The 128291-nt window shown below is 42.7% G+C and overlaps 5 protein-coding genes and 1 pseudogene across 8 annotated transcripts; 2 read left to right on the top strand and 4 right to left on the bottom strand.

Moving 5' to 3' along the window:
- Window positions 1-7761: 7761 nt before the first annotated feature.
- On the bottom strand, window positions 7762-11821 carry LOC139465298 (uncharacterized). The gene is made up of 3 exons (XM_071246979.1): window positions 11741-11821; window positions 10686-10817; window positions 7762-8818 (listed from the first exon to the last, which is right to left on the bottom strand). Exons 2-3 carry the CDS (start codon window positions 10795-10797, stop codon window positions 7998-8000), a joined length of 933 nt encoding a protein of 310 aa, XP_071103080.1. The 5' UTR covers window positions 10798-10817; window positions 11741-11821; the 3' UTR covers window positions 7762-7997.
- Window positions 11822-13673: 1852 nt separating this feature from the next.
- On the bottom strand, window positions 13674-30422 carry LOC139465297 (alpha-L-iduronidase-like; annotated as a pseudogene).
- Window positions 30423-35604: 5182 nt separating this feature from the next.
- On the bottom strand, window positions 35605-38683 carry LOC139465443 (uncharacterized). Its single transcript, XM_071247158.1, has 3 exons — window positions 38269-38683; window positions 37843-38016; window positions 35605-35804 (listed from the first exon to the last, which is right to left on the bottom strand). Exons 1-3 carry the CDS (start codon window positions 38681-38683, stop codon window positions 35605-35607), a joined length of 789 nt encoding a protein of 262 aa, XP_071103259.1.
- Window positions 38684-51762: 13079 nt separating this feature from the next.
- Window positions 51763-100490, top strand: LOC139465805 (cytochrome P450 3A6-like). Of its 4 annotated transcripts, none has more exons than XM_071247733.1 (15): window positions 51763-51878; window positions 84412-84485; window positions 87538-87634; window positions 88694-88746; window positions 90389-90485; window positions 91942-92058; window positions 92280-92368; window positions 93180-93331; window positions 93663-93793; window positions 94167-94266; window positions 95589-95746; window positions 96578-96666; window positions 97658-97795; window positions 98002-98164; window positions 99289-100490. In XM_071247733.1, the coding sequence occupies exons 1-15, from the start codon at window positions 51825-51827 to the stop codon at window positions 99373-99375; spliced, it is 1599 nt and encodes a 532-aa protein (XP_071103834.1). In that variant the 5' UTR covers window positions 51763-51824; the 3' UTR covers window positions 99376-100490. The 4 variants fall into 4 exon arrangements, with proteins under 4 accessions (XP_071103834.1, XP_071103833.1, XP_071103836.1 ...); XM_071247732.1 differs by having other exon boundaries at window positions 84409-84485; XM_071247735.1 differs by lacking the exon at window positions 51763-51878 and adding an exon at window positions 81066-81148.
- Window positions 100491-103640: 3150 nt separating this feature from the next.
- On the bottom strand, window positions 103641-127272 carry LOC139466059 (uncharacterized). Its single transcript, XM_071248074.1, has 10 exons — window positions 127219-127272; window positions 114338-114390; window positions 112135-112188; window positions 111198-111306; window positions 110474-110585; window positions 109925-110072; window positions 108845-109001; window positions 106626-106886; window positions 105354-105529; window positions 103641-104165 (listed from the first exon to the last, which is right to left on the bottom strand). The coding sequence occupies exons 2-10, from the start codon at window positions 114356-114358 to the stop codon at window positions 103641-103643; spliced, it is 1563 nt and encodes a 520-aa protein (XP_071104175.1). The 5' UTR covers window positions 114359-114390; window positions 127219-127272.
- On the top strand, window positions 120540-121157 carry LOC139466058 (uncharacterized). The gene has a single exon (XM_071248073.1). It carries the CDS (start codon window positions 120540-120542, stop codon window positions 121155-121157), a length of 618 nt encoding a protein of 205 aa, XP_071104174.1.
- Window positions 127273-128291: the final 1019 nt, after the last annotated feature.

Below are 128291 nucleotides of genomic sequence, written 5' to 3'. Positions count from 1 at the left end.
TTAGTAATTAATGTCTATGAAGTGCGTCAATTGTATAAAGGTATGTTGTAATTATTAAAATACTGCTAAAATCGTGGTTTAACAGTGAGTGAGTTTGGTTTAACGCCTACCAATTTCAGCCAGTTTGTATTTGTCAATCACAGATTCCACTGTCCAAACACCAAGAGTTTGCGTGGTGACGTCATTTGGCGACCTTCTGTGAATGTTCTGCACTGAACTGGCGAAATAGCGTTGTGATACTTCCAGCTCATGTTGCTCATTAGGTTCATGGCATATTGCCCACAATGGGTATAACACGACGCCATATTTGAACGCAGGACACAGTTGGCCTCCCAGCTCGTAGTCCCATGTCCCTTAGAGAGCCAATGGTACGTCTGAAATTGGCACATGCTCTTCTAGTTCTCTCTGTTTCATGTTGTGTAGTCATTACACACACGGCATATATAGTGTTGGTTTTAACTGGAAGGTTTTTGTCGAGTTTGAAAACAATTTCCCTTTCTCCTCTATGGCTGCCAGAGTACACAAGAACTCAACTTCCTCTCCGTGAAGAACAAAGTAGTGTCGTCTGCTAGCAGTACAGTGGGAATATGTTCCCCTCCAACGACAAGTACTGTATTGGCAACGTCTCGGTCAGTAATACGTCCATGAATATAAACTAAAAACAACTATGCTGTTAGAACTCGCCCTTGACCAACACCCTGACGAACCTTTAAGAAGTCACTTGTACATGTGTCATATTTGATACATGCTGTAGCGCCTTTATACGAATGTTGTATCAGGTGCCAGACTCGATCATATATTCCATATTCGAACAATTTCAGGAGTATACCATCGTGCCAGATACGGTCGAAAGCGTTTTCGTTGTCTAAGAAAATTGCATACACGTTTGATTGCCTCTCTAGATAATAGGATATAACGTCCTTCAGTATATGGATAGCTGTTGTGGCAATTCTGCTTGTAACGCGCTGGCCATTTGTGAGAGTCTCTGCGGCGTGTTCTGACGTACGTTGACGTCATGTCGATCGAGTTCATCCCAGAGGTGTTCGATTGGGTTGAGATCTGGAGATCTCGACGGGCAGGGCAAGGCGTTGATGTTGGCATTATGAAGGTAGTCTACCGTGACACGAGCTGTGTGCGGTGGAGCGTTGTCCAATTGAAACAGCTCTCTCTGGTGGTCAATGAATGGAAGAAGGTGAGGTTGAAGAATTTGGTTTATGTAGCGATTTGCTGTCAAATTTCCCTAAACCACAATTAAGTCAGATGTCGTGGTGTTGGACATGGCCCCACACACCATGACACCACCGTCACAGAAATTGTCGAATTCACGTATACAATGTGGGATCAAACGCTCATGTAGTTCGTGATAAACACGGTGTCTTCCATCTGGCCGGTGAAGAAGAAATCGTGATTCATCGCTAAACCACACTCGCCTCCAGTTTCAAGGCTGTAAGGTATAGCACCAACGCAAGAGTCGCTGTCGGTGGAAATGTTGCAAAACAGGGACGATAACTGGTCTTCTGGGTCGGATTCCAGCCTCGCGAAGATGGTTCCTGACAGTCTGGTCCATATCCTCCTCAAACCAGGGATTCGTCCTGCAGTCTCCGTAGCTGTGGCATTGCGATGACGTAGGAGGATCAGTCAAATGTAGCGATCCTGTGCATGGGTGGTAACTTTTGGTCGGCCGGTTCTCGGATGGTCTGCAGCAGAATTGAACTGTGTGTATCGGTCCCAAAGGCGGCAGATGGTGCTGTGGTGGCGTGCAACAGAAGACTGCGATTCCCCTGTTTGGATACGCCATATGGCGATGTTCCGATCGGCAGCGCATTTTCGAACTCGAAAAATGTTGACAATTGAATGACAAACTATTGGCTTATGCTTGCCTTTTTATATGTTTGATTCAATAGTGTCCTTGGCATCCTAGACCAGGCAAAATGGATCCTAGAAGTAAGTCTACTTCTGTTCCGTAAAGATCCAGTTGTGCTGAATCAGCTTTAGACCACTTTAGCTTATCCTCAGTGTTTGTTTGTTTGTTTGTTTGTCTGTTTAACGCCACACTCAGCAATATTCCAGCTATATGACGGCGGTCTGTAAATAATCGAGTCGGGACCAGACAACCAGTGATTGACATCATGAGCACCGATCCACGCAATTGGGATACGATGACATGTCGCATGACATGACATGCATCGTTCCCGTTAGTCGCCTCTTACGACAAGCATAGTCACCTTTTACGGCAAGCATGGGTTGCTGAAGACCTATTCTACCCCGGATCTTCACGGGTATGATCCTCAGTGAGAAATATGTTGCCATGAAATGTTGAGGTCACAGGATAATGATCTGATTCACGAAAAGGAATGGTACTGTCAATTGTAGTCTTAACCACTGCACCCTGGAGCCTGGGTGGTACAAGGTATAATCCAAGACTGATTATTGAGTATGAGTCAAGCTTCAAATAACCCTTCAGCAATACCACAAGAGTTCGAATCCACCATGCCGCGATCCGATAGATACTGTACGAGTAGTTGCTATAGAACAGTAACAAGAGGGGAGTATTTGTCTTTAAATAATATTGTCACACTTAACTTTTACTATTTGTTGGAGGGGCGGTCGGGTAGCCTAGTGGTTAAAGCGTTCGCTCGTCATGCCCGAGGACCCGGGTTCGATTCCCGACATGGGTACACTGTGTGAAGCCCATTTCTGGTGTCCCCCGCCGTGATATTGCTGGAATAATGCTAAAAGCGGCGTAAAATCAAACTCGCTCACTGTTTGTTGGAAACATATGATCTGATCAAATCAGCCCACCATTAGAAAGACGGTAAGCGCTAAAATGGAAAGCTACCCCAAATAGTGAAATTATGGGAACAAAGGGAGGGGTGACTCAAAATATTTTCATGAGTGATACCTATTTATAAACAGAAAACCAACAACAGCTATAAATGTTGGTCTCAAATATAATTTATTATCACTAAATTAACATTCAATTCAAGAGTTCTGCAATACTTTATTTCACGGGGTGAAATTACAAGAAAGATTTTTTCTCTCACAAATTGAAGAGGTTTTAGGGTACTACTTCTAAAATATTTTTTTTAAACACATGGCTGACATACTAGTATTCATGTTGACATTTATAGAACAAAATGTGATTCTATCATAACCAGTTAATCCAAAAATTATTTTTCAAATTTGTTACACGGAAGCACAAATACAACAATAATTCTGACGTTATCTGATATTGACCTATTTTACGAAAAGTTAGTATCATAAATAACTTTGTTTTGTCCGGGGCACGGATGGCCCAGTCCTCCTTATAAGGCGCCGCAATTCGTCGAGGTGTACCAGAAACCCTATTGCAGCAGACCTGTGACCACCATAACCCATCCTTGGGGGCACGGGTGGCCCAGTCGTCTAAGAGTTGCGTCCCTTGGACACGCCAGAAACCTATGATTGTGGGTTCGAATCCCGGATCGCTCCGATTATGTTCCTAGGTTTGTCAGCACCATACCCGTGCTCGTTGGTTTCATCGAAGTGGTATACGTCTAAGACCTGCATCACTTCGGGCTTTCCTCCCACATTAAGCTGACACGCCGTGATACAAGTGGAATACTGTTAAAAGCGGCGTTAAACCCACCTCACTCACTCACTCACTGGACCTGAATCACTTTGCTAAGCTCAAGCTGTTAATCACTTGTTTTGCTGGTCTAAATTCGTTCTTTAAAGGCTGTCGATATATAGGTTGAATTATAGCGGAGTGAAACAATATGCATACATTTACTCTCTCTCACTTACATTCTCTAATTTCTTTCGAAGTAGATCTTGTGTATGATTTAGAAAGTGCAATGAAAAAGGTTCCTATTTTTATATCTAGACCATGCTGTGCCACGTAATCAGACCGAACTGGGTTGAGTTAATGTCAAGTGCAGGCTAACAAGACGTGGGCAATTAGAGCCGGCTTATGCACCTCACTGTAGACCGTGGCTACACAACTATTTACAAGTGGCACGTGGTTCTGTTGGAGGTGGTGAGGTGAAATAGGGTTTAACGTCGCGCCCAAGAGTATTGCACTTACGTATAGCGACGTGCATGTACGTGTGTGTGTGTGGCTGCTTGTACTAGTCCGGACTGAGGCCGATTTATAGTGCTAGCTCACTGAGATACCATGCCGCAGTTTAACATGAATACGTACCCCACTCAGACACAGTATACTGACTCCGAGCCGATCAGTCCTTGTTTTATCCCCTTAATGCCGAGCGCCAGATAGGGTTACAACAAGTACCATCTTTTAACGTCTTTTGGTATGACGCGGCCGGGGATCGAACCCCGGACCTTCCGCTCCCCGGGCGGACGCTCTACCATTAGACCACGGAGGCGGTCCGGTTCTGTTGGAACAGAGCACAGGTCACATTATAGTTGTTGCATGGGTGACAGCGTTCGGCAGCTTGACCCCTGTGCGTTTCTTGGGCTTCGGCTGTTCCACGCTAAAGCACATGTTTGTTTGCTTACTTGTTGTTTAACGCCGCACTCAGAAGTATTCTTGCTATATGACGGAGGTCTGTAAATAACCTATTCTGGACCAGACAATCCAGTGATTGACATCATAAGCATCGATCCAAGCAATTGAGATATGATGACATGCATCGACCAAGTCAGGGAGCCTGACCAACCGATCCCGTTATAGCCTCTTACAACAAGCATAATCGCCTTTTACGGCAAGCATGGGTTGCTGAAGACCTGTTCTACCCCGGATCTTCACTGTTAAAACACGTGTAGCACATGTGGCGTCTCCTGGGGTAAGTGACTTTGTTCGACATTTGCCTCCGTTGACCCTGTAGTGAATGGGTACCCGGTAGGACGAAATGGTAATGTTGACCTTATATTGCCTGACAGGCTGCTTGAGTTGCATACTCCCCAGGGAGCTGAGAATAAAAATCGTATGCACACTAATCCATTCACCTGAGTAATAATGTAGATCTATCATAGGCTAGGCGAATTTGAGAAGTTATACATTGGAAAGTGCATGTACAAATTCATACATTATCATTTAGGTGAGGCACGTATATATACTGAAATGACGGCACCATGTTTTTGAAGGCATGCTTGTCACACAAACGGCGCTCTGTTGGTTATTTAGATTAAAAAGACTCGAAACTGATTCACATTTATTTACAAAATCCATGAAATGTCATTGTTGTCCTCGAATTATTTAACATGGGCGTTGCAATTGTCCTTCATCCGCTCATCTATCGTAATCCTAGACAATTTCGACAGTTCCATTGACACCACTAGACCTATCAAGCTGAACTTTGCAAGGATGGTCAATTTTAGGGTCTCAAAGAGAATTTGGGCCGATTGAAACATCTATTCTTTGGAAATGATTATTTTGACCCTTCTGCAACTATCATTGTACATTTGTTTTACAATAAGGTTATGTAAAGAGGAATAATACAACGTTCTTAAAAATGTTGTTTTCACCATACTATGACTTTTGAACTTAGTGAAGCAGTAATATTTGTATATCATCAAAGCACTTATATAGCGACGTGCATGCATTTGTGTGTGTGTCTGCTTGTACTAGAACGGACTGATGCCAATTTTATAGTGCTAGCCCACTGAGATACCATGCCGCAGTTTAACCTGATTACCCCACTCAGACACAGTATACTGACTCCGAGCCGACCAGTCCTTGCTTTAACCCCTTAATGCCGAGCGCCAGACAGGGTAACAACAAGTACCATCTTTTAACGTCTTTTGGTATGACGCGTCCGGGGATCGAACCCCGGACCTTCCGGCGTTCTCTTGTGTGTGTAGGCAGTTGGCGCAGTATGTGACCTACTGTAATGCATGACAATCCTATTGAACGTGTGTGGTACTTTAGCCAGTCATAAATTACCATGCTATCTAATGTGTTACAGTTAGAATGTGTGAGTGAGTTGGGTTTAACGCCGCTTTTAACAGTATTCCAGTTATGTCACGGCGTGTCAGCTTAATGTGGGAGGAAAGCCCGAAGTGATGCAGGTCTCAGACATTTACCACTTCGGTGAAATCCACGAGCACGGGTATGGTGCTGACAAACCTAGAAATCGGGGCGAACCGGGATTTGAACCCACAATCATAGGTTTCTGGCGTGCCCAAGGGACGCAACTCTTCACAGCGAATCACGGCACCTGAAACGACTGGGCCACCCGTTCCCCCTAGGGGTCCTAAGGTATGATGTAGAGAGGTGAGGTAACAGTAGCGTCGCGTTTAAGATTACTGCACTTACATAGCGACGTGCGTGCATGTGTATTTGTGTGTGTGTGTGTGTGTGTGAGTGAGTGAGTGAGTGAGTGAGTGAGTGAGTGAGTGAGTGAGTGAGTGAGTGAGTGAGTGAGTGAGTGAGTGAGTGAGTGAGTGAGTGAGAGAGAGAGAGAGAGAGAGAGAGAGAGAGAGAGAGAGAGAGAGAGAGAGAGAGAGAGAGAGAGAGAGAGAGAGAGTGTGTGTGTGTGTGTGTGTGTGTGTGTGTGTGTCTGCTTTTTCTAGTCAGGTCTTATGTCGGTTTTATAGTACAAGCATACTAGCACCATGCCGCAGTTTAACATGAAGAACCAGTCCTTACTGCCAAGCAGCAGGCGGGGTAACAACATCATTTAACGTTTTTTGGTATGGCGTAGCTATGGGATAAAACCACCGACCTTCCGCTCCCTTGCACTATCGAATACACTAGACCACCAAGGCGGTCATTGATGCAGGGAAGCAGATGCTACTTGAAAGAATAGACAAATAACTATTGCCATTGAAAAATGTCAAGAAATATGAATATTTGTCTCTGTAACACAATATACATTTTGTGTGACTGCATCTCACAGTCACATACTCATCCTGACAATGTACGTGACCACAAATATGCCTTAATATATGGACATATAACATCCTTCTGAAATGAATAAAAACATAAAAAACGTGCTAACAAAATATAAAAAAAACGTTTTTCTTCAGTTCATCGAACAGCTGGTTTGGGTTTCTGCATTACAAAACGTGGACATGTATGCTTCTTTCTTACACAACAAATACAATCAATAGAGTTAACTCGAGTTAAAAAATGTTCTTTTGTATGAGCACATAGTAAATAGTGGTTAACCCTAGCCTATTATATACTTTGTGCTACCCGAATTTACGTGGAACCAGGCAATACATCGTTACAGCAGTACTATTTATACAAGTCAACGAGGCTTTCAGTGAGCGAGTGTGTTTGGTTTTACACCGCTGTTAGCAACATTCTAGCAATGTCACGGCGGGGAACACCAGAAATGGGCTTCACACATTGTACCCATGTCGGGAATCGAGCCGGGATCTTCGGCATGACGAGCGAACGTGTTAACCACTAGGCTACCCGAGCGCCCCAACGAGTGAGTGAGTGAGTATGGTTTTACGCCGCTTTTAGCAATATTCTAGCAATGTCAGGGCGGGGAACACCAGACATGGGCTTCACATATTGTACCCATGTCGAGAATCGATCCGGGGTCTTCGGCGGACGAGCGAACGCTTAAACCACTAGGCTACCCGACCGCCACAATGAAGATTTGAACATATTTCAGTTACATAACGGAATGTCAGTCTTTATATGGTGGAAGATCTAACAGCTCCGTGGGCCGTAGATGTTTATCCCTCTGTCGGTGTGGTGCTGATAGATAAAGGATAAAAACTGGAACCGACTAGAAGCGGATCCTGGCATGATCAAGGGAGGTGATAGTAAAAATGCTTTAATCATGTATCAAAATCAATAACATCACATAGAAAAAAAAACATACTGTCTATATATACAGTATAAAAGTAGAGAGACAAAATAAAGTACATCTGTATTGAGACTATAATATACATGTCTAAACTCCACCAATGAAGAGGTATTGTGAACTATGGGTATGTCAATCCCTTAACAGAAACATAACATTATTTCAAACTTCAGCTGTGATATCTATGCACGTTTTTTTGTGCATAATGTTAAGAAAACGGAGTCGCCTGATTCATCCAAGGATCGGTGTTCTCTCGGTGAGTGTGGGTTGTATGGACTGCCGGTTTTGCGGTGTGCGACCCAGCAAAGTTGCAAATTTCAGACAGAGGCACACTGCGGCCACCCCCAGCAAAACCGCGGAGAAGATAGAGCTTGACTTCAGAGGGTCCCAGTTCTTTGCAATGATGCCGACAAGAGCGACGACAACGACGAGGTAGGGCGTAAAGATGTAGCGAGAATATTGGTACAGGACTGAAAGGTCCAGGGCGACGAAGACAACGACTTCCACGGACAGGAGGCTGAGAACTATGAGGGCCGTGGTGGAGGAGTCAAGGGGGTTCTCCAGCTTGTACTCTAGCACTGCCCCCAGGTTGAGAAGCGTTGCTATGGTAACCCACGCCGCATATATTCCAAGGCCATTCTGAACCACGTATCTCACCAGATAGACGTCGTAGGTTCTTCCATGATCACTCAGATACCAAATATTGCTTTGCAGGAACCTGTACGAGATTCCAATGCAAACGTACAGAGTGACCGATGTTGCCAGAAGGACGAATACCGATGCGATGACATATTCCCTATCCCACAAGAACAGCCAGACGCCATTTGTGATCATGTTGAGGATGTAGGTGATAAAGAAACCGACCGGAAGTAGCATTGGGGTCGTGTATACTGGTCCATCCGGGGTACTGCGACATATGGCAACGAGGCTGTAGATGATCCACAAAAGCTGCCAGAGATAGATGACTCCCCATATTGCAAACGTGGCACCAGCCGGAGTAACCTCCAGGTTGTAGATGGCGGAGACGTTGCCGATGCCATGGATGAACAAACCTGCAAACAAAAATTTCACTTGATGACATATTGTAAATTTACTGTCCATTCAGCAGTGTTATCTTTAATGGAGACTGACATTCATTTCGTAAAACAATCATTCAGTGAATCATGGTCTCCCAAAAGGGGATTCATTCGTGACCAACTCGTGTTATTCCGGGACAAGCCGAATAGCGAATCGTGCCCCTCTCGCGGTCATTTTTGCGACCGGGTTCCGTCTTAGCGCAAACGGGCATACCTAAAACAATTGTCAACTCGTTGCGTAATGGTTCACATATATTTCCCCATATATCATATATATTTCAGATGCAATTTAAAGCACATCGGGACATGTGGAATTATACAGTATGATTGCACACATTTAACTGTGTCATGGGTATAGTTTTATATGCAAGACATATGTAAAATCAAAAATTATTTCTGAGGGATTCTTTGACGAATATCTTGAACTCATACGCGCATTCTGATTGGTTTGTCGTATTTTCGAACAAAACATTCATCGATAAGGGGACGAGTCTTCTTGCAGGTTACGGAAAGGGGCGACTGGTGACGAATGAAGGGGATTCAGGATTAGAATTGGTTCCCTAGAAACTGTTCGTAATAGGCAACCAAATGGATCGGGTGGTCAGACTTGGTGACTTGAATGATTGTGTGTCATCGTATCGCGACGGCGTGGATCGTTGATCACAACATCAATCACGGCGAGGATTGTCTGGTCCAGATACCATAACCTCAACTGATGCAGATTCTTGTATTTATCCTATTATCTAATATTTTGTCATACCTCGGCAAGGTGAAAATCGCGAAGGTTTCCTTTCCGTGTGTGTGTGTGTGTGTGTGTGTGTGTGTGTGTGAAGATTTGGGTTCGAATTGGTCTTCAGCAACGTCGTAAGAGGCGACTAACGGGATTGGGTGCTCAGGCTCGCTGACTTGGTTGATGTATATCATCGTGTCCAAATTGATCGATGATCATGATGTCAACCATTGGATTGCCCGGCCCAGACTCGATTATTCATAGACCGCCGTCATATAGCTGGAATATTGCTTAGGACAGCGTTCAAACAACAAACATCAGACTTCTCATATTTGATGTGGACCTTATATGGAATGCTTCACAACAGATAAGAGTGGGTGAGTGAGTGAGTGAGTGAGTGGGATTAGAGGCCAAAATTGATGCAGGAAGGGACGTTGACAATTGCAGGTTAGGTCATAACTATGGCCAGAGTATCCGGGCATCCAAGGGACATAACTCTTCACAACAAACGAGGATCAGCAGGTCATGGACCAGTATACTTCCCGAGGCTAGAAAGTGAACTGACTGTAAATGTCCAGTTTGCACCCTTGTCGAGCTAGGCTGGAATTATGGAGTTTTGGCTTGACCAACGAGACTATGCATGCATAGTCCAATCAAAATCGCGTAACGATCTAGACATCCTGCTTGTAAACAACATAGATTTCAAGGTGCAGATTTCCTGCAGGATTTGCAACGCATGGGTACTGTCAACTCGGTGTCAGATATTTTCAAAATCATTTCATGTTTTTAATCAAGGCGATCACGTGATTTGATGCACTTCGCGAGGTAAGGCCCGTTTTACTACAATATAGATCTTGATCATCGGTCAGATCGTCTTGACTCGCCGCCGCCATTTGTTTTGAGCAAATACAAGTGATATGAGAGGTGGAATCTGATTGGTCAATAGGAGGGGCATAGAAGGGACATAACTTGTAGTAACCACTGGTGGCGCACTGATCGAGCCCAGATATTCCAGCCTTCAATTCGGCAAGGGTGGAAACTGGACTTTTACAGTCAGCTACCTCCCTTGCCTCGGGAAGATGAGACCAGTACTGCATGTGTTGGTGTGTTTACCTCCACTGTTGCTGGGGTCGCCGGCGAGGTAGTTGAGAACGAGGAGTCCGACGAAGACGACGGCATTGATGAGGATGAGGAGCAAAAGGCAAGCATTCCCTTGACCTTTCATGATGACTGCTGACTTGAATACTGCAACGTCAATACTCTTTACTAGAATGCCAATACTTGTAATTATAATGTGAACACTTCAACTACAGTGTAAAGACTTGCAACTCTCGCGTGAATACTGGACCCTTGAAGATCCGGGGTAGAATAGGTCTTCAGCAACCCATGCTTGCCGTAAAAGGCGACTGGCTATATATATATATATGCTTGTCGTAAGAGGCGACTATCGGGATCGGGTGGTTAGCCTCGCTGACTTGGTTGATGCATGTCATCGTATCCCAATTGCGTGGATCGATGCATGCTCATAATGTCAATCACTGGATTGTCTGGTCCAGACTCGATTATTTACAGACCGCCGTCATATAGCTGGAATATTGCTGGGTGCGGCGTTAAACAACAAACAAACACTTGATTACCTGCTCAATACAATCAATCCAGTTGAAAGGCATATATACATTTTATTGTACCTTTTACACTTTGTTGTGTACCAAAGCAGAAAATTCATTTGATTAACCCAAATATAAAATATGCATGTCGTGACAAATGGTTGCAGGCCCCATAGATGGATTAATTATCTCGACACGGGGATCAAACTGTAGGTACACCGGTCATTATATAATATGCGTTAGTGACTGCGCAAAACCTAAATCTTGATTCTCATTAAAACAGAATAGAGTTTCGAGAAATATTAGCCCCGTCACTTTCTTTCTTAAAGGATAAGGTATCTCCTATCGTGATTCTGGCGTCGAAATCCGAAACTGCGCAATCAAAACAATAACACCAATATATACTACCGGTGTTGGGTCCCGTCTCGCGATCATATTGACACTGATTCCTACATTTCTAGCTGTCGTTCATTTGAACGATGTGTAGCATTTGTGTTTAATACCCACATGGGTACTACCATCAACAATAACAAGTATATGAGGTTTTGCTATGCTACCTACCTTGTATCTGCTCACCTGTCGACTGACAAACTGCGCGAGCGGATGCCCGCGCTGTGAACGAGTCACGTGACCTGTAGAGCCGAGCTCGTTTCACAACCGGCCTATATTTTCAACTTTCTTATATAACAGCCGCGCTTGAAAGTCTGTACAATAACCCGCACAGGTGTTTACTGTATAAACTGTCTCGTATATATTTATTGTATTTATAATATGTCATGTGCATTTGAGTTTCAAGTGAACAGCCAATATGCATGTACCGTATTCGACGTAATAAGCGCCCAAGGCGATAATTGCTAACATATTAGCTAGTGAACAATCCCAATTAGCACCCCTTCCGATTGATCAATGTACACAAGACTTTTATATTTGCGTATAATACGCAAAATATATCTGTCGTACATAAACATTTCAGGCTGTCAGCATAAACCACGAAATTTATCTTTCAACTCTGTTTTTTCCTCCAAAATAATATTCTAATAAGAGCCCACTATTTGTAATTTTGAGAGCGCCCTTGGCGCTTATTACGTCGAATACGGTATATATACCTACCGTGAATATCCCGATAGAGAGAAATAATGGGAACATCCGTGAGGTATAGCGGATTATATACGGTGAAGCAAGGTGAGGTGAAAGTGTCTTTAACGTTGCGTCCAAGATTATTGTGTGTGTGTGTGGCTGCATGAACTAGTCCGGACTGATGCCGATTTATAGAGCTGACACTGGATTGTCTGGTCCAGGCTCGATTATTCACAGGCCGCCGTCATATAGCTGGAATATTTCTGAATGCGGTTTAAAACTACAAACTAACAAAAAAAAAACTCTGCCAAGGAACCCCAACTGTGTCATAATGGATGTAAGATTGTATCACTCATACGCTAAACGTTATGGTGGTTAAAGCGTTGGCTCGTCACGCTGAAGACCCGAGTTCGAGTCCTGACATGGGTAGAATGTGTGAAGCCCGTTTCTGGTGTCCCCCGCAGTGATATTGCTGGAATATTGCTAAAAACGGCGTAAAACCAAACTCACTCACATTATCACGAAGGGACCATGTGGTTTTATGCGTTCTGCGTTATGTTTTATACCACGAAACCGGAGGCAAGTTGTATAAAACCCAACGGGGGATGCATAGAACCCTATGTACCCCGAGTGATACTGCTTCAACGAATATATCCCACTAACAAATTGTAATCTGCCATTGTAAAAGAATTAATTCAAACTCAAAATTGATAGAAAACAGCTGTTCGATTTTGCTGATGTTGACGGGTGTTATGTGCATCCTTTGCTTCGAAGCTGGGTACAAGGGATTTATTCCCCCGCTCAGAAATGTATTTCCTCCCAGTTGGGATACAAAGATCACGTGGACCAGTCAGATCTCATCATTCTGTCATGGGACCCGTGAAGATCCGGGGTGGAATAGGTCTTCAACAACCCATGCTTGCCGTATATGGCGACTATGCTTGTCGTAAGAGGCGACTAGCCGGATTGGGTGGTCAGCCTCTCTGATTTGGTTGATGCATGTCATCGTATCCCAATTGCGTGGATCGATGCCCATGATGTCAATCACTGGATTGTCTGGTCCAGGTTCGTTTCTTTACAGACCGCCGGCATATGACTGGAATATTGCTGAGTGCGGCGTTAATGTCTGTGTCATAGGATTTTTTTGTTTCAAACGAAATTTCTAGAAAGTGATAAAAAAGCATTCATTCCCTCACATGATTGGCTTGTATCGAACCTAGATAATCAAGCCAACACCCTGTATAACGTATACAATATACAGACCCGTTCTTGTGTCCCGCCGTGATATTCCTCTAATATTGCTAAAGGCGGCATAAATTCATATTTACTCTCTCATTCTTTAAGTTTAAGGAATATTGTTAATTATTGTAAGCAAATTAAACACACAGTTCGTTTTCAAACGCACATATACAATAACTCATTTATTTCAATATTTAACAATATCCGAATATGGTCCTTGACGTTTAAAATAGTCGAGGGCTCTGACTCTGTAGTAGCCGCGAACAACGTCATCCGGGTCATCGCCTGCAATGCAATTTTGTTATTAAATTGTTACACGTTTGACTAAATTCTATCAACCCATGATGCTTGTGAATGCGACATTACATAACAGTGAACGATAAAATATCTTATATACGTAAAATGTCAGTACTGATATACAAATAGTACATGTACAAAAAACAGCAACATATATTCAGGTTCTAGACATCATTGAGGTGACGGGGTAGTCTGGTAGTTGAAGCGTTCGCTCGTCACATCAAAGACCCGGGTTCGATTTCCGACATGGGTACAATGTGTGAAGCGCATTTCTGGTGTCGGATATTGCTTGAATATTGCTAAAAGCTGCGTTATACTCCTTACATAATAACGTGTTTCCGCTTACTGATATTGGTGTTTCCAGTTAAATATCATTTCATTGTCGTAATTACTGACACCTGTTTCAGATTATTAAAAAAAATACGTGTTCGATAAAAATATTGCAGACATAATGCCTACCTGGTTTGGGATCAGGGGAGACAACCAGTGTCGTCACAATGGTTGCATCGTGATTGACAAGCTGAAATGGACCTGCTTCCTGTTGGGAGTACTCCACTTCATATGTACTGATACACCTGTATGTGGGACAATGTGAAAATACACGATGTAAGTCAAATATTAATATCAACAATGGAGTTTCTACACACATTTCACACTTAGCAGGTGCTGTTTATCATATTAATGATAAATTATTTTCAGAATAATTTTAAAAAAATCAATACATGACCGCTGTCAGTTGCTTCCCGGGTTTGAATAAACACTAATTTAAATGCCACTCGTATGTATATAATGTTGACTTGTCACAATCAACACATGGATATGAGTTGCGTCAAGTTGTAATGATAGGAAACTTTCCCAAGTAAACTCCGCTTACCGAGTCTTATTGCTATAAGGCACAACTCGCATCCCTCAAACCTTAGAAAATTCTAACAAATTCAACATTTAAAATAGTGGCTACCTCCGTGACAGATTCGAGGTTGTTATTGTTTTTTGACAGGATACATTTATTATAATAAACAGAATATATATATATAAGGCGAATATCTCGCGTGAGTGAACAGGAGATATCAGCATAATGCGTCCCAAGCGCTGTAGGTAACACCTGTCGCAGGTGACATCTGCCGGCTTTGTCAGTGACAACGTGGACCTGCTACAAACACGGGTTGCACGTGGCAGTGTATCTCGGTGTGAACTTAAATTTAAGCAAGTTGGTTTTAGGACGACAAATACATGTCAGCTTGATTTGTGGAACCACAAAATGACTCAGATCTTAGACGTTTACCACTTTTGTGAAACGAGGTATTGTGCTGACAGACCAGGGGCGATAATCAGGTCTAATGTGGGATTCGAATCTACGCCCTGTGGATTGAGGAAAGCTTAAGACTAAGGTTAAATCCTGCCGTATCACTGCACTCCCCAGCTCTCTACCCCCACCCCCACCCCCACCCCCAGCACACACACAAATTCACCCCATCCCCTCTAATCGACAGCCCCTCTCCCCCTCCACCACCCCAACCGCCCCACCCCCGACTCACTTTGTCTTTATGGCTTCATCTGACCACACCACCTGCACTTGTCCAGCCGTGACCTCAATAAAGCGGACACCAGTCACCTGACACAGCAAGTGGACGTTATGGTTTTAAGGGACCGACTATTTCATATTCTGCCGCATTAGAATTTTCGGGGCCAATTTTTTTTAAAAAAATTTAATTTTTTTTTATTCAATTATTTATTTATTTATTATTATTTTTTATTTTTTTTTGGGGGGGGGGGGGGGGGGGGGATTACACAGTTATAACGACAGTGTTCACAGAATTGTAAAGACAGAGTTCACACAGAGTTATAAAGACAGTGTTATAAAGACTAACGGGGTCGGGTGGTCAAGCTCGCTGACTTGGTTAACGCATGTCATCGTATCCCAGTCTCGGGATTGTCTGGTCCAGATAGATTATTTACAATCCACCGTCATATAGCTGGAATACTGCTGAGTGTGGCGTTCAACAACAAACAAACATACATGTATACATATAATAATTGTCAACAGATTACAAATTCAACACTGTTTAAAAAAGGATACCATACAAAATAAAACGTTGGGTAAAGAATGTTTTAAAACTGAGACTGCATCCAGTGTATACATTCACCCTTCCCTTAAAGCAACCTTGTACTGTGTTTTTATCAGTATTCTAATCTATTGTAATCATCTGATTATCATGCTATCAAGGTTCTGTCATTGCATAGCGATTCTATCCGTTACGATCTGGGGTAGAATAGGTCTTCAGCAACCATGCTTGTCGTAAGAGGCGACTAACAGGATCGGGTGGTCAGGCTCGCTGACTTGCTTGATGCATTTCATCGATGTCAATTGCGTGGATCGATGCTCATGATAATAATCACTGGACTTTCTGGTCCAAACTCGATTATTTACAAAACGCCGTCATATAGCGGGAATATTGCTGAGTGTGGCGTTAAACAACAAACAAACAAACACTTGAATACTGCAACTGCATATCAATAGTCGGAACTGTAACATGAATGGATAGGAAAAAAAAACAGTGCGGCTTTAAACAACAAACCCAACCAAACCAAAATCTACCCTTTACCAAGGCGAGCGATCTATAGCTACCACAGTCTGCGACTAAGCAGACAATTGCTGATAGCGCGTGATTCCAGACCTGTTCAGGGGGGTGCCTCGACTTGCCACACAGGTGCAGCACAACGACTGTGTCGGTGAGGATCTGGAATCCCGGGGGTAGCAGCACGGTGGTGGCATTGTGGGGGACATACGCACTCGTCGGTATCACGTTCTGCAATGGAAGACCCCTGCTCAGTCACCATGTACCGACACTATATGACAAGTCGTTCTGTAACACACCTTTAGAATGTTAAACAGGCCAGACGTTATTAATCTAGGTTTACAAATCCACCGACTCCAAAACACTGAAATGTGAAAAAAAGGTATACAAAATCAAAAGCAATTGTATTTTTATTTCGCCGACCGGGGACCGTATTCATAAGAAAGATTCCGAGTGCTTAAGAAGTCTAAGAGTCTGAGAAAATTCTAAGAAAAAGTAACAGTTAATCATAAAAAAACTAGTACTAAGTGTACACGGCAAAAGCTAAGAGTACTCGAGAGAAATTTTAGTTGTTTATGAATTTCCTTAACAATTCAAAATGGCCGCCATTCACAAAATACGCCAGCTGGGAACTACCAGGGGGTATATGGTGGTATTTGAAGTGAATAAGGTGACTGCAGGATAATTATTCATTTCAACTCAATCTGTGACCACCATTTCATAGCCAGCCATGGACTCAAAGACCTGGAATATCATCACTGATGCTTATTAAATGGAAATAACAAGACTATTGTTTTACTAGATTCTGGATGCCCCTCAAAACACTCACATTACGCATGAAACAATTTAAGGCGTGGCTTCATCGAAGCAGGACACATAAAGGAATGCTGCTTCTCAAGGCAAGATGCCACACTGGACCCTGTTATATCATGCTTTAATGAAACATTCATGTCCAAATTCATTGATTTTGATTCTAAAATGAATATTTTATTACTGGCTATAAGTAAGTATAGGTAGGTATTACTTGTGTTGGTGACTCGTCGCTCCGAGTTTAAAATTCAGATTCAACGAAATAGTAGCCATTGCTTTGTTGATTTCATTTTGAACTAACAAAGATAAATCATATTATAATAAACACATGCAGCCAGATTCATAATGAACACAATTATAAACTGCATATATGATTGATCGGTAAAGGTTTTCCCGTGAGGTTTCATGTGAAAAAGGGAAGCAACTCTTGCTATCTTCGAAGTCAAGTCATCCCACGATCGTGGGTCGAAGCGTGTCAGACACACGCTCTATCGTTGTATAGTGATTTTTTACGAGATAGCGACACCGGCTGGTTGAGTCTGAGGCCCTTCGTTCAAGTACCCACTATCAATACCAGATTACAGTGTTCTGGCACGACATTATTATTATCCCCCCCCCCCCCCCTCACACACACACACACACACACACACACACACACACACACACACACACACACACTCCCCATCCCCAAAAGAATAAAATTAAAAACAAGAAAGAAGTGAGCAAATGAGCAAAGCTCACATACCCCCGTTATCCCCGCTGGTCAACAACAAATAGTAAATAGTTTGTTAATTAATGGAATATTATATATTTCTAACTGATTTAACTTCAATGTTTTAAAAACTAAGATTGAGTTCCAGTGACAATTGACCCTCCCCCCCCTCCCCTCCCCCCCCCCCCCCCCCCCCACACACACACACACACTCACACACACACACAAATCTCCCCCGTGTTCACTACGAGGAAGTAGATCACCATGAACACCTTTGAATAAAAAAATTATTGAGGAGTTGCATAAGAAGTATTATTAAAAGGACCAAAATTGTTTGATATAAAACACATAAAAAATGGAACAATATCATATAAGAAAATCAATAAATTAATAATTTCCATCTAGCCTTAACAGATGTGGTAAAGAATTCATAAATTCAAACTAACACAAAGCACAGATAATTATGATGATCTACATGTATGGAAACAATTTTGGAAAACAAATTAGCTTACAAAACCAGTCATCAAAATTTCTAAATTCCATAATGTTTCCATGAAAACAGCAAAAGAGAAAACTCTCAGAATCTTATAAAAGATAAAAAAAAACAATCATAGTGGGTAATATGATACATGATATTGTAAACATGGATCGTACAAAAACTCTACCCAAAATTTGTGTTTCACCATGATTCCATGGAAACGGCAAAAATAAAAAAACATCAGAATCTTCAAACTAGCAAAAGGCACAAGTACTCATTGTGGTAAATGTGTGTAGCAAGCTTGATGAAGCTAGGATGCATAGTTAAAAAGATATGGGCCGGTATAAACGGGGGTATAATAACATACTAAAAATACTACAAGATCGGCCCCTTATTAATCTGTCATACAAACCTGGTACAAATTTATCCAATACAGGCCATGCAAGTCTATAATGTTTTGCAAGTCTAGATTACTGCAGTATCAGGAAAATCTGAAAATGAAGAGTCTCTGGGCTCCTTTTTATTACATTTTTATAAAGGTAATTTAACAACTGATTTTTCTGTAAGATATGTTCATTTCAGAGACAAGATGTTAATAAGTCCCTCTTGGACTGCGTGACTGTCAATACGTCATGGCGCCCTGGCGCGGAGCGTTGACCATACTATCAACCACTGATTTGCCTTTCTGACTACTGGTTATAGCGACGTTAATCGACATTCCGACTATATGATCAAGCGATAGTTAGGTGTGGTGTGTTCTTATCCCCTATGGCCCGTGAAGATCCGGGATAAGATTCGTGTATCAGATCATTATCCTTTGACCTCAACATTTCATGGCGATATATTTCTCACTGAGGATAAGACCCGTGAATATCCGGGGTAGCACAGGTCTTCAGCAACCCATGCTTGCCTTAAAAGGCGACTATGCTTGCCGTAAGATAAGAGGCGACAAACGGGACGGGTGGTCAGGCTTGCTGACTTGGTTGATGCCTGTCATCGTATCCAAATTGCGTGGATCGATGCTAATGATGTCAATCACTGGATTTTCTGGTCCAGACTCAATTATTTACAGACCGCCGTCATATAGCTGGAATATTGCTGAGTGCTAAATTAAACAACAACAAACAAAACAAATCTTACCCCCTCTTGGCGAAGCCTCCGGAACTGGTCGAGGGTGGGGAAATCCGTTGAGTTGAACAGCCCTGTCCAGACGCCGTAGGGTCTCCCCCTAGGGGACTCACCGAGTACATCATCAGCCGCAGGTCTCCATGGGAACAGAACAACAATGTCATATATATACAGATCGGCTGGTCGTTTACCAAGGGTCGAGGTCACGACGGGGCTCGTAGGGCCCACTAATCTAAGGCGCCACAATTCTCTGCGCAGAGTTGCGTCCCTTTGGCGTGCCAGTAACCTAAGATCGTGGGTCAGACTCTCGGTTCGCCCCGATTATGTTTATAGATTTGTCAACACCATATCCGTCGTTGTAGGTTTCACCATGTGGTAAACCTGGATCACTTCGGGCTTTCCAGGTCATTAAGCTGACACGCCTTGCTATAACTGGAATATTGTTTAAAGTACCTTACTGACTCTTGATGATGTCCCGCTAAATATTATTCATTACATTGTCTCATTTTCGTTATTTTAAGACAAATTAATCAAGCAATTGCTCTCTAGCCAAACTAAACATGGAGCCAATGTTAAGGAATCATTGATTTACAGATTGGTCGATATTCTAACGCATAAAAAATCCGTTTGTCGAAACAGATTACAAGGGAGCTTAATGCCGCTTCGATGAGTATTGTGGTAGCAAGGAGAGTCACACATTAAAGGTTTTCTCCCCTCTTGTACAATTCTAATGGGTGAGGAAATGTAAACAATAATTACCAGGTAGATATTAAAAATGTGAATTTAAAAATAAATCATTTTCTATTTATAGAAAGTGATGGGTCTCATGCATGGTCTTTCTAAGCATCAATCCATTTGATATCTTTAAAGAAAGACATCACCTTTTTAGTGATTAGCCTTCAAACTACAATGTGATGAATAAGAAGATGATCAAAGGTACTGATGCCTTTGGGTATATGTATCAACTTATCAGAGAGAATATAGGGTAATTATTATGCCATCGTCAAAAACGACAAGTTCCGAATGTAGATAAATAGGAACGCACCATGATATTGTTGTGTATATTTTCACACTCTGTCGTTTCTGAGCGCCATTACATCAACACCCTCTAAAGAATATTTGTGTTCTGTGTGGATATTCAACTGAACAAATCTGTAAATAGTAATGACATAAAGCCGTATCGTTTAATAAAGCTGCCATCTGTTTGGCTCAAGAAACACGGTCGTCCATTCTATTTAGAGAGGTATCGTATCGGAGTAAAATATACGATTTGAATGAAATTGGTTTGTATGTATAGTATGCGCTAGCATCGATTAACTGACAGCCTACAGGTCTCATACATGCTCTGCGCATGTCACTGGTACCTTCATTGTCAGAGGGTGGTCGAATGTTCCAGGTGAGGTCGAGGAGGCCCCAGTTTTTGCCATGTCCGATATCACAGCTGTTGTAGACGAAGAACGCCGACTGCCAGCTAAAACATCACGTCGAAAACAAAGACGCCAGCTAACGTCACGCAATAAAACAATAGTGCATCATGTCAAACAATAAAACAATAGTGCATCATGTCAAACAATAACACAATGGTGCATCAAGTCACACAATACTACATTAGTGCATCACGTCACACAAACTAAGCGTGCTTAAGTTTTAACCTGATGACACTCACACAAAAAATAATCAAGTTTCTATTATTCTCGACATTAATTGATTAATTTGTATAATGGACGTTGTGGACAACGACGAGAACTTTGCGGATTGTGTAGGAGTCATATAGAAAACTACAGCAGAGTACAACAGTTTCATTAAGTAAATGGACTGAGGTGGTTTATCAAGGCGGCCACAGATAATGAGGGTATTGTGAAGGATTGCACTGGTAAGTCCGAGTGACATATCTACAGAACGGGAGCTGCCGATGTCTGGAGACTCACCAATCAGAGGACGCATCATCCTCTGGCTCGTGCAGCGTGGCCACGCCGCCATAGTGAGACAAGTTGGAGACGGGGCTGCCGGCCATTGCTGGGGTGGAATAATATGGTTATACATGTACAGGGTTAATTAAAGAGTATCGCAGTCGTTATGCCACCTATATTCAAGCGTCCAAGCAACATTTTGCTATATCCGTACCTTTTCGTTCATAGGGGACCCACCATTTAATAGCATGGGAAGGGAAGGATGTGTGTGGGATTTTTGCAGAGACAGGATAATATTTTGGTCTTTGTTTCAAAACACGCAATGTACTTTAGTGAAGAGAGCCGAACATTTTAATTTTATTTCACCAACCATTTTTTAGGACATCCATCATATCCGAAAACAAATAACACAGTAAAATACTGTAAAAAAAATAAAGTACAAATGATGTTTTTTTCTTCTGATTTTTAACTCGACCAGATTATTTTGTTTTTAAATCCTAAGCACCCAGGCACGCAGACAAGTCTGGTCTAATAATCCCGTCTGAAGTAACACAACAAAGGGACACAACGAACATTAAAAAATGATATAAAATAATGATACAGAAACAAAATAGCATTTAACAAGAAGTTTGGTTATCGAATGTCCGTATTGACAGATCCTTCCCAAATGGAAATTCTCTGTTCTGTTATAGTCAGCGGTAGACCCAGCGGTGGGACCGCAATGCTTGCACAACTTTAACTTTTTAGAACTTATTTAAAAAATCGGCATCCAAAGTGTGAATATAATATAAACAATGATAGCGTTAGCCTAGTGCTGAGATTACTTACTCCTTGCTTCAAGATGAACCTGCTTGTCTCCCAGGAAGGACAAGGCTACCATTGTCGCATAAATGGGTTTAGGTATAAACGTCACGTATGGTGGTTTTGTGTTGTTCATTTGAAATCTCGCCAACAGGGTGCGCTGCGTGAACTGGTGTGGATAGTAACTAAGGAAGCCGTTGTCGTTGCTAAGGAGTGAAAACTTCAATCCAGCGCTGGCATTTGCCCTGAAGATATTCTGGTGCTGCCCAATTATCTGTAAGACGGACGACGGACATGGTAGCACAGTATGAAGCACCTTCATTGCTGCCAATGGACGGGGGTAGCATAGTGGTTGAAGCATTTGATCGTCACGCCAAAGGCCCTGGTTCGATTCCAGATTATTGCTTACAGTGGCATAAAATCATTACTTATTCCCTCATTTACTGAGTGGGTGAGTGAGTGAGTGAGTGAGTATTGTATTACGCGGCTTTTAGCAATGTTCCAGCAGTATCACGGCGGGGGACACCAGCAATGGGCTTCACACATTGTACCCATGTCGGGAATAGAACCCGGGTCTTTGAGGTGGCGGGATAGCCTGTTAGCGTTCGCTCGCTGATGTCTAGAACCTGACTATATGTTGTAGTTATCGTTCATCTCGGAATCGAACCCGGGTCTTCGCTCGGCGTGACGAGCAAACACTTTAACCACTAGGCTATTCCATCCCCCTCCAACAGCACCCCCACCCCACCCCTACCACCCCCAACCCTACACCAAATGCAATGGTCTCAGTGTAATCTCTAATTGCAGAACGGCATTTCGCCCATATCCAACATTGAACAGATATATTTGGCACTAAACATAAGTACCTGACCCACGTAGCTGCGAGTGATGGATACAAATAGGCCAACGTTTGCAAAGGGTAGCGTGTCTTTGACATAATGTCTCGCATATACCAGTACATGTTCAGATTATTCCGATATATACTGGACACACGATCGAATACCATTTGACGCCATATCTAAATGTGCTTTGGCTATGCATTCCCTTCCATTTTTTCTTAAGTATTTTATGCGAGTTTTTCAACATTTGAAATTTCAGATTCTAAAAGAACCCTGGTCTACCTTTGCAGCAATGGCGGCATACCCCGCAGTCGCCCTCCACGTTTCATCCTTGTTCCAGCCCCCGAGTGGGTCGGCCTCACTGGAAACAGAAACGTCATCACCAGATAGCCTCACTGTTCGTTTGGGGCTTTTAAAGACGCATTCAAGTGGTGCGTGTCACCTTTAACGAGCTTCGACAGATATTAAATGTTTAAACACCGACATCGATGTTGTCCTGTTTAAGAGAATCAGTGGTAACATGTCCTATCGCAGGAGACCTTCAACTGATAAATTATGGAACAATTTCTTTAATTATAAAATGTTAGTCTTCTTAATTATTTTCATGCATTTCTTTGTATCCATTATTATTATTATTATTATTATTATTATTGTTGTTGTTTGAATGTCCACTGTATAGGCTTATGACCATGCATGGCAACTTTATAAATAATCATTCTTAGGTGAAATTGGCATTTGTACATGAATGACATCTGCATATATTAGTTCTCGTGTTAAATTGGCATATGTCCATGCATGACAGCTGCGTCTTGGTGTAGAGGCGTATTTACTCGTTATAGAAGGGCTTGTTCACCAGACTCGGATACTTCTGGCGAAGGTGGGAATATATGTCCAGCTCACCATCCACGATGTTCTTCGCCATTTCGAGACCCTGTAGGGAAAGACGATACCATGAGTGAGTGAGTGAGTGAGGTTTTACGCCGCTTTTAGCCATATTCAAGCAATAACACGGCGGGGGATACCAGAAATGGGCTTCACACATTGTACCCATATCGGGAATCGAACCTGGGTCTTCAGCGTGACGAGCGAACGCTTTAACCACGAAGCTACCCGACCGCCCGTGACAGGAGGAAAATAACAAACAAGACAAGCTCGTGTAGGGGAAGACGGAAATACAGATTATTTGGATCTAGTTGACATGACGAGATGTTCTCACTATTTCCAAGTTTCTCCAGAGGTGAGGTGAGGTGAAATGGGGTTTAACGTCGCGTCCAAGATTATTGCACTTATATAGCGACGTGCATGTACGTGTGTGTGTTTGTGTGGCTGCTTGTACTAGTCCGGACTGAGGCCGATTTATAGTGCTAGCTCACTGAGATACCATGCCGCAGTTTAACATGAATACCCCTCTCAGACACAGTATACTGACTCCCGAGCCGACCAGTCCTTGTTTTAGCCCCTTAATGCCGAGCGCCAAACAGGGTAACAACAAGTACCATCTTATAACGTCTTTTGGAATGACGCGGCCGGGGATCGACACCCGGACCTTCCGCTCCCCGGGCGGACGCTCTACCACTTGACCACGGAGGCGGTCCCAAGTTTCACCAGAATCAGGGTCGTTTGCTCTGAAGCTGTTCGTCCCTTCCTAACTTTGCCACCGTTTGTCTTTTCACATTCGTGAAGGTATTGGTTGGCGGATCCGTAAACCAAGTAATAATAATAATAATAATAATAATGATGATGATGATGATGATGATGATAATAATAATGAAGCAGCGATCCAACACTTTCATATCATATAGAAATATCAGCATAAGGCAGAGTCGATTGTACAATTCTGACTTTGTCATGAGCATGTGTTTATGAATCACTGTCAAATAGCAAGGATACCAGGTGTATCCTGCCCCACCAGTGGCACCCATGAGAAACACATGCAAAGGCAAATGAAACGCTCATCGCTGACAACGTACCTTTCTGTGCATCGAGATGAAGTCAAGTCTTATACCCGTCTCTCCAGTGAAGTAGTTAGTACCTGAGGTGACGTGTTCGAACAATGCGTCTCTATAAGTGTCGGTCTTGTTGGTGTCACATAAGTCTCCAGGCCCGCCGAAGATCAACGATTGGCTGGCAGCTTTCAATCCTTCTGAGCATGCGTCATAGTAGTTCAAGTAACCTTTTCAGAAAATCAGAGCATATCAAAGACATCCCATAATTTCACCTCAAAGACAATTATAGTGCAATTATTAACACACGAATACCGTTATGACCGCCAGAAACTAGCTAGCTTGAATAGGTCTTCAGCAACCCATGCTTACCGTAAAAGGCGACTATGGTTATCGTATGAGGCGACTAACGGGATCGGGTGGTTCGGCTAGCTGACTTGGTTGATACCTGCATCGTATCCCAATTGGGTGGATCGATGCTCATGATATCAATCACTGGATTGTCTGGTCCAGGCTCGATTACTTACAGACCGCCGTCTTATAGCTGGATTATTGCTGAGTGCGGCGTTAAACAAAAACAAACAAACAAACAAACAACAAAACAGTATATGTCCACATTGTCTTGTCACGCACCTTGTTTCGTCATCACCTCATTGAAGTGTCCACAGTCTGGTTCGTTCCATGACTCAAAGTTCCACGTCTTCACATATTCCAGACCATATATACCTGCAAAAATATTGGCACCACAAGAAGGAATTTATCAGTATCCTATGTACTAAAGTACTCACGGAAATGAAAAAAACCTGTTTTTTCGATCTCAGATTTTAAATAAATGCTGTTAATATACAAAATATATAAATATTCAAACAACTCAATTAGTACTAATTCGGCCTTGGCACAAATACAGCGTATCAAAGGTTTTTATGTATTTTTACACGTAAAAGTGTGTAAAAATATGAAATAACAGACTATTGTGAAACTGAGCATAACCAGGTGTTAGTAGATCAAGGTGAATGTCCATGACCTATGACGCCTTGACGACAGGTGAAAACAGGTGCTTGAAACCCACGTGCATGTGATTTGTGAGTGGTTAGTGATTTGTGAGTGGCATTGTGGGATAGTGAATCATCGTCAAAATATCAGAACGTAAAAGTAACATATTCCCTTCTTAAACAACTTACATGTCATTATTATTATGTACATAAACATAGCTGTTATTTTTATTGTTGTTTTGATAACTTTATTCCAGGCTAATTTGCATAATGCCTATAGCCTGTTTCTGCCATGTCAATTTGGACTTAGTTTTATTTTTGAATGTTGAAAGTGCCTACAAATTACCTCCTGTAAAGTACATTATGTATTGAACACTGAGATAAAACTAGCAAATCCAGACTAGTACTTTTCCAGTTGTTTTGATATTTCGTATTTACATCTACGTAACGCTTTGTGTCGATTATTAAATCCAGCAAAACATTTTTTTTTCATTTCCATGAGTACTTTAGAGATGACAGCACGAGTGTCTGTCAGATACCATTTATCTTCCAACGAGTTGTGTTAAAAAGCATCGCGAAAGCGAGTCAGGTTTGAGTTGTACGATAAAACTTTCTGGAAAGGAAAAATTACAATTATTAAAACATATCACTTTCTCGTTTTGTGGTTTCGCAATCTCATTAAAATCAGACCTATGTCCTCCTGCCGTTAAACAAAGATCTTAGGACATCCCATTACGGGTCACGTCAGGACGACCTTTGACCGACGACTGAAATGACACCAGCCAATTAGAAAGCAGCTTTCTCAAGCTTTACGGCACTCGTTTTAACCTCATTTCAGCGAATTCCATTTCTGTCTACGCTTGACAAAAATATTGACACAGTTCTCGATTAATATTTGGAAAACTGAACAAACGAACATTCCGGAGTGTCCAATATATGGTTGAGAGTGTATGGCAGTGCTTCCTATGTTCTGTACAACGCGTCCTCCGTTCAAATGTTCATCCCACGGAACCGAGAGATAGACGATACTTTTGACGGAATCAGTCGTACGGGTCGTAACTGTCGATCGGAATACCCCGTGTTAACGTTTTCGAGGTTGCATGATTAGGAAATACATTCAGACTGTCACTTTCATGATCTGGTAAGCGACGGTTTGATTGGTCGGATGAAAGGTCGTTCTTACTTGACCCGTAATGGGACGTCCTCAGATCTTTGGTAAGCGATAGCGAGAACTAAAATCTGATTTTAATGAGATTGGTGGTTTCGCTTTATCGCTTTCTCGCGGCCGTAATTGAAGATGAGAAAGCGATGTCCCCTCTCGGCCACCCGACAAACCAGATAGAATTCCAGAACCTTTATCAACACTTCAAACGTTTCGACTTAAACGGAGGAGAATTCGACTGAAGCATGATTAACCCATCAATGAATCACAATCAGAAAGGTCACCATCTGACCTCACGTCATCACCGTGGAGGACCCAATCACAGGAATCAGATCTCACACACATTTGATACCAATTATCTCAAATGGGTTTTCCGCCCGAAGATGTGTAAGAATATGTATTCGTTGTATTGGACTGCCTGCATTTCCAACTAAAGCATAAAATGCTATACCAAGCATCAACTGATAGCTTCATCGCCAGACTTGAGACCGAAACAGCTACTATAACAATGTGATTTACTGAACTGAAAACTGTTATCTGACTTGTTTTGTTGTGTCGTTACAACTAGTTATATTCTTCTTTTACGACATTGTAGCATATTAAAATATGGACACCAAATGCCATTTAGAAAGTGGTCAAATGTACAGATTCTCGTACTTTTTGGGGTTGATACCCATCCCGGATTCGAACCCTCACTGCCAGAGTGAGGCATCTTATCTGCAGCGATCTAACCCACTCAGCCACCGAGGCTTCCACAACTGGTAGTCTAGAACACGTACTTTGTGGTGTACTGAATCTTGTACTTTACTGAGAAAGTGTTATCCCAAATGTAACATCTGTTAAATATTAAAATACACAGTAACGTTTTTATTGATATTTTTTTTTTCAAAATTATGTGATATTTTCCCGTTTACGATAGTTTTTTTAAAGTATTTTCACGCTAAATAAATTACTCGTCAAACCACACAGACCTACTTATCGGGTTGCTATCTGCCGGACGAGGTCTCGCCACTGGTACACCTGCGTCTTGTTCTCCATGTCGGAGAAGAAGGCGGAGGGGTTGCCCATGATCTCAAACCCAGGCCTCAGACCGTTCACGTGGAGCAGCTCCATCATGGCGTCCAATTGGCTGAAGTTGTAGGCCGGGCTCCCAGCTGAAACACTGTATGTATAGGAGGAAGTAAGATTTCAACGCACGGCGATACGTCAACCATTTAGTCTCGAAACACTGAGAGTGAAGCCTGTGTCCTAAGGTTCACACACAGTTCTACCAAAATCAGTGTTTCACAATCTGAAATAGCGATAACATTGGCAACATGTGTCCATATTAAAACTCTATCATACGCCTACTAATGTCAGTGTCTTCATGGGCTGTGTCATGGGAAACAGACGAGGGAGACTGAAGAGTCGCGTCCTTTTGGAGAGGTGGAAACTATGTCTGTACTATACAGTATATATTCGCCCTGTTTCTAGGTTTGTCAGAACAAAATGTTGGTCATGCGTTTTACCAGCGTGGATTGTTTGTTGTTTGTCTGTTGTTTAACGCCGTACTCAGCAATATTCCAGCTATATGACGGCGGTCTGTAAATAATCGAGTCTGGACCAGACAATCCAGTGATTGACATCATGAGTATCGATCCACACATTTGGACACGATGACATGCATCAACAAGTCAGCGAGCCTGACCACTCGATCCCGTTAGTCGCCTTTTACGACAAGCATGGGTTGCTGAAGAGCTATTCAAACGTGGATCTTCAAGGGTCGGTAACGACTGGTACCGCTTCGTTGGTCAGATTTGCGTCTCCAGTGTGTGCCAGATCGTGAGTTAGAATCTCGCAATGATTGTGTTTCTAGGTTTGTCAGCATTTATACCCCATATCCGTCTTCGTTCGCTATGGGTGGGGGTTCCAATCCCGGTTTTCCCCGATCGTGTTTCTAGGTTTGTCAGCATTTATACCCCACATCCGTCTTCGTTCGCTATGGGCGGGGGTTCCAATCCCGGTTTTCCCCGATTGTGTTTCTAGGTTTGTCAGCATTTATACCCCATATCCGTCTTCGTTCGCTATGGGTGGGGGTTCCAATCCCGGTTTTCCCCGATTGTGTTTCTAGGTTTGTCAGCATTTATACCCCATATCCGTCTTCGTTCGCTATGGGTGGGGGTTCCAATCCCGGTTTTCCCCGATTGTGTTTCTAGGTTTGTCAGCATTTATACCCCATATCCGTCTTCGTTCGCTATGGGGGGGGGGGGGGGGGTGTTCCAATCCCGGTTTTCCCCGATTGTGTTACTAGGTTTGTCAGCACCATACTCGTGGGTTTCATCAAAGTGGTAAACGTGTGAGACCTGCGTCACTTCGGGCTTTCCTCCCAGATCAAGCTCACACGCCGTGACACTGGAATACTGGAATACTGTTCACAGCGGCGTGTAATCAGGTTTTTTAAAGGGGTGGGGGTGCAATGCGAACTTACATACAGAGTGTCTGGAAAATGGGGTTGCGCACCCTCTTCTACGAAACTGGGATAAAATCGTTTGTGCAAGTGTATTAATGTAGAAGGGGAGTATGCAGAAAAATGAATATTGTTAATGTCTTAAGACCAAGTTTGGTATGTAAGACTCATATCGATCACAATAAGGTTGTCCCACCCACCTCTGTACCGTGATAAGCTCCAGAAGCCAGTGTATCCTGACCTGCTCTATGGCCCTGTGGGGCAGCGCTCCGATGAAGGCCAGATTCTGCCGCATGTCTGAGCTCAGCATGTAGTCAGCTGCCTTCTCGTGTGGATCTGGGGGACTGATTTCAGTATACATGCTACATGTAGTTGAATGGGAGCGGGGCGGTAGGGTAGTCTAGTGGTTAAAGCGTTCGCTCGTCACGCCGAAGACCCGGGTTCGATTCTCAAAATGGGTACAATGTACGAAGCCGGAAGTAACCTTTAGTAACCACAAACCAGAGGTCGATGGGATGAGCACCGACGACACATTGACACACGGTCACCGACGTCACTGTTGTCCCCTCCCAATCGGTTCTTTCATCATTCACACAAAAGAAAATATTTGCGTTACTGTTGACATAAGTACAATATGACAAATTATTGAATATTACATTGACAGGTGAGTGTCTCACCAGAAGCCAGTGCTTCTCCAGAAATGGTCCAGAGTTCCGACAGCATCCCAGGAGTTGAAGCTGAAGTTAAAATCCCCCGCCTCCTCCACACAGTCGGGTTGAGTCGCCTTCAGCAGAGACAGCAACACCAGAAAAAAGACAGCCGCCATGTTGAAATTGACGGACCAGTCTGTAAACTGTGTCAAATGTCTTATCTTACAGGCAAGTAAGTGGATGTGTTGGGTGTTCGCTGAGTGATTACACAGTCCACATACTAAATAACACCAGTTGGATATAATGTATGCTGTTTAGATATGTTGCACGTGAGAGAAAGGTGTAGCGTGCACGGGCATTGTGGAGGGTTATTTGATCAGGTATAGTAATTTGCGGTATACAGCTTCATGTTTGTTTGTTGTTAAACGACTCCCTAGCAACAACATCCCTGCTACATGACGACGGTGTCATATGTGAAAATGCGTAACGGGATATAGACCAGTGTATGAGTTGAATTACAGTTTAGTGATCAGATTCATTGAAGGAAAGCTTAAGCATTGTCTGACATTTAATCCCGGAAATAGAGTTATCATATTTTAAAATATTTATCTACTACGAAATAAAAATATAAAATCCAAATGGATCCAAGGACAATACCTAATGTCCTCGAAATCTAGACTTGCCAAATCATTCTAGACTTGAGTTGGACTCCTTTCATAATACATTCTCTTGGGTCTGGGAGACAGAAGGTACACAGTTCATAACTGGGTCGGCCGTGTAGAGAAAACAACTTAGGCAACACTGGCTACCAGGGGACTCAGAAACGCCGACACTTATCTATCATAATTATGTTCAAGGAATCTAAAAGAACGCTGATATAACAGCCGATAAACGCCGGAGGCTTCGATGTAAAACTGGCGCATAGCACGGTTATCTGTGTTTGTTTGTTTGTTGTTTAATGCCACACACGGCAATATTCCAGCTATATGACGGCAGTATGTAAATAATCGAGTCTGGACCAGACAATCCAGTGTTTGACATCATGAGCATCGATCCACGCAAATGAGATACGATGACATGCATCAACCATGTCAGCGAGCCTGACCACCCGATCCCGTTAGTCGCCTTTTACGACAAGCATAGTCGCGTTTTACGGCAAGCATAGTCGCCTTTTACGGCAAGCATAGTCGCCTTTTACGGCAAGCATAGTCGCGTTTTACGGCAAGCATAGTCGCCTTTTACGGCAAGCATAGTCGCCTTTAACGGCAAGCATTTTCGCCTTTTTACGGCAAGCACGGGTTGCTGAAGCCCTAAGCACGGTTATCTGCGCAGGTCCGTTGTCTGTGAATATCTTGCGAAAATTGCGACAAATATTTCGTCTTGTATAATTAGTATTCCAATGCTGTTTCAAATGTTTGTTCCGCTACACTATAAGTCTATGATCCATCTAATTTTAACAAGATACTTCTCTTCAGTGCATATCATACTACTCAAAAGAAGTTAAAGAAAACCCTATTCTTTCATATTACTGTTGTTAATATGTCATGAAAGAATCGGAAGTTCTTTTTATTCTTTGAGTTGTATATTAACGATCACCCTTTGTAGTGATAGTTCCGGCTTGTCTCAGTATTTCGCGATTTTCTGTCTCCGGTGTTTCCACGTTCAGAAACAAACACACCTTCAAAGTTTTCGAGGAGGTGGCCGCCATTTTGGATCGCCATTTTGGATCGCCATTTTGTATGTTCCTGTACCTTAGTACATTTACATAAACAGTCCAAGCTTTTATTTAACTATTTTTTTTAGTTTGCTTTTTGTGCATTTATATTTGTTTGGCGTTGAAAAGGAAACAGCCCGGTGGGCCTAAATGAAGACACAACTATTTTTGGAGATTCAGTTGTACTCTTAGAAAGCCGTTTTAATAGTTCAAATCGATTTTGTTCTTTCTTTTACACGTTGAAGTCGATAATGTACAATGACAAACACCATGCTGCTGTGCAGTGCAGTCAGTGCTTATTGACATATCTCAACATAACATTTCAACAGAGAGACAATATTTCGAGTCATTGTGGTATTCACCTTCAGTAAGACAGAACAACAGCGTGATAGGCTATGTATACTGACTGATTTACACAATGGAATACAAAGCAACATTTAGGCAGAACACTACTAGATATTGATAACACCACGACTTCAATAACAATAATAAATAAAAAAATAATAATGGATATATAAAGCGCTTCACTTCCAACCTGGAGAGCAAGTCAGCGGCCATACACAATACACATTAGCCCGCGCAAAGGCTCAGTGCACACCCCAATCTCATTATCAGCTCCCTGGGGAGAATACAGAGTGGGGCACGATCAAAGCCATGGAAACTCACAGGAGTCAATCTTTCCTATCACAGTCCCCCATTCAGCTATTGCTCCCAACCCCGCGGAACTTCGCCTGATTTATGATCTGTGTGCTGTACACAGGACCATTAGGTATCAATATATACACCCATAAGAGTACCACGTCGGACTTCAAAACACTGAAAATTAAAAATAAAAACATTCTGAATATGCCATATGTTCTAAAAAATGTGTCAGGCAGGATCAAAATGGCAGGATCAAGTTTCCCGAAGTATTGCCAGAAAATAGATGTAAAATTAAATATAGCGTCTTCGGCCTTATTTAGTGGCGGTGGGGTAGCCTAGTGGTTAAAGTGTTGGCTCGACACGCCAACGACCTGGCTTCGAATCCTCACATGGGTACAATGTGTGAAGCAATTTCTGGTGTCCCTTGCTGTGACATTGCTGGAATATTTCTAAAAGCGGCGTAAAACCATACTCACTCACACTCCTTAACGAGCGACCGAGAAAGTGTCGTTGATAGGCATTACACGTTTATTCATGTTTCACGTGGCTGCTGTGTCGATGACGAACATAACTGAGCTACTTAATTGTTCCCGCGTGATGTCATAGCAGACACGACCGCCTCCGTGGTCTAGTGGTAGAGCGTCCGCCCGCCCGGAGAGCAGAAGGTCCGGGGTTCGATCCCCGGCCGCGTCATACCAAAAGACGTTAAAAGATGGTACTTGTTGTTACCCTACCTGGCGCTCGGCTTTAAGGGGTTAAAGCAAGGACTAAATCGGCATTAGTCCGGACTAGTACAAGCAGCCACACACACACACACGTGAATGCACGTCGCTATATAAATGCAATAATCTTCGACGCGACGTTAAACCCAATTTCACCTCACCTCACCTCATCGCAGACACATACCACGGATATATTATTTAGGTGTTTTGAACAGTTTCAACCAGGGAACAATGGGACTTATGTTATAAACAGATAACTAACTATTGACTCAAGACAGAATCGTTCATACAAATATTAGGACATTCGGTTACGAGTTCTGTGGAGGAGAACTACACATAATTTACTGTTGGCTTGAAGTCAAGGTCCATCACTCAATGGTATACATGTTTCAGATGGGGCGGTGACGGTGTAAATATACAGATCCAGACATTGTAATGTGTGTATTGTGTAACTAAGGTCGGGTTTATTAAGGAAGTCATCGACCGATACCTAAAGGCTGGAAGGTCTAAAGAACACGTGACATAAATACTTGACATTATTCCTTTATGCGCACATCGTCATCGTTAGAACTACCCATAAGAACTTATGGGTAGACACAAAACCGTAACGTTAAAAATTGCACGATAACGTAAATAAAAGCAAGAAAAAACACACTTTCTATAGCCACACCGCTAAAAGCAGAGACGATTGTACGATTCCTTGTGTATCGTGAACATGTGTTTATGCATGACTATCAAATAGCGATGATAGGTGTTCGCGTAATGGCGAGCGTAACGGTGGCACCTGTCACAAACACATGCAAAGGTAAGTCAACTGACAACCTGAAAACAACACGGGAACACAAAATAGGGTATTGCCTCGAAAATATTTTTGTCACTGATGCGTCAAATTTGGAAACGTACTCCACATGTCTACCATTAAACCTTTTGAAGGCTTTACTGTGAGGCCTTGAAATGTTGTAACCTTGATCAGATTCGTATGACGCTCTTTGAAATCTTCGTTAAAAGAGCATGCTCGATTGTACCTGATGTTGTGAAATGTAGACATCAAAGTCAGGAGCCTCGTTTTGTGCCTAAGCAGCGCCTGGAGTGAGCGTTGATTACCATTTACTACCAAGTCTTACCGAGACTGTCAATTTCCCCGAGCCTAGCCGACCTTCTGTTAAGTCATTGTCATGAGTAAGCATATTAATATCTTTTAATGGTCGCCTGATTCAGTAATGATAATCAACAACCTATAAACCCATTGCATTTGTACCTCTTCTGTTACTTTGACGGGGCGGTCGGGTGGTTGAAGCGTTCGCTCGTCACGCTGAAGGCCCGGTTTCGATTCCCGACATTGGTACACTCGTGTCCCCCGCCGTGATATTGCTGGAATATTGCTAAAAGCGGCGTAAAACCATACTCACTCACTCACTCACTCACTCACTCATTACATCGCAACCATTTTGATGTTTTGTACTTGTGCTGATGTATTACTACGCCCACGTGAGGTGAGGTGAGGTGATCATACTAACCTAGCTGTCACTTAAACATATTAGTTGTACCCTAACTATTTCAAACCATTGTACTTTGTACATGCATTGTATCTCTCGTTGCTGTGGCCTATTTCTTTTCGCGGAGGTTTAATATCCGACTAAACGGATGTTCGGGTTATTAAGCAGGACCTGATTGTCATCATATGCAGACGGCTTGCTTGTAGATTAAATTGCCAAGTCTGCATTATTTAAAGGTCGACCTGCAGCTTAAAACAACATTGACACACGTATGCACTATGGGGGCATAATCATAACGTAATGCAAACAAGCGTCACTTCACTGGTGCACATATTAAGTCACATGATACACAGGTAGCAAGTAACATTGTATTCCTGTTTATTCCATTGTATTCCTGTTTATTCCATTGTGTTCCTGTTTATACCATTGTATGCCTGTGTATTCCATTGTTTGCCTGTGTATTCCATTGTATGCCTGTTTATTCCATTGTATTCCTGTTTATTCCATTGTATTCCAACTTATGCCACTGCATTCCGACGTACTATATTGTATTCCTGTTGATTCCATTGTATTCCCGTGCATTCCATTGTATTCCCGTTGATTCCATTGTATTCCTGTTTATTCCATTCATTGTATTCCCGTATATTCCATTGTATTCCTGTTTATTCCATTGTATTCCTATTTATTTCATTGTATTCCCGTGTATTCCACTGTATTCACGTGTATTCCATTGTATTCACGTGTATTCCATTGTATTCCTGTTTATTCCAATTCACATGGAACCAAGACTATTATATTTCGCAGATGTAATGCATGATTTGAGTGCAGGCAACATCCCTCCATTCACCGGACGGGATGATCATGGAGATACACTTGGCGTCTTGGTGAGGTTCCGACGGCGCCCAGGGTGGGTTCACGACCGCAGTTCCGTCAAACCACGTCGCTGTTAAGGCATTCATCATGTAGGCACCGATGTAGAACTCAGATATACCTGCAGGTAGAATTTGACAGAACTTTTATTCTTATGATATGAACGCCAATGGAGAGCACTGAGAATAGTAATCACATATTATACCCATGGGGGAATTGAAGCTAATGTTTAATCACTTTGCCTAATAGTCCAGTGTAATAAAGAACAATTTAAAACATCCTTATGTTATAGTTACAAGAACATACAAACATAAACACATCTAAATTGAAAGTGAATATCATAAAATAATCAGTATATTATTAATTTTATAACTAATTAGAAGTGTGTTATTTGTACAAAGGCCACTGGCCCATATACAATACATATATTTGAGGTGAGGTGAGGTGAAATGGGGTTTAACGTCGCGTCCAAGATTATTGCACTTATATAGCGACGTGCATGCACGTGTATGTGTGTATGGCTGCTTGTACTAGTCCGGACTCATGCCGATTTATAGTGCTAGCACACTGAGATACCATGCCGCAGTTTAACATGAATACCCCACTCTCACAGTATACTGACTCCGAGCCGACCAGTCCCTGTTTTATCCCCTTAATGCCGAGCGCCAGATAGGGTAACAACAAGTACCATCTTTTAACGTCTTTTGGTATGACGCGGCCGGGGATCGATCCCAGGACCTTCTGCTCTCCGGGCGGACGCTCTACTCTGTAGACAGGATACACCTAGAACTAGCCAGGATTGTGCTATCCCGTGTTTGAAAGAACATAATTTACCAAAACATTTCATGACTTCAAGACAAATAAGACACACATTACTGGTCTAATGACTTCAAGACAAAAAGACACATATGATTAGTCTAATGACTCCAAGACAAACAGGACACATATGACAAGTCTAATGACTTCAAGACAAACAAGACACACATTACTGGTCTAATGACTTCAAGACAAACAAGGCACACATTACCGGTCTAATGACTTCAAGACAAACAAGACACATATGACAAGTCTAATGACTTCAAGACAAACAAGGCACATATTACTGGTCTAATGACTTCAAGACAAACAAGACACATATGACAAGTCTAATGACTTCAAGACAAACAAGACACATATGACAAGTCTAATGACTTCAAGACAAACAAGACACATGTTACTGGTCTAATGACTTCAAGACAAACAGGACACACATTACCGGTCTAATGACTTCAAGACAAACAAGACACATATGACAAGTCTAATGACTTCAAGACAAACAAGGCACATATTACTGGTCTAATGACTTCAAGACAAACAAGACACACATTACCGGTCTAATGACTTCAAGACAAACAAGACACATATGACAAGTCTAATGACTTCAAGACAAACAAGACACATATGACAAGTCTAATGACTTCAAGACAAACAAGACACATATGACAAGTCTAATGACTTCAAGACAAACAAGACACATATGACAAGTCTAATGACTTCAAGACAAACAAGACACATGTTACTGGTCTAATGACTTCAAGACAAACAAGGCACACATTACTGGTCTAATGACTTCAAGACAAACAAGGCACACATTACCGGTCTAATGACTTCAAGACAAACAAGGCACACATTACTTGTCTATTGACTTCAAGACAAACAAGGCACATATTACTGGTCTAATGACTTCAAGACAAACAAGGCACACATTACTGGTCTAATGACTTCAAGACAAACAAGGCACACATTACCGGTCTAATGACTTCAAGACAAACAAGACACATATGACTAGTCTAATGACTTCAAGACAAACAAAACACATATGACTAGTCTAATGACTTCAAGACAAACAAAACACATATGACTAGTCTAATGACTTCAAGACAAACAAGACACATGTTACTTGTCTATTGACTTCAAGACAAACAAGACACATTATTGGCGTACTGGCTTCAAGACAAACAAGACACATTATTGGCGTACTGGCTTCACGACAAACAAGACACATTATTGGCGTACTGGCTTCAAGACAAACAAGACACATTATCGGCGTACTGGCTTCACGACAAACAAGACACATTATTGGCGTACTGGCTTCAAGGCAGGTCTGTAAGTGTGTTTACCCGTATTACTCAGGTACTCCGTGATGAAGGTCCGCCTGGCCGCAGTTTTCAGGTAAATCAGATGACCATTATGGCCCGCACACAACTGTTGAGCTTCCCTCCCACTTGTCACCGGGCTGCTAGCTTTGAAAGTCAAATGGAGACTTGGGACGTAGGTAAACCCGGTAGATAACACTGCAACGCACAGAGGTATTTGTAGTCATACTGAAACTGTACTCAATAGGCCACGAAACATATAGACAAACACATGTCGCTTTATGTTTTTAGCAAGCAGTCATGGCATCAAAATCAATCGAGCTTAAAATAGTTTCTGCTTGGGAACTCATATGCATATTTATTTTGATATTGACATCAAGTTTATCAGATTGGTTTATTGTATCGATACCACTATCCACTATAAGAAAAAAAACATATCTAACGTCTTACCAACGGCCGTAGCCTCGGCTGTAGTAGTAGATGCAGTTGTCGCAGACATTGTCGTTGTTTCCGTTGTAATAGTAGTCGTAGGAGTGGATGTTGTTGCTGTAGTTTCCGTTGTGACCACCTCCTGTGTGGAGATCTCTTCTTCTGTAGTAGTAGTAATAGTTGTTTCCGCTGCAGTTTCTGTTGTAATTTCAGATGCTGCTGTCGCAGATGACATCATGGTCTTCTTCATGGCTACCCACGCAGACACGTAATGCACGTGCCCGGGTGCGGCTTGGGAGTCGGACGACGTGTACACCCGCATCTTGTTCAGACAGCAGACCATGCTGGGCTTATACACGAACACGCTGTTACACAGCTTCTCGCTGGAGCATTCCTTTAGACACTCCGTCAGGGTAGTGACGTCATGGCATGACATCATATGTGACGTCACAGTGCGGTCATCTAATTCGTAATCGCGTTTCCATTCAAATTCTTCTATGCAAACAACGGTGATCCTGCAAGATATTGGTTGAATCAGTGAGAAAGAAAATTCTACCATGAATTTGGAATTTACTCGATTCTGATTGGTCGATCAGAGGCTTTTAAATCACAATAAACCCCCTCTGATTGAAACGGCTGGTTTGACGGCCGCATCACCGCGCAAGCTAATATTCATAGAATAGTACTATTTTCAGTCATTGACGGTGGGCATATCTAAATAATTATACCTACAATTACAGGTTACAAAATGCACAGATGCGGTTACTACAATATTCAAAGGATGTGTGCCATTACATTTCGTGCAGAAAAACACGACAGAAATCAACAAAGGGAATGTATTTACGTTTTGGAGACAACAGAGAGCTTGGAATTTCGGCGCTTTTCTATATACGACTGTGACGTCATATTTTGTGTGTCACAATGGGAGACATGACGTCATAATGGTGACGCGCGATGTAGAGCGAAAACCTTGCAAAGCTTGCTTTGTTTTCTTTAGGGATTCCCACCTCATGTTAGCTTACCAAGTTGTCTTGCTTAAATGCTTTTAATGCCTGTCATACGTTCGAGTGAAGTATTACGGTGTAAACAAACTGCTTGAGTATATACAGCACCATATTTTGTTCGGTGATTCCGTAATTCAGATCGATAACCCACTCAAAACACTGAACACAACCCATGCCGCTTCACTCATTATATTTGCTAACACCAAAGAGTTCGCGTTGTATTTAGTCATGGTAGAAGGGAGATAAAACATACTGTGTTTTCAATGTAGAGCTAGGTTACCTGTAGATTTAACCGCGCTGAATTTAACATTTGAAACCCCACGCTGCGCGTTCGGTTCCAAATTCAATTTAGCGGGGTTAAATCTACAGGTAACCTAGCTCTACATTGAAAACACAGTATGTTTATCTCCTAATTAAATGATGAATCAGCAGCTTGTCTAAATAAGGTACAGCTCTCTTCCGCTCCATGACAATTTGAAGGAATATATGAATTATGTGTGGTCTCTTTGTTTCCAAAAAGGACAACGTTAGACATATTTTGACCAACAGGATCTGCATAATTCTACCTCGAATTTCCAAAATACTCGATTTTGATTGATCAATCTGAGGTATCAAATTACAATAAACCCCCTCTGGCTGAAACAGCCAATGTGACGGCCGCATCTCCGTGGAAGCTAATACTTTCAGAATAGTATTTTTTTACAGTCTTTGTCTATCGGCATTGTTAAATAATAATGTACAAGTATAGGCTACAAAATGCAAAGTTGCAGTTACTAAAATACTCAAAGGAAAATTCGACATTAGGACTGTATTTACACCATGGTACAGACATGTCCATGTATAGAGGTAAATACGCGAGTGTGTTTGGGGATGATAAATATCCTGTATTAGGAGTAAACATTGTATTTAGCGAGCCTCTTCCCATCTCTCACAAACATCACCTAAACATTGCAAGTTTTCCTGGAATATGTTTGCATTAATATAAATTACGTCAGAAGGTAATTAATATAAGTGATGTGTCAGTCGGACACTGGCAACAGTCATTATATTCCAAACTAAACCTGTTTCGTAGACAGGGTGTAACTTCATATAGGCAAAACAACAATTGCCTACATAAATTGTTTCTACTTGCACCCCATCGGTCGGCCCGCTAGAGTTACTGCCCTTTATCAAAGGGAAGCTACTCTAACTCTAGTCTGTGGGACGTTACGTTTGTTTAGAGTCTGCCCAGGCTGTGCTGGCACATCATTACTAAGTGCAATCAGATGTACACACAGCGACAAAAGGGAACAAGGTAAAAAATTAGGACATATTTCGCCCAAATCCAACTGTTTTCATTTCAGAAAAGGTTCCATGCCACAGGGGTCTACAAGCACAGATATGGCAACTGATCCTGCTAGGCTAATGTCCTCGCTAGACTAAATTGTTTCGCAATTTATATATCAAAACTTGCCAAAACTTATTTTATAAAATTCTCCTGGACTATTCTTTTGATAATGATAGCAATTATCCAAGTACAGTTTCTCCAGAAACGATAGTTTACTTCATGTAAAGTTTCCCAAGTGAGTGAGTTAAAGTGAGTTTTACATTTTACGCCGCGCTTAGCAATATTCCAGCAATGTCACGGCGGTGAACACCAGAAATGGGCTTCACACATTGTACCCATGTAAGGAATCGAACCCGGGTCTTCGGTGTGACAAGCGAACGCTTTAATCGCTAGGCTACCCCATTGCCCTCTTAAAAAAGGAACAGTTGAAATAGATAATGATCGTAGATTAATGAAACTACTGGAATTATTTGTTATGAAAGGAAAAGCAGAATATGTAATAGGTTTTTAGTATTGAACTACGGAATTAAAACGAACGAAATCGTTAATGTGAATGTTTTCAGTAATTATGTATATCCTGGTTTTCTTATAGCCCAGTTATGCTACTACAATTAAGGAGTGGATATATATATACATATATAATTTAAGATTGTGAAAAAAAACCCACCGTGAATGCATTCATCATGCTCTCAGTCTCATCAGTCAATTTTTTAATAGATAAATTCTATTTTTCATTAAGGATACAAATAAATAAAATATTACTAAAATACGTATGAACATCACATGCTAGTGATCGCAGTATTTGATATTTTAGATAATGCAGGGTAAAAAAATATAATGAAAACTATTTAAAACTTCAAAACGAAATCCCATTTACAATGAAAACATTTTGCCATTCAGAAATCTATTATCTATATATTGTGTGTAACTGCCATTCCTCTTGAAGTGAATAAAATTCGACATTCTAATGTGTGGCCTTGGCAGCTTCCTCACGTTAAACCATTCCATTCCCTTACTCAGCTTTATGTACATTTTATTCTTGTTTTGGAGTATCACGCATATCTGTACTGAATCGCACATTTCAACATACCCAAACTAGGGAGATGTGTCAAATTCTAACGGGCCTCTAATAGATACGGGTCTCAAATGTGGTGAAGTCATTGCTGTCATCATGGTAAAGTAAACTTAGCTGTATTATGTTGGTATCGCGTGTATCATCGGCAGAAACTAGGACAGAGATACCACCTGTGAAACCGACCGTGACACAGTTTGTTTATATAGCTCCGACTAACGTTTAGATGTCGCGGCCTCACTTTTGAAATCTTTTGCGACAAAATGTGAAACGGTAGGCGTAATTAATTCACATGGTCAGGTAGTGTGATCATGAACTTTCTGCTTTGAAATGTTTCCGACAATCAGCGTCATAAAGAGAACGACAATCTGTCGTTTCGTCTCTCGCGCCATGCTAAACCGCCATGACACACAGTCGATAAAATATGCAATACTTGAACAAAACAACTTCTGTTGCGGACTAAACGTCAATAGTCTTACGCCAATAACTGTGAGAAAATCTGACTCTCGAGTCTCATCAAATATCTTTTTTTAAACTGGCTGACTGATACTTTAGAAGTTACGTGTATGTGACAGGGGTGCATAATCAAAATTCGTTGCGGACTAAACGTCAATAGTCTTCCGCCAATAACTGTGCGAAAATCTGATTCTCAAGTCTCATCAAATATCTATTTTAAACTGGCTGACTGATACTTTAAAAGTTACGTGTATGTGACAGGGGTGCATAATCAAAATTCGCTTGAAGTTCAAACATGGCAGAAAAAGGTCGAGAAGCGCGTTGACTACATTACCAACCTCACAATATTTCACAATCAATAACACTTTATAAAACAAGAGATACACGGTGTTAAAGTTGAGACTATTGGGGTGATGATGGTTGTAATTTTGATTTTGCGCACTCAGTGCTTGACATTTTAATTAACAGTTGAAAAGGGACATTTTCACCGGACCTTATGTGGTCCCACGGCATTAATTAAGGAGATGTTGGCTAGTTGGTTTGTTGCTCAACGCCTCTCTCAGCAATATTCCAGCTATATGACGGCGGTATGTAAATAATCGAGTCTGGACCAGACAATCCAGTGATTGATATCATGAGCATCGATGACATCGATGAACTGGGATCGATGACATGCATCAACCAAGTCAGAGAGCCTGACAACCCGATCCCGAAAGTCACCTTTTACGACAAGCATAGTCGCCTTTTACGGCAAGCATGGGTTGCTGAAGACCTATTCTACCCCAGATCTTCGAAGTTCTTAAGGAGATGTAAAAAGTGAGGGACTATATATGAGGGCTTAAACATGAGCAAACATTGCCCCAAGACATTATATAAATCCTCTTGAGTCACGGACTTGGTGAAAGTTAGCAAGAGTTTCAAAACATCCAAAAATCCATAACCTGTAAATATATAACGTCAACGCCAGATATAACCAGTCTCGATTAACCACCGAAACAGATTCCATTTTGCGTAAATGGCAATATAGCTGCGAGGATTTTATGAGTAGATAACTGGATATCAGTGATGGCACAGACCGTTCACGGAAACCATATCCTGCAACACCAATAGCACCCGACACTCACAATTTGCAAAAAAACGTCAATGCATGTTAAAGAAAAAAGGCTTGTTTTCAACCATTTGAACATGTCTCATATTCCCATATCAAATATTTAAAAGTTCAATTTCAACATTTCAACCAAAATACTTAGTTTTATTCTGCGTCGTCCTATCAGTAGTATATAACGGGCACATGGGTGGCCCAGTCGTCTAAGGCGCCGCAATTCGTTGTGCGAAAGTGCGCCTCTGAGGTGTGCCAAACACATTCCATCGTGGGTTCGAATCCCGGTTCAGCAGATTATGTTTCTAGGTTTGTCAGCGCCATACCCGTGCTCGTGGGTTTCACCAAAGTAGTAAAACTCTAAGACTCACACCAAATCCGGGTTTCGCCCCACATCCATCTGACACGCCGTGATTTAACTAAAATACTGTTCAAAGCGACGTCAACCAACTCACCCACTCATGGCAAAACTTAAAACGATATTTCAAATTTCTTGCAAAATTATCATCGAATTCGATTATTTTTTTTCATAGGTTACATACATAATAGCTGTTTGTCGGTGGGAAATTTTAAACGTTCTACCAACAGTGAATTAAATTACGTACTTACCATAGAAAAACCGTTAAAGGAAAATAACTGCAAAGTACAAGGAGACAGTAGGCCATTCTCAGTGTTTTGCCTTCAGCAGCTCACATACGCTCTAGGTGATAGGACGACATGAGACACTGAACATCTGACGACAAGAGTTCGCCTTTGCACAACAGCAGTGTTTGACAGACAATGGATTCACACATCAATAGCTTTCACCCACCCGTGCTTGCATGACAGGTCCTGCCTACACTACACCAAGAGCGCTGATCGGGGAGTAATGGAAATCACATAAATGGATTGGATTTTGTAAACGTTAGCAACCTGCTTCCGAGACCAAGGAACAAACAACATTCTCTGAGACATTTATTAAGGATCGCACAACAACATGCATGTTCCAATTTCAATACTAATTTCTTCCATGATTACTTGTTGGCGTTGAGTATTGATTGACTGTTGTGTTCCTGATCGTTACAAAAACATTTAAGTTGAGAAAAGGTTTATTTAGTGTATTGAAGGCTTCACACAAATAGAACACCGTTATATTGTCGTCCGTAAAAGTAACGGGATCGTGAAACACAAAGGTTCTATTTGGGATAACACTTTCTAAGAAAAGTACAGATTCTCGAACTTTTGGAGGTTGAGTCCCATCTGGGATTCGAACCCTCACAGTCACCCAATCGACAGCACACAGAGACAGCGATATAACCCACTCAGCCACCGAGGCTTCCACAAAATGAAGGTTCGACAAGTGGTAGTCTAGATCACGTACTTTGTGTACCCCTCTGACAAGTGTAAATTGGCACATCTCCCATGGCCGAAAGCTATGAATATACAATGCCATTTAGAAAGTGGTCAGATGTAACAAATGTTATATTTGGGATAACACTTTCTCAGGAAAGTACGAGATTCTGTACTTTACAAAGAAAGTGTTATCCCAAATATGGCATTTGTTACATTTGAACACACAATGCCATTTAGAATGTGGTCAAATGTAACAAATGTTATATTTGGGATAACATTTCTCAGTAAAGTACGAATATCTGTACTTTACAAAGAAAGTGTTATCCCAAATATAACATTTGTTACATAAGACCACTTTCTAAATGGCATTGTGTGTTCATAAATGTTATCATTGGTCGTCAGAAGAAAGATGGCCTTTAAAATATGACTGCAGCGATAGAACGCAGGGCTGGGGCAGTCCAAATTTACTACCCGGGTATCCGACCCCCTATTACCCGACCCTACCGGGGTACTCACTGCAAGTTTCAAGAGTAGGGAACAAAATGTCTGATTGGTAATTGTTTTACCGCTGCCCTGGCTAAAACTATTTAGATACATGTATCAAACAATCAGATCATGCGTTCACTGAAGTTGTCTGAAACTTTATGTTTACTCAAACATTTACAAGTTAAAAGGAATGTGTGCATCGTCAAAAGAAACGCGAACATCAGCAACACTAAGCTATAGTAAGCTTTTGTCATTAAACAATATATCACGTGACTTACCACGGGTCAGGGTAGTCCTGTGGGTACCCGGGTCTAACTCAGGACCCACCAGACCCGAGTACCCGAGTTATCCGTCCCAGCTCTAATAGAACGGTTTCGAAACCATACCCTAACCCATCCCACTAGTAATTTGAAGCACAGATCTAAACTAAGCGGCAAAAGAAAGTATAGGTTACCAATTTGAAATTTTCCTAAAAACAGCGATAACTAGTGGAAAGTGGGTATTGGGAATATGACTGCCCAGGAACAGGTACCAAAAAACACCTCACCCGAACGCGCCACCTTTGACGGCGCTCGTGCGGTGACAAAAAATGGTGACACAGGTTTCCCGCGTATGGCATAAACTGCACGTGCATGTTAGCTGTACAAATACGTTCGTCTGCAGGGTATAACCCCAGGTGATGAAAGCACGCAAAAGAAATGCCACGACTGTCACAGGAGCAGAGAGAGAGTGCCATCGGTATGGCCGAAATGGGGGCAACACAGGTCCAAATTGCAAGAATTTTTGGTTGTACACCATTGACAGTAGCCAGGCTGATTCAACGATACAGGCAGACAGGGAGAACACAGGACAGGCCTAGAACCGGACGACCCCGAGTGACACCACCACGGTCAGATACGGCTCATTCACCTGCGAAACAGATCCGTAACGGCGACGGCGACGGCGACGGCAGCAACAGCGTTTGGACATCCCATTAGCCAACGTACAGTACTACGACGACTTCGTGCTGCTGGAATCCGAGCGTATCGTCCTTTCCGAGGAATGGTACTGACTGCTCAACATCAACGCCTGAGACTGCGATGGGCGAGGCAGGTTCGACGCTGGCAAGTGAGAAATTGGCGTCGAGTGCTGTTTACTGATGAAAGTCGGTTTAACTTGTTTCGAAAAGACGGCAGATAACGTTTATCGACGCAGAGGGGAACGTTTGGCTCCGGCGTGTATTCGAGAGGTCCATCCATTCGGCGGGGGAGGTGTCATGTTGTGGGGCGGTATTTGTGGAGATCAGAAGACTGATTAGGTGATTATACAGGGAAACCTGAACGCTGTGCAGTACAGAGACCAAGTGTTGCAGCCAGTTGTGCTTCCGTTCTTACAAAACCAGTGACAGTCGTCAAAAGTTTCAAACAAATGCATTTTTGGACATTTTCACTTCGTCGATATAAGCGCAAGTCTTTTAATTTTTTTCGTCAACGAGGTGGGTTGTTTTTGTTAATTTTAAATTTATTACAAAAATTGGAATGAACCGAATCGAAATCTAGACATTGTAGATCGAAGATCGAATCGAGACAAGTACCGGTTCTCGGTGCACCGAACCGAACCGTTGCAGCCTTACTCTCTACACAGAACCCTGGATCCATAGTTCCAAGTTGAGTCCGTTTCGAATGACACATCGCTCATAGTTGCAGTTCGATCACATTAAAACTCATGTGCGAGAAACATTCTGTGGGAAGCTTCTGGTAGTCTAGGAGAGAGGGGAATTGAGCTGTAAATGGTGACGTCACTTCCTCTCCGGATTCTCATTATGGCAAGGATTTGCCAAATCGTCATATTAAATAGGAGGCATATTATTGGGATCTTAATACCTGCTGCGAAAAAGTCTATAACAGTATTTCTGAGTGAGTATTATGTACGCCACTTTTGGCAATATTCCGGCGGGGAACACCAGAAATGGGCTTCACACATTGTTCCCATGTGGGGATAAGAACCCGGGTTTTCTGGTCACACACACACACACACACACACACACACACACACACACACACACACACACACACACACACACACACACACACACACACACACACACACACCCCACCTGAGTCAACGGTGTCAAAAATATCTTAGTTCCGTGAACGTGAACTTCAAAACATTTTCGGTCGTGTTTAACAAGTGATCAAGCAATCCCTTGAAACGTCTTCTCCTCTGTGCGTCACTCATCTGTTATGCAAAAGTTTGGTGGTCAAGTTTGGTGTACTCTGGTTATAGTTTTTTGTTCGTTTTTAACGCCGCACTCAGCAATATCACAGCAGTCTGCTTATAATCGAGTCTGAGCGAGACAATCCAGTGATTGACATTATGAGCATCCACCTATACAATTGGGACACAGTGATTTCCATGAACCAAGTCTGCGAGCCTGGCCCCTCGATTTTGTCTTGATAATAGTTTGGTGGGGGGTATTATTTATTATGTCTTGGTGAACTGAGTCAGGTGATTTCTTAATGTCCTGATTTAAAAAAAAAGTGTTTAAAGTCTATTATAGCAGTACGTTTTAAATTTACCCGTGAACATCATGACATTTCCAATGCATGTCGAAATCGTGATATACGGGTGGGTGGGGGGTGGGTGGGTTTGGGGTTGGTGGGTGTGTGTGTGTTTATATATAGAGTATCTATAAAGTCACGCCTCGTTAATCAGGACGCCATAGCCCCAATGAAATCCATCTACGTCCTACGCCGGTTATAGCTGCAGTATAACAGTAACGTTCAACACCAAAATAGCTTTTGAAACATTATAACCACTTTCAAAGATGGGACGAAAGTTGACTCTCTATGCAATGAAACCTCATTAATCAGGACGCAATAGCCCCAATGAAATCCATCTACGTCCTACGACGGTTATAACTGCAGTATAACAGTAACTTTCAAAACCAGAATAGCTTTTGAAACATTATAACCACTTTCAAAGATGGGACGAAAGTTGACTCTCTATACATTGAAACCTCGTTAATCAGGACGCCATAGCCCCAATGAAATCCATCTACGTCCTACGACGGTTATAACTGCAGTATAACAGTAACTTTCAACACCAGAATAGCTCTTGAAACATTATAACCACTTTCAAAGATGGGACGAAAGTTGACTCTCTATACAATGAAACCTCGTTAATCAGGACGCCATAGCCCCAATGAAATCCATCTACGTCCTACGACGGTTATAACTGCAGTATAACAGTAACTTTCAACACCAGAATAGCTCTTGAAACATTATAACCACTTTCAAAGATGGGACGAAAGTTGACTCTCTATACATTGAAACCTCGTTAATCAGGACGATATAGCCCCAATGAAATCCATCTACGTCCTACGCCGGTTATAACTGCAGTATAACAGTAACTTTCAACACCAGAATAGCTCTTGAAACATTATAACCACTTTCAAAGATGGGACGAAAGTTGACTGTCTATACATTGGAACCTCGTTAATCAGGACGCAATAGCCCCAATGAAATCCATCTACGTCCTACGCCGGTTATAACTGCAGTATAACAGTAACTTTCAACACCAGAATAGCTCTTGAAACATTATAACCACTTTCAAAGATGGGACGAAAGTTGACTCTCTACACAATGAAACCTCGTTAATCAGGACGCCATAGCCCCAATGAAATCCATCTACGTCCTACGCCGGTTATAATTGCAGTATAACAGTAACTTTCAACACCAGAATAGCTTTTGAAACATTATAACCACTTTCAAAGATGGGACGAAAGTTGACTCTCTATGCAATGAAACCTCATTAATCAGGACGCAATAGCCCCAATGAAATCCATCTACGTCCTACGACGGTTATAACTGCAGTATAACAGTAACTTTCAAAACCAGAATAGCTTTTGAAACATTATAACCACTTTCAAAGATGGGACGAAAGTTGACTCTCTATACATTGAAACCTCGTTAATCAGGACGCCATAGCCCCAATGAAATCCATCTACGTCCTACGACGGTTATAACTGCAGTATAACAGTAACTTTCAACACCAGAATAGCTCTTGAAACATTATAACCACTTTCAAAGATGGGACGAAAGTTGACTCTCTATACAATGAAACCTCGTTAATCAGGACGCCATAGCCCCAATGAAATCCATCTACGTCCTACGACGGTTATAACTGCAGTATAACAGTAACTTTCAACACCAGAATAGCTCTTGAAACATTATAACCACTTTCAAAGATGGGACGAAAGTTGACTCTCTATACATTGAAACCTCGTTAATCAGGACGATATAGCCCCAATGAAATCCATCTACGTCCTACGCCGGTTATAACTGCAGTATAACAGTAACTTTCAACACCAGAATAGCTCTTGAAACATTATAACCACTTTCAAAGATGGGACGAAAGTTGACTGTCTATACATTGGAACCTCGTTAATCAGGACGCAATAGCCCCAATGAAATCCATCTACGTCCTACGCCGGTTATAACTGCAGTATAACAGTAACTTTCAAAACCAGAATAGCTCTTGAAATATTATAACCACTTTCAAAGATGGGACGAAAGTTGACTCTCTACACAATGAAACCTCGTTAATCAGGACGCCATAGCCCCAATGAAATCCATCTACGTCCTACGCCGGTTATAACTGCAGTATAACAGTAACTTTCAACACCAGAATAGCTCTTGAAACATTATAACCACTTTCAAAGATGGGACGAAAGTTGACTCTCTATACATTGAAACCTCGTTAATCAGGACGCCATAGCCCCAATGAAATCCATCTACGTCCTACGCCGGTTATAACTGCAGTATAACAGTAACTTTCAACACCAGAATAGCTCTTGAAACATTATAACCACTTTCAAAGATGGGACGAAAGTTGACTGTCTATACATTGAAACCTCGTTAATCAGGACGCAATAGCCCCAATGAAATCCATCTACGTCCTACGCCGGTTATAACTGCAGTTTAACAGTAACTTTCAAAACCAGAATAGCTCTTGAAACATTATAACCACTTTCAAAGATGGGACGAAAGTTGACTCTCTATACAATGAAACCTCGTTAATCAGGACGCAATAGCCCCAATGAAATCCATCTACGTCCTACGCCGGTTATAACTGCAGTATAACAGTAACTTTCAAAACCAGAATAGCTCTTGAAACATTATAACCACTTTCAAAGATGGGACGAAAGTTGACTCTCTATACATTGAAACCTCGTTAATCAGGACGCAATAGCCCCAATGAAATCCATCTACGTCCTACGCCGGTTATAGCTGCAGTTTAACAGTAACTTTCAACACCAGAATAGCTCTTGAAACATTATAACCACTTTCAAAGATGGGACGAAAGTTGACTCTCTATACAATGAAACCTCGTTAATCAGGACGCCATAGCCCCAATGAAATCCATCTACGTCCTACGCCGGTTATAACTGCAGTATAACAGTAACTTTCAACACCAAAATAGCTTTTGAAACATTATAACCACTTTCAAAGATGGGACGAAAGTTGACTCTCTATACAATGAAACCTCGTTAATCAGGACGCCATAGCCCCAATGAAATCCATCTACGTCCTACGCCGGTTATAACTGCAGTATAACAGTAACTTTCAACACCAGAATAGCTCTTGAAACATTATAACCACTTTCAAAGATGGGACGAAAGTTGACTCTCTATACATTGAAACCTCGTTAACCAGGACGCCATAGCCCCAATGAAATCCATCTACGTCCTACGCCGGTTATAACTGCAGTTTAACAGTAACTTTCAAAACCAGAATAGCTCTTGAAACATTATAACCACTTTCAAAGATGGGCCGAAAGTAGACTCTCTATACAGTAAAACCTCGTTAACCAGGACGCCATAGCCCAAATGAAATCCATCTACGTCCTACGCCGGTTATAACTGCAGTATAACAGTAACTTTCAACACCAAAATAGCTCTTGAAACATTATAACCACTTTCAAAGATGGGACGAAAGCTGACTCTCTATACAGTGAAACCTCGTTAATCAGGACGCCATAGCCCCATTGCATGTGAAATTAGTTTATAACAGTAAAACAATACAGTGTAACAGTAAAACGGAAACACATAGTTTTTTAAACAAAGATGAATGTAGATTGTTTATACACCACCCAGTGAATTCGTCCGGATTAACCAACTCCCGAGTCGTGTATATGAAGTAATGTCCCTAAATGTGTCCCTATATTTGTCCCTAACTCAATAATCGAGCGGAAGGCGTATTGCCGGCAACCCGGTTCAGGCCCAACGAGCTCCCATATATCATCGAGGATTGGCTTCATTCAATACAACACCGTGCACCTATTAGAAAATGTCGAGCTTATACGTGATAAAATATTTTATGGGCTAGCTCATACGTGATTAAAGCCACCCATTTTCTTCAAACAATTCACGCACTCCTATTAAGTGCACGCACACGTCACCACACAATTATGCATTGCGACACCTGTTTCCTTACGTCACTTACATCGCCATGGCAACGCGTCACCACCCGCGTCATGACTAAGGCCCATACTACCTGGGTTCATACTTCAGACAAGGAAGTGTTAGGAGTGGGAATTATTCAACGATAAACCGTAACGGGTGTAACGTGAAAGTGAATACCTGATATTCAATATCCTTAAAGGTGTTAAAGCAAATCCATATATGGAAAACGTGGCCACCCAGTGAAGTCATCCCTAAATTGGTTAAACACACCTTTTATAAGTTGGAGCTTTTAATTCGTTGCATATATAGAGCACTTGCCATGCCGATATATATGTAGGGGTGATACGCTTTGAAGAATGGAATACACAGGACAATACTTGGTTTTTCCAGAAACATCAAACAGCTACCTGGTAGGTACAGACGTATAATTTACTTTTTATTGACGAAAGTACTTTGCGAAAATATTGTTTTTGAAAGCACCTTTTTTTAAAACAATTAAGCACATTTTCTGTGGAATTGAGAGAGCGAGTGAGTATTGCATTTAAGTCGTGTTTGGAATTATGCTAGCAGGTTGGGTTTGGTACATTGTACCAGTGGTGGGAATGGAACCCTGGTTTTCGGCTTGACGAGCGAACGCTTTAACCACAGGGCTAACCCCAGCCCCATTCCTCTCTGTAACTGACTTTACAATAACTAAGAATCCCACCGCGCTTTGTGACTGTTTCGAATTTTAAAAAAAGGTTCATTGTAGTGAAAAATATAATGAGAAAACATATCGTGTGTGAAATAATTCAACTTTCTGTTGACATTTCTTATTGAATGTATTTGGCCTCGGAGTTATCGTCCAACTCAGGGAATGCTATAAGGTTATATTTACATTCATTGTAATTTTATGAAAAGAAAATGTACAATCTGTATATGTAAATTTTCGAAAGAAAATCCGATAAGCAAGTTTGCTTGTAGGATGTAAGCAGATATAAACTCTTTGCTGTACTTGACTGAACTGTAACATGGTTCAGACATGCCAGAGATGTGGTTGCCATGCCAGCTGTTTAGAGCCAGAACTTTCAATTAGTGTTGTTAGAGCTACAGGTGGCATCTCATCACTTGGTACGCCTGTCTCATTTTTTGTTCTACCTCGGGGATATCCTTTGTGATTAACACCTCCTTCGTGGCCTAGTGGGTGCCCGGATAACGAACTGTCCGGGGTTCGATCCCGACCGCGCCATATGAAAATACATTGACAGATGGTACTTGTTGCTTACTTGCCTGGACCACGGCGTTAAGGGGGTTAAACCAGGACTGGTTGGCTCGGAGTATGCTGTGTCTGAGTAGGGTGTCCTTGTTAAACGGCATCATGGTGTCTCAGTGGGATAGCACTTGTCCGTAGTACAAGCAGCCCATCTCCCACCTCACTCCCACACCCACACCCACACCCACACCCTCACCCACACCCACACCCACACCCTCACCCACACCCTCACCCACTCCCGCATGTACGTCGCTATACAAGTGCAATAATCTTGAACTGGACGTCAAACACCAGTTCAACTCAGTATAAAAAAGATAGGCGTGTAGATCCTGCCTCACGTTTAGATTTAAGCCGTCGTGATGATATTTGAGTCATTGGCCAAATAGCAAATAAGAAAATGAAACTGTACCTAACCATGTTGCGGACATTGATCGCAGTGAACCAGTTCTCCGAGAAGGACAAATGAGCGTGACCACTTCCCATGCATACAATATTAGCATGTGCATTTTTAATGCCTTCACATTTCCATATAGTGCTAATGTACACCCACCTCCTGTTGACAAGTTGTAAATATTATGCAACATATATATTTAAGTACAACTACCCCAACACACACAGATACACACACACTCTCTCTCTCTCTCTCTCTCACACACACACACACAGACACGACACACACAACAAACACGACACACACAGACAGACACACACGCACTCTCTCTCTCTCACACACACACATACAGACACGACACACACAACACACACATACACACACAACACACACACTCCCTCTCTCACACACACACATACAGATACACACACACTCTCTCTCTCACACACACATACAGACACGACACACACAACACACACAGACAGATACACACACACTCTCTCTCTCTCACACACACACATACAGACACGACACACACAACACACACAGACTCACACATACACACACAGACAGACACACACACACACATACACACACACACTCTCTCTCACACACACATACAGACACGACACACATACAGATACACACTCTCACACACATACACACACGACAGACACAGATTCACACACACTCTCTCTCTCTCTTTCACACACACACACACATACACACACACTTACATAGACAGACATAAAGAGAGACAGACACACACACTCTCTCTCACATACACACTCACACACACATCACACACACACACACCTTTGTTATACAGAGAGGTGGATAATTAAGATGGTTTGGACTAATCAAATGGCTAAGTATGCGGTATTCAACATTGAGGATGAAGTAATTACGTACACAATTTTCATTTTTCAATTTCATTATTTATCAACCGCTAAACTTCATAGATTGACCATAATGCATAAGGTCGTAGACCTACTTTTCTCCCGGAAACTCTAAATAGTATCAATTGATTTTGTCTTTCACACACAAGAAATGAAATACTTTTCCAAACCCACATCTCCACTGACAACGGGAAGGAGCAAGCATCCAACCTGGACTCGCGGAGATCGCTTTGGGCTCAGTCACACATTCAGGATTTTCACTGCCGTCCTTGATGGGATCATTCCCGATTAAAATTTGTCAAAAGTCTGATCAAGATCCTGTGATTGCGGGAAAATCACAAACAATCAGACATTGTTCAGGAAGCGTCCCGATTCAGCCGTCTCCAGACAAATTCGTCCCGATTCTCCCATTGTCAATCCGAATCTGATACGATTTGAAAAAAACCGACCGAATGTGTCCCAACAGCGTCCCCATTCTCCCGAATACGATCCGACAGAGATCAGACAGTGACCGGACAGTGAACCGACAAAGATGGTTCACATTCGGCAAGATCTGGACGCCATCTGGACTCAATCGACAAGAAACGCAATGAACAATTCATGCCCGTTCATCACGACAGCGTCCCGATCCACAGGACACCGTCCAGACAACACAGGACATTGCTTTGATTTTGATCCGATACAGCAGAATCTTTTACGACATAGTCACAATTGCAATCCGACTAGACAAAATCGGCTGAGTTTCTCGAATGTTGCGGGACGCACCTTACTGTCGGGAGTGCATGACCGACCTCTCTGGACCTTTCCCGATCCGTAGGATTCTGTTACGAACGTATACGACTGAGTTAAGACAATGACAGGACATTCCAGATCATTGAGGATATTAGTAATCCGTCTGTTTCACTTTTCGTGTCGTAGCGCTGTCTGATCTCAAACGGTAGCCACCATCGGCACTGTGTGAATCTGGCCTTAGATCAGCTTTTAAAGTTTACTATGATTTGTTGAATTCTGCTTTCTATACACGCATATTAGTTTAAGTGCACATTATAAAAACCGGTGCATCGAGGCCATGGGACTCAATTAACTAAAACTATACTGAACATACAAATTGTACTAAATTGGAGTCCATATCCCATTCCGGTGAAGGATGTTACTTATGTTTAATTTGCCTTTTTCATACACTTCGACAGCCCTGAATTCATTCGTGACCAACTCGTGTTATTCCGGGACAAGCCGAATAGAGACTCGTGCCCCTCTCGTGGCCATTTTTACTACCGGGTTCCGTCTTAGCGCAAACGGGCATACCTAAAACAATGGTCAACTCGTTGCGCAATGATTCACATATAGTTCCCCATATATTATTTATATTTCAGGTGCAATTTAAAGCACATCAGGACATGCGAAATTATACAGTATGATTGAACACATTTAACTGCGTCTTCGGTATATTTTTAGATGCAAGACATATGTAAAAACAGGAATTATTTCTGAGGGATTATTTGACGAAGAACTTGAAATCATACGCGCATTCTGATTGGTTTGTCGGATTTTCGCACATAACATTCATTGATAGGGGGACGAGTCTTCTTGCAGGTTACGGAAAGGGGCCCCAGAATTTTATTTGTGTGTTGTTTAACGCCGCACCCAGCAATAAGCAAGCTATATAGCGGCGGCCTGTACATAATCGAGTATGGGGTGAGTGAGGGGGGGGGGGGGGGGGGGGGGGGGGGGAGAACGGTTGTTTGATTGTAAAGATGTGATAAGTTTCCCTAAGACCGAAAACGGGTGTTGGATCGTAAAGATGTGTAAGTTTGCCTAAGACCGAGAACGGTTGTTTGATTGCAAAGATGTGATAAGTTTCCCTAAGACCGAAAACGGGTGTTGGATCGTGAAGCGAGAGTCACCAGAGCGTGAGGCGCGGTAACGGTATAACGAGACAGCGGTGGCACTATAGCACGGTAATTGAGCGGATGGTAGAGCTCGGGCTGCGCCCGGTAAACTGCATTGTTGCCATTAAACCTAATATTCATATTTGAGTGTAGGCTTTATAGTGTTTATTCCAGTGTTTCCTCGACTTTATAACCAGCATACGCTGCTACAAATGCCGGTTAAGGCATCGAGAGCTGGTAGCTTAGCATCGTGAAAGTCGACTGGGCTGAGTGAGTGCGTTTAGGGGTTATAGCTAAAACGGCAACTCAGCAAAACCTGGCGAAAACGGCACCGATTGGCGAAAACTTCACCTCGCCTCAAGCGAAAACGGCTACTATTGCCTGGCGAAAACGGAACCCTATTTATTTTTACCTTGGTAAAATAAATGAAATTAAACTTATATGGTCGCTTGCAAACACCAATAATTGTGAAATGTTAAAACAAGTTTACATTAGAAATTAGCCTCTACTCCAACTATATTCCTACTTAGCCTATACGCAACTCAACTTATTGTGAAAACATAACATGCCTTGAAGTAAAATAATTAAATGAAATTAAACTCACATCGTCTTTTACAAACACCAATTTTAGAGAATTGTTAAAACAAAACTTACATAAGAAATTAGGCCCCTACTCCAATTTACTGGCCGTCTCCCTGGTGACTTTGGCAACATAAACCGTTCTTATCGTTATTAAAAACAGAGGTGCCGTTTTCGCCCGTCACATAGTAGCAGTTTTCTTTCGCCAGAGAAATCGGTGACGTTCAGATTAACACTTCTGATAACGGTACTTCAATAGTATCAGAATGCAGATCCAAGAAGTTTACCGTTATATAAATTTCTGGCCAACCTAAGGGACGCAACTCTTCATAGCGAATTGCGAATCGCCTTTGATATTTGGACCACTCAAAGCACCTGGCAATAGCACGAGACACAGTCGTAAGTACCGTTTTTTTTCTACAAGTTCGCAGACAGTCTTCATTTAACGGTCGTTATCAGTGGGTAGGATTTCGCCATCAACGCTATATATTTATACACCACATCCTTCTCCGTTCGCTATGGGGGGGGGTGGGGGGGGGGGGGGGGGGGGGGTGGGGGGAGGTCCCGGGTCGCCGCGATTTCTAGGTTTGTCAGCACCATACCCGTGCTTGTGGGTTTCACCGAAGAGGTAAACGTCTAAGACCTGCATCAATTCGGGCTCTCCTCCCACATTAAGCTGACACGCCGCGATATAACTGGAAAACTGTTACACCCAACTCACTCATTCTCTAAATAGACTCGGGTCAATAACCTCTGCGTGAAGTGTCTACCTGCGCAATCGGAACAACGTTGATGCTGCCGAGGAAGTAGTTCCAACGGGAGTGCTGGGGGAAGATGGAGCGTCTCCGGATGTAAATGCTCTGCACTCTTATAACAATACGGTTTAATGCGACTATGTACTGTTAATTCGGGCTGTAGACGTTCGCTCGTCACGCCTTAAGCCGGGTTCAATTCCCCAAATAGATAAAAAGCGTGAAACCCATTTCTGGCTTCCCTCGTCATTATATTGTTTGAATATTGCTAAAGCGGCATGAAACTTCACTGACTGTTAATTCATCTATGGTTAATGCTTTTTACTGTAGGAGAAATGATAACGCTATTGGTGTATTGATACTTGATAGTAAGATATTTTCAGTAACGAGGGAATAACAATATTGTGGTAAGCATCGTTTGTATCATTCATCAAAAGGTTAAACTTCAGTCTAGGTGAACTCTTTATTAGAAAGAAAGATACATGCTGAATCATCTTCAAATAAGCTGGACCGCGTCCGTGGTCTAGTGGTAGAGAGTCAACCCGGAGAGAGGAAGGTATGGGGTTCGATCCCTGGCCGCGTCATAACAAAATACGTTGAAAGATGGAACTTGTTGTTACCCTGTCTGGCGCTCGGCATTAAGGGGCTAAAACAAGGACTGGTCAATATACTGTGTCTGAGTGGGGCATTCATGTGAAACTGCGGCATGGTATCTCAGTGGACAACCAGTACAAGCAGTCACACACACACACACGTGCATGTACGTCGCTATATGTGCAATAATCTTGGACGCGACGTTAAACCCAATTTCACCTCATCTCAAATAAACTGTATCTAAGACCCGGGTTCGATTCCCGACATGGGTGCGATGTGTGAAACCCATTTCTGGTGTTCTCTGCTGTGATATTGCTGGAATATTGCTAAAAGCGACTCAGTCATGTCGACATAAATAATAAAAATTAAAAACAATGTCAAGATCATGATACACTTTCCCGCACTGCGAACTAAATGCGGAAGCAGTCGGAAACAATTCATGTTCAGGAAGTGTTTTTTGTGAGAATATGAATATGTATGAATTTTTCCAAAATAGTTTTTTAACACAGACATATTTAAAACAACATGAACTATATCGGTCTCTATCATTTTACTGTTTTATATCTTAAACCATGATTTTGACTGATTGGACCTGTGTAGAATATAACAAACAAATACTGTTCGATTACCTCCCTTAGCTATTGAATTTGATAGACAATGAAACTAGGTCAAGCCAAATTCGCTTGCACTTGTGATGAACTGGCGCATGGGCATTGTCACCTCTTATCCTTACGGTAATCGTTCTAACAAATGTCATTGCAATGTTTAAATAAACTAAAGCACTAAAATATCGAGAATTTTATTAACAAGGCCAAATGTGATAAGTTATAAATAATTGTTTCACAAAATTGTTTGCACTTTCCCATTTTCAGAAAACTATAACAAATACCTAAAAATATTATTCAGAATGTTATAAAAAAATTGAGACTCATTGAGAAGACACAATGCATTATTCGTGCACTAGTTCCATTTGTGTATGTTTCGCTATCCGTTTGCCTTATATGCGGTTACCTCCCTTACTTATCGATTTCATAAACACATTTGGGACCCGGTGGAATAACCGCGGTAGGCTATTCAGGTCACGGGTCTCCCAAGACATGCTTGCCCTTTTCGCTGAACACCTGGTGTCATCACTGATTTTAGGTGGTCCATTCATAGGCATGTAGTTTACACAGCTGTGTGCGCTTTGCGCCCAGGGGAATCTGTTTCAGCGGAGGATATAGGCCTGTTGTTCTCTTGCTTTGACAATTTCATCTTTCATAATTGCAACACGTTTTCTGGCACATTTTTTTTTGAATTTAGGGGTTTCGTTACAAATAAGCTAACAGCTAACAACATAACGGAAATGTGTAAAACACATGATCCAAAATTGAATTGTCACTGTAATTGAAGAAACAATTCATGAATTTACTATAACACAATTACTCATAAACTCCCACGTCCACTGAAACGGATCCACGATCTCCCTGGAATACCTGAGCTGTATGCGTAGTACCTATACACATCTCTTTGGGGCGGTGGGGTAGCCTAGTGCTTAAAGCGTTTGCAATAGGCCAGGGTTTGATTCCCCCACATGGGTACAATGTATGAAGCCCATTTCTACTGTCCTCGGTCGTGATATTGCTGGAAAAGTGCTTACAGCGCCGTAAAACCATATTCACTCACTCACTCACGCACTCTATGAATCTCTGGTGTTTTGTATAGGGAGTAGATTAATTATCCACGAAGGAGTGGAGTAGACGTTACAGAGGACGTTGTGCACAGTGCTGCCGACGCCCCCCTTTCGAATGATACGAAAGATAGGTTCAACCACACCTGATGTTTTTAAACACTGTTTAATAAAAGGCATATTGTTATTAAACGGGTGATATCTTTATGAGTGAGTAATAAAATATTTTTGGGATCATTGGATGTTTGTATTATGTATCTGTAAACTTCTTGTCATGGGTTCGAATCCCGGTTCGCCCTGATAATGTATCTACGTTCGTGGTCGTGGGTTTCACCAAAGTGGTAAAAATCTAAGACCTGCATCACTTCGGTCTTTCCTCCCATTTCAAGCAGACACACCCTGATTAAACTGAAATACTGTTCGAAGCCGACTTAAACCCAGCTCACTCACCATTTTCGAAATACACACAGCACGTATACATACATCATACAAACTCATTGGCACTGAAGACCCACTTTCCAGCCATCGCTACTCTTGGTGGACTCTAATCTTATCTCGGGGCACGGGTGGCCCAGCCGTCTAAGGCGCCGCTATTCGCTGTGCAGAGTTGCGTCCCTTGGGCACACAAGAAACCTATGATTGTGGGATCGAATCCCGGTTCGGCCCGATTTTTTTCTGGTGAGAAATCAATCGGAACTCTTCGCATAAGTAATTGAAATGAACCGATGTTAATCCGAATGCACTAGGTAAAGGTAAGTAACTCGGTTCGTTTGCGTCGTCTGCTACGACGTTTGCGAACTCGATGACATATATTCCGGACGAGCATAATTTCGTTATCAAACGATCAGTTGACTACCTATAATAAAATAATTATTTACTGAAGCGTATTTATAGCTTATTGATATGCAATCGTGATTGTTTGTTTGTTGAACGCCGCACTCAACAGTTTTTCCAGCTATGTGACGGCGGTTTGCAAATAATCGAGTCTGGACCACACAATCCAGTGAGTGAAATCATGAGCATCGATTCACGCAATTGGGATACGAGTACATGCATTAACTAAGTCAGAGAGCCTGACCACCCGTTCCCGTTAGTCGCCTCTTACGACAAGCATAGTCGCCTTTAACGGCAAGCATCGGTTGCTGAAGACCTATTCTACCCCGGAATCTTCTCGGGGCTTGAACAGATGAAATAGATAATGATCGCAAAACTGTGTAACTACTGGAGTTATTGGTCATAAAAGGAAAAGCAAAATATTATAGGTTTTTAGTATTAAACTACGAAATTAAAATCGGATCTTCACGAGTCAATAAGTAATCGCGAGTAACTCATTGCTATTGCTTGTATTAGTCTGTAACGTCTTGTTTATTTGTTTCAAAATGTTGTACCATATCAAAAGTATATTTACGAAATGAATACAAGAAATAGAAAGGTACTTGACATACTCAACAGGACACACACATGATGTGTTTCCGACATGTTTCCTTGTGTTGTGACAAGCAGCATAGGAATATAACTAACGATTTGCATTGTCATGTATCTCTGCTTTATCCTGTTTATGCACATTATATTCATACTGAGAACCATTTAGTTAAATTATATACCCGGTACTCAACAGCGGACGCGGTAAAGGACTGTCACGTAGAGCACCACGTTTGAATCAATGCTCACTTATTTTGTTATTATTATCATACTCGTGTTGCAGCCGGGGGCGGTGCGGTAGCCCAGTGGTTAAAGCGTCCGCTCGTCACGCCGAAGACCCGGGTTCGATTCCCCACATGGGTACAATGTGTGAAGCCCATTTCTGTTGGAATATTGCTAAAAGCGGCGTTAAACCATAGTCACTCACTCACCTATGTAATCGGGGGCACGGGGGCACGGGTGGCCCAGTCGTCTAAGGCGCCGCGATTCTCTGTGCAGAGTTGCGTCCCTTTGGGCACGGCAGAAACGTATGATTGAGGGATTCGAATCCCGGTTCGCCCCAATTATGTTTCTAGGTTTGTCAGCACCATACCCGTGCTCGTGGGTTTCACCGAAGTGGTAAACGTCTAAAAACCTGCATCACTTCAGGCTTTCCTCCCACATTAAGCTGACACGCCGCGATATGACTGGAATACTGTTAAAAGCGGCGTTAAGCCAAACTCACTCATTCACTCACTAGAGTCGGAATCGTACAGTTGACTCTGCTTTTAACAGAGATCTCTTATGGCTATGGAAAGGGGTTTGTCTCTTTTATTATCTCTGCCCTGGACGACGCTCGCCACATTATTTAATCTTAGATTAAATAATTATCCCAGACTCGAGAAATGCGAACCGTTGATTGCTCTATATCCTTCACATCCTCAGAAGTAGGGCAGAACGTTCTCGAGTTATTTGGCATTGTCTTTCTCAGGTAAACTGCGTGGTTATACTACTAATTATACCTGTAAAAAGTCATTCATTGGTTGTTTAGTAAATGACAACAAATACACAGGTGTAGGGTTATACCTTGAGACATGGATGACAAGAAGGGAGAAGTAAGTGTTATAGTGTATGCAATTTGCCTGAGAAATAAGGACCGTTGCTTTTTTGAGTATATGAACTAAATTTTATTAAGGAAGAGAATTTATGGATGTCAACTTCTTTATTATGAGGGACACAACGTTTCGGAGTATATACAAAAAAATACATCATAGATACAAATATGAAATTTTGGAGCTCGATAGTCATATGTTGTCGTTGTACAAAGGAATTGAAAACTCTTGTGTCCGTCCCAGGCATCAATCACCGCTCTGCATCTCCTCGACACTGACTGGATAAGTGTACGAATTCTGCTTGTAACGCGTTGGCCAGTTGTGGGAATCTGACGTTGACGTACACGTCGATGTTGTGTAGGAAATAGCCTAGACTAACATTTAGTCCCTGAAATCTTATGTTACACAATATCCTTCTTGACACTAAAAATATAAAAAAATTCCCTATGCTGATTTCAGAATAGAGCTAGCTTGAGCTGGCTAGACTTGCTTTTGTATTCATTTCTAGATTATTATTTTTTCATAAAATAAATATATTCCACGGTCATGGTGCAAGACTAGAAATAGCCCCCACACCATGACACTACCGCCACCGAAATTGTCTAATTCACAATGTGGGGCAAACGGCTAAATTCGACGACAATAAACACGTTGTCTCCCATCTCGCCGGTGAAGAAGAAATCGGAAACCATACTCGTCTCCAGTTTCTCAAATTCCAAGGCTGTAAGGTATGGCACCAACGCAAGCGTTGCTGTCGATGGATCTGTTGCAAAACAGGGGAGATAACTGGTCTTCTGGGTCGGATTCCAGCCTCGCGAAGATGGTTCCTGACAGTCTGGTCCGATATCCTCCTCAAACCAGGGGACGTAGGTGGAACAGTTGACTGTAGCGATTCTGTGCAGGGGTGGTAACTCTTGGACGGCCTGTTCGCGAACGGTCTGCAGTGGAATTGAATTGTGTGTATCGATCCCAAAGGAGGCAAATGGTGCTGTGGTGAACGTTGAAGTGGCATGCAACAGAAAACTTGTAATATGTTGACAATTGAACGACAAAATAATGGCTTATGATAGCTCTTTTATAGCACTACCATGAGTTACAAATGCCATAACTTGCGAATTGCAAGTTGATGGGTTATAAATTGAACGTTTACAAGGTGAAGGGTTTTATAGTATCATGCAATCAAATGCGAGGTTTAAAGGGGTCTCCACTCAACGAGACCCTCCAATTGCCCCCACGCTGGTCCGAAGCCCTGTTTTGTGTCGTGGACGCTAATTGGCACATGGTGTTTACGCGGGCTATTTAACGGCGCCGGCTAGACGACTTACAGTTGGAGTGTTGTTTTCTCTTAAAAGTCCTGTTTCCACCCTTGCCGAACTTGGATGGAATTTCTGGGCTCGATCGTAGCACCACCAGTGGCTATTACGAGTAATGTCCCTTCTATGGCGCTCCTTCACCTGACCAATCAAATTCCACCTCTCATATCACTTGCATCTGCTTCAAATAAAATGGCAGCGCCCAGTCATGACCAGTCATGACCAAACAACCTAGTGTCGTTGTTATACATTCACATGTGGCATACCGCTTCCTGTCTATGTCCCAATTCCCAATTTTGACTTATACAATATGTTTCAGTGTTCAGATGAACAATTGACTTGCCATTGCGTGTGTTTGTGATGGGTTCCACACGTGGGGCAGGATTCGAACACCTGGTATCATTACCAAATCTTATTTCATTTATGGTACACGCCTGGGTACATTTGTAAATTTAAATCGTCAGTGACAAAAATTATGTCCGATGCATTTCCCTTTTTTGACTTGTACCATACGTTCCCGTGTTTTTTTCAAGTGAACACTTGACTTGCCTTTGCATGTGTTTGTGACGAGTGCCACCGATGGGGCAGGATGCGCTCATCTTTTCGCGAACACATAGTATCATAACTATTTGATAGTGATACATAAACACATGCTCATGATATAGTCGGAAAAGTACAACTGACTTTCCTTTTGGAGAGATTTCTTATGCATACGGAAACGTATGTCGCTCTTATCTATATCACGGCGTGTCAGCTTGATGTAGGAGAAAAGCCCGAAGTGATACAAATCTTAAACATTTACCCCTTTTTCAATATCCACGAGCATGGTACTGACAAACCTAGAAACATAATCAGGGCAAATCTGAGCGTATCACTAACAATCACAGGTTTCTGACACGCCTAAGGGAAACAACTCTGCACAGCGCCTTGCGGCACCTCAGAGTCGCCAGTACGCCCACACACGTCTGATGATGTGTCATGTAGGATTTACATTTAATATACTCTGATCTCGGGTGAAAACAATGTAATATGTGTAGATTTGTAATTTAACTATGATCTTATATGAATATAACGTACGGTAACAATTGGAGTGCTGTTTAAAAGTATATGTTTTTGTGTTTTAATTTTTTTTGCTTGAACGATCAAATAAGAACTCTCGCTTGTGGGTGTCTACATGCTAAGGTGTTTGCCAACGTCTGATGATAGAGATATTAAAAGTAAAACCATCCAGAAATAAACGGGTCTGCATTGCAGATGCAGAGATTTACACTACAGCCGCAGAGTCAGTTGGTAAATTCAGAAACACTGTTAACATTAAGGATAGATAACGGAATGATGGATTGAACAAATGGGCTAGGAGCAAGCCAGTGTGCCTCATGAAAGGTTGGTTGGTTTGTTGTTTAACGCCGCACTCAGCAATATTCCATCTATATTCCCACGAGCACGGGTATGGTGCTGACAAACCTAGAAACATAATCGGGGCGAACCGGAATTCGAACCCACATTCATAGGTTTCTGGCGTGCCCAAGGTACACAACTCTGCACAGCGAATCGCGGCGCCTTGGAAATTGGGCTACCCCCTATTCCTTGAAGAGGCCAATATTGCCGTATGACATCACCAGTATGCAAAGCTCTGATAATTATTTCTAGAACTACCATACTAGCTTACCTGAACAAACCTGATCAAGGGGAAAAACTTCGTGCTCGATTGCCTCGGTTCCGTTGAGGGACTTTTTGCAGAAGTTCATGTGAAAATATACTGTTCCCCAGTTTATACATATAACGCATCAGCTCTCCCTCTTTGTAGTGCACTGTATTTGAGAAGAATTTTATATGTATAGGTGATTGCGTTTTGGATGGTGTCTTCAGGTGGTGGCGTATCATAGAATCTAGCATTCGTTATCACAATGACCTATTGTCCGTGTGTGTGTGTGTGTGTGTGTGTGATTACAGGGTGTATAATTGTGTTTATTTTTTATGGTGTATTTTTGTTTGTAGGGTGTCTATTTGTTTATATGGCGTGTGTGTTTGTATGGTGTGTATGTGAGATTGAATGGCGTGTGTCTGCGTGTGTCTGTATGGTGTGTGTGTGTCTGGTGTGTACGTGATATTGAATGGCGTCTGTTTGTATGGTGTCTATGAGGTTGAATGGCGTGTGTCTGTATGGTGTGTGTGTGTGTGTGTTTTTGTGTGTATGTGATATTGAATGGCTTGTGTCTGCGTGTGTGTGTCTGTATGGTGTGTATGTGAGATTGAATGGCGTGTGTCCCAATCCCGTATCCACGATCTCAATGAGCTACAATATATTGTTTTATTTGTGTACCGTTTGGTAATTATATTATTTTAAGGTTGTTACAAAGTAAACACATCCCTTGACACATAAACACGCAGACGGGAACTGTATTGTCTGACGTTAGGGGAGAATTCGTACGTGATAATAACAACGATGACATTACAATTACCGCGTCAGCGTTGAAATGCAAGTCATATATTTGTAAAACCAGTGATGCGGATAGTTGGACTATTCCTGTCCCTACAACCCGACATTGCAGGAGGATCCGCATAAATTTATTCATCAGAAGACAATGTATATCCTTCTGCTTCCGGACCAAGCTCCGGTGACAACTTTCGTGACGTATTTTCGGAAAGGACCAATGGCAACACCTGACTAATACATGAATTTATATATCGTACACTTCACGATTGCTTTAACACACCTTGTTATTACGATGATAACGTGTCTGTGAATGGGCACTTAAATTCAGGTAGGGACGGACATCCTTTTCACACCTTTGCCTCTAAGCGGTTGACTAATGTACAAAATATGCGGAATATATCTTATATGCGAGACAAACGAAACAAGATGTCACGAGACACATTGATTATGCTATTTTTATATACTTTTTGTGTAGCTGTCTACTGCAAAATTGAATTATTTCCTTGCAAATGTAAAACTTTGAAAATTCTCCCTACCTAACACGCAGGAACGTTTCACCAACTCCTGTAAGTGCGTCGTAAAAAGTAGTTCCGTGTTTTCAAAATCTCAAAAAATATAAACAAAAGCAACAAAACATATTTGATGTCGGTTACGTTCTTTATCTTATATTTGGATATGATTATGCACAAAATCAACTTCAACAAGAGGTATTCTTGAAATCTACGAGACCGGCGTTGGAAGCGAAAGAATACACGCTGGTCAAATGAAAAAATGGCGCTTTGCGGAACGAACAGTCTTGATTGATGAATTTAATGAAAAATATAAAGTTGATAACGAAACATTTTCAAGAGAATAACACACGACAGGAAGAGATATTAACTCCATTATTTTGTCATGTCAGTGTGGAACTAAGTCAACATTTTGTGTACGGACTAGAGACTTACGATAAAGGGAGATACTTGGTGGGGAGATAACTCTTGTAAGACAAGTGTTATGTTCACTGCAATGGAAATATCCCTTTGGTCAACTTCAGAATAGTTCGTTATAAGTACATATACAGCATGACTACAGCAAGTAGTCGGGACCAAAAAGTAAGTTTCATTGTTATATCCGTCAGTTCGTTTTAAGCGTGTTCGTTATAACCGTAGTTTACTGTAGTTCTAAACATTCAGTTCTCATCTAATGATGATACTATTTGAATACATGTGTTGTGTCAGATGTATCCGAAGACCAAGTTGTGCATGCATACTCTAATGCCACCTTTCTTTTTGAGGAACTATTTTATTCCGCGATATAGCTGGTTGTTGTATGGCTGTCAGTGTAAACATGAAGTCACACGTACTTACTAAAATTGTGTATAGATTTAGGCCTACATTCTTTGAAGTAAAAAAGATTGTGATAAAAAATATAAACTAACTTCTAATAGTTCACATATACTCGAAATGTTTTGTTTGATTTCTACAAAAGTGTAAACAGAGCACCAATTGTTTGTTGACATTCATTGTCCCGGGGGAGGTGTCAGCCAATGAATATTTGTTATCAATGATTGGGTTGGTCCCTGGATCGTATTCACACCACGCCCCGTTAGCGATAACCGTGGCATCTCGCGCACATTACAGATTGGCCAGGGCGTGTGGCATGTTATGAATCACGACAAGTGTGTTTGCCCAGACTCCGTGTTGGTGGTTACTTCATATTTGTTTGTCTGGTGAATACATTGCAGGTTTGGGTGAATACATTAAGGGGGCTGGTGACTACATGAAGGGGGCTGGTGAATACATTAAAGGGGCTGGTGAATACATTGTAGATTTGGGTGACTACATTAAGGGGGGCTGGTGAATACATTGTAGGTTTATATTAAGGGGACTGGTAAATACATTGTAGGTTTATATTAAGGGGGCTGGTGAATATATTGTAGGTTTGTGTGAATACATTAAGGGGGCTGGTGACTACATGAAGGGGACTGGTGAATATATTGTAGGTTTGGGTGACTACTTTAGGGGGCTGGTGAATACATTAAGTCAGATTCTTGACTATTTCCGTATGCAATAAATAGGCTGTACCTTGTAATCCCTATATACATAGGGGGTAACTGTGCTACACAGACTGTGGGTGAGGCATATGCCCTTTAAAGTGGGTATAATTATATGCCTCTTGAAAACGGTCCAGCGGATGGTGTATTTTGGGTTCTGATCAAGGTTTTAAATATAATTCTTCTCAAATACAGTGCACTACAAAGAGGGAGAGGTGATCCGTTATATGTATGTATGTTATAACAGGGGAACAGTATATTTTCACATGAACTTCTGCAAAAAGTTTTCTGTTGCATGCCACATTTTATTCTCTTCTATAGTGTTGTATGCAGATATATAATGAATTTGATTTTTGTTTTAAATACCAGGGAGAGGGCAATCAAAGTTGGAAGAACTTGTCCCCCAATCCCGTTCACTCCAAGTGAATACTAGTAAATATGTTTAAATCAAAACTTACTTACTTGTATTTCGCATTGTCTATATCTTTGAAATATTTTTCAAAACACAAATTGCTTTTGATATGCAAGTACAACCTTGTGTCACGTAACGAGTTCAAGTTACGCCTGGCAATCTGTTGTTCACAGCCATTAACCTCAACTGAAGTTTGGTATCCCCGATGTACTCGTGACCATGTGTCTCCAAAATGTCTCTGAGCCAGGTCATCCAGTTTTGTTCTACCTGGGTGTAAGATCGACCATTCCAGTAGAGCATCATAAACGACTTAAGTATAACCCTCCTCATTGGTAATCAATATCCTGGGGCCGGTCAGGTAGCCTAGTGGTTAAAGCGTTCGCTCGTCACGCCGAAGACTCGGGTTCGATTTCCTAGATGGGTACAATGTGTGAAGCCCATTCCACAAATATTTAAGCCGGACAAAAGGTCGGCGCTCGAGATAAGTCTGTTGTTACATTTGATCACTTTCCAAAAGGCATTCTGTATTTAAGTCATACTGTGCGTCAAAAGAAATATCAAGAATGAAAATGAGTTGAATAATGTGTCATGATACTTAGTAGAAACACCTTTATGTATTTGCAAAACAAAAACATGAGTTTTGAGCAAAGGAAAACCTTTTTATCTCGTCCCTGTGCCTGCCCATTGGCGACACAAGTTTTGAGTTTTCGAAAGAAATTGTTTTCATTTTTTTGTCCTTAGTATACACCCACAACAACAGCAAGCTAAATCTTGTAAATACCGTTGTCTGAGGCTCAGCCAGGAGAGTTTCTTGACAAATGGGTTTCCAGAATTAAAATGGGAGGTGATTATTAATAATGCGATAAAGAGTGAGAAGGATGTCTTTACACCCGGGGCGGTCGGGTAGCCTAGTGGTTAAAGCGTTCGCTCGTCACGCCGAAGACCCGGGTTCTATTCCCGACATGGGTACAATGTGTAAAGCCCATTTCTGGTGATATTGCTGGAATATTGCTAAAAGCGGCGTAAAACCTCATTCACTCACTCACTCTTCATACCCACTTCAGGCAATGCTTCCTGTGCTGAGAAAACCACACCCAAATATATGAATCTATAAGTAACCATTTAGTATTTACCGTCTTAGAACCACTTTTCCTTCCGTCTGCCTCCCATCGCATCTCAAAATAACCACCTCAGTTTTTACTACCATTCCGAAATAGGAATGACGTAAGTCTAAACCGTTCTGTTTCCTTTGCAAGTTACTGAGTAATCAGTAAATTAACACAAACGTACATGAAAATGTAATATCAGCTTCCCAAACACTTGTTATAAAAAATAGAAAATGGCAAAACGTATTGGCGACAGATTTCGCCCTGTCGGACTCCTAGTGATGAAGGAATGAGTGAGTGTGGTTTTACGCCGCCTTTAGTACTATTCCAGCAACATCAGGCCGGGCACACCACACATTGTACCCATGTCGGGAATCGAACCCGGGGCTTCGGCGTGACAAGCGAACGCTTTAACATCCGTGATGAAGAAAAGAAATCTATGAAATCGTATCACAAGTCTAACACTAGCTTTTACACCAGCATGCATATCAAGGAGTCGTCTTAAAATAAGCTTTCACCAAGACTCCACAATTGAAACTAAAGTACTTGTCCCACGCACTCACTCACTCACTCACTCTGAGCAAAATACAACTGGGTCAAGGCTGCACCAATACTGATCGTGATGGTTTCAGCGCTGTGAAAGTTATGTAAGCACATCCAAGGACACTAAAAGCAAAAACTACGGAACCCTCCCACTACATCTACAGCGACATTTCATGCGTTATATTATCTCTGAACTCGATTATGGCAGTCGTGATTTGTTGGACTACGCCTCGCTTCCCCCGCCATTGTGCTGTTAGTCAGAAAAATAAATCACAATATAATTGCATTTTCACTCATGCGCTGAACCCCAGTTCAACTCTAAGAGATAAGCTTCTAGATCCTGTGCACACCCACACCCACACCCTCACCCACACCCACACCCACACCCACACCCACACCCTCACCCACACCCACACCCTCACCCACACCCACACCCTCACCCACTCCCGCATGTACGTCGCTATACAAGTGCAATAATCTTGAACTGGACGTCAAACACCAGTTCAACACAGTATAAAAAAGATAGGCGTGTAGATCCTGCCTCACGTTTAGATTTAAGCCGTCGTGATGATATTTGAGTCATTGGTCAAATAACAAATAAGAAAATGAAACTGTACTTAACCATGTTGCGGACATTGATCGCAGTGAACCAGTTCTCCGAGAAGGACAAATGAGCGTGACCACTTCCCATGCATACAATATAAGCACGTGCATTGTTAATACCTTCACATTTCCTTATGACGCTAATGTACACCCACCTCCTGTTGACAAGTTGTAAATATTATGCAACATATATATTTCAAGTACAACTACCTAAACACAGACACACACACAGATACACACACACTGTTTCTCACACACACACACACACACACACACACACACACACACACACACACACACACACACACACACACACACACACACACACACACACACACACACACACACACACACACACACACACACACAAACACACACACGACACAAACACACACACGACACACACGACACACACACACAGACAAACACACACACACACACACAGTCATGTAGACAGACATACAGACACACGCACATGGAAAGACAGACACACACATACACTCACATAGACAGACATACAGACACACACACACACTCTCTCTCTCTCTCACACACACACACACACTGCCTACACACCCCTACCCCTATCACCTTCCCCTACCGCCTTCCCCTACTCTCTACCACCTTCCCCTACCACCTACCCCTACTCTCTACCACCTTCCCCTACCACCTTCCCCTACCACCTACCACTACACACACACATACACTCCCGACTTCCCCTATCCCCTACCACCTTCCCCTACTCTTTACCACCTTCCCCTACTCTCTACCACCTTCCCCTACCCCTACCACCTTCCCCTACCACCTTCCCCTACTCTCTACAACCTTCCCCTAATCTCTACCACCTTCCCCTACTCTCTACCACCTTCCCCTACAACCTTCCCCTACTCTCTACCACCTTCCCCTACCCCTACCACCTTCCCCTACCACCTTCCCCTACTCTCTACCACCTTCCCCTACTCTCTACCACCTTCCCCTACCCCTACCACCTTCCCCTACCACCTTCCCCTACCACCTTCCCCTACCCCTACCACCTTCCCCTACTCTCTACAACCTTCCCCTACCACCTTCCCCTACCACCTTCCCCTACTCTCTACCACCTTCCCCTACTCTCTACAACCTTCCCCTACTCTCTACCACCTTCCCCTACTCTCTACCACCTTCCCCTACCACCTTCCCCTACCCCTACCACCTTCCCCTACCACCTTCCCCTACTCTCTACCACCTTCCCCTACAACCTTCCCCTACTCTCTACCACCTTCCCCTACTCTCTACCACCTTCCCCTACCACCTTCCCCTACTCTCTACAACCTTCCCCTACTCTCTACCACCTTCCCCTACCCTTACCACCTTCCCCTACAATCTACCACCTTCCCCTACAATCTACCACCTTCCCCTACTCTCTACCACCTTCCCCTACCACCTTCCCCTACCACCTTCCCCTACTCTCTACCACCTTCCCCTACTCTCTACCACCTTCCCCTACAATCTACCACCTTCCCCTACAATCTACCACCTTCCCCTACTCTCTACCACCTTCCCCTACAATCTACCACCTTCCCCTACCACCTTCCCCTACTCTCTACCACCTTCCCCTACTCTCTACCACCTTCCCCTACTCTCTACCACCTTCCCCTACAATCTACCACCTTCCCCTACCACCTTCCCCTACCCCTACCACCTTCCCCTACCCCTACCACCTTCCCCTACTCTCTACCACCTTCCCCTACCACCTTCCCCTACCACCTTCCCCTACTCTCTACCACCTTCCCCTACCACCTTCCCCTACTCTCTACAACCTTCCCCTACTCTCTACCACCTTCCCCTACCCCTACCACCTTCCCCTACCACCTTCCCCTACTCTCTACCACCTTCCCCTACCACCTTCCCCTACTCTCTACAACCTTCCCCTACTCTCTACCACCTTCCCCTACCCTTACCACCTTCCCCTACCACCTTCCCCTACAATCTACCACCTTCCCCTACAATCTACCACCTTCCCCTACTCTCTACCACCTTCCCCTACAATCTACCACCTTCCCCTACCACCTTCCCCTACCCCTACCACCTTCCCCTACTCTCTACCACCTTCCCCTACCACCTTCCCCTACCACCTTCCCCTACTCTCTACCACCTTCCCCTACTCTCTACCACCTTCCCCTACCCCTACCACCTTCCCCTACCACCTTCCCCTACTCTCTACCACCTTCCCCTACTCTCTACCACCTTCCCCTACTCTCTACCACCTTCCCCTACTCTCTACCACCTTCCCCTACCCCTACCACCTTCCCCTACCACCTTCCCCTACTCTCTACAACCTTCCCCTACTCTCTACCACCTTCCCCTACCCCTACCACCTTCCCCTACCACCTTCCCCTACTCTCTACCACCTTCCCCTACCACCTTCCCCTACTCTCTACCACCTACCCCTACTCTCTACCACCTACCCCTACTCTCTACCACCTTCCCCTACAATCTACCACCTTCCCCTACTCTCTACCACCTTCCCCTACTCTCTACCACCTTCCCCTACCACCTTTCCCTACCACCTTCCCCTACTCTCTACCACCTTCCCCTACAATCTACCACCTTCCCCTACTCTCTACCACCTTCCCCTACCACCTTCCCCTACCACCTTCCCCTACTCTCTACCACCTACCCCTACTCTCTACCACCTTCCCCTACAATCTACCACCTTCCCCTACAATCTACCACCTTCCCCTACTCTCTACCACCTTCCCCTACAATCTACCACCTTCCCCTACCACCTTCCCCTACTCTCTACCACCTACCCCTACTCTCTACCACCTACCCCTACTCTCTACCACCTTCCCCTACTCTCTACCACCTTCCCCTACCCCTACCACCTTCCCCTACTCTCTACCACCTTCCCCTACCCCTACCACCTTCCCCTACTCTCTACCACCTTCCCCTACCACCTTCCCCTACTCTCTACCACCTACCCCTACTCTCTACCACCTTCCCCTACTCTCTACAACCTTCCCCTACCACCTTCCCCTAATAACTACCCCTACTCTTTACCACCTACCCCTACCACCTTCCCCTACCCCCACCACCTTCCCCTACCACCTTCCCCTACAATCTTCCCCTACTCTCTACCACCTTCCCCTACAACCGACCACCTTCCCCTACCCCTACCCCTTTCCCCTACCACTTTCCCCTACCACCTTCCCCTACTCTCTACCACCTTCCCCTACAACTGACCACCTTCCCCTACCCCTACCACCTTCCCCTACCACCTTCCCCTACTCTCTACCACCTTCCCCTACCACCTTCCCCTACTCTCTGCCACCTTCCCCATACTCCCTACAACCCCGACCACCTTCCCCTACCCCCTTTTCCTACTCCCATCAACCTTCCCCTACCCCTACCACCTCCCCCGACCCCAACCACCTACACAATACCCCTTTTCCCTACTCTCTACAATCTTCCCCTACCCTGACCACCTTCCCCTACCCCCTACCCCTACCCCCTCCCTCCCGCTAACATTGACCTAAGGTAGCCACGGTACAGAGATCGCCATTGTTGAAGGAAGCACGGGGTCACTAAGTTCACTGTCGTATGTGGGAAATCATTGTCACAACAGGATGGGGATATGACATCGAGGGAGATACTCTGGATTACGTGATGAAATACAAATATATTGATTTTGAAAGATAAGATGTCTGATATTCTCATCTTGCTTTTAGCAATATTCCATCAATATCACCAGAAATGGGCTTTACACATTGTACCCATGTCGGGAATAGAACCCGGGTCTTCGGCGTGACGAGCGAACGCTTTAACCACTAGGCTACCCGACCGCCCGTTATAGGTTCGAGCACACAGCCATGAACGCTGATATGTACTTGCCCGGTATAATCCTAAATAACAACAAGCAATACATACAGTAGACTCTGAGTAATCTGACATTCTGTCTAATCCGACCAAAGGTTTTGGTCCCGGCACAACATACTAATATCAGCTCTGTGTAATGCGACACCTGTCTATTCCAAATTCCGGCACTGTTAAGTGTTCCTCGGTGCCGGATTAACCAGGGTCCGTTGTAGCGTATTGTTAGTCTCAGTACAAGTAAGGATCATATATACACCCAGTTATTCCACCCGACGCACAGTACCCAGAAAATTCGTATCGGTTGAATTATATTTAAATCAAATAGAACATTATTACAAATCTAGTATCATTATGCTCGTATCATGGTAGGGTGTCAGTGAGTTAGAGAGCAAGCGAGCGAGTTTAGGTAAAATATGAACAGAATTTCAGTTATGATATAATCGGGGCGAATCTGAGCTTTGAGCCTCAAAACAAAGGGACGCTACTCGCTACAGCGGCTAGGACTACTTGCCTACCCGTATCCCCCGTTATTCAGGGCAAATCACCTATCAGTGCCAATCATCTGTTGGCTTCCCTTGTTAGTTTCCACTCTCGTTTGTTTCTACCTTTTGTTATCTTATTAATTTTGTTGTCCTTACATGTACATATATAGGCTCTCTGCCTCATGGCATTCATTCACCTGATGAAGGAGTAAGCATATACTCTGAAACGTTGTGTTCCTCATGATAAAGAAGTTGACATCCATAAATTATCTTCCTTATGCGTATCGCTTCTAAATGCCTTTCAAAGACCCAAATCTTTATGTGTCATGTATTAAGCCCAATCTTACTTATTCATACACTGCTACGCCCCGTGAAGATCCGGGGTAGAATAGTGTGTCATGGTGTCAATCACAGGATTGTCTGGTCCAGACTTGATTATTGACAAACCGCCGTCATATAGCTGGAATATTGCTGAGTGCGGCGTTAAACAACATACAAACAAACATGAACGGTTCCTACACCTGCTAAAGAATTATGTTTTTTCTTCCCTCAATCCACGGCATACGGAAAACGTATAAACGTCTGTCATTGGGGTTTCAACGCTTGGCTACCTAATACTCAACTATTACATTATACTACTCAAAAGAAGTTGAGGAACACCCGATTCTATCAAATTAACCATAGTAAAAATGAAAGAATCGGATGTTTTTAACTTCTTTGGAGCAGTATATTATTGTGGGTATACAGAAATGTAATTTATGTCCAACGAATATGTTTCAATTTGAACCTAATGGAAAACTTAATCACAGGCAATTATAGCATGAAAGTTGGTATGTTCTCAAATCTGATTATCAAATGTTGTCGAATGAGTACATCAGTTTCGGGGTTTTTTCACGGTGTATGTAAAGAATAATTAATAAAACTTTTAAAAAAAATAATCATGAACGTCGATGATAAGATAGATGTTTCCAGACTTCCAAACCGGAGATTAAAATATTTGGCGAATTAGATGATATTTTTTACTGAATGTAATTCAAATTTACTTTTCAGCATTAATAACTACAACCATAAAGATGAACGAGTAGTAATTTGGTTGGGCTTCAGCAAAGGACAAAATCAGTTTCTTAAAGGAAACAAACATGTATTGTCTACAATAGTTAAGCCTTTCATACATCCACCTACTTTTCTTAGAAAAATATAGAAAATGTTATCATGGGGTTTCAATATTTGTTTAACAAGTTTACAGCAATGGCAATGTACTTTCTGCTACGTAACACGCCCACTCTCGCTTCAAGGACAGTATGAACTTTGTCATCATCTAAATGTAGGAATGTGCACGCCCACACACAACATCAGTTTCCACTGGGTGAGTCAGGTGTCCGTTGGTGCTCAGTGTATAGTTGCAGCAGTTTCAGTTGATACTGCGAACATTGACCCCACCACATACACACCGCAGACACACCCCAACCCCACCCCGAACTCCACAACTACACACACACACACACACATAAAACACACCCACACATACGCACACACACACGCACGCACACACACACACACACACACACACACACACACACACACACACACACACACACACACACACACACACACACACACACACACACACACACACCTCTCACACACACACACACACACACACACACACACACACACACAGAAGCACTAAACATAATGCATGTATTTATTCACAAGCTTATTTAATCCATTTCAATCTGTTTATATCATGTTTAAGTGTACCTAAGTATGTGGCATTTTGATACGGGGGTACACAAATTATTTTCAGGGAATTATTCCGTAACTGAATGTATTTCATTGCTTTATGTTAAAATAGAAACGCATTGATGGCGCCCAATATACTTTTAGTGTTTATATAAATCTTTGTGAAAACATTAAGCACGTACTTTGAGAGAATAATATTACCGTCTTCACCATGGTTGTGGTTTTGACACAGAGGTCCATCCATGGTACGACCCGGAATATGTAGAGGGCGCCATGGAAAGTGATAAATTCAAAATTCTTTGGAATAGCCCGTATACAGCCTCAGACCTATCCAGGCCAACAAACCCGATCTTGTCCTTTTTTATACATCCAATGAAATCATTTGTATTATTGAATTTTCTGTCCCTTATGACACGAATGTTACTGACAAGATTCAAGAAAACATGGCAAATATGCAGACCTCGCTTTCGAAATGTCACGCATGCATCCCAAGTACCAAGTTGTCCGACTCCCCATTGTTCTCGGTGCCTTAGGTTTGGTACCGCCTAATCTGTTGATTGTCATTGGGAGAGTACCCGGGTTTGCTAACAGGAATACAGCCCTTCTGACAATCTGGATAATGCTTCCTGGGAGAAGTCCCATTCGCTGTCTGGGCTACGTGTAGAGGGGGCAAGGGCCCTGAGCTGATGATGAGCCTAACCAGCCTGACTCTGCCAGGATCACCCAAACCCTCTTTCCTGTATTTTTTTATTTTAATCAGTACATAATAATGATGATGATGATAATGTTGATGATGAAAGCGACCAGACCCTTCCCATTGCCCAATTCCGACCATCACATGTGTTTCCGAATCTCTATGAAATAGTGATAAAACAAAATAGTGATGAATCACCATCAAATAGTGATGATATATTTATAATATCATGCCAGATGAAAACTTTTACCATTAAGGATCGTTGATTCAAGTGATAGCCTTACCAAAAAAAAGTTTACACATCTTCTATAAAGAAACACAACTGTTTACGACAATTGATGCCAACAATATGATGATTCACGAACACATGCAGCCAGAATAATGCACGTACGGGGGACGCTTTAAGTAGTCAGACGTGCAACAGCTCATGGTCACACTCGACCTTTCAAACAAACCAGTGCTGGAAACGGGACAGAGAACGCTCCCTCCACATACAGCTAGTAGTAAGATATAGGTACTCCTTCTCTTCTTTCACTCTTCCCAAAGACTCCAGGATCCAGGGCTAAGAGTGGAATAAATCATAGCAAACTTCAAGTAATCCCTCAAATATTTAAAAAGATGTTTTATTGCAATTACACAATTAAATGAAAGGTATGTGACATGATGACCAGCACATTCAAAATGTATCCATCAATAGTAATGGTTACAGCAGCTGCACCTTTAGTCACATTATTGTAGTCAAATAGTTTACTTTGACTATTTTGGAATTTTGGAATTTCAGGAATTTTGTTTGTAATTGAAACTTATGTCTTAAGGAGTATGATAACTTTATTCAGGGATCATTATTTCTTTCGGTCAAATTTAATAGTATATTTTCTTTATTGAGAATTTTATATTCGTCAGTGGACCTATTCCTCTACGTTTCCAAAAAACACATGTGTCGTTGTTTCAAATTTGGTTTTACAAACAACTCCTTCACATTATTGACATAGTCCGCTCTCTTTAACGGTGGGTATTTTACACTTGTAAACAACATATGTTCAAACATAGAACCGTGTGTCACCAAGGGAAAACTATCAAATCCTGTTCCAGGTTATGCTGGTGTCCGAGAAGGGGAACATTTAGCCTAATTACTAGTCTCCAAATATGTACATGATCTTGAGACATTCCTAAATGAACAGCAATGTAATGGCTGCTTTTTCACAAGTTGACCATGATAATACTTTCTATATGTTGAATTGTTATTATTCTCTTTATATCGATGATACTGTTCGCCGTGGTCTTGTGGGTAGAGCTCTGCCCGGAGAGCGGAAGGTCCGGGGTTCGAGTATAAATGATGTATTCTAATTTGGGGATTCTAAAGGTGAAAGATTAACTTTATATGCGTACTGTATGAAATAACAAAAAGTGGTTAGAATGTATAACTAATATATTAAATTAGTGTGTTTTATGTAACATGTTTGACACCCTTTATTCAGTTACGACTAAATGGCTAACTTACAATGCAGAAAACGTCAGCGCTAAACACGTGAAAAACTAACCAAATTTACGGGATTGACCATTTGCTGTTCTTGGTAGTGGGTGGGAGGGTGTTCGGATTTATCGAAAAAAATGACATCTTCCCCAAACAGGCTTGAAATAAATAATAATAAATGCTATAAATATATTTAGTTTCTTATTTTTCATTCAAAATATATATATCTGGTTTTGAAGTTGTGGCTGAAAAAAATATTTAGTCTCCATGCAAAATCCCACCCCCTCCCCTATTAAAATGGTCGGTTCTAAAGTCCTTCATCCTGATGTGTTAGAGTGAGTGAGTATGGTTTTACGCCGCTTTTAGCAATATTCCAGCAATATCAAGACGGGGGACACCACAAATGGGCTTCACACATTGTACCCATGTCGGGAATCGAACCCGGGTCTTCGGCGTGACGAGTGATCGCTTTAACCACTAGGCTACCCGACCGCCCCTGATGTGAGAGAAAACATGCGATATGTATATAATGTCAGATGGTAATTATATAATAACTCTTGTACAGATTGTGTGGTTGTGAGCAAATATAAATAAATCTGAATTCTTAGTAGATTATTTTAGGATATTTTGCAGATATTTACACTCAAACCATTGCACTGAAACCGGAGTAGCAATAAAAAATACAACATTAGGTGATAGGTTTTAGTTTTGAATGAAGTCTAAACGGATACAAATTCCTATATAGATCGTAACATACATTTACAATGTATAGACATTAGAGCGACATATGAAAAGCGAATGGAGAATATGTAATGTAATTGTGTATCGGATGTCCCGCTACATGTTCCGTCGCACGTGGGAGTGAGGATTATACACACTATTATGTTTCACGGAAACAGAACAAGAGAAACCAGAGCTATTATTGTTGTGACAATCAACTTTGTTTACTCAGAATTAGACATTCATCATGTGACGTTGAGGTAGGGTGAGTCATGGTGGGACAGGGTGAGACATGGTAAGTCACGTGAGGCTGGGTAAGTCATGGTGAGACAGAACGAAGCAGGGTAAGTCTTGGTGAGACATGGTGAAGCAGCGTAAGTAATGTGAGACATGGTGAAGCAGCGTAAGTCTTGGTGAGACAGGTTGAAGCAGGGTCAGTAATGTGAGACATGGCGAGGCAGCGTAAGTCATGTGAGACAGGGTGAAGCAGGGTAAGTCATGTGAGACATGGTGAGTCAAGGTAAGTTTAGACATGGTGAGGCAGGGTAGGTCAGAGTGAGGCAGGGTAAGTAATGTGAGACAGGACGAGACAGAGTAGGTCAGGGTGAAACAGGGTAGGTCAGGGTGAGACAGGGTGAAGCAGGGTAAGTCAGGGTGAAGCGAGGTAAGTCAGGGTGAAGCAGGAGGGTATGTACATTCGCCACGTACATACGCTCGTTTATCAGTCGATGCTATGTCCATATGCACCAGATAATGGCTCATGTGAAGAAATCATCTACTTTTAACACTTTAATTTCCACAACAAAACTTGATAAGCAGATTACAACTGTACATGTGTACAATGAACAAAATTGATCTATAAATCAACGATTTAACACAATGTAACTATGTATCGAATATATCTGAAGCTCATGGCACTTACTGCTATGATGGGAATTATTAAAAAACTAACCAAACAAGCAAATTGAAATGCTTTCTTGTTAACAGCATACAATAATAGAAACATAGGGTCATACATACATGTATATGTGTTCGTCTTTTAGGTGTAGGACAGTGTTGATATGTTGACAGTGTTGCAGCCACGAGGAAAGATATCCTTGTTTCAGGTCAAAATATGAAACAAAGATTTGACCATAAAAGACAAAACATTTTTTTATAATTTTTATATATTTGTTTACTTATACTTCAAGACAATATGAATGTAGCAGCGACTGAGAGTGTTATTTCACTCAAATGAGATGTAGTTACGTATTGATTTAGGGCGGTGGTAGCCTAGTGGTTAAAGTGTTCGCTTGTTACACCGAAGCCGATGGGTACGATTTCCTACATGGTTTCAATGTGTGAAGCGATTTCTGGTCTCCCACGCGTCAAATTGTTGGAATATTGCGAAACGCGGCGTAAAAGTGCACTCATTCACTAATATTGATTTAGTATCAGATTTACACGATTACCACTATTCCATCACGGAAGTGACAACACGTAGTTCCTGAGGAATTTATTAACAATGTCAATATCCTCTGATGAGCATCATAGGTCGAAAATCAAAACTGTTGGAGGCGTCAATAGAGGCCCTTGACAGTGTTTCCGGTTAAATGCGTGTATATATATATAAGCTGCCTGCTAGAGTTTTAATCGAACTGTGCCACCGACCGCCTCGGCGCAACACTTGCAAGCTTTACTCAAGCCGTTGTCTTACAGCAGTGGGAGCACCGTCTTTCAGCACTCGCTGTAAGTAAAATGTAGATATAAATGGATAACTTTGTACATGATTCTGCTTTGAAGCACTGGGTCTTGCGTACTCCTAGTATTGCATTTACTAGTCCGAGTGGGTTGACACGCATGCCATCTTTGACTTAGATATGATACAGAGAATCTCTTATTCAAACTGCAGCTGAACCAAATTATTAAAAATAGTATTAAGCATGCTCGCCTAATGTTATCGTACCAAATATTTAATGATATTTAATGGATTTTATCAAGAAATGACGTTTAAAAATTGTTTTCCTTGTTAGACGTGAAAGTTGGCAATGTTCTTGCAATATGGTTGCTAAGTGGGGTGGGGGTAGGGGGTGCTTCACACTTTGTACCCTTGTGGAGAATCGAGCCTGGGTCTTCAGCGTGACGCTTTGTCCACTAGGCTACCCCACCACACCTTGAAAAATGATAGGTACGAGATCAATTCCCATGAAGGGGAATAGTGGGTTGCCGGGTGACATTGTTTGTCTTATTCGTTGATGTGGCACCGAACTCAACACACTTACTCACTTGCTATCACAATGGTATGGCATATGCGTCAACTATCTTCACGTTTCGTATATGTTATTAATAGTTTGCAATCGTCAGTTTAACGCATTACCGGCTTTACACGTAGTAAATTTAAGATGTTTATTTAATATGTTGAAACTCCATTTATACAAACCATAGCCTTCTTGCAAACATTCAATCGGGGCGGTCGGATAGCCTAGTGGTTAGAGCGTTCGCTCGTCACGCCGAAGACCCAGGTTCGATTCCCGACATGGGTACAATGTGTGAAGCCCATTTCTGGTGTCCCCCGCCGTGATATTGCTGGAATATTGCTAAAAGCGGCGTAAAACCAAACTCACTCACTCACTCACTCTTGCAAACATACGACATACTCTCCAGTTAGATAGCGTCTGTAAAATTCAAAATATGTTTTCGCTTTCACTCTTTTTATTGTTTTGCTGTTTTCAATTTTCGAAACAATAATTTGTCAGAACACTTACCTAAAAGTGTGAGAGGGCTTGACGGATTACTGAAGCGAGCTACCCGCTTAACACTTAAATATTCAATAAAAGCGTGCAGGGCGCCTAGGGCCCTGGTTAAAGACTATTGTACACTTCTCGTAACAGCTCAAAATAAATGAACTTCATGACTGTTGTGTAGTTCAGCGTACACGCTGTTGTTATAGGAACAGGCCTGACAGGGACAATTCATTAAAGCAATAACACGTTATATTTCTGGAATTGAATCAAGCTAGATATAGACTTGTTAGAATAGATCCCCTGCAACCTATACCGGACGTAAGATGCGCTAAATTTGATTAGGAAGTCAGAAATGGTTGAATAACAATCACTGGATCGTCTGGTTACGACATGATCTTTTAAAGGCCGGTGTCATCCAGAAAAAAAGCTGAGCGCGTCGTTAAACCACACAGAGCAATGTTCACTCGAGTAGACACAAACGCTATGTATAACGGTAGCGATCTCAAGCGTATCGAGGTCTACATGACTGAAGTATATGGTCATGTAGTCTATCATGAAGGGATATATGATGCATTGTTTACTGACTTACCATAAAAGGTGACTATGCTTGTCGTAAAAGGCGACTATGCTTGTCGTAAAAGGCGACTATGCTTGTCGTAAAAGGCGACTATGCTTGTCGTAAAAGGCGACTATGCTTGTCGTAAAAGGTGACTATGCTTGTCGTAAAAGGCGACTATGCTTGTCGTAAAAGGCGACTATGCTTGTCGTAAAAGGCGACTATGCTTGTCGTAAGACCCGACTAACGGGATCGGGTGGTCAGGCTCGCTGACTTGGTTGATGCATGTCATCCTATTCCAATTGTGTGGATCGATGCTCATGATGTCAATCACTGGATTGTTTGGTACAGACTCGATTATTTTGCGGACCGCCGTCATATAGCTGGAATATTGCTGAGTGCGGAGTTAAACAACAAACAAAAACACAAATAAACAACTTGTGATGACCATCGTTATCTATTATCAGTTAAAAGTGATTTTGAATCTACTGTGAATGTATGTAACAATGCTTTCAAGGCTGATCATCGTGTAATATATCTATATTTAAGGTAAATATGCAGTATCCTCAGCCGTGCCGAGATACTCTGATCGCGGGTTCGAATCCCAGGTTCACCCTGATTATGAACCTAGGTTTACCAGCGCCAGCCATATCGTTGTCGTGGGTTTGACCAAAGCGATAACGGGTGTTAACCTGTCGTGTTCGAATCATTATATATTGTCATAAAACAGGAATCGTAACAAGGAAAGACATGCCACTTTAGACATGGACATGTATACACACTTCCTGGTTGAAATGCCTCGTACCATACATCCAATACAACCTTCACCCGATACATCCTTATTATGATGCAAGATGAATGAGGATGGTCGAGTATGTGTGTGTGTCTTTATAAGGTGAGTGAGTGAGTATGGTTTTACGCCGCTTTTAGCAATAATCCAGCAATATCACCGCGGGGGGCACCAGAAATGGGCTTCACACATTGTACCCATGTCGGGAATTGAACCCGGGTCTTCGGCGTGACGAGCGAACGCTTTAACCACTAGGCTACCCGACCGCCCCGTGTTTTTAAGGGATACCAAGTGCCAATATGTTTTGATTTCGAAGCGGTGTATCTTTCCATGGACAAATTAAAACTTTTCTGGGTTTTTGAAAAGATATGAAACCTCTTGTTTTTGAAACGAGAAAGCATTTCCGTTAGCTGCTACACAACCTTGAATCATGCACCCCCAGTTTGGCTCATGTTCACACAAACCGCTGTAAAAACATCAATCAAATGATGCATCAGTTTAATTTCAATACGCGAGCTATTGGCGTCAGACAGCATGTCAGCTACGGATGTAAATATTTACAGAAACATGACATATCTATTACTGATCACCATAGGTCTCTGTGATCATCTTCTTCATGTGACTGGTCTCGTTTTCTAATCAGCGCATGCTCTATCAAAAAGCACACACAACGAACTCAGCCTTTTCACAATGGGCATTTACGCAAAAGTGCATTATCTGATACGTCGAGATACATGGAGGGTTATATTTCACACCAACTGCGACGTCAACAACTGTATTTGAATGATCTCTTTGATTGAAGGATCTTTAATACATACGAGATTATCTGCAGAGATCCACTGTTGAACGCGCGGAGCAGTGAGCAGTTGAATCTAGTTTTGTATCAATGACGGCCATTTTAACAGACATGTATTTGCAGCAGATGACCATGTTGGAGCTAATGAGTATCCTGCCGTCTGTGGCGTTGGTGGTGGTGACGGTGTCGTTGCTGTTCATGTAAGTATTACCGTGGACGCGAATTAATGCGTGTGTCGATATCAGGATTGAATGTGCTGTCTGTGACATTTAACCATCTGACATTCTCATGTCTAACCTTCTGATACAATGAATAGAAGATGTTTGGCAGAGTGGATGAGTGTCAATTGAAGGTAGAATTTGTATGTGTGTAAGACTGCGTGAATGAAGCAGTTATGAACAAAGCAGTGTTAATGGACTCCCAATCCCTCAAAGTCATCCCTGCCACAAATCGGGCGAAGCTACCGTAGCGTGATCTCAATTCAGGCTATGCTCCCTTAACGTAATCTCAATACAGGCTATGCTCCCTTAACGTAATCTCAATACAGGCGATGCTCCCGTGGCGTAATCTCAATACAGTCTATGCTCCCTTAACGTAATCTCAATACAGGCGATGCTCCTGTAGCGTAATCTCAATACAGGCTATGCTCCCTTAACGTAATCTCAATACATACGATGCTCCCGTAGCGTAATCTCAATACAGGCTATGCTCCCTTAACGTAATCTCAATACAGGCGATGCTCCTGTAGCGTAATCTCAATACAGGCTATGCTCCCTTAACGTAATCTCAATACATACGATGCTCCCGTAGCGTAATCTCAATACAGGCTATGCTCCCGTAACGTAATCTCAATACAGGCGATGCTCCCTTAACGTAATCTCAATACAGGCTATGCTCCCTTAACGTAATCTCAATACAGGCGATGCTCCTGTAGCGTAATCTCAATACAGGCTATGCTCCCTTAACGTAATCTCAATACATACGATGCTCCCGTAGCGTAATCTCAATACAGGCTATGCTCCCTTAACGTAATCTCAATACAGGCGATGCTCCTGTAGCGTAATCTCAATACAGGCTATGCTCCCTTAACGTAATCTCAATACATACGATGCTCCCGTAGCGTAATCTCAATACAGGCGATGCTCCCGTAACGTAATCTCAATACAGGCGATGCTCCCTTAACGTAATCTCAATACAGGCTATGCTCCCGTAACGTAATCTCAATACAGGCGATGCTCCCTTAACGTAATCTCAATACAGGCGATGCTCCCTTAACGTAATCTCAATACAGGCGATGCTCCCGTAACGTAATCTCAATACAGGCGATGCTCCCTTAACGTAATCTCAATACAGGCGATGCTCCCTTAACGTAATCTCAATACATACGATGCTCCCTTAACGTAATCTCAATACATACGATGCTCTGTACCGCAATTCCAATTCAAGCGAGACTCCATAACAGTCTCAATTCAGGCGATGCTCCGTAACAGCAGTTTAATGTTAATCTTGTTGCTCGAGCTGTGTGGACAATTGCAAGGGATCGCGATCGCGCAATCTCCATCTCTTCACTGTGACGTTTTTATGCGAAGAGGTACCAAAATTCTACATTAATATTTCCGTCAAAGTTCATTCGACAATTTTAAATGAATATATTTTAGTAATATTTCTATGTTTTTCGAACCATCAATCAACTTTGTAACGTTTAATTATGACGTTTATCATATTTTGAAACACGCAGAATAATAGCATAAAAGCTTTCACCGGCGGACGTCAGTCTCATCATCAATGGGGAAATAACGCCGTCAGTCAATTGTCCGCCGAGGTGAGGATGCTCGTGACAGATGTGTCCGGGGACCAGTGTCGTTTGTGATTGTGAATGAAAGTTACCCCCAACCACCAACTCGTTTGGTCCAGTTTGACGTGGGTGGTGTAATCACTGTACTTTAAGTCGCCGTACTAGAGGTTACCTCAGAGTTCATGAAGTGCTTCAGTAAAACAGTATGTTAGTTCATTAGCATATCAGTGCGTTAGTTCTTTCATTCATCATATGACTAAGTTAGTTAAATAGTTCATCAGCATAAAACTGTGTTAGTTCATAAGTTATTAAGAGATCGGTTACCTTGCCGTGGAACTGGTTTGGATTCACAAGTTTGTTACGGAGTATTGTAGTCCCATTTACAACTGACTCAATTTCTAACATCAACGCCATGTGGGACTACAATCGAGTGCCCAAATGCTGTTCATCTTTGGTCCTCAAACAATGTAGCGCCAAAGATCTATCAAGCTGTTCACGTCATATGGGGGTTAAAACCACAGCCAAATGTAGGGCTTAAAACCACAACCAAATTTACAGATCATATATATATATATAAAATATTTATAATAAATAACAAAAATGTCATAGCAATGACATGACATGAAATACATGGCAAAACCTGTTATTATCCTTGGAGCATCAGTACTGTCCCCGGAGTCGGGGTCTTGACCCTCATGGCTAACATCCACCACGTCCTCTCACGGCAAGCTGACACGCCCACTTTCTATTGTGTCGCCGACTTCAAACTTGACATATAAGTAACAGCCCTTTTTTATATAACTTGTGAAACATTATACATAATGAATCACCCTTCCCGTCGCGACACAGGAAGGTAAGTCTTAAAAGTATTTTCTAAAAATATATTACAAGCTTTTACGTAGGCAGACGCTGTCGATTGACCGAATTTAATAACATTCTTGTGAAATTTCTCGTTTTTTTCTCCCAGAATAGGCGTCACTTAAACAAACATGGCGAACCAAGTATCTTGGAAATGCTTCCCAAGTGGCCACTGCTCAGTCTGAAAAGTGTCTGTAACGCGGATGCTGTTTAAGCATCTCCAACTAAACTGTTTTAAATGTAAACCAGATTTCTCGTGGCTCTTAAATCTGAAAGTAAAAAGTGCTCTTTCGATAGTTACACAATGAATTTGTCTCTGTTGATACAATCTGGAGGTGTCATTTCGATAGTAACATGGCACCGTTTTATCTGTTAATACAATCCGATTCCTCATTTGTGAGGTGTTATGGTGAACAGTGTGGCACAGGAACAGCCTGGAAGTAAGATTGCAGAGTATACTGAACCGTATTGAAAGCATGATATTGCGGGGGAGTCACATTAAGGGGGGATGCTTGGAGTGGTGTAAGAGTGAGCTTTGCTTATCCGTAAAACATGTACTCTCGCCCTTCTCCATGGCAACATATAATCTTTGTTTTCAGATACGGCATGTCTGGTTACACTGTGTTCAAGAAAAGGCAGATTCCTGGTCCCACACCGATACCATTTTTTGGTAACCTTCTGCCCATGGCTAAAAGGGTGAGAAGACGTAGTGGAAGACTGACATCTAGTCTCTGAAATGAGCATATCGCACAGAAAAAAATAGTTGTAAAATTATCTTAATAACAAAATAATAAAAAGGAGCCAAGAGACTCTTCATTTTCATACTGCAGAAATCTAGACTTGCCAAACATTATAGACTTGCATGGGCTGTATTTGATATATTTGTATCAGGGTCTGTAAGACAGACTAACGTAGTGGGATAAGAGAACCGCAACGTCCATAGTTTAACATAAGCCTAAGCTAGTCGTATCAATTGCTTTGTGGGTTGGTGAGTGAGTTGTGTTAAACGCCGCTTTAACAATATTCCAGTTATATCACCGCGTGATGTGGTAGGAAAGTGATGCAGGTGTTAGACGTTTATAACTTCGATGAAACCCACGAGCACTGGTATGGTTAGAGACATAATCGGGGCGAACCGGATTCGAACCCACACTCATAGGTTTATGGTGTGCCCAAGGGACGCAACTCTTCACAGTGATAACTATTATAACCAATACATAGCTAGACAAACGACATAACTATTACAAACAAGAACGCACGATGGGGCACGGGTGCAGAGTTGCGTCCCCTGGGTACGCCTGGATCCCATGATCGTGTTTCGAATCCAGATTCACCCCGATTATGTTTCTAGGTCTACAAGCACCATACCCGTGCTCTCGGGCTTCGCCAAAGTTGTAAACGTCTGAGACCTGAATAACTTCTGACTTTCCTTCCACATTCACCTGACACGCCGTGATATAACTGGAATACTGTTCACAGCGACGTTAAAAGCAACTCACTCGCCCAAAAACTAACGAAAGACGTTCCTTATAATAATCGTAAAACATTATCCATCACATTTTACGCTCGTGGCTCCATTCCAAAGCAAGATAAACTATTTCAACACTGCCTACTCTAATAATTAAGCCAACAAATTTTTTATCCAGCTTGGCAGCTCACATGTCTTTTAATGAACAATTACAAGATGTTCACCGTCAAGAAATCTGATCTGTTTTCGGTGCAGATGTACTAAGAGTAATTTTGTTCTTTTTGCAGGGGTTTGTTTATCCTTTGTTGGAGTGGAAAAAAAAGTTCGGACCTGTCTACGGGTAGGTTCTCTTTGCATACAAAACACATACCACGACGAAAACAAATGGGTTACTATATACAAACGGAAAGTTGAATACACTGTAACGTATACTCTATTTCAATAATAATCAAATGGGCTACGTCTACGCACATTGACAACCCGAGCCCCTTGAGGTGAGTGTGGGGAGGGGGTGGGGAGCGACCACCATCGGTTATCTAGCTTCCTCCGACTTCCTCCTCTCGTACACGCATCTGGTCAACTGGACAGGTCAGAGTTTCACAATCCATGCTGCGGGTCATGTGATGGAAATGCGCACTGAATACTCATCCACAGGACGTGCGCGTGCCAATTTGATTGTGGTTGTCCAGGGCACTAACGCTAACAACGCAGGACAGTACCGTGAACAGTGCCGTATCCAGCTGGGGGGGGGGGGGGGGGGGGGGGGGTTACAGAAAACATTTTTCCTTGTGAAGGTTAACTTGAATAAGAGATGAATAATCTTATTTGCCCCCCCCCTGTCAAAAAAAACTACGGCCTTGGTGAAGAAGGAAGAGACAATGTTATTGTAGGATGTAAACAATAGAAAAACAAAGTATTACCAAAATAACACATGTATTAATAACAATTGGACAGAACCTAGACTAACATATAGTCTCTGAAATGAACATATCATACGGAAAATAAAAATCTAATAAAAAGGGAGCCCAGTGATTCTCTTCATTTCAGCCTGATACTGCAGTAATCTAGACTTGCCAAACATTATAGACTTGCATGGGCTGTAGTTGATATAAATGTATCAGGGTCTGTAAGACAGACTAGACAGAACCAAGAATATATTTAGATAAAGTTTGTCGTATATCTTGTACCACAACATACATATGGTATATCAAGTCACCGATTTTCAGATTTTCAGTTGTTATTAGAAAGTGGGATGCAAGCGTTTAATATGAAACACCTTTAATTTATTTATAATTTTAGGTTTCAAATGTAAAATCTAATTACAAATTATATTCAATATAAATTCATTTTCGTATGAGTATAAATAACAGAAGCGATTGTACCCCAGCTGAAAGACAAATCATATCTCTGAAAAACAGCATCCTCTCAATAGATAGGCTGACGGATGTCTTCCTTTATGGTGTTTCAAAAATAGCCTCGATTCCTCTTTAGAATTCACGATGTGTGGGCGTCAAGGGCATGGCGACTTACCTGATCTGAACGTTAACCCTTACCAGACGCCATGCACTTGCTCCGTATATATATTGTCTATGTTTTATTTATTTGTCAATTTGCATTTTGTTAACATGGTATTTGAGAAAGAGGTATGTTGGTAAGGAAAAGTCTCGCTTGGGTGTGTTTTGTTACTGTTTTGTTATTGTGGTTCTTTTTGACTGGGGGCGGTCGGGTAGCCTAGTGGTTAAAGTGTTCGCTCGGCACGCCGAAGACCTGGGTTCGATCTCCGAAATGGATACAATGTGTGAAGCCAATTTCTGGCGTTCCCCGCCGTAATATTGCTAAAAGCGGCGTAAAACCATACTCAGTCACTCACTCTACATGACACACCCTGTGGAGAAATAACACTTTGCGGATTAAACAACTCCATGTTTTGATTGTTCTGTCGGCACCGTCAGTTTCTGATGTTTTCTATGTCTTCCTTCCAGTGTCTATTTCGGCCACAAGCCCGTACTAGTCGTGACGGACCTGGAAATGCTGAAACAGATTGAAGTAAAAGAGTTCAACAAGTTCCAGAATCGATGGGTAAACGCTTCTTTCTTCTTGTTTCTTATTACTGAGTGTTTTCGAGAAGAACACATTTATCACCTAATTCCTAGACATCTCTTTTTCTAAAATGCGTGGATCAACAAAAGAAATAAATACACTTATCTTATAATAACGGAAGGCCCATTTACAAACAATCAAAACTCTTTTTATTCCAGAAAATATTGCGTCATTCGAGAGTGGCGTTTGTTTGTTAACGCCATGATATACTTTTTCCTGGGAACATTAACACGCCAAGGAATTAAGAATATAAATACTAATATAAATACACTTCAATGACCTTCATTACAACATCCACTACAAAAGGAGACAATTGTTGCGTCTTCCGTTCGACCTTTGCACTGTCATGAGGTTTGACGCGAGTTGCTGCGACTGATTCGAAACTGCGGACGTGTCCAACAATGTTTACAAGACGGACACTTACACATAGTTACGAAGACCGCAGAGAATGTCGTAAAGGAAAGTGCAACCCACTTAGCATGTATGACGGAAAGTCTGATGGTTGACGCACTGCATTATGTTCGAGTTGAAACACCAGCGTTCATCCATGTGGGTGGGGTTATACGACAATCCAGGCTTACATGTTTACGCATAGACAAGTTATTACAACTTCAGCGATCTCAATCGTGTTTTGGTGCTGAACTAAATTCCTCTGTATATTACATTCCTGTCTAAACTTATCAGCAGCAGAAAGTGTTGCTGCAACTACCTATTCTACTGCTACAACTGTACAACTACGGCTACTATTAAGGGCGCATAAACGCAGACATTGCTTGGTTAGGCAGTTAAGTGACATAAGGTCACTTGCAACGTGTTTGTATCATTATAGCTACTACAACCACGTCTGTATCAACGCATCACCCAGAGCAGCTTCTACTTGTGTACCTGAATTACACGACAAAACCAAAACATACATGCTTTCCCTGATCAATGAGATTGATATGGATTGATATAAACATATCCCAGAGCGTTATAAACATGCTTTCCCTGATCAATGAGATTGATATGGATTGATATAAACATATCCCAGAGCGTTATAAACATGCTTTCCCTGATCAAATGAGATTGATATGGATTGATATAAACATATGATTGACAGTTATAAGCATATGATTGACAGCTATAAACATATGATTGAGAGCTATAAACATGCTTTCCCCGATCAGTGAGATTGATATGGATTGATATAATGATATGCTTTAGAGCTATAAACATATGATTGACAGCTGTAAACATATGATTGACAGCTATAAACATGCCTTCCCCGATCAGTGAGATTGATATGGATTGATATAATATGCTTTAGAGCTATAAACATATCATTGAGAGATGTTAACATGCTTTCCCTGATCACTGGGATAGATGAAGTATGATATTAACTTTGAGAACTATACCTCACAACACAATGTTCAACCATAGTTTTCTGCCCCGTCAGGACATCGACTTGTACCCTAGCCCCATAAACAAGGGCATCTTCTTTGAGAAGGGGGCCAACTGGAAAAGGATCCGGAGCATCATCAGTCCAACGTTCAGCGCCGGCAAACTGAAACAGGTAAGAAAAATGGCAAAACATGAAAACAAATATACAACTCCTACACCGTAGCTCACTGTAAGGATTGTTGTTCTTGACAGTAAGAGCACTGTTACGAGAGCTCCATCATGATCGCTGGGGTGTCAGCACCATGCTGTCCTTGTGGGTTTCCCCGAAGTGGTAACCGTCTTAAACCTTTGTCATTTGGCAGTCATACTTAAATTGTACTTGTCTCTCTCCAGATGTGCCAGCAAATTAATGTATGCGCAGAGAAGCTGTCTCAGAGATTGAAAGGACTCTCCGTTGGCGGACAGCAAGTTGAGATCAAAGGGTAAGTTTTCGGAGTGGATTCTAAACTCGAAATATTCGGAATACGAATTCTTCTTCTTATTATTATTCTTTTAATTATCATCATCATCATCATTATTATTATTACATCATCATCATCATCATCATCATTATTATTATTATTACCTAACACAGGATGGTGAGTGTGGACGACATATGCACTTCCTTTAAACGGGGGATCACGGACCTTATGATGTCTGACTAGTATCCTACTGAATCTACGAAACTATTTAAAGATAGGATCCTGCATACTGTGAAACGTTACAGTCGAATTTACACCACGCAGTCAACATCCTATTAGTGTTGTATACTTATTTATACCTATAATTTATCATCCAAACCCGCCTCCTTACGAGAGATATCGCTTGGGTAAGATCACGCTAAGCAGATGTCGCTGCACTGCGTGAAGTTGCAGGCATTGAGACGTCGTCGGTTACATGGCGTCGCCACCACTAATCTCTCTGCCACTGATGCTGTCTAACTGTACTTTTTACACTGGTTATTCTATTAAAAAAACCTGAAAAAGTTGAAAGATGACCCGCGGAATTTCACCTTCGTGTCTTTTGTTATCAAATATATCTGCAAGCTTTGGAGTTTTAAACTTTTATCGACTCGTTGATATATTTGATATCACTAAACACTTAGGTGACATTCACTCAATATGCGCTTTGATGTAGTTTAGAGACAGCCATTCAACCGTTCCAGAAACTAGCATTGCCTGTAAAGTGACATATCCGCATAGAATGTCGTTCATGACGACTCGTAGCTCATCGTCTCCTGATATTGTTTTGCAGCTACCTATCTGCTTTTACGATGGATGTTATTCTGATGACAGCCTTCGGGAAGAATGTAGATTCTCAGCGGAATCCAAACGAGCCCTTCGTCAAAAACGCCTGCAACATATTCAAGGATAGCGTATATACCATGCCATTCGTTTTCCTTGCCAGTGAGTAATGTCAGAGTAGTCTCCCCTTAACGCCGTAAATGAAACATAATATTCTCCTGATGACATGTATCAGCTGTAAACAGCCGTACTGTAAATTAACTACTCAATCTTGTATACATATAAAGATATCTTAATTTCTTTATATTTTCGCATATATACAGTAAACTACGGTTAAAACGAACACGCTTATAACGAATGTACGGATATAACGAATTATTAAACCGTCACCTTTGAGTTCGTATTAAACGTAGTTTACTTTATGATGTTTTACGTATTTTATTAATATTGCCCGGCGTCCGGCTTAACTCTTCTCACTCTGAATCTGTTGCAGCTCTGTTTCCTAGCATGGAGAAGCTAGGCAAGAAGCTTGAGATGTGTGCATGGCCCAAGGATGCCGTCAACTTCATCATCACAGCCGTCAGGGAGATAGTGGAGGAGCGACGTCATGAACAGGAAGCAAAGGTAACCATTCTCACATCAGGAGTGAGTGAGTTAGTGAGTGAATGTGTTTTTACTCCGCTTTCAACAGTATTCCTGCTCTATCACGACTGTAACCAAACGTGGAATCGAACCCAAGCTGCCAGCGTGACGAGCGAACGCTTTTACCACTCCCGGGGGCGTTATCCTATGTTTTCACGTTTGATACCATTTTGTTTTCATAAAGACAGTTAGCGTGGTGTGATTTTACGGAAGTATAGACGATATAGAAACATCAAAACTTCCAGAGCAAATATCAGTTAACACTTAATGAAATCGTCTTCTTAGTTTGCTTCAGTTTGAGCCCAGTGAGCGCCATTGACGACGTTTGAGGGTATCTCCTTCCTCCGTGTTTCAGAACCACGACTTTCTGCAGCTGATGCTGGACGCTGAGATGCCTGACGACGTGGACGGTGACCACTTTGACGCCAACGCCAACGTCGACAAAAACAAGAAACGTCAGTAGTCTTCTCTTCGTTTATGACATCAAGCATGTACACGTCATTGTTGCAAATGAGGAATTTTGTGATATAACTGCATATGTCATTCACCAGGAGCCAGAGCCCTGCATTGAAGATGCCTTTTGTTTGAAGTGTTGTGTTCCTTTCATAACAAAGTAAACTAAACCACTTGACTAATTTACAAAGAAACATTATCGTATTCCATTAACATCGCAAGTGAGTGAAAAGAATTTACTGCAGTCAGTAATATTCAAACTGTATCCCAGGTAATGAATGTCCAAGAACAAGATTGGTCACCTACAAGTGAGTGAATATGGTTTTACGCCGCTTTTAGCAATATTCCAGCAATATCACGGCGGGGGACACCAGAAATGGGCTTCACACATTGTACCCATGTCGGGAATCGAACCTGGGTCTTCGGCGTGACGAGCGAATGGTCACCTACAAAATTAAAAAACTATTGTGCACCAAAATTTGCGATTAACAGTAACAGTTACAGTACACTACGGTTATAACGAACTCAAAGGGACTACTATTTTTAGTTCGTTATAACCGTAGTTCGTTATAAGCATATATACAGCATATATAACTACAGCAAATAGTCGGGACTAAAAAGTTAGTTCGTTATATCCGTCAGTTCGTTATAAGCGTGTTCGTTATAACCGTAGTTTACTGTACCATATTTCTCGCCACTTGAAATAGAATCGCGAAATATCGCGATGATTAATTTAGTAAGATAGCTGTGTGGCGATACACAAAAAAGTGAAAACAAGCCATTCCGTCATTAAGAACTATTACTTACAGTACTGAAAAAAATTGCAAAGGGCACTTATGATCATAACTCAATGATGATGTTTATCTCTAGGAAACGGATATTTCTGGAAAAGCGTTCTTTGCAATTGTTTGTCATTATTGTCATATTCCTTATAGACGGAATGGCTTGTTTTCACTTTTAAAGTATTAGCACCTTTTCAGCTGTCTTCGTTGATCGGGGCGGTCGGGTAGCCTTGTGGTTAAAGCTTTCGCTCGTCACGCCGAAGACCCGGGGTCGATTCCCGACATGGGTAAAATGAGTAAAGCCCATTTCTGGTGTCCCCCGCCGTGATATTGCTTGAATATTGCTAGAAGTGGCTTAAAATCAAACTCACTCACTCACTCTTCGTTGATCAATCAATCAATCAATGATTCTATTTCAAGTGGCGAGGACTGTACCATGATGATGACTACGGACTGAGGATTGGTGCCGTGTTGTCTGTGCGATTGTCATCGTAATATGACATCCAAACACCGCATTACTGACTGTATTATGTTGTCTGCAGGTCTAACAGAGGATGAGATTATCGGACAAGCGTTCCTGTTCCTCATAGCGGGGTACGAGACGACGGCGTCGGCATTACAGTACATGTCGTACGCCCTGGCTACGAACCCAACCGTGCAGGACAGGGTCTACGAGGAGATTGACAGAGTTCTAGGAGACGTATGTATATTAATTTTGTTGTTGTAGTAGTAGTAGTAGTAGTAGAAGTAGTAGTAGTAGTCGTAGTAGCAGCAGTAGTAGTAGCAGTAGCAGTAGTAGTAGCAGTAGTAGTAGTAGCAGCAGTAGTAGTAGCAGTAGCAGCAGCAGTAGTAGTGGTAGAAGTAGTAGTAGCAGTAGCAGCAGTAGTAGTAGTAGCAGTAGCAGTTGTAGTGGTACGCAATATTATTATTATTATTATTATAGTAGATTTACGTCATTTTCTCTGACACTTTAATTACAGTGTTTGTAAGATATTTGTTGGCACTGGCATAAACGGGAGCGGCATAAAACAACATGGCTCTATATACGTGAACAAACTCGTTGAAAATAAACCGGAAACGTCAATTTTTTTTTGTCCCACTGAATTTCTGAACGCAGTAATCCCGGCATGACACCGGAATGTTATACATGGCCACATATACGTGAAGTGGCGTGTTTAGATCTGTCTCCATGTTTACAAGTTACGCCCACTGTCGAGTGCACGACGAGTACGACCCCACACAGTCTGATGACCCAGTTATGCAACTATGCATGACTATACAACACATTGTCGATATATGAGGGATAGCAGATATGTCATAAATACTTTTTGGTTTATCAATAATTCCATGTATTTACATGTGCAGGTCTCACGGCGCACTTTCATCTTAGTGAAGCTATGTGTGTCCGTATGTTTAGCGATACCGAGTACAGTTGGATTTTGAATGAAAATAACCGACTCAGTCAACTTAGAGGAGTTCTCACATGTTTCTACTCAGCTCTGTTTACCCATTGGTTTTATATTTTGTCCAGGAGGAGCCCAACTATGAGAACATCATTAATATGCGCTACATGGAACAGGTGTTCAACGAGTCCCTGAGGATGTTCCCAATCGTCCCCATGTGAGTTGAAGTCCTACCGAGATGGAATTATTTGAGTGCTGCTTGTATTAGTCTGAATGAGTGCTGCTTGCATTAGTCTGAATGAGTGCTGCTTGCATTAGTCTGAATGAGTGCTGCTTGCATTAGTCTGAATGACTGCTGCTTGTATTAGTCTGAATGACTGCTGCTTGCATTAGTCTGAATGAGTGCTGCTTGTATTAGTCTGAATGACTGCTGCTTGCATTAGTCTGAATGAGTGCTGCTTGCATTAGTCTGAATGAGTGCTGCTTGCATTAGTCTGAATGACTGCTGCTTGCATTAGTCTGAATGACTGCTGCTTGCATTAGTCTGAATGACTGCTGCTTGTATTAGTCTGAATGACTGCTGCTTGCATTAGTCTGAATGACTGCTGCTTGCATTAGTCTGAATGACTGCTGCTTGCATTAGTCTGAATGAGTGCTGCTTGTATTAGTCTGAATGAGTGCTGCTTGCATTAGTCTGAATGAGTGCTGCTTGCATTAGTCTGAATGAGTGCTGCTTGTATTAGTCTGAATGAGTGCTGCTTGCATTAGCCTGAATCAGTGTTGCTTGCATTAGCCTGAATCAGTGTTGCTTGCATTAGCCGGAATCAGTGTTGCTTGTATTAGCCGGAATCAGTATTGCTTGCATTAGCTTGAATCAGTGTTGCTTGTATTAATCAGAGCAGCCTGACAAAGTCATTAAGGGATTGGCACTTACCCAGTGCTATGTAGACTATGTAGCTGTACAGTTGCCAGCATGAAAATAGTCTGAAGTACAGGAGTATTAAAATTCCATTAAGTACATAGAGTGTTAGCAGTTCGGATATTCAATTTGGAAAGGGAAAACACAAACACAAGTACGTAAATACAAACGCTGGAATTGGTTGCTGTCGTGGCCTCTTACCGTTTATCATATAATGTAATACCACCACATCGTATTGGTGTAATGTAACACCAGGTTTAATACCGTTTTTCTCATTTTCTCATTTTAGAATGACCCGTGAAGCGATGGAGACAGTGACTATAAAGGGGTATCAGATAGACAAAGGAACAGCCGTGGCTGTTTCAGTCTACGCCCTGCATCACGACCCCGCGAACTTTCCCAACCCGGAAGTATTCGACCCTGAAAGGTACAAATATAATTGGCATAGTCTCGTCTAGTATGTAATATCAGTATAAACGTTTGACATACCGTTAACATACATACACATACTGATGAATTGATCTTTTAGAACCATTTCCATTGCTACGAAATAGACTTAAGTCGATTCCGTTTTGAAAGTAGTTTAAACACGTAATAATTATTCAATTATCGTAAACTTTAAACTATTTTCAGGTTTTCGCCTGAAAACAAGAGGAAAATAAACCCTATCGCCTTCCATCCGTTTGGCTACGGACCACGGATATGTATCGGCATGAGATTAGCGCTGATGGAGGCCAAGTGTGCCATGGTCCATATGCTGAGGAGGGTGAAACTTGTTCGGTCCGAGGACACAGAGGTGAGACATTGCCATCCAACATTACGTTTTTGTCTTGTTTTTAACGCCGTACTCAGCAATGTTCCAGCTTTATAACGGCGGTCTGTAAGTAATGGAGACCGAACCAGACAGTCAAGTGATAGAAATCATGAGCATCGATCTACCTAATTGGGATACCTTGATATGCATTAACCATGTCAGCAAGTCTGATCAACCGAACCCGTTAGTCGCCTCTTACAAGAAGCATGGGTAGCTAAACACCAGTTCTTACCCTGATAACGGTTTCCTATCATTAACATTGCACATACAGGGACCCGTTCCACAAAGCGATCTTAGCGCTACGACTGTCGTAAGTCAGTGTTAAAGAATGGGAGTTACGACCGACTTAACGCTAAGATCGCTTTGTGGCACGGGGCCCTGGAACGTACAGGTTCGTTAGTTTGGGTTTAACACCGCAGTATTTCAGTTTTATCAGCTTGATGTGAGTGGAAATTCCCAAGTGATGCAGGCCTCAGACATTTACTGCTTGGGTGAAACCAACGGACATGCTGCTAAATCAGGGCTGTGAATCCCCAGAATCTGGATTCGAACCCACGATAAGAGGATTTCTAAGCATGTCTAAAGGACGTAATTCTGTGCCACCATGTGAATAGGATACAGACAAATGAGGAATTAATTATTTCAAAGATTAGTACATGCATCGGTGTACTTTTCACACAAAAGAATCATTCGCTCCTCAATTTAGAATAAGCTTGAGATTATCGATGGATCATCATCACGGCGTATTTTCTGAGGAAATTATGTAGAGGGGGATGTCCGAGTAACTCTCCATTCCTTAAAAATAATGGAGCAGAGTCCCCTCAGGGGACGAGGCCCATTATTTTTAAGGAATGGAGAGTTGCGAGGATATTCCCCTACTTAAAACTCATCCCTACTTTGACCCTTTGACAAAATATTCTGTAGTTGAAAATATTTGACAAATTCAAATTCTGCTTCAAGATAATGTACAGTTGACAAGCAACTCTCCATTCCTGAAAAATAATGGGGAGTTTGAACAAAAGAATGTCGTCACAGATGTGTTTTAATACACAATTCACTTTTGTGTTCAATGTACATGAGTTTATTAAGGTGGATGTTATTTCCAGGTTCCGCTCACTTTCGACAACAACAGGATTATGCAGCCTTTAAACCCAATCCGTCTGAGAATCGAGCCCAGGAACAAAACATGGTGATTTTCAACGATTCCGCTGTTGACGCCCGCTTATGTGTAATTCAGCTCTATGTTGTCATATGACAACCAAATGAACAATATGCATATCACTGTCTCAAGACAACCCATATGAAGATTATGTTTAAAGGTAGACCTATTTGATATCACGGCGTGTGGAGGAAAGCCCGACGTGATGAAGATCGCAGAGGCTTACCACTATGTGAAACCCAGTATGGTGCTGATACATGTAGAAAGATGACCAGGGCGACCCGAGATTTGAACCCTTGTTATATCAGGCTAGGGAGACTATACAAAGAGTGAGTGAGTGAGTGAGTTGGGTTTAACGCCACTTTTAACAGTATTCCAGTTATATCACGGCGTGTCAGCTTGATGTGGGAGGAAAGCCCGAAGTGATGCAGGTCTCAGACATTTACCACTTCGGTGAAACCCACGAGCACGGGTATGGTGCTGACAAACCTAGAAACATAATTGGGGCGAACCGGGATTCGAACCCACAATCATAGGTTTCTGGCGTGACCAAGGGACGCAACTCTGCACATCGAATCGCGGCGCCTTAGATGACTGGGCCACCGGTGCCCCCACTATGCAAAGAAAATGTGCTTATGACCCAGCGGAAAATACAATAAAACTACGTTAAATCGAAGTCCTGGGACAATCGAGTAGCCCGTAGTTCTCGTGATCATGCAAAGACAAGGACCATCAAGTTGAATTTTTTAAACGAAAAATCGAAATACTGGATTTCGTGAGGTGAAATAGGGTTTAACGTGGCGTCCAAGATTATTGTACTTATAAAGCAAAGTTCGTCTTTAGAGTTCGACTTGGCTTCATTCATTCACCCATCCATCCATCCATACATACATACATACATCCATACATACATACATACATACATACCCTCTTATATACATAGGGATGTAAAACTCCCTGTAAATGAATTCATTTACTCTTCTGTGATGATATTTAATATTCAATATGTCTTGTATATGTATATTTGTGTATAGTGACCATATACCGCAGGTTGGCATAGAAGCATTGTGTCTACCCTATGGCTAACGTACGGTTCATATCATGTATCGATCTTTATTGTTTTACAATATATGTAGTGTTAAGAATAAATGGGAGAAATAATAATCGTTTATTATTTATTTTTATTAATAAAAGCCATGTTGAAACAAAGAAAATTAATAAAGCACTGCACTGTGTTAAGAACGCCTTGCAGGGGGGAGTGAGTGAGTGAGTGAGTGAGTGAACAGGATTTTTGACACTGCTTGGTGCAATATTCCACAGTATCATTGTGGTGAAATCAGGAATGGTCTTTCCTCGAATTACCAATGGTGGAATCGAAACCAGCTCGTCAGCGTCACGTGTGGACGCTTTAACCATACGAGATGAATTGTTTTGATTCCCCCGAACAAAAAATATGTATCAGACTTTTAAAAACCGAAATAAATTGCTCTAACATTTTGTTTAAAAAAATTATTAGGCACATGGTTTTAATTTTAACATGAGCTGGTTTTGCATCTGTGGCTGAAATATCTAGTTTTCTAAACAACATCTCAGGTCCCTCCATACCCTACCCCCCAAAGAAAGAAAGACAGACAGACACACACACACACACACACACACACACACACACACGGTCAATCTCAAAGCACTTTTCATTATACAGTTGTTTTTTTTGTCTTGTTCCTTTTCGTTGTTTGTTTTTTTTTAAATTGTTTTGATCTTTTTGGGTTTTTTGTTTGTTTTGAAGGGAATGTTTTGTTGTTTTTTTCTTTGGCGGGGGTGTGAAGTATGCGCGCGCTTCCGATTGGTCTGATATTTTTAAGCAAAATCATTTGATTTACAAAGGCAAAATAAGCAGTGTAAAAAAACAACGGGAGTGATTGTGTATAGTATTTTATCGCCTGCTCCAAATACGGAAACATAACATAATAAACCAGATGACATACAATCAGATTTTTATTGACAAAATCAGTTTCGCAGTTAAAATCATGCTATTTTTGTAAAAATGCCATTGTTGTCTAAAACCCAACCAATGTCAGAGTGAACTGGGGGATTATTTCGATAGCGCGTGAAGTGCGCATGAAATGATATTTGCACCAGTGCACATACGCGATTATGAACACGGTTATATCTAAATGGATTATCATCCGAGCATGTGTGTCATACTGATTTTACGAAACGAGTGTTAGAATTCGTGTATTTCCCGAGCGAGAGCGAGGGTAATACAGCAATTCTTACACGGATTTCGTAGAATTAGTATGACACACACGTGAGTGTTATAATTTCTTTAATATCCGTTCCGACATTACGTCACAATAAGATTCGAATGACGTCAACATTTCCGTCTGGATGACGTACGCAATATACACAGGTGCGAATGAAGATATATTTGCACTGGTATAAACTCGGTTATTTCTTACCTATGGGAAAAAATAGGTAAAATGTATATCGACTTGTTTGAGACAATATATAATTCCCCATTATACAGATTTGCTTTGATACCATGCTGTAATAAGTCTTGTCAAGCATGTGGTTATTATTGGTTACCCAAAATTACATTTCAAACTGACGGCGTTCATGGGTAGACTAATATGATTAGAACAAAATACATGGTTGTAGAATTGAAGAAATACATTCAGATCCTTGTGGTCCTAGATATCATTCAGACATACATCAAATATTAAAGTTTGATAATGATACTGCTGACACGATAAAAGCTGTTTTACGGATTCAATTTTGAATGGGTATAGGGTGATATTTCACTTCATTATCATTACAGTAAACTACGTTTATAACGAACGGGCTAATAGCGAATTGATGGATATAACGAATTGTTTTATTGTCCTGGGCCCACTTGCACAAAGCGATCTTAGCGCTAAGATGATCAGAACTCCCATACTTTAACATTGGCTTACAATAGTCTTAGCGCTAAGATCGCTTTGTGCAAGTGGACCCAGGCCATTTGCTGTGTATATGCGGTATATGTGCTTATAACGAACAACGGTTATAACAACAAAATAAGTTGTCCCTTTGAGTTCGTTATAACGTTCATGTAGTTTACTGTATTTTGAAATTAATTATTGTATCATTGATAAAAGAAATATTTTCACAAATGTCGCGTGGTTTAAAAAGAACAAAGCACGATTCAGTCCCGCTGCATTTGAAAACAAAACAAATCAAAGATCACGTTTGATCATTATTCTCGGAGAAGCACTTGAGTAGCCTTTAAAAGGGAGGTAACTCACGATGCCAGGACGCACGATCACAGGTAACAAAATGGATAGAGTACAAATATCAGTATTATTTGATCATCACATTTCCCATTGTAAACATCATCGGCATATACTTACATACCACATACAACGTACAAAAACATGTTTATTACAGCCGGTGTGTAACGTTGTTAGCATACAATAACACGTTTATTACAGCCGGTGTGTAACATTGTTATCATACAATAACACGTTTATTACAGCCGATGTGTAACGTTGTTAGCATACAATGACACGTTTATTACAGCCGGTGTGTAACATTGTTAACATACAATAACACGTTTATTACAGCCGGTATGTAATGTTGTTAGCATACAATAACACGTTTATTACAGCCGATGTGTAACGTTGTTAACATACAATAACACGCTTATTACAGCCGATGTGTAACGTTGTTAGCATACACTAACACGTTTATTACAGCCGGTGTGTAACATTGTTAGCATACAATAACACGTTTATTACAGCCGGTGTGTAATGTTGTTAGCATACAATAACACGTTTATTACAGCCGGTGTGTAACGTTGTTAGCATACAATAATACGTTTATTACAGCCGGTGTGTAACATTGTTAGCATACAATAACACGTTTATTACAGCCGGTGTGTAACATTGTTAACATACAATAACACGTTTATTACAGCCGGTGTGTAATGTTGTTAGCATACAATAACATCTTTATCAGAGCCGGAATGTAACGTTGTTAACATACAATAACACGTTTATTACAGCCGGTGTGTAACGTTGTTAGCATACAATAACACGTTTATTACAACCGGTGTGTAACATTGTTAGCATACAATAACACGTTTATTACAGCCGGTGTGTAACGTTGTTAACATACAATAACACGTTTATTACAGCCGGTGTGTAACGTTGTTAGCATACAATAACACGTTTATTACAGCCGGTGTTGACATTGTTAGCATACAATAACACGTTTATTACAGCCGGTGTGTAACATTGTTAGCATACAATAACACGTTTATTACAGCCGGCATGTAACATTGTTAGCAACACCATTGTGGTCACCGCCTGGCGTCCTGTTACTCTCGTTCTTGTCTCGCGTCACTTGAACGCTGGGCAGTGTCTGGTTGATGCTCACACACACCAAGCACACGCCGGTGACGAACACAAACACTAGCATAATCATCATAATAATCAGCCCCTGCTGGACGTCATACATCTGAATACTGACACTTATCCCAACGAAGATGACAAACATGGCGAAAGAGAACACAAGACCGACGGCCTTCTTCAAGGTCGACGGGTTCTTCTTCACGTCTCTCAGTTTCGTCTCCAACTTATAAAGCCCAAAAAACAGCAGCCATGCGTATATGAAACCTAGATAATACACGGCGGGGATGCGGACAACCTCCTGGAGTCTGACGAACGTGCGACCTTGAGCGTCCGGGATCCAGCTGTACATGTACAGGATAACGCCGATGTAGATGGCAAGGGGGATAACTCGAAATGCAGCATGGATCTTCCGCCAGAACGGCAACGAAAATATCTTAAATAGAGAGGGTAAATGAAGACCATTATTTATTAGTACAGTCCAGTTCAAATTAAACTTCCCTTCGAACACGATTTGGTCAGGCTAGGAGCTTGTGACCCCGTCGGGATTCAGTCCTGTCGGGTATATGGCCCAGACGCACAAATAAAATTAGTGGCTAAGATTGACATTACATAAAGCAGTCCTGGGCCCACTTGCAAAAAACGATCTTAGATGATCGTAACTCCCATACCTTAACATAGGCTTACGATAGTCGTAGCGCCGAGATCGCTTTGTGCAAGCGAATGGCCCCAAAGCGAATGGACAACCCTTTCATAGTATCCCGACCGATCCAGATAGGATTGCGGTCGAGGAGATATTAGTTGTAAAGTGTAGTGCAAAACTGTTTTCAATTACAGGGCTTTGATACGACGTACACATTTCTGTTTGAGATGAACCCTTACTTGACCGTTAGGCCCCCCAAAAGGGTACATGATTAAGACATGTGTTTGCTGCAAACTTCGTGAATATAACAGTTCGCAATGTATTATTTCAGATCAACGAATCGTAAGTTCGGAGTAATGTCCCTCAGTAAATACACACATGTTGTTTTTTTCAACAAGCAGTGCCCCCAACGCGGGCTTTCCACAATAAGTGTTTTATACATATTCTCAGTGCTGCCTTGACTAAGTAAACCTACAACATTATGGATAACAACTTCCGGTTTATTGCATTCAAGCTGGAGTGAGCTGGAGTGAGTATGGTTTTACGCCGCTTTAAGCAATATCCAGCTATATCGCGGCGGGGGACACCAGAAATGGGCTTCACACATTGTACCCATGTCGGGAATCGAACCCGGTTCTTCGGCGTGACGAGCCAACGCTTTAACCACTAGGCTACCCGATCGCCCCTCAAGCCTGAGTGACAACAGCCAAGCGAGGTACATATGTATGACATGTTGCAACAGATTAACATTAACCGTTGTTGTCAATGTTAATCGGCTGCTTATCACAACATATCATGCACATACTTGTATACATCTAATCACTTGGTTGTTGTCACTCCACAACGGTGAGAGAGTCTACATAGAAACGTCGCTTTTTGCAAGAAACATAAAGTTGTACCTTTTCTAACTTACTCACAACTTCTAGAATGCCAATCAATCAATAATATGAAACGGACGCTTGTTACGCTATTCACACGCACCTGTGACACGACAATGAGAAAGGAAAATCCAAAACAGAACATCGGCCAAAGCTTGGTGCCAAGGAGATCCGGCCCTCCAGTCTGCAGGGCGACCACGGTGCCGTGGAGTGTGACCCAGGTCTCCAAAAGCAGCCGCCAGTATTTGTTAAGATGGAAGTTGGTATAAATCAAACTGCCTAGAAGAAAAAACACGGGGATATGTGATCAAAAACATGTTTCCAGTGCATACCGACACAGGGGCGGTCGGGTAGCCGGGTGGTTTAAGCGTTCGCTAGTCACGCCGAAGACCCGGGTTCCATTCCTGACATGGGTACAATGTGTGAAGCCCATATCTGGTGATTCCCTACATGTGTAAAATGTGTGAATCCTTTTTTCTGTCCCCGACGTGATATTGCTGGAATATTCCTAAAAGCGGCGTAAAACCATACTCACTCACTCGCATACCCACACATGAAAACATAAAACATATCCTCTGAAACTACCGGATAGACATACGCATGAGTGAGGAGGGTTTTACGCCGCTTTTACAATATTCCAGCAACATCACGACGGGAACAGAAAAAAATGGATTCACACATTCTACCCATGGAGGGAATCGAACCCTGCATTCGTCGCGACATGAGAACGCGTTATCCACTAGGCTTCCCCTTCGCCTCACATAAGTATGATATTCTGTGGCACCCCGTTAATGTACGTGTGGACGGTATAATTTGCTGTCAAATACGTGGCCGCATCCGTGGTCTAGTGGATAGAGCGTCTGCCCGGAGAGCGGAAAGTCGGGGGTTCGATCCCTGACCGCGTCATACTAAAAGACCTTAAAAGATGGTATTTGTTGTAGCCCTGAATGGCGCTCTGCATGAAGGGGGTAAACCAAGGACTGGTTGGCTCGGAGTCAGTATACTGTGTCTGGGCTTACTATAAAATGGGCTTTAGTCCAGACTAGCACAAGCATCCACACGCGCGCACAACCCCATACGCACGCACGCACACACACACAGACACACGCACACACACACACACACACACAGAAACCTGCATGCACGTCGCTATATAAGTGCCATAATCTTGGACGCGACGTTAAATCCAATTTCACCTCACCTCACCAATATATACTTTCGAAACAGCAATCGTCTAGAAAGCCGTTTTCTGGACCAAAACGGTTTCCGTACTAAAAGAGAGCTCAAATGTGTCCATGACGACGGATACACAATAACATGTATGGCTAACTGTTGCCGACATCGATGACCAGCACATGGACACATAGATATCTACCTTGCAGCATTATTATCCAAGTGTGGAAGAACCCTAAGGCATGACCCCATGTGTTTTCCATCGGGTGGTACCAAAACGTATAGATGGCGCCCCAAGCAAAGGCGTAACCATGGTAACGTCTTATGAAGGTGAAGGCCGCCTGATCCAGTCTGAGTTTCTTGCTGAACTTGTCCTGCTGAAGGTCAGTGGGCCACAGGAAGACGATGCCCCGGTCTCGATACTCGATCAACATGATGAACACCAGAATCATGACGACGGAGCCTGGAGTGAACAACTAGAATCAGTCATGGTCGTATTGGTGAGCAATGTACATCAGTCATGGTCGTATTGGTGAGCAATGTACATCAGTCATGGTCGTATTGGTGACCATGTACATCAGTCATGGTCGTATTGGTGAGCAATGTACATCAGTCATGGTCGTGTCGATGGGCAATGTACATCAGTCATGGTCGTATTGGTGAGCAATGTACATCAGTCATGGTCGTATTGGTGACCATGTACATCAGTCATGGTCGTATTGGTGAGCAATGTACATCAGTCATGGTCGTATTGGTGACCATGTACATCAGTCATGGTCGTGTCGATGGGCAATGTACATCAGTCATGGTCGTATTGGTGAGCAATGTACATCAGTCATGGTCGTATTGGTGAGCAATGTACATCAGTCATGGTCGTATTGGTGACCATGTACATCAGTCATGGTCGTATTGGTGACCATGTACATCAGTCATGGTCGTATTGGTGACCATGTACATCAGTCATGGTCGTATTGGTGACCATGTACATCAGTCATGGTCGTGTCGATGGGCAATGTACATCAGTCATGGTCGTATTGGTGACCATGTACATCAGTCATGGTCGTATTGGTGACCATGTACATCAGTCATGGTCGTGTCGATGGGCAATGTACATCAGTCATGGTCGTATTGGTGACCATGTACATCAGTCATGGTCGTGTCGATGGGCAATGTACATCAGTCATGGTCGTATTGGTGAGCAATGTTCATCAGTCATGGTCGTATTGGTGGGCAATGTACATCAGTCATGGTCGTATTGGTGAGCAATGTTCATCAGTCATGGTCGTATTGGTGAGCAATGTACATCAGTCATGGTCGTGTCGATGGGCAATGTACATCAGTCATGGTCGTATTGGTGGGCAATGTACATCATTCATGGTCGTATTGGTGAGCAATGTACATCAGTCATGGTCGTATTGGTGGGCAATGTACATCAATCATGGTCGTATTGGTGAGCAATGTACATCAATCATGGTCGTATTGGTGGTTAATGTACATCAGTCATGGTCGTATTGGTGGGCAATGTACATCAGTCATGGTCGTATTGGTGACCATGTACATCAGTCATGGTCGTGTCGGTGGGCAATGTACATCAGTCATGGTCGTATTGGTGGGCAATGGACAACAGTCATGGTCGCATTGATGGGCAATGTATCAGTCATAAAAGTTGATAAGTATGGTCCATTGTTTTACATTAGTCAGTGAGTTTATATGCCACGTTAAGCAATATTGCAGCAATATTGCAGCAGTATCACAGCAGGGGACACTAAGCTTTTACACGTTATAGCCATGGTGGATCTTCGTTTTCACAATCGAACGACCCTTCATCACAAGAATATTGTGAAGACAACCCCTATCAATAAATTAGTTAACTTTGCAAAATGAGTGAGTTGTGTTTAACGCTTCATAAAATAGTTTTTTTTAAATTCAAACGGCGTATCAGCTTAATGTGAACAGGTATGCTGAAAAACCAAGGATCATAGTTATGGCGAATCTTGGATTCGAACCCATGCTCTAGGAATCGAGACAGCTTCGGGACATATCCCTGCACAGTAAATTGCACGGCCTCTGACCGCAACGGCCATGAGTTGCGTCCCTTGGACACGCCAGGAACCTACGATTGTGGGTTCGAATCCCAGTTCGCCCCGATTATGTTTCTAGGTTTGTCAGCACCACACCCGTGTTTGAGGGTTTGATAAAAGTGATAAACGTCTGAGACCTGCATCACTTCCGGCTTTCCCCCCACATTAAGTTGGCACGCCGGGATATCACTGGAATCCTTTTCACAGCGACGTTAAACGCAACTCACTCAAGTTTCTACTGTAAAGGAATAATCATTGAGGGGAAATCCTTCAATATCCAATACACGCATAAAACGTTCGATCATGCCGGGGATCGAGCTACATTGACAAGATGGCTTACTTTGAGAGCTGGCAATAGACACATCGGACGCAAGAGCGTCATACGTCGTGTGCGTCTGCGCAAGATGGAGAAGGTGGAAGAATACATGGAGACCGAAGGAAATATAGTTCCACTTGGTGAGTCGGGTGCTGTAACGTTGGGACTTCGTCACCTGGGCCTAGAAAAGGAGATTCATTTGACTATGGTAGAAGTACAACATATCTGATACAGCAGAACAATCGAGTTTTGTACCAGGAATCTGATAATGGCTAAAAGTAGAATGCGATGTGATCAGGCAATTTTGCAAACTTGAGGTGTTTTTACATGATAGAATACCCAAAAACTACATAGTTATGGAGAACTCGTGCCTAATGCGTGTGTAACTCCATATCAACTTCATCGAGACGTTTTCAACGGCTTCCGCCGTTTCGTTGCAATTAAAGATTGGGAACGTGATTCGATATAAACATTGTTAAGATTACCCCTTGAGGACGTTTGCTATGCCACCAGTGAACTCCTGTTTAGTGAGGTGGGGTGGGGTATACGTCGCGTTCTGGACTATCGCATTTATATAGCTACGTGTATGCACAGGAGTATGTACGTGGCTGCTTGTACTTGCCCGGGCTAACGTCAGTTTTATAGTGCACCCCACTCAGACACAATACACTGTCTCCGAGGCGAACAGTCCTTGTTTTAACCCCTTATGTCGTGCTCAAGGCAGGGTAACAACAAGTACCATCTTTTAACGTCTTTTTGTATGACGCGGCCAGATATCGACCAACCTATCTTCCGTTCTCTAGGCAGACACTCTATAAACTAGACCACGGAGGCGGTATTGATGACGTGAAGACGGGGTATGTAGGAGATCAACTACAAAGTGTGTTTGGAAATCTGATGTCGTCCCACTGTAGAGTAGATACCTCCTATTTTAATTTGCAACCGAGCGCTTTCGCGATCGGTAGGCATTTTTAATGATACGATATGTAGGCTATCGATGTATTCATACGCACGTTGTTTGTATGAAAAGCTTAGTATATTTAAAAGGGGAAACCTCTTTTAACCAATCAGAATCAAGCTTTCTCCAGTGTCAAGGTAGAATACCTTGTGGTGTTGGGCGATGTACAGGACCGTCCAAGTCAAAACCTGGTGTCCGATGTAGCAGAGCCAGGCAAACAGTTGTGTGTAGGGGGTCACTCTGTCCGGGGGGAGCTTCCAGTAGTACCACCGGGAGTCGGGCTCAACGCCGTACCTGGGGGAGGGGTCAGACAGCTTATTTAAAACATAGAAGTAGTAGGGATCACCCTCTCTCTCAAGGTCGTACCTTATGCATTTGTTGACAAATGGACTGGGTGGTCAGACCCGATGCTCATGATATCAATCACTGGATTGTATGGTCCAGATTCGATTATACACAGACCGCCGTCAAATAGCTGGAATAGTGCTGAGTGCGTCGTTAGACAAAAAACAACAAACAAATAGAATTTAAGGGCGAGGAATGAACAGCCATAGATAATTTATACTAAAGGTGTTAGGCAATGCATGACAACTGCTGAAAGATTAAGAGTGACGTGTAGTGGTGGCGGTATGGCTTACATAACTTGAGCCACAGGTAGGCCTATGTGCTTACACGAACTTGTCATTTGTACTTACCTCCCTTTTACGCCCGGTTCCGGTACAAATGGTTCTGGGAGGAACCTCTCCCGTGAGGTGGCGCTGGTGTTGTGCGTGTGCCCTGACTGCGCATCCCAGTGTCTAGCGTGGCCTGAGTGAAAGATGAAAAATCAATGTGTATTCCTCGTGAGTATCAAATAGTGAGTGAGTGAGTGAGTATGGTTTTACGCCGCTTTTAGCAATATTTCAGCAATATCACGGCGGGGGACACCAGAAATGGGCCTCACACATTGTACCCATGTCGGAAATCGAACCCGGGTCTTCGGCCTGATGAGCGAACGCTTTAACCACTAGGCTACCCGACCGCCCCGAGTATCAATGAACTTCACGCAGCTTATATGTATGCATCGTAATCCGAAAAAAGATGTTTACCAGTTTCTGGAGAGGCTTTTTTTTACATTTGGGGTCTTTGGTTGGTTGGTTGGTTGATTGGTTGGTTGGTTGTTTTTTTAACGCCACACTCAGCAATATTCCAGCTATATGACGGCGGTCTGGAAATAATCGAGTCTGGCCCAGACAAACCAGTGATTGACATCATGAGCATCGATCCACGCAAATGGGATCGATGCATGGGGGTCTTTGGTAGGGCAGCTGTAATTTACGTCGAAGTGACTTATTTTCATCTGAGTCTCATCATAAACTCACACAGAACAAACTGAAAAAAAGATGGTGGTTCCGAAGAATCAGTTAGCTGTGCTGTTACCTATGCCGAAGATGATGCCGATGAGGATGACAATGAAGGCGATGCCGCCGGACCACAGAAAGATGTCTTCCCGTTCCCGCAACGCTTTACTCCTTGTCTTCACATCACTCTGGAAGAGTGACACACTTTACTCAACAGTAAAATACATTGCCATTGTTTCAAAATGGCGTTACACCCCAATCTTCCAATCTTCCTAAAAACTAAACGGTACCAGAGTGTCTGGTATGAGTGAGTGAGTTCATTTGGTTTAACAGTATTTTAGTCATGTCAAGCATGTCAGGCTGATGATAGGGGATGTCTGAAGAGATGCGGCTCTATGAACTAGTGAGTGAGTGAGTATTGTTTTACGCCAATTTTAGCAATATTCCAGCAATATCACGACGGGGGACACCAGAAATGGGCTTCACACATTGTACCCATGTCGGGAATCGAACCCGGGTCTTCGGCCTGACGAGCGAACGCTTTAACCACTCGGCTACCCGACCTCCCCTCGATGAACTAACAAAATACTATTTAATAGTGTTTCCCTTCGTGACAGGTAGCAGATTATCGTAACAAATTATTTTAAAATTATAAAAAATGTTGACGTGCATATTTCACAAGATATTTCACATATTCTACAGATATTGCATTCTGTTGTAAACTATTCAGGTGAATCACGATGTCTGTTTGCTGGGCCAGAGAAGCTCCAAAATGAGGCAAGCCGTTGACACCCATCGCCTCGTTAAAACCAACTATTACTGGTAAAATGCTCATCATAAACAGGCAGAATCTTGGATTCAAACCCATGAACACATGATCCTGGTGTGGGTAAGGGACACAACTCCGCGCAAGGAATCGCTGGAACCTTAGCCCACTAGACCACCCGTGCACCTTTAATGCATATGGCAAACAGGATGCCAATGATAACCAAGATAAAGAATCAATGCATCCTTACCTCATCTTGTGTTTCATTAGGCTCCGCCTCCTTCCCGTTGAAGGTTTGGTACGTCTAAAAAAAAAATTAAAGCATATTCCATTATTATTAACTCCATTTTTTACTAAAACAGGTTTCGTTTGTTTCAATTTGTTTTCGATTTTGAAGATCTGCGGAAAGGGTGGCTGCAGAAAGGGTGCACCATTCATCTAAGGCTCCACAAATTACTGTGAAGAATTGTCTCCCTTGGTTGTGCCAGGATCCGCTGCATAACCTGAGGCACATAGAGCTGGCACGCCGTGATGTGACCGATACGTTGTAGAATCCCCCCCCCCCCTCCCAAAACCCCCAATCCCAACCCCGCCAGATAGTTGAAACATAGGTACTTTTTACTCGTGAGCTAAAATGCTATTTCTTACAATCCTTGCTGACTAATTGTGCACTGTTACATTATGAGAAAATTCATTTCGGTAATACGAAACGATTTCGCTCGAAAAAAGATCGAGTACAAGCGTACTCTGGGTTTGACGTATATTATCTGTCCTTCAGCATTGTTCAATGCTGACGGGTGAAGTGTCCACATAATATTGGTTTGTCATGCGTCTCCCCGCCGCTCTGTAAACTCACTAACGGTACACTCAAAGCAGATTGAAAAGGAATGAAGGCTCAAGTAACAACGCCTGCGGAACTCTCTGTGGTTAAATGGACGTTATCGACAATATATACATATATAATGACGACATCAATTTTCTACCATATATGGACCATCATGGTAGGCTGAACGCGTAGTAGGTTATTCTGTTTACGTCGTCCCGGCCTAGAATATAATCTGTGTGATTTGACAAATGAAGGTGATTGTGCATCTCTTTGGAAAGGGGGAATGCACAAATTTCTGGAAAAGGGGAATGCACAAATTTCTGGAAAAGGGGAATGTACAGATTTCTGGAAAAGGGGAATGCACAAATTTCTGGAAAAGGGGAATGCACAAACTTCTGGAAAAGGGGAATGCACAGATTTCTGGAAAAGGGGAATGCACAGATTTCTGGAAAAGGGGAATGCACAAATTTCTGGAAAAGGGGAATGCACAAATTTCTGGAAAAGGGGAATGCACAGACTTCTGGAAAAGGGGAATGCACAGCTTTCTGGAAAAGGGGAATGCACAGCTTTCTGGAAAAGGGGAATGCACCCTCTGTACGGTCATAGTGATCCTTTTGCTGCATGGTTATAGTTACAATTCAACCTGTTAGGCCAAATATAGGCTGGGCGCCAATGTTCGTGGACAAATAATACCCACTGAGATGCTAGTGTGTGGACACTCACGTGTGTTTCCCACGCCATCGTGATCATTCTCTAGGTATATTGAGTGAACAGTATATTTCAGTTATATCACAGTCTGTCCAGATTAGTATGGTATGAACGTCACGAAGGTCGTTGACCCCTGGCTGAAACCAAAAACCGTTATGACCAGGGATCACAGTTGGGGAAAGTATCATGGGATTTGACCACGACCTTCATACACACTGACCACTAAGCTGCATCACTTCATACCACTATGTCTTCACAGGACATCGTAGCCGTAAGCAAACATAAATATATTTGCAAAGACCCATGTATCATACGATATTTTTAGTTATAAAATTATGCACACCTTTGAATATTACACCTTGAAGTCGACATAGATCTCTCTGGCTCACATCCATCACAGGACATCGTAGCCGTAAGCAAACATAAATATATTTGCAAAGGCCCATGTATCATACGATATTTTTAGTTATAAAATTATGCACACCTTTGAATGTTACACCTTGAAGTTGACATAGATCTCTCTGGCTCACATCCATCACAGGACATCGTAGCGGTAAGCAAACATAAATATATTTGCAAAGACCCATGTATCATACGATATTTTTTTGTTTTCATTGTGTACAGCTTCTTATTCACGTGTATTACGACTTCCTTGACCATAATTCGTCCAAAAGTAAAAACGGATTTCACTGTGGAGTAGGATCCAGTACAGTTCTAACGGTTTATCACAATATCGCAGCATATAGCAATGGCTGGTTGTACGACATCGTGATGTTCAGTTTCGATACAGAGGATTAATGTAGTCACATGTAGTGTGATGGTGAAAACATCATCAGATTCAGGAAGTAACCGCAAACAAGACCCGAGGCTATCGATTGAAACTATCGACCCTCCCCATCAACAACAGTCTGTCACTTACCTTCGTGACTGCCGATGTCATGACGTTGTTTCTCCGTCTGACGTCTCTACGATCTGTAATTAGATGTTATCGTGAGGCCAGGTGTTGGCGGAGCAACAGTCTGTTGGCCGTGAGAGGCACCTTGTCAGCACAGCCAACAGGTTTGCTGTGTCAGATGCTAAAGGCTCGTACACATTAGATTTGTATTATTTAAAAATGGCAAATGTCAAGAGGCTATTAACACGACTGGTGAGACTGCACGAATTATGGTTATAATAGATATATAAAGATATTACATACACGTAGAATTGACAAAAAAGGTTATGGATGAAAGGCTATGGATATAGAAAGCAAGATGTGAATGTAACACGTATTTCGATCACAACTTTTAGCAACACAATACTCTAAATGACATACGTCTTAAGGGGTGACTGGGTAAATGAGTCAATGAATATTGTTTAAAACCAAAGGTCATCAATATTCCAGCATTAATGAGACGTCCCTGTAGATACTCGAATCCGGACCAGGCAAACCAGTGGTTGACAGCATCAGTGACAATGACATACACTCAGCCAGGTCACACAGTGGAACCAACCGACTAATCATTTTAGTCGAATCTGGCGTCATGCATTAGGCGGTGGGGACCTGCCCCGGTGTCACCACAGACACATTAAATACGGGGTGCTGGGGGCCTACAGTCTGTCCCGGAATAAACACAGGCAGACATGTATAGGGTGCTGGGGGCCTACAGTCTGTCCCGGAATAAACACAGGCAGACAGGCATTGGGTGCTGGGGGCCTACAGTCTGTCCCGGAATAAACACAGGCAGACAGGCATTGGGTGCTGGGGGCCTACAGTCTGTCCCGGAAAAAACACAGGCAGACAGGCATTGGGTGCTGGGAGCCTACAGTCTGTCCCGGAATAAACACAGGCAGACAGGTATAGGGTGCTGGGGGCATACAGTCTGTCCCGGAATAAACACAGGCAGACAGGTATAGGGTGCTGGGAGCCTACAGTCTGTCCCGGAATAAACACAGGCAGACAGGCATTGGGTGCTGGGAGCCTACAGTCTGTCCCGGAATAAACACAGGCAGACAGGTATAGGGTGCTGGGAGCCTACAGTCTGTCCCGGAATAAACACAGGCAGACAGGCATTGGGTGTTGGGGGCCTACAGTCTGTCCCGGAATAAACACAGGCAGACAGGCACTGGGTGCTGGGGGCCTACAGTCTGTCCCGGAATAAACACAGGCAGACAGGTATAGGGTGCTGGGGGCCTACAGTCTGTCCCGGAATAAACACAGGCAGAGAGGCATTGGGTGCTGGGAGCCTACAGTCTGTCCCGGGAAAAACACAGGCAGACAGGCATTGGGTGCTGGGAGCCTACAGTCTGTCCCGGAATAAACACAGGCAGACAGGTATAGGGTGCTGGGAGCCTACAGTCTGTCCCGGAATAAACACAGGCAGACAGGCATTGGGTGGTGGGGGCCTACAGTCTGTCCCGGAATAAACACAGGCAGACAGGTATAGGGTGCTGGGAGCCTACAGTCTGTCCCGGAATAAACACAGGCAGACAGGCATTGGGTGCTGGGAGCCTACAGTCAGTCCCGGAATAAACACAGGCAGACAGGCATTGGGTGCAGGGAGCCTACAGTCTGTCCCGGAATAAACACAGGCAGACAGGTATAGGGTGCTGGGGGCCTACAGTCTGTCCCGGAATAAACACAGGCAGACAGGCATTGGGTGCAGGGAGCCTACAGTCTGTCCCGGAATAAACACAGGCAGACAGGCATTGGGTGCTGGGGGCCTACAGTCTGTCCCGGAATAAACACAGGCAGACAGGCATTGGGTGCTGGGGGCCTACAGTCTGTCCCGGAATAAACACAGGCAGACAGGCATTGGGTGCTGGGAGCCTACAGTCTGTCCCGGAATAAACACAGGCAGACAGGCATTGGGTGCTGGGAGCCTACAGTCTGTCCCGGAATAAACACAGGCAGACAGGCATAGGGTGCTGGGAGCCTACAGTCTGTCCCGGAATAAACACAGGCAGACAGGCATTGGGTGCTGGGGGCCTACAGTCTGTCCCGGAATAAACACAGGCAGACAGGCATTGGGTGCTGGGGGCCTACAGTCTGTCCCGGAAAAAACACAGGCAGACAGGCATTGGGTGCTGGGAGCCTACAGTCTGTCCCGGAATAAACACAGGCAGACAGGTATAGGGTGCTGGGGGCCTACAGTCTGTCCCGGAATAAACACAGGCAGACAGGCATTGGGTGCTGGGGGCCTACAGTCTGTCCCGGAATAAACACAGGCAGACAGGCATTGGGTGCTGGGAGCCTACAGTCTGTCCCGGAATAAACACAGGCAGACAGGCATTGGGTGCTGGGAGCCTACAGTCAGTCCCGGAATAAACACAGGCAGACAGGTATAGGGTGCTGGGAGCCTACAGTCTGTCCCGGAATAAACACAGGCAGACAGGTATAGGGTGCAAGGAGCCTACAGTCTGTCCCGGAATAAACACAGGCAGACAGGCATTGGGTGCTGGGAGCCTACAGTCTGTCCCGGAATAAGCACAGGCAGACAGGTATAGGGTGCTGGGAGCCTACAGTCTGTCCCGGAATAAACACAGGCAGACAGGCATTGGGTGGTGGGGGCCTACAGTCTGTCCCGGAATAAACACAGGCAGACAGGTATAGGGTGCTGGGAGCCTACAGTCTGTCCCGGAATAAACACAGGCAGACAGGCATTGGGTGCTGGGAGCCTACAGTCAGTCCCGGAATAAACACAGGCAGACAGGCATTGGGTGCAGGGAGCCTACAGTCTGTCCCGGAATAAACACAGGCAGACAGGTATAGGGTGCTGGGGGCCTACAGTCTGTCCCGGAATAAACACAGGCAGACAGGCATTGGGTGCAGGGAGCCTACAGTCTGTCCCGGAATAAACACAGGCAGACAGGCATTGGGTGCTGGGGGCCTACAGTCTGTCCCGGAATAAACACAGGCAGACAGGCATTGGGTGCTGGGGGCCTACAGTCTGTCCCGGAATAAACACAGGCAGACAGGCATTGGGTGCAGGGAGCCTACAGTCTGTCCCGGAATAAACACAGGCAGACAGGTATAGGGTGCTGGGGGCCTACAGTCTGTCCCGGAATAAACACAGGCAGAGAGGCATTGGGTGCTGGGAGCCTACAGTCTGTCCCGGGAAAAACACAGGCAGACAGGCATTGGGTGCTGGGAGCCTACAGTCTGTCCCGGAATAAACACAGGCAGACAGGTATAGGGTGCTGGGAGCCTACAGTCTGTCCCGGAATAAACACAGGCAGACAGGCATTGGGTGGTGGGGGCCTACAGTCTGTCCCGGAATAAACACAGGCAGACAGGTATAGGGTGCTGGGAGCCTACAGTCTGTCCCGGAATAAACACAGGCAGACAGGTATAGGGTGCTAGGAGCCTACAGTCTGTCCCGGAATAAGCACAGGCAGACAGGCATTGGGTGTTGGGGGCCTAAAGTCTGTCCCGGAATAAACACAGGCAGACAGGTATAGGGTGCTGGGAGCCTACAGTCTGTCCCGGAATAAACACAGGCAGACAGGCATTGGGTGCTGGGAGCCTACAGTCTGTCCCGGAATAAATACAGGCAGACAGGTATAGGGTGCTGGGGGACTACAGTCTGTCCTGGAATAATCACAGATAGAGAGACATTGGGTGCTGGGAGCCTACAGTCTGTCCCGGAATAAACACAGGCAGACAGGCATTGGGTGCTGGGAGCCTACAGTCTGTCCCGGAATAAACACAGGCAGACAGGCATTGGGTGCTGGGAGCCTACAGTCTGTCCCGGAATAAACACAGGCAGACAGGTATAGGGTGCTGGGAGCCTACAGTCTGTCCCGGAATAAATACAGGCAGACAGGCATTGGGTGTTGGGGGCCTACAGTCTGTCCCGGAATAAACACAGGCAGACAGGCATTGGGTGCAGGGAGCCTACAGTCTGTCCCGGAATAAACACAGGCAGAGAGACATTGGGTGCTGGGAGCCTACAGTCTGTCCCGGAATAAACACAGGCAGACAGGCATTGGGTGCAGGGAGCCTACAGTCTGTCCCGGAATAAACACAGGCAGACAGGTATAGGGTGCTGGGGACCTACAGTCTGTCCTGGAATAAACACAGGCAGAGAGGCATTGGGTGCTGGGAGCCTACAGTCTGTCCCGGAATAAACACAGGCAGACAGGCATTGGGTGCAGGGAGCCTACAGTCAGTCCCGGAATAAACACAGGCAGACAGGCATAGGGTGCTGGGAGCCTACAGTCTGTCCCGGAATAAACACAGGCAGATATTATAGGCATGAAATAATGGTCATTAGCAACTCATTAAGACATCTACAGTAATTATATAAGTAGGCAATATGAGGGGCTAAAACAGTAAGATATAGGTATAACACATGGGAAGATATATTGAGGGCAGGCAATGTTGGAGTTGAAGACCACAGGAAACATACTGGGCCACTAGTAACCAGGGGTGACAGTAGTGGGTCGAGGGTCGGAGTACCAGAGCAAAACAATGAAAGTATCATAGCAAGGGAATGTGCAGGCTGCCAGAGACAAAATAGATTGGGAGAGGAAACGTAGAGGAAATTGCCCTCGGGTTCATAAATGGTTTGGGGGGGAATAGTCCAGATTCCGGGGGTTGAGGTGGTTACATTACCACAAGTCCTAAAAAGGACCTTGAGGTGAGACAAGAGTGGGGTAGAATCATCTAGTGTAGGGGGGAAAGGTGGTTAACAATGATACATGGAAAAATGAGTAGAACTGTGACGTAGGTACCGATTTAAAAAGGGACAAAAGCCCCAGAGCGAAAAGAGCGGCGAGAGAGCGGCTAGAGAGCGGCTAGGGAGACTGTAATGTTTACGTTCCGTATTATACTCAGAATATGTGTTCCGCTACAATATGGAATCCGGGTATTAGTGTTACCCGAAACCGGAAGTCAAGTGTGTTTACGATGAGTGAATAAAAACCAATCATCATCACCTCGTGCTCTCGTGGTTAATGACAATACATCACATTATGGCGACGAACAGCCTATCGGCCGACCTCTACAGATACCATAGAGGTAATTACTGGCGAGAGACACTTTTCTTGTGTTTGAATCGATACCAACATTGACTTTTTTCCATAGTTCGTTCACACCTACCCTCGCACAACGTTGACCGTACGTAGATAAAATGGCGGCGTCGTTACCCCCATTCGCAGAATTCGAACTGCAACCACGAGAAACAGCACCTACTCGTTTCTCAAAGTACCTCAGGCGATTAGAAAACCTATTCCTCGCCACGGACATCACTGATGCAAACCGTAAAAAGGCTTTGTTGTTGCATTATTCGGGTGAGAATGTGAATGACATTTTCGATACGCTGACTGTTCCTGCGGTTTCAGAGGACGCCGAGGACCGGAAGGACGTTTATTTGTGTGCGATGAAAGCGCTAAAGACTCATTTTGAACCGCAGAAATGCATTGATCAGCTTGTGTACTCATTTCGTCAGGAAACGCAACAAAGTGGAGAGACTGTCAGTGAATTTTATACCCGGTTAGTGATCTTGGCAAAACGGTGTGAGTTTCATGATGAGAACCTGGAAATTAAACGGCAAATCATCCAAAGAACACGTGATCACAGACTCAGACGTAAAGCCATTGAACAAACACTGACACTTGACAGTATTTTGAAAACCGCTCATTCCATGGAAGTTGCTAAAGAAAATGACCTCATGTTCAGTTCACAGCAATCACAGCAACAAGTGCATGCACACCGAGCGAGAGATCAGAAACCACGCCCAAGGGTAACAGTGGAAAATACAACATGCGGAATGTGTGGAGGACACTATCCCCATCATGGCACCTGTCCAGCACATGGAAAAGTATGCCACAAATGTGGAAAATTAAATCATTTCAGTCACGTGTGTCGTTCTAAACCAGATTCCAGTCCCCGCAAACCTGGCAATTTCAATCGTGGCCGTGGGAGAGGAAATTGGAAACAAAGAAATTGGAAACACACACCAGGGAGAAACAGACAATCTGCTCGATCAGTCAATCATGAAGATGAAACAAACAACACAGTAGCTGGCGCTACACACGAAACAAGTAGTGAGGAAGAATACACCTTCCTGCTATCGAAAACAAGTCTGGTTGACTCACCATTTTTCGACATTTCAGTTTCTGGTTCCCCGATCCGAATCATGGCTGACTCTGGTGCTACAGTGAATATTATGAACAAGTGTGACTTTGACAAACTCAACCCGAAACCACAACTTATTTCATCCAAAACCAAAATCTACCCCTATATGTCCATATCACCATTGAACATTTTGGGGAAATTTGAAGCAGACCTGGCTTGTGAATATTCAGACAGGGAGTGTAGAGAGACATTTTATGTTGCGAGTGGACCAAGTAGCTCACTAGTCAGTTGGAAGACATCACAGAAGCTGAACCTCATTCGTGTGGCCAACAACATACACGTGTCGACTGGTGAGAAGTCAACTCAAAAAAAGTCAACAGAGAAGTCGACTTTGCCGTCAATCATACAAGAATTTCCAAATGTGACAGAAGGTATGGGTGCATACATGGGAAATCCTGTCAGAGTCTACGTTGACCCGAACATAAAACCAGTAACACAACCACATCGCAGAATTCCATTTCACGTTCGGAAACAGGTGGAAAAGAAAATCGAAGAGCTCGAGAAATCAGATATCATTGAGAAATGCAACGGGCCGACACCATGGATCTCGCCGATTGTTGTTGTACCGAAACGAGAAACCCAGATGACATACGCATATGTGTGGATATGCGATCTGTGAACCGTGCTATCATTCGTGAACGCCACATTATACCCACGATTGATGACATCGCAGCAGACCTCAATGGCTGTAAGTTGTTCAGCAAACATGATCTCCAGCAAGGGTACCATCAAATCATGCTACACCCTGATTCTCGGAATTTGACTGCATTTTCCACGCACATTGGGCTTTACCGGTACAAAAGGCTCAACTTTGGCATGTCGTGCTCAGCCGAAATATTCCAAAAAGTGATTGGAGATGTGATCCAAGGCATCCCAGGTGCTCGCAATATCAGCGACGATATCTACATTGGTGGTAGAAATGTTTCGGAGCATGATCAGCGCCTACGACAAGTGTTACAGCGTCTGTCTGACTGCAACCTGACAATCAATGCATCAAAGTGTGAGATTGGTGTGCCTAGCATGCTATTCTTCGGTCATCGATTTAGCGCAGATGGTATCTCACCTGATCCAAAGAAGGTGGCAGATCTACAGGCCATCCAACCACCAACAAATGCCTCTGAAGTTCGCAGCATTCTGAGTTCAGCGTCATTCTGTAGTCGTTTCATCAAAGACTTTGCTCTCATCACGAAACCACTGCGTCGACTCACGTGCAAGGATGTTCCTTGGACTTGGGGTGAAACCGAACAACAAGCTCTTGACAGGCTCAAAATGGCGTTATCTGAAAACATAACGCTCAGTTACTTTGACCCCGAGAAGCCATGCATGTTGTTCGTAGACGGAAGTCCCATTGGGCTTGGCGCGGTGTTGACACAGAAGGATCCTGTCACAGGCGAAGTGAAACCACTTCACTTTGCAAGCCATCCACTCTCTGACACAGAGTCGCGCTACCCTCAAATCGACAGAGAAGCACTGTCTATATATTGGGCAATCAAACGTTTCAACTTGTACCTCTACGGTAAAGAGTTTACAGTTGTGACTGATCACCAACCATTGGTATCACTCTTCAACAATCCAGCATCAAGACCATCGGCAAGAATCGAAAGATGGCTGATGGACTTGCAGCATTATCGCTTCACAGTGGAGTACAGACCTGGATCAAATAACCCGGCAGACTACGCATCACGTCATCCTTTGCCTGTTTCAGACCGATCAGGAGAGGAAGACCAGTCTGCTGAAAGTTATGTCGCGTACGTCTCGCGAAATGCTGTTCCCAAAGCCATGACACTTAGCGAAATCGAGAATGCAACATTGCATGATCAACTCCTGCAGGCAGTTATATCGGCTCTGAAATCTGGAAGGTGGCACGAAACCCCACCAGGCGTGTCACTGGCAGAGATGAGTAGATTCGAGAAAATCCAACATGAGCTTGCCTGTTCTGACACAATTCTCTTGAAGTCCAATCGGATCGTTGTGCCAACATTACTCCAGGAACGTGTGGTTGATATTGCACATGAAGGGCATCTGGGCATTGTAAAAACAATCGCATTACTCCGTGAGAAAGTTTGGTTCCCGCTTATGGACAAATTGGTCACTCAGAAAATAAAATCATGCTAACCGTGCCAAATAGCTGTGCCAACCATGCAACGAGAACCCCTGAAAATGTCTCCCTTACCAAAAGCTCCATTTGAAAGGGTGAGTGTTGACTTTGCGCATATTGATGGTGAAACCGTGTTACTGCTGATCGACGACTACTCTAGATACCCATTCGTCGAACCAGTATCCAGCACAAGTGCATCGTGTGTTATTCCCGTGTTGGACAAAATCTTTGCAGCAATGGGAACACCCGAAGTTGTCAAGTCTGACAATGGCCCACCATTTACCAGTGACGAATACAAGAGATTTGCCAATTCACTCGCCTTCAAGATACAAAGAGTTACCCCTCTTTGGCCCCGTGCAAACGGAGGCATTGAACGCTTCGTTGGCTCCTTGAAAAAGCACGTGAAAGTGGCAAAGGCAAAAGGTGAGAACTGGAGAAAAGGTTTACAATCTTACCTCCGGTTGTACAGAACATCGCCTCATGAGACAACAGGAGTTGCCCCAGCGACATTATTGTTGAAACGAATCGTCAGGAACAAGCTACCACAGCTTCCCTACATCGATCCCTTGGCAGAGATTGTTAGCAATCGAGATGCTGAACAGAAACAGAAAATGAAAACCTACCATGACCACAAACGGAATGTTCGACCGTGTAATCTACAAGTTGGTGACAATGTTTTGGTACACAGACCATTCAACATGGTGAAAGGAAACACACCATATGAAATTGACCCCATGATCATTGTGTCCCAGAAAGGCAGCATGTACACCGCAGAAGGAGGAGGGAGAACAGTGACGAGAAACTCATCTTTTTTCAAGAAGCTTCCTTTAATGAACAATCAGTCAGATGATGACAACATGAGTGTCACTAGTGATGTTTACCAGCCTGAGAATGTGATCCAGCACAACCCCAAACAGCAGATGTACAGTCCGACTCATGACATTCCCGTGTCGACCCAGGCAGGTACGCGTGATGTCAAAGTGTCTGATATCCCATCAACGGCTGTCGATGTCAAAGAGACAGTAGTCGAACGTGATACAAGTCGCTCGAGTCCAGATAAACATACTATAGTCCGCAGATCGACCCGTGTCCGTAAAGTTCCAGATAGATTGGTTCTTTAAACAAACAAACAGTGACTGTGTTTGCATATTTGTTGGGTTTTTGTTAAATGTTGATTTTAATTTCTGAAATTTATCAGAGTGCATATGTTGTGATGTGATTTACATCAGCAAGAAAAATGGCAGTTTTAGTTATTACGGTCTAATTTGGAACTGTGGGTGAACAAGATATGTTCTGTGGACCAATTTTAATTTGTCTAAGTGAAAGCAGTGATGGTCAGAGACTTTAGAAGTGCATGTACGTTTATGCAATCAGTGCACGTTTTGAAGACTTTACAGAGACCAGTGACAGTTATAATATTATGTGCATCATTACCAAGTTACATTCTACAAAGAAGAGGATGTAATGTTTACGTTCCGTATTATACTCAGAATATGTGTTCCGCTACAATATGGAATCCGGGTATTAGTGTTACCCGAAACCGGAAGTGAAGTGTGTGTACGATGAGTGAATAAAAACCAATCATCATCACCTCGTGCTCTCGTGGTTAATGACAATACATCACAGAGACGACATCAGGACTGGTGCTCCGCTCTCGGACAAAAAGCCTCGAGATCGGGAGAGCGGCTGGGGAGACAACATATGGACTGGTACTCCGTTCTCGGCTTCTTGTCACGATCTTTCGAACCAGCATTTTGACCGAGACTGAAGCTTTGCGGCCGAAGTCTCGTATTTAAGTGACAAATAGAGTTAACTGACCGGCAACACAAAGTGGGAATAAAAGCTGTTAAACAAAGATCACTCTTTGTGCTTGTTGGAGGAACTATGGTAATAGGTCCAAGGCCCTCGGGTACTGACATTGTACCTCTCGCTCATCCCTGACTGTCAGCACCAAGAACGAGGGGATTACCGTAGTTAGGTCGTAGATGTACACAGCTTTTTTTCCATTGTCATTGGCCATCCACCTATCTCCCCTGACATTAGGTCGTCCTAGCCCACTGTTGTCTAATCTCTAGGTTCTTTTTAGGACTTGTGGTAATGTGACCGTCTTGACTTCCAGAGTCTGTACTGTCACCCCGCAAACCATATATGAATCCGAGGGCAATTTCCCTTACGTTTCTTCTCCCAATCTATTTTGTCTTTGGCAACCTGTATGTTCCTTTGTTATGTTACCTTTATTGTTTTGCTCTATCACCCCGACCCTCGACCTACTACTGTCACCCCTGGTTAACAGTGACCCAGTATGTCTCCTGTGCTCCTCAATTCCTATATCGCCTACCCTTCCTATATCTTCCCATGTTTTATACCTATTTCTTACTCTGTTAGCCCCTCATCTTGTTTATTTATATAATTACTATGAGTGTTTTAATGACTTGTTAATTACTATTCTTTTATCTATTATTTTATGCCTATAATACGGACAGGTATAGGGTGCTGGGAGCCTACAGTCTGTCCCGGAATAAACACAGGCAGACAGGTATAGGGTGCTGGGGGCCTACAGTCTGTCCCGGAATAAACACAGGCAGACAGGTATAGGGTGCTGGGAGCCTACAGTCTGTCCCGGAATAAACACAGGCAGACAGGTATAGGGTGCTGGGAGCCTACAGTCTGTCCCGGAATAAACACAGGCAGACAGGTATAGGGTGCTGGGAGCCTACAGTCTGTCCCGGAATAAACACAGGCAGACAGGCATAGGGTGCTGGGAGCCTACAGTCTGTCCCGGAATAAACACAGGCAGACAGGTATAGGGTGCTGGGGACTTATAATCTGCCCTGAATCCACACAGGCGGACAGGTATAGGGTGCTGGGGACCTATAATCTGCTCGGAATAAACACAGGCAGACAGGTATAGGGTGCTGGGGACCTATAATCTGACAGGAATAAACACAGGCAGACAGGTATAGGGTGCTGGGGACCTATAATCTGCCCTGAATAAACACAGGCAGACAGGTATAGGGTGCTGGGGACCTATAATCTGCCCTGAATAAACACAGGCAGACAGGTATAGGGTGCTGGGGACCTATAATCTGCCCTGAATAAACAGAGACAGACGCATTATGAACCACTACTTGTACTACTTTTGCACGCGGTATATAGCGGGGGTGTCATGTACTGTTATAAACGATACACGTGAGCTTGAGCGTGAGTAACCTGTGTTGAACTCTCCTGAGGGCGAAGTGCAGTAGAAAAACAAGGACCTGAAGGAAGTCCCCGGCAGATATATGATGACAGGAGGAAGGGAGTTGGGGGGGGGGGGGGAGAGGGGCTCACGTGACTTCGGAAGGGTAATCCCATTTCAGAAGGGTGAAGGTCGAGTGGAGTGAAGGCAGTGATTAATAATATCTCATCGGATGTACGATTATATATCAGGTTGACTACGATTTTGAACATCATGTCATCTATGTACACTTAAGTACATCTAGGCGTTATATAACATCATGAATATCATGTCAGCTGTACGATGAAGTACATCTAGGCCTTATATAACATCATGAATATCATGTCGTCTGTACGATGAAGTTTATCTAGGCAATATACAAGATCATGAATATCATGTCGTCTGTACGATGAAGTATATCTAGGCAATATATAACATCATGAATATCATCATAAATATCATGTCGTCTGTACGATGAAGTATATCTAGGCGATATATAACATCATGAATATCATGTCAGATGGACGATGAAGTATATCTAGGCGTTATATAACATCATGAATATCATGTCAGATTGACGATGAAGTATATCTAGGCGTTATATAACATCATGAATATCATGTCAACTATACGATGAAGTATATCTAGGCATTACATAACATCATCAATATTATGTCGTCTGTACGATGAAGTATATCTAGGTGTTGTATAACATTATGAATATCATGTTGTCTGTACGATGAATTATATCTAGGCGTTATATAACATCATGAATATCTTGTCAGCTATACGATGAAGTGTATCTAGGCGTTATATAACATCATGAATATCATGTCAGCTGTACGATGAAGTATATCTGGGCAATATAATATTATACATATCATTTCGGATCATGTTTACTAAATTAGATATATATGATAATGTATATCATATATTGTATCTCACGTCGTTTGTATGATATATGAATATCATTATAAGTATTATATATCATATATATATATATATATATATATATATATATATATATATATATATATATATATATGAATCATACGGTGTTTAGGGTCACGTATTTATTCACGCCAATAACCAAACCTCTACTAAGTAGTTACTGTTTAAATAGGTCAGACACATTTACTCGTGAGTATGAAGACTTACTGTGGTTCATTCTGCTACAACCTGTGCAAGAACCCTTTCAAATACAAAACCACTCCCTGAAACAGCCGACACTGCGATTTATATCTGGAGGGCACAGATTATTGCTGTAGCGTACATAAACGTCCACATGCACAAGACGAATGTGTGATTTACATTCGTACTTATATCGGTATAAAGAATTAACAAACACCACGACACCGCACGTACCTCAGGTCAAATTCCAGCCTCGCTACCTCGGAGCGGCCAGTGTTTGTGTTGGTTTATTGGTGAGACGAAATCTAGGTCACTCGGCGGGTGCAACACCTGCCCTCGGATAGCCATAGAAATCACATTACTTTGAATTTGAAGATTTGTCTCTGTAATTCTATTTATCAAATACACATCAGTTCATATAATAGTCTTGAGGATGAGGATATATGTTAGATCTGGATGGTAACGTGACGACTCGTTATTAGCCAGTACACAGTTCTGTTCGTCAGTGTTATTGATTGATCTTCAGCTTATGTGAGGCATCCGTTGTCTATATCAATGGGGTCCGCCTTGTGGGAATATTTCATATGCCGGCTTTGACGAACCTAATTATATCCCCTCTGGTTAATAACATAAGAATCGAAACATGGACACATATGTTCAGTAGGTTATGTAAGATAGAATCTGTTGCGGGTGATATCGGATGTCGCTTCGAGCAAAGAATATGTTGATAGTAAGGAAATGCTTCAGAAACGATTTCTAACTATAAATAGCTGAGTATTCTAAAATCAATATTCGACTGAAACAACTATCTGGACAAAAAATATTACTATTTTATCTTTATCTTTTATCTTTAAATATAACCCCTGAATAATTTTATAGAACTCATAATTAGGCCATCAAACTTGGGTTTTTTTGGTTTTGTTTGTTGCTTAACGCCGCACGCAACAATATTCCAGCTATATGACGGACCAGACAATCCAGTGATTGACATCATGAGCATCGATCCACGCAATTGGAATACGATGGCATGTATCAACAAGGTCAGCGAGCCTGACCACCTGATCCCGTTAGTCGCCTCTTACGAGAAGCATGGGTTGCTGAAGACCTATTCTACCCCGGATCTTCACGGGTCTCATCAAAATGTAAGAATCAATTATATTTTCACATTTAAGTTCCACATGAAGGCATTTCCAATATTCCAAAATATCATTTCATGGGAAGGTTCTCAGCAGGATAAAGCCAAAGGATAAAAACGGTATCCGATGGCGTATAAAGATGCAAATATGGAATGAAAGGTCAGGTCGGTA

The sequence above is a fragment of the Haliotis cracherodii genome, unplaced genomic scaffold (genome assembly GCF_022045235.1).
Source record: "Haliotis cracherodii isolate W230 unplaced genomic scaffold, xgHalCrac1.p SCAF_18, whole genome shotgun sequence".
NCBI lineage: Eukaryota > Metazoa > Mollusca > Gastropoda > Lepetellida > Haliotidae > Haliotis > Haliotis cracherodii.
Note: the sequence above shows the minus strand (reverse complement) of the source record. Positions and strands in the feature narration are given on the sequence as shown.

What these genes read in the sequence shown, in the direction of transcription:
- LOC139466058 (XM_071248073.1), top strand. Translation starts at nt 120,540, where the DNA reads ATGGCTGACTCTGGTGCTACAGTGAATATTATGAACAAGTGTGACTTT.
- LOC139465443 (XM_071247158.1), bottom strand. Translation starts at nt 38,683, where the DNA reads ATGTCATGCCATGACGTCACTACCCTGACGGAGTGTCTAAAGGAATGC. An exon ending in AGCCGAGGCTACGGCCGTTG is followed by an intron (nt 38,017 to 38,268) that starts GTAAGACGTTAG and finishes TGTGCGTTGCAG; the next exon opens with TGTTATCTACCGGGTTTACC. An exon ending in GGAGTACCTGAGTAATACGG is followed by an intron (nt 35,805 to 37,842) that starts GTAAACACACTT and finishes TTCTACCTGCAG; the next exon opens with GTATATCTGAGTTCTACATC.
- LOC139465298 (XM_071246979.1), bottom strand. Translation starts at nt 10,797, where the DNA reads ATGAAAGGTCAAGGGAATGCTTGCCTTTTGCTCCTCATCCTCATCAAT. An exon ending in CGACCCCAGCAACAGTGGAG is followed by an intron (nt 8,819 to 10,685) that starts GTAAACACACCA and finishes TTTTGTTTGCAG; the next exon opens with GTTTGTTCATCCATGGCATC.
- LOC139465805 (XM_071247732.1), top strand. Translation starts at nt 51,825, where the DNA reads ATGGAATACACAGGACAATACTTGGTTTTTCCAGAAACATCAAACAGC. An exon ending in ACGGTGTCGTTGCTGTTCAT is followed by an intron (nt 84,486 to 87,537) that starts GTAAGTATTACC and finishes CTTTGTTTTCAG; the next exon opens with ATACGGCATGTCTGGTTACA. An exon ending in TTGACAGAGTTCTAGGAGAC is followed by an intron (nt 95,747 to 96,577) that starts GTATGTATATTA and finishes TATTTTGTCCAG; the next exon opens with GAGGAGCCCAACTATGAGAA.
- LOC139466059 (XM_071248074.1), bottom strand. Translation starts at nt 114,358, where the DNA reads ATGACATCGGCAGTCACGAAG. An exon ending in CGGCATCATCTTCGGCATAG is followed by an intron (nt 110,586 to 111,197) that starts GTAACAGCACAG and finishes TCTTTCACTCAG; the next exon opens with GCCACGCTAGACACTGGGAT. An exon ending in TTGGATAATAATGCTGCAAG is followed by an intron (nt 105,530 to 106,625) that starts GTAGATATCTAT and finishes TTTTTCTTCTAG; the next exon opens with GCAGTTTGATTTATACCAAC.